Consider the following 119,566-nt stretch of genomic DNA (forward strand, 5'->3'; position numbering starts at 1 on the left):
TGCCCCCATTCTTTCCACCCGTCCATTCCCCCAGGGATAGGTCGGTGCGCTGTGGTACCCTAACACGGAACACTCAGCAGGCACAGTTCAGCCATCGAGGGGGCTGTTCCAGACACTGGCCATGACGGATGAGGAGTGCTGGCTCTGCCTTAGACCCTTCTGGGTGGAGCTCGGACCAAGGCTTCAGGTCTACCTGATTGAGAGATGTCATAACGGCAGTGACTATTGATTATGTGGCTGGCAGCGTTCTAAGTGCTTCAGCTACATTATGTCACTTAATCTCTCCAAGAGTGCTGGGCTTGATGAGCCCAACGTTACCCTCGCTTTATGGATGAGGAGACTGAGGTGGGAGAAGTGCCTCACCCAAGGTCACAGGTGGGGGCTGAGCCAGGATCCCCACTGGTCTGTCTGCTTTTGACCCCCTGCTAAGCTGCAGAGGCTATCCGGGAACTGGACGGTGGTCAGTCTGCCGGTGTTTTAAAAGACATTTAAAAATGTAAGCCAGGGGGCACCTGGGTGGCTCAGTGGGTTAAAGCCGCTGCCTTCGGCTCAGGTCATGATCCCGGGGTCCTGGGATCGAGCCCCGCATCGGGCTCTCTGCTCAGCAGGGAGCCTGCTTCCTCCTCTCTCTCTGCCTGCCTCTCTGCCTACTTGTGATCTCTGTCTGTCAAATAAATAAATAAATAAAATCTTAAAAAAAAAAAAAAGTAAGCCAGTATGTAACATGCAAGCGATTTCACTTAGAAATACATAAAAAATTCTAGTAACTCTTTATGAATAGATATGTTCCAGGATATCGGGCCCTCCCAAAGGCTCCCAACCCCTGGAGGGTTGGTTCCCCCTGGAGTGGGAGGAATGGCAGGATGAGGAGGCGGCTTGGAAAATGCTGGGAAGTGACTTTGAACCTGGAATTCACTCCAAGTTCCGTGTTCTGCTGCAAACAAATTGTGAGAGGCAGGCTGAGTCTTTCTCTGCACCTAGGAGAGGGCGAGAGTGAAGTGGGCTGGTTGGAAGGCAGATGTCAGCTCTAAAACTCTTCTGAGCTCTGCTTGTAAGTCAGATTTTCACCTAAGAGGGACTGACTTTGGGACATGGACGAGTTTTTTGTCAATTGCCCTCAATAGCTACAAAGGAACAGGTAAGGAGCAAAGAGCTCTGGCTGGCCAAGGTTCAGAGCAGCCACGAGGAGGGCCGTGGCTGGGGTCCTTGTGTCCATTTTGGGGGCCAAAATCCTTTAAGTTCATTCGGGGATCACATGGAGGCTCGGTTCTTTATTTAGCAAACCATAATAACAACCACTGAACCCTGTCCTTGCCAGGGCAAACATCTCAACCCCAACAAAATCACTGGGAACTCTATTAGAGAGAATTTCACAATCTTTTTTTTTTTTTTTAAGATTTTATTGTATTTATTTGACATAGAGAGAGACAGCGAGAGAGGGAACACAAGCAGGGGCAGAGGGAGAAGGAGGCTTCCCGCCAAGCAGGGAGCCGGATGTGGGGCTCAATCCAGCACCCTGGGATCATGACCAGAGCCAAAGGCAGAAGCTTAACAGCTGAGCTCCCAGGTGCCCCAAATTTCACAATCTTGCAGCGCATTCAGAGGAACCTGTAGGAATTGCATTATTTTCTACTCTCCCTCTCAAGCACAGACCTTACCAGAACAAAGCAAACCTGTTTCTCAAATTAGAGGAGCCATGAAAATAAATATCCAAAAGGCTGCCCTAAAGAAAATCAAGGTGTAAGTCAAAAGATGACACACGGGTCCAGGAAAAACATACGTTTTCGTAGGTCTGTGGGTTTCACCATTCCCTCGGGTCCATCACCTCCTGTGAGCATAGGATTCGCTGGGGTCTTAGAGTAAGCCTTACTTGCTCTTTGGCAAAGGCAGTATGTACACTCTGGAGTTAAGTTGCTTGTGTGAAAATCTGATCTCAACTATGACTTCCTAGCATCCCGCAAGCCTGGGCGGATTTGAGGGTGGGTATGAGCACGAACAGGAGAGAGCCGGATACCAACAGAGGTTCTCTGAGCCCCTCTGAGGAAACCAAGTCAACCCAGACTGAGCCAGACTTCTAGCACTCGCCTCTGTATCTGGGGTTAGCTGAGTGTGCAGCTTGTGTGAGAGCAGTGGGTCTCCTAGAGCAGGCATCTCAGTCTTAACTGTGCATACACGTCAGTGTTGGGTTGGGTTTTTTTTTCCCTAAGATTTTATTCTTTTATTTGTCAGAGAGAGAAGGAGAGAGAGCGCAAAAGCAGGGGGAGCAGCAGGCAGAGAGAGAAGCAGGTTCCCTGCTGAGCAAGGAGCCCGACTCAGGGCTTGATCCCAGGACCTCGGGGTCATGACCTAAGCTGAAGTCAGCAGCCCAACCGATTGAGCCACCAGGTGCCCCAACCCATCAATGTTAAATGCAGGTTTGAGTCAGGAGATCTGGGGTGTAGGGGCACCCATGATCCCAGGGCAAACTGGCCAGGGTGCTCCTAGTGGCACAAGTTCTCTAGAGAGGGTGCTGGGTGGTTTTCCAGCAACACACAGTAGCGTTCAGGTGAGATCAGGCTCTACTGAGAACTGGGGCTGCAGAGTGGGGATGGGGTGAGGGTGGGGGGACATCGGGGAGGCTGGGCAGCTAGCACACACCTGCCGAGCAAAGGAGAAATTCACAGCCCCATTCCTTGCCTTAGGATTTGGGGATAAGCTAAGGGCCAGTTGTTTCTTAGCCTCAGATTCTTTTAGAAGTTGATAAAATTTCTTCCTAGAATCAGAAACACGAGAGATGGAAGAAACCTTAGGTCATCGTGTATAAAAACTCCCATTCTTGTCCTTCAGTGACCTCTAGAGCTTTCCTGCCTTGCAGCCCACCAATAACTATCACCTCAGGGGTAGTTCCTTCCTGCCTCTTGAGCAAGAACCTTCCCCTTGAACTGAATGAAAATTGACCTTTTTGTAGTTTTCTTCCATCTGTTGTCCCTTTCTTAGAGAATATTTGCTTCCACTCCCAACCCCTTGCTCCACCCAACCTTGCTGAGCACTCGGGAGCAACTCATCTTCTCTTCTATGCCTGTATCTTCTCTGCCTGTCTGATAGAATTTCTGGCAAGGTCAAATACAATTATTATGTGAAAGCACTTTGAACAAGCAGGTTGGAGCTAGACCTTAATGAATCATGGCGGTTACTGGTTTGGCTGGCTAGTTCTCCCCCTTGATGCCATGTTTTCTTGTCTACCTTCTAGCTCCAAGTCCTACAACAACCCCCATGTTTAGCCTTTCCTCCTTCTTTTTCTCCTTCTCCTCTCATTACTCCTCCTCCACCTTTCCCTCCTCTAATAAAATGCCAAGATTTATCTGGGCAAATGGTCACGCAGATAACAATCACATCTCCCAGTGCCCCTTGCAGCTAGGAGGGACATGTGATTACATCACAGCAATCGCAGCGGCCACCTTAAACCAAAGGTGGGAACCATCGCTGAGAATGGAAGAGCTGTCCCAGCACCTACCCCTCGGATGACCTTAGGGAACAGGGCTGTATGTCTGTTCTGCATCGCCAGTCTATTGGCGGACACTTCCAACAGGAATGTTCAACTTCTGTCTTGTTGAAGTCCCTGTATTTTGGGGATTTTTTTGCAGGACACTTAAACCCATAACCTAACTCGCATGCCCAAGGGTTCACCCCTTGGCCTGTCTTTAGCTTAGCTCAGGACCACAGAGGCATTTCTTGTTTGTCCTAATCTATACATAGTTCCAACATGAGGTTCTCTTGAATGATTTTCCAGTTTAAGGATATCATGATCCCTCTCTGGCTGTCATTTCTCTTAACTCTTCCACCCCTCCTTCTCTGCTCACTTCCTTCTTTTTTCACGGTGCAGGCGCTCTAAATATTTGGAGAAGAATGGAAGTCATGGAGTCATGGGTTTCCTTGCCAGGTCACAGTGCCTGGGGGCGGGTGGGCTAGGAGAGAGAAAGGATGTGAATGAGATTCTGAGCTTAAGAGGAAGACCTTAATTACCTGCAGTTTGACTAATCACAGCTCTCTATTACTGAGAATGTTCTACCGCCTCTTTAGAAAGAAGAAAACTGCGACCAAATAAGGCATCATGACGGATTCACTCAAAAAATCAATTTCCGACGCCCACGACAGTGTCAGCCCACTGGCTGCTCTCTCAAGGGCATCCACAGCCAGGTGTGGTGGGATGGGTAGTTCTTATAATGGGTCTAAGGCCGTCCGTTCAACTTTATCAAAGTGGACGCTTTCATATTAAGGGCAAATGGACTCAAATGTCCATTTTAAGGAACTTTTGCTAAATAAATAGTCTATAAATGTGCAAAGCAATGGGCACAAGGATGTTCTTTTTGGTGTTGTTTGCATCAGTAATAAAATTGGAAACCACCTAACATGCAGCAATAGGAAAATAATGAAATAAAAAATATATAGCTTTTCATACTGTAGAAGGCAAAGGCAGCCACTTCAAAGGAGATGGGTCTGTATGGATCAACCTGTAAAAATGTACATGATATATGGTTAGCAAGATGATTGTATTTTTTATAAAAGTGAAAAACTGTATTTATATTTTTTTTCATATGCCTAGAAAAATGGCCTGAAAGGATACATATGAAATAATTGACAATGATTGCCTCTGGGAAATAGAATTAAGGGAGGTAGGGGTAGGTTTTCATATTTTATTCTATAGAATTCTATACTGTTTGAGTTTTTTTGTGACCATAGGAATCTACTGTGAGGCAGGGATCATCTTATCCTGCTGATTGCCCTTTAATGAATAAAATAAGGGAACAATCAACAACAATAATATTAACAATAAATAATATATTAATAATATTAATAATTAATTAATATTATCAACAATACTAATACTATTAATAATAATAAAATTAACAATAATATTAACAGTGTGCTAGGCACTGTCCTTTGAACTTTACATACGTAAGTCTATTGAATTTTCATAAATATGCTATGAAATAAGTACCATTACCATTTCCATTTTATAGATGGGAAGACAGACGCACAGAGAGGGTAAGCAAGCTGCCCAAGATAACCAAGTGATGGAGCTGGGGCTGCATCTAGGCAGTTTGACCTGGAGACTGCTCTTACCCCCACTGTACATTGATTAATCGGTGGAATGAATGAATGAATGAATACATGCATGCTAAAAGGAAAAAAAAAAAGTTTTCTGGCTAAGTCTTTGGTAAGTAGAAGAATCAATGAACCAGTAAAACTCATTCCCAGAGCATTCTGCTTAATCAAGGTTCTACAATTTATCTTTCATTGCAAGGTAATGGGCTGTTTATACTCAGAGCCTTCCAATGCTGAAAAGACACTGATGTTAACCGTTGTTGATGAGTGGCTGGGAAAGGCTGAACATTTTAATTTAAAGTAAGTGAAAGAATTAATTGCCGGCAAATTAAAAGGCTTCATCTGCCATTTCTCTGCTCCTTGGTCTTCTGCCTTCCGCCCAGAACAATAACAAGGGCGTTGTTGAGTTCAAGTGTGGAGGGCTGGCGCTCCTTTTCCAAGCTGCCTGGTTTAGCAGTTTGTGCTTACACACCTGGGGACCTGGAAATGTGATAATGAATTCTGCTCTCCAGAAGCACCTAGATTCCTTGAGGGGTGATTGAGACTCCTCCCCCAAGAAAAAGGCTAAAGTATAGACAGTGAGTTCCTGGAACAGAGGAGGTAGATTTCCTCCTGTTTGTATCCTCAGCAGCTGGGAGAGTACCCAGCACATAGTAGGAGCTTTGCATAGGACCAGCTATCAGTACTGTCAGATCCATAGAAATTTTGATGGTATAGAGGAAGTTCTTAGAAAAATAATAAACACTCCTTAATTGACATAGCGTTTTCTGAATTTACAAATTACATTCATTCAGCAAATAGATACTAAGCGTGTACTATTCGCAAAGCCCTGTGGCAGATTCAAGTGAATACAAAATAATCCCAGTCTTCAAGGAGCTTATAGTAGAATTTGAGGGATATATACACTATGTCAGCTCTGTAACTATAGAATTAAGGAGAAGAATTTTGTAAATTTGATATCAAGGAAAAATAGCATATCTCTCACTCTCTTTTTCTTATTCTCTCCCTCCTTCCCCGCCATCCGTCCATCTCTAATCTTAGCTATTATACCGGAGTCATTGTGTGGGCTATGCCTATAGGTGCCTAAACTGAAGGGTTTGTGGCAGAAGGAGAGCAAATAGAACCATTTCCCTAGGACAATGGAATGTGGTTTGCTGGCAGGGTGGAAGCTGATTGGTGCACAATTGAGTTGAGGGTAGGTGTGCACATAAACTGGCACTATTCCAGCTGCTGAGGATACAAACAGGAGGAAATCTACTTCTTCTGTTCCAGGACCCCATAGTGTATGTGGTAGCCTTTTTCCCCAGTGGGGGAGCCCCCGGAGTCCCTTAAGAAATCGAGGTGCTTCTGGAGAGCAGAATTCATTATCACATTTCCAGGTCCCCAGGTGTGTAAGCACAAACTGCTAAACCAGGCAGCTTGGAAAAGGAGCGCCAGCCCTCCACAATTGAACACAACAATGCCCTTGTTATTGCTCCCGGCCGAAGGCAGAAGATCCACTTGCAGAGAAACGGCAGATGAAGCCTTTCAATTTGTCAGCAATCAATTCCTTCACTTACTTTAAATCTCTTCCGTGGGAAGTCAGAAGAAAACCCCACCGGAAAAAGACATGTCAACCTGTTTGATGGGACAAATGACCTATCTGGGGGAGAGGAAAGGAGAGGAGTACTTAAATGAACAATCGTGTTGGTTGCCTGATTCTTAACAGTCTTATAGAAAGGGTATAGAGCAGTGATAACTAAGTCTCATAACTGCGGTGGAATTAGAAAGGTACTTGGACAGAATTTAGACTACACACCCCTCTTGTCTTTCTCCAAGCAAATCTGCATAGGTGCCAAAGTCCTGAACTACAAGAAGCCAGGGATGTTGCAATTCTCCATTTGTTTCCAAATGAATATTTGTCTCCTTGAATATTTTTCATGAATGTTTGAGTTTTGGGGGTGACGGCATAGTGCAGTGGTGAGAAGAGCAGGTGTTGGTGTCAGGCTACCAGTGTTGAAAGAGCATTGTGTGTGTTACCCTGGATAAGGAGACCCTACATGGGCAGTAGGAAAGTCAGAGGGCTACTGTTAAGATTAAATGAGGTAAGATATGTGAAATATGTGGTATGTGGCAAGAACTCAACAATCGCTAGCCGTTATCATGTTCTACAGGAAAAACAAGAAGTCAAAGGTGCAGAACCTGAGTTTGCCAAGTGTTTCCACATGTATGTTCCAGGCGAAGCATGGTGCTTAAGATGGGCTCATACAAATGTGAGTTCAAATACTGGTTTCCTCATCACCAACTTTCCAAACACAGGGGACTCAGTTAACCTCTGAGCCTCCGTGTCCGCATCTATAAAATGGGATAATAGCAGTATGTGAGGAGTATAAGTGTGTAGTGGAGGGTAGGTTAAATAATGGAGGTAAGTTGCTCAGCACACACTAAGTGCTCGGTTACTATTAGTGAGTACTTAGGACCCTATTTGTCCTCCTAATACCTCTAGTATCAGGAACCTAAAAGTCTGTATGTCAGAGTCTCTCCTGTTTAGCTGAAAGCATTCCAGAACAGGACTGAGATCCCACTCCAGGGCGAGCAGAGCCCCTGGCTGAGAACATTCTCCCCACAAGGGAGATGTTTCAGGAAATGAGGTGGAGGCTTCAAAGAGACACACCCTGTGCCTGAGCCAGGAATGAAGATTCTAGCCCCCGAGGCCATAAAGCCAACAAAGGAAATCTGAAGGGAGGAGTCCCTTTGAATCTGGCCCAGTGCCACAGCGATCCCTTCAGCTCTGGAAATGGGGTCATGGAAGTGGACATTCTCTTCCGGTCTTAGCTCTGGTTATTGGGAGCAGACGGTGGAGAGGTCTTCATAGGTCTTAATGTGCCCAGAAGGTTTTTGGCTGTCCTCGGAGCTCTGAAGATGTGCATGAAATTAAAGAGCATGCAGAATGTGGACTCATCAGGGTGGAGCCGGCTGGGCAATCCTGGAGGAGCCCCTCTATGCTGCAGAACCAGGTGACTCAGCTCTGAGATCTGCTGAGTCAGAGAAGACCTTCTGCTTGCAGGCACCTGTAGCAATCGTGACAACAGACGGGAAGGGACAGAATCCCATTTCTATTGCGCCCCTTTCTCTCTCGGCCTATTCACCTTCTCTTCCCCCTCCAGTAGCCTCCCAAAGCACACTTCCTGAGACCCCGCATTCTTCCTCTATAGAGATGTCCACTCATTCAATTCTGTTTTTGGAGTTCTGTGTATGCGACCTAGATGAGTGTCTACATGTGTCGACGTATAGTGTCTACATATGTCGATGTATAGTGTCTACCCCCATTGTGCTTGTTAATATGAGTTATCTGTGTCGTCTAGATGTATAGCCATCAGGGACTTACACCGAAGTTGTGAAGCCAAACCTAAAAGAAGCATGCTGGCTTGCTCAACTAAGGCAAATCTGAAGGTTAAATATTTCTTAGAAGACAACTTAGGAGAAAATAGCTTGGTTCAGTTTAAGACAAGCAATAGAATTTTTCAAAAACCACTTAATCTTGTAAGTAGATAACACATTTATAGAATTCAAATTTAAATAAATATATATACATCAAGGTCTGTTTTCTATCTCTGTCCTCAATGTATCCAGTTCCATCCCACCTCCCCAAACTGGTAACCATGTCAGTATTTCCTATGCATTCTTCCAGAGATTTTAAATACATGCACAAGCAAATACAAATTGACAATGCATTCTCTTCCTTCCTACACAAATGAAAGCATGCTCTATGTGTTATTTTGTAGCTTACTTTTTTTTTTCACTTCAGAATCCATTTTGGAAATCTTTGAATTCAATTCATAAGAACTACCCGCATTCTCTTTTTACAACTACATAGTATTCCACTACAAGGATGCACTATAGTGCATATAACCAATCCCCTACTGGTGGACATTTAGGCTGTTGCCAATTTCTTGCCACAGCAAAGAGTACTACAATGAATAACCAGTTCTGATGGTTCTTACCAAATTGCCCACCTATTTGTGGTACCAACTGATGTTTGCAGGAACAGCATGGGAGAACGCCCATTTCCCCTTTCCTTGCTAATACCATACATGAATACACTTAGATTTTTACTAAGTTGGTAATAAAAAATGGTATTTCATTGTAGTTTGAACTTGTGCTTGTCTTAAAATATGAAGGACATCAAAATTTGTCTGTGAAATGAGTTGCAAATAATTCACTCCCAATTTATTATCTATATTTTGACTCTGTTCAAGGATTTTTCTGCTAAGCAAAGATTTTTATTTTTATGAAATTTAATTTTTAAATACTTTATGCCTTCTAGATTTTGTAACATAGTTAGAAAGGTCTTCTCTAAGTTTATACAGGAACTTTCCTTTTAGGATTTATTTTTTTACATTCAATATTTGATTCATTTGGTATGGATCCTAGTATAATTTATTTTGCAAATTCAGTGTGAACCTGAAGGACAAGGAAGTCAGAAGGATGATCCCATGTGGGCTGAAAGCTGGAATCAAAAACATCCAGAAGATTCTCATAGCTTTGCCACATTTTTCATGTGTCCCTAACATTCCAATCACAGTTCTTTGGCCCAGAGCTAAGTATCTCACCCAATACTGGTCAATCCAAGCCCTTCTTAGGCATATCTCATCTTGGGACCAGAACAAGAACCAGGCAGTTCTTAGAGGAGATAGACATTAAAGGTAAATCCTGGGACTTCCATGGGCCAGGCTTCCTTCTACTGGAGATAGCAAGGTAGTAGTGAAAGAGTAAAATTACACAGAGCAAAAGGGCAGAGATGATGGAATACTACTCAGCGATAAAAAGGAATGAACTATAGGAGTACACAACAGCATGAACCAACTTGAGTGAAAGAAGCTAGACAAAAATCAGAACCTACTATAGGATTTCGTTTACTCAAAACTCTTAAAAATGTAAACTAATCTGGAGTGACAGAACTTAAATCAGTCAGTGCCAAGAGAAGGAGGGTGAGGAGAGGCAGAGTGGGGTGAGAGAGAGGAAATACAAAGTGGAATATGGAACACTGGGGAGCGATGGATATGCTACTATATTAATCGTGGTGATGGTTCCAGGGGTGGGTACACATTTCAAAACTTATCAGTTGGTATACTGTGCATTTATACAGTTCATTTTTGTTTTTGAGAGAGAGAGAGAGAACGAGAGCTAGCACAAACAGGTAGAAGAGCAGAGGGAGAGGGAGAAGCAGACTCACCACTGAGCAGGGAGCCCAGTGTGGAACTCGATTCCAGGACCCTGGGATCATGACCTGAGCTGAAGGCAAATGCTTAATGAACTGAGCCACCCAGGTGGCGCCCCTATACAGTTCGTTCTGTCAGTGATACGCAACAAAGGTGCTTTTTAAAAAGCAGAGATGAGAGGAAAAATTAACACAGAAAGAAGCAGAGAGTATTCATAGGAGGGAGGGAAAACAAGAGAACGAGTGAATTTAAATAGTATCTGGTTCTCCTGTTCTAAATGCCCAGCTGATTTCCAGTTCGGTATCTTAACCCAAAATTGTATTCTTGCAGTAATATATTTATCACATTGCCCAAGCTGAGTTTCTGCAGACAGAGTAATAGAACCACAGCCTCCTTCTTCCCAAGAAAAAACTCAAAGATTCCACTTTGGCTACTTTTCTTCCTTACCTTTCACACCCATTTTAGCACCAAGTACAACCAGTTCCACCTGTGGGCATTTCTTGCCCTTGTTCTCTTCCATCCAGACCTGCTGAGAGTCCAAGCTCTTGTTCTCCAGTCAGACTCTTCAGGTCACTCCACTAGGCTCTACCCTCCATATTGTTTCCAAAGTTACATATTCAAAGCACAGATCTGATCCTTCCATCCCTTCTTCTTAAAACAATAGTATAAACAAGCAGTGATGACTTAACGTGTTACCCACTGCAGCTCCCAGCCTGGCCCCCCTGTCCCCCACTTCCCGGCAGGTAGCTAACCCCAGCGACACGAGGCATATCTGCCCTTGAGTGCTCCTATCCTATTGGTCACCTGACAAACTTCTAACAGAGGTAAAATCTGACTCAAATATTACCTTTTTATAGCTTTATTTGGCTCTCTCAGGCTGAGTTACTTCCTCCTTCATCTGTGTTCCCATAGCTCTTATCACCTCTGCTGTGGTGATCGATGAGTCTGTCTTTCCCAGAAGATGATAAACTTCTGAAGAGCAGGAAGTACGTCTTATCCATCTTTATAAACCCAGAAACTAGCACAACTCACAAAATTGTAGCAGGTGCTTAAATAATGTTTTTTAATTGATTTGAATTGAGGGAATCAAAACAAATCAATGGTTTTCAAGTCTTCATGAACACTCCTGAATACAACTCTTATTAAAAACAAAACATTACAAGAAACCTCAACTTATAATTTGGATAAAGGTAGAACTGATCTGGTTGATGAGTAAATTCATGAGTTTGATCCTGAGGCTATTTTGTCATTCAAGTTTTATTCCTATCTGCATCCACGAATAAGAGATTTGCTTTCCCACCACCGTCCCCATCTCCACATCTTTTCCACCACTTGACGAAGACTCCACTGCCCTCTCTAGAAGTATCCCTGACCCTCCTGTATCACAAAAAGACCCCAAAAGACAACACCCCTGTGTTACCAGGTGCCCTTGCTCAGCACCTTCTTGTGCCATATCAAATTCCCCGTCATGGGGGGTTGGGGGAGGGAGATGTTCTTGGACAAAGAAATTCCTAACCGCAAAGAAAATTCTTACAGAGTGTCCTCTGGCTGTTTGTTAGTTTCCAAAAAGTTACATGAAATTGTAAGTGCATCTCCAAAGTGCCAAGGAGTCTGGGAAATAAGCCATTGATGTTGGGTCACCTCCCATTTATTCTTCCGGCATGCAGAGTCTTAATTTAAAATTTTGAATCTCTCGTCTTTTATTTCCAGAATTTCAATTTATAGAGTTGATTCTCATACCATTTTCTGTCTAGTAGTATCCAAAGAGTTACCATGTTTTGATCCCCACCACAAACACAGTTTTATAGACAAAGCTGATTCAATACAAAAACCAATAGGCTACATTTGGAACCCGGAGGAAGCATTCAGAACATTGGTGGCATATAGAATTTATGATAAAGATAAAACCAAAGCAATTTCATTGTTTGTAGGCAAAGTGAAGGCATTGGACCTGATGATCTCTGAGGGTTCCTCCAACCTGTGAGTTTATGACTTCTGGGCAGACGAGAACAACAACATAGGTTTCAAGTGAACTGTGTAAGAAATCAATTGTTCATTGCATAAACAAATAGCATACAATGGCAATAAATCTCGGAAAGAACATTCCAAAAATTATCTTCAGCACCTCAATATATGTGCAGTTTCATTTTTGTCTTACTTTTCTTACTTTCTAAGCAATGCCACTCGTATGAGGTTTCAGCTGTCATTCAGCACATGGTCTTTGTATTTGTGGTATCTCCCACACTCCCAGGGTAGAGGCCACAGGCTCTAGAGACATTTTGTAAGGTCAATAGGACTAAATTAAGAGAGGAGAGGACTTTTTTCATCTGCTTAAAAATGTGAAGAAAGAGGGTATTGCAAAAGTGGATATGTTGGTTGGAATTCAAAATCCATTTGCCCAAAGCATTATATGGTTGTTTCTCAGGCTAGATCCTCAAAGCTATTTAACCCAAAATATAATATAAAAGGACAATTAACAGCATTATTTTGATATGCTTAGCTTCATTTGTAGAACCATTTTCTTGGGAAAAAAAAAACACCCATCCTGTGTTCCCTGATAGGACACCATGGACATACATACGTCCCTCGGACCAGCAGGAGACACAGATCTGCTGCAGTGGGGACAGCTGGGGACAGGTGGTACCAGCCACCCCAAGTTCATTCTGTCTTGACATCTGCCTAAGAGGAGGCAAAGTTGTTCCAAACTAGGGAACAAGGAAAATTTACCTAGAAGGGTGGAGTTGTGAATGTCAACTCCCCCGATTCTTATTTTTAAAATTATTCTATAAACTGAATATTCACAACAGACTGCTTGTCTTTGCTTTGTTTCAGAATCCCGTTTGGGGACCATGATTGAGAACTCCAAGGTTTTTTTGCTCTTTGTTATAATTAGTAAGTGGTTTTATGTATCTTGATTATAATAAATTTGTTTTTGAATTCATTGTAATACCTAAATTGATCTTTGTCACAAATGGATGTCGGTATTTGGCTGTCAGTGTTTTTCTTCTAACAGAAATGAATGATACAAATTTTTTGAATTACTATGTTGTGGGTTTCCTTTTTAACTACTTGAAGAGAGAAAAGAAAAAAAAAAACACACACACACAGGGATAAAGTGTATTTTGAACCAAACACGAGCGCTCACTTCGGCAGCACATACACTGAACCACACACGAGCTCAATCATTCATTCGACAAACATTTATTGTGTACCGACTTTTGGGCTGGATCCTCTGGAGTATACTAAGATGAATAAACCACCTTTCTTGCATTCATGGACCTTATGAGATACAGCAAATAAAATAGATAAATAAATAACCCTACTAAAGATAGAATGAATGAGTAATATGAGAGATGATGGTCCTTTGGGCAACAAAGGAGGGGAAGAAGATAGATACTCATCTGAGACAAGAGAAGTTTCTTGGAGATATTGGTACATGAGCTGTTCCTTGTTGGAGAATCAAGACCCAGAATGTGATGGGAAGGGGTCCCAAGGAGGAGGGAATGGAAAACCACTGATGGTTTTAGAAAGGGGAAATGACACGGGTTAGCTGAGTGGTTTAGAAAGCAGACAGACACCAGCTCAACAATGACTACAATGATTCGAATGAACTTTACATGCCTGAATCATAAGAGACTGGTGTGAACAGAGCATACAGATTGGAGAGATGCTAAGGAAGCCAAGTCAACAAGCCCAGGGGATCCTTTAAAGACAAGAGTGGAAACACAGATTTGGAAGTCAGTGCAGGTAATTATTGAAATTATAGAATAGTGGTTCTCAAGCTTACTAAGCAGAAGAATTACTCGGAAAGCTTATTTATTTCTGTGGATATAGAAATTGAGGAAGATTTAAGTTCAGACTCAGGAATCTGTGTCTTCAAGTCACATCCTAGATGATTTGGATGCATATGGTGTACTGATCACACTTGAGGAAACAGTGCTGTGGACTTAGGGACTTCCTGGAGAGTGTGCAATGAGTAAAAGGTGGCTGAGGATGGCTATTTAAGGAAATGAGGCAGAGAATCTGCCCACTGGAGCTCCTACCACGTGCCACTTGTTTCTCCATGTCCTGGGGTCAAAGGTGGGCCTTCTCGGAGCTTCTAAAGTAAAAGAATACATACACAGAAATTAAATGGTTTTAAGTAGAGCCATGGAGAAAAGAAGCAGAATAAGGGCTAGAGAGTGATGAGGTTGGGGAGAGTGAAGGGAGGCGGGAAGGATAGTGTGGGAAGAACTCTCTGATTCAATAAGGAAAAGCTCTCAGAAAGTGACATCTAAGTGGAAAGCTGAGAAGAAGAGGTGGCCCGGAGATGCTCTGGGAGGAGAGTATTATAGGCACGTGTGTCAAGCTTACAATGTGTAAAGCAGATGTGTCAAGATTAGGAGCTGGGAGCAGCTCAGTGTATTCAGAGAATGGCTGTGGGGCCAGGGTACAGTGGGGCTGGCACAGAGTGAATGAGTGGGGGAGTAGTAGGAGATGAGGATGGAGAAGCAAGCAGGAGCCGGGTCATGCCCTTGTAGACCAGGGCAAGGATTTGGGAGTTGAGGGTGTGTGGGGGGGGAATTCCCTGGAAGCTTCAAATAGGAGAATGACAGCAGCTGACTTGCTTTCTGGAAGTCTCACTCTGCCTGCTGTGAAGTGTAGAGAGCAGGTGTGGAAGCAAGAGCCCAGCAAGGAGGCTACTGAAGGGGTCCAGGTGGTGGTTATGGTGGTTGGGACATGGATGGTGGCAGCGGATATGGTGAGAGGAGGGCAAACCTGACATATGTCATAAGGTAGAAATGACATAACTTGCTGATGGATTAGCTGTGAGATCTGAGGGAAATTTCTAGGTGTGGGGGTTTTTACTTGGTTTTTGGTAGAAGAAACAATTAAAATTTAAGTGATGAAGATGACATAGTATGAAAATAAAGGGGAACTGGGCTGCCAGGTCTTTTTGGTTTTGGTATCCCTAATGCCTTGAACCATCATGACACACTGTAAGAGCTTAACGAATGTTTCTTGAATGAGGGGTACCTGGGTGGCTCAGTCAGTTAAGTGTCTGGCTCTGGTTTCAGCTCAGGTCGTGATCTCAGGGTCGTGAGATAGAACCCAGCATCAGGATCCACGCTTAGCGCAGAGTCTGCTGGAGATTCTCTCTCTCCCTCTGCCTCTACCCCTGCGCCCTCTCAATCAACCCATCAATAAAATCTTTTAAAAATGATTTCTTGAATTACTGAAAGACTCACTGCTGCAGAAAAGCTAAGAAGGTGAGGACTAGAAAAAGTCATTAGATGGTAGAGTTAAGAGTTTGCTGGAAGGCAGTGGGAGGGTGGATTACTAACCAGGTGAGGGACATAGAGGAAATTGCAGTTTGGGGGCCAGGAAATAACAGTGGATGGAGGCAACTGGGAAGGTCAGTTGTGCAGAATGGACTTGGTAGGGCTGAGCCAACACAGATGACAGAAGGGAGGAGCTTATGTCTTGGGTGTTACCAAGACAATTGAATAAGGACTGACAACTGGAAGAAATGTCATAATTACATGCTAAATGATTCTTTTTCAACCTCCTCTAGGGATGTGTGTGAATATGTGTAGGTGAGTGTTCGTGCTTACACAGTTGTGGGGGTTTGGATTCACAAGAGCAGCATCTGTTATGAGGAAAGCATGTTCATATCTACGGGGATATATAATTGTGCCAGCAAATTACAGTTGCTAAAACAACGTTCTCCCTTATTCCCTTCCTCCCCTCCTCCTGTCCCTCTCTTCTTCCTTCTCTCATTCCTTGCTTTCTCCCGTTCTTCGAGGCAGGTTTTTAAAGACCTTGAATTGATGAGCTGAGATACTTCCTTGAAAAATTATTCTAATTTAAATGTCCTGGTAATCAAGAACGGAATAAGGGAATTCTGACCCATGTCATGCCTTAACAAATGAAAGTGGACATTACCTTTCCTGTAATATAAAGTGTATTTCAAAAGAGCTTGAGGCTACTTCCTAACTGATATGTTGGTGGACTGCCCTTCTCACAAGTGTGTTTCTAGGTGGAGGTGAGCCTTATGTTCCCACACATCTGTGCCCTCTTTGAACTATTTTGGTCCAAAAATGTGGTTGTGAAAGGCTTGCCGCATTCCAACCAACAGGATCTGTTATCACTTGATGGATAGAACCTTAAGGAAATAGCTCAATATGGGGCTCCTGGGTAGCTCAGTTGGTTAAGCAACTGCCTTCAGCTCAGGTCACCATCCGAGGGTTCTGGGATTGAGTCCCGTGTCAGGCTCCCTACTCAGCAGGGAGCCTGCTTCTCCCTCTCCCTCTGCCTGCTACTCTGCCTGCTTGTGCTCACTCTCTCTCTCTCTCTCTCATCAAATAAATAAATAAATAATTTTTAAAAAAGAAGTAGTTCAATATGTGTAACATTTAATCTTTTTCAGAGTGGCCCATGAAATTAGTTTTAAGCGTCTCATAAAATGGGACACATTCCAATTTTGTGTTGTCATAAGATTATCTTTAAATAAAATATCATAAAGATGTTTTATCTTGACATAACAAACTACCTTCCACCCATATTTTCATACAATTTCCTGAATTTCAGTATATGCCATACCTAATAGAGTAATAATTCCTAAGCAGTCAATCTGCCTGTTCTCTGCAGACTTACAATGGCACAGCTAATACCACGCTAGAGTAATGCCCTGTCTGTTTTTAATGACCTTGAGCCAACAAGCTACAATCCTCCTTTGGAAAGCAGTTCTAATTTAGATACACTGTTAATCAAGAAGGGCGTATTTGCAGTTAATTTAGAAAGTTCTTACCAACCTTAAATCAGCAGTTCTTGACTACAGACACAGTCCATTGGGGTGGCGGTGGGGGACGGAAATTCACAGAGACACTTTTGGTTGTCATGATGACTGGGAGACGCTATTGGCACTAGTCACATCCAGTCTCCTGAAGGCTCCTACCAGGCCGTTTCAGGCCCGCATGTATTCGTGTGTGATTCCCTCTTCCTGCAACATCCTTCCCCATCCCTGCATCAACTGTATGTGTGTGTTTATTATTGACTAATTGTGCAACTGTTATCACTACCTAGTTCCGGAACATTTTCATCACCCCAAGAGGAAACCCTGTGCCCATTAAGCAGTTAGTCTCCATTTCCATCACCAGCCCCATCCCCTGGAATCCATTAAGCTTTCTGTCTTTATAGATTTGCCTATTATTTCATATAGATGGAATCATGCCATCTGTTACCTTTGTTTCTGGCTTCATTCACTTGGCATAACGTTTTCAAGGTTCATCCATGTCATAGAATGTATCAACACATCATTTTATGGGTAAATCATATTCCACTGTATGAACATACAATGTTTTATTTACCCACTCATCTGTTGATGGACATTTGTGTTTTTTCTATATTTTGGCTCTCGTGAATAGTGCTAGTTTGAATATTTGTGCACAGGTTTTTGTTTGCACCTATTATCAGTTTTGGGGGTTATATACCCAGGAGAGGAATTGCTGAACCCTATGGTAATTTTATGTTTAACAGTGGGTTGAGCATCTTTTAAGAAATCCCCTCTGAAGTCTCTCTGGACCTGTCTTGCCCCTTCCACCCAAGTTATCCTTCCTTCTGTGTATTACCACTGTAACACCTGAAGTTCAGCACCTGAACTTGAGTTTAACAATCTTATATTTCCTGCCTCCTGTTAGTAGATTATAAACTCCTGAGCGCAGAACCCAGGTCTTATTTTTCTTTGTATTTCTTACCACAACTCCATTTATCTTCGGTGAATTATAAACTTTTGATCTTTGCTGGGAAAATGACTGTTTTCTGGGTGCAGAAAAAACTTCGCTTCCAACGGCGTGACTTTTCACTTGGAGAACCAAGAACTTTAGATGCTATAAAGTGGTAATTGCTGTTTTTAACTATAATTACTTGGGCTGTGATGGCACACCCAGGTTGCTATTATATTTATTTAGGCAAAGAAAGAGAGGGCGTATGTGTGTATATGTGTGGGGAAGAAGAGGCTGTATTTTCAATGTTGCAGCTTTTTGACAGTAAACTACATTTGCAAAAGCTCTCTACCAGCCAATGACCTCAACTGATGTAGGAGGAACTTCTCAGAACTTCATCTTTGAACAAGTTTGATTTGCTGGGCTCCTCCACCGCTATGCTGATATCTGTAAATGCTACATTTTATAAGTCATAGGTCTGCCTAGAGCTACTAGCATTTTTGGCAATCTTGCAACATCATAAGGATTTTAATTAAATTGCTTTCAAAGTAACTTTCCTTAATGGGTCATAGGACAAAATGTTGAATTAACACAAAGAATTTCCTAATGGAGTGAAAACAAATGGGGGGTGGCTTCTCATGCGATCTTCTTGTAATTGGAACCACCAATCAGAGGTGTCGCATGAGGGCTCCTTAATGGAATGCTTTTTTGTCTCTGGATTAGCATTCAACATTAAATGCTGAAAAAGGGTTGACTTTCCAAGAGCAAAAGCACCCAGAGTCAGACAGAGAAGTATGAGGTATGGCTTCTTCTTACTAAGAATTTATAATCTAGCTGGAGAGATGAGAAATAGATGCATAAAAGATAATTAGCAAGTTAGGTAACATGTAGGAGCCGCAAGAGTGATATAAACACTTGGCAATATTAGGTGAGGCGGGGCGGCGGGGGGGGTGTGTAAGAGAAAATGCTATTTGAGCAGTCCATGAAGTGTGGAGAAGTGCTTAAGATAGACAGAGAGGTTGTGTTTTCCAACTAAAGAGCATGATATGTGTCAAGATCATGCAATGTTTAAGGACCCCTGAGCCAATTAGTCTAAATGGAGCAGGATATGTGGATAAGGGAATAGGGGAAGCAGGAATAGCATGGATAAATTGGGAATCAGACTGAAAAGAACCTTGAAAATAAAAATAAGCGTAGACTTTATTCTGTAGGGATTGAGAAGCGGTTTAGCTTCTGAGCAGGAGAGTGACACATTGACGGTTATATTTACAGAAAAGTAATCTAATGAGGTTTTGTAGACTGGCTTGAAGGGAGAAATAATGGAAATGAGAAATAAGTCAAGAGACTCTTGAAATAGTCCAGGCAAGAATAGAGAATTTGAACTGGAGCAGTGGCAACAGAGATATAAAGAAGGGTGGGAGTAGGAGGTAGAGTCATAAATAAAACTGGGTTTTCTTCCATTTAGACAGACATTAAAAAGTGTTCATTTTATGTTTAATTTATCTATTCCTACTTTATAGTTTCCACACACCACTGTGTTGGAAATCAGGACCTCCTTAGCTGATGGTGGAGTTCAGAATATGACACCCCAAAATATGCCACTTTGGCTTAAGGATTATTTTGAGCTGAAGGCAATTAAAAAATTGCAGACACAGGAGGAACTCTCTGCCTTCCCCTTACTGGCTAACAGGAGGGGATAAATTTTTCTTTGCAAAGGAAGCACAAATTTCCATTTGTAAAGGTGTCTCCCCTTTTAGCACCAGGAAGAGGAGGATACTTTTAATCACTGGAAATGACTCTTATCACTGGAGACAACACTAACTTCAGTCTTCATAACAAACCTTATTGAGTAAACAGCCTTTATCTACCACACATTTCCTAATTAACTTCCCACAATTTACTGCCCCGAGAAGCCCAAACTGCCCCCTTCTTTCCTTTGTCTGTCACTTTACCACCATTTATCACCTTTTGTTAAAGTGGTATATAAACCCCTGGGTCTAACCCCTTCTTTGGGTTTTCACTTCTTTTCTGGAAAACCCCATGTGCAGACTAAATAAACCTTTCTCCTGTTAGTCTGTCTTTTGTCATTTTAATTTGTAGGCTCTGGGAACAGAACCTAAGAGGGTAAAGGAAGCCATTTTGTCCCCTACACTGACCATTCAGCAGTGTGCTTGAACAACTAACCAATAATCAATCATGTGACCTCTTTTATTCATAGTCTGATGCCAAATCTCAGGTGGATTCTAAGTGCCAACTGACAGTCTGAATACATTTCTCTAGTAAGCTTACTGGAGTGTGAGCTCTAAGTAGGCAAGGATTTCTGTTCTCTTCACTGGTACACCCCAGGAGCCCAGAACAGAGCCTGGTACATAGCATGTACAGTGAATGTTATGGACAAGTATTTCGCACTTTTTCCTCATACCAAAGACCTCAGACTCTTTCACTGCAATTCACACTCAACTTTTTAGTTCACTGAGAAAAGAGAATTGGGACACCTGGGTGGCTCAGTAAGTTAAGCATCTGCCTTCGGCTCAGGTCATGATCTCAAGGTCCTGGGATTGATCCCCACAGCAGACTCCCTGCTCAGCAGGGGAGTCTGTTTTTCCCTCTCCCTCTGCCCCTGCTCATGCTCTCTCTCTCTCAAATAAATAAATAAAACTTTAAAAAAGAGAAAATAGAATTAATCTGAGGAGAATATCCACTTACTCCCATAGCAAAGGCAGCCACACCCTTGTAAACTTACCCATATTTGTTCCTTTCCACTATCACAAAGGACAATTTCTCTCAGCTTCTATCCAAGGCCGACTCTTCCAAATGTACATGGTATCCCAGCCCCTAGCATAGACTTTACTCCTTCAGTTGACTCCTCTCCTGCATCACCAGTTTTTCCTCTCAACTGGATGGTTCCCAGCAGCATTCAGATTGGGTTAGGAGAAAGCTCTGAGCAGGAAAGCAAAGAGATGCTTTGGCATGTGCTTGGGTGCTGGCAACCTGCATAGCGCCGTCCAACAGAACAGCCTTTGGGTGGCCTTTGGGCGGTCAAAGCATCTGCTGAAGGAGCTGATTACAAATTTTCTAATGCATAATTTTGCATTTGACAATTAGCAGGTGTTTAATAAATATTCATTGAGGAATGGATAATATCTCCCAACTCAAATTGTCCCTCTTTTGGCTATAATCCCTCCAGCTACCACCCCATTCCTCATCACCCTTTTATAGCCAAATCCAGAGGAGCATTGTTTCTATACTTATTGTCTCCACTTCTTATCCTCTTTGTCTCTCTTGCTCTCACTCCAATCATACTTTCATCTCTACCACTCTATTGCAATTTTGAGATCACTCATGACCTCCAATTTGCCAAATTCAATTCTTAGACCTCATCTTACTTGACCTGTCAAGCAGTCATCTGACCCAGGGAATCATGCCTCCTTCCCTTTACCTTATCAGCCCCTCCTTTTCAATCACGTTTGCTGGTTCTTAATCAGCAATTAATTTCAGAATATTCCCACTTCTGCCTTCAGACATCTCTTTTCTATCATACTGACTCCCACATTTTACATCCCATCTATATGCTGATGACTAAAATTTATATCCAGGCTCTAAATTTCAGACTCATGTATTCAACATCTCCTCTTGGATTTCAAATGGACATTTCTCTTTCTCTTTTTTCTTTTAAATTTCAGGTGCATAGAAATGAATTAATCATAACCTTTGGTTGATGACACACTCATGTTTTGTCAATGCTTGGCCTTCATTAAAATTTTTATTAATTGGTTTAAATAATATAATAACTACTTATGAACCCACAGCCCAATACAGAAAATAGAACGTTGACAATAATGTAAATCATCCTCTGTGGTCTTCATCCATCCCATCCTTGTACCGCTGCACTCCCCTTGAACCCCCATTACCATCTCCATCACTATAATTGTTCCATACACCATCAGCTGTCTCCTGGACTTAAAAAGTAGTCTTCTAACTGATCTCCTGGCTTCTTCTTTTGCAACCCGGCCAATCAATTATTTTCATTGCATCTGGGATGATTCTTCTTGGTCAGCTCACATAAATTCTCTCTTCATAACTTCCAATGTCTTCCCATCTCATGCAGGGTAAAATCCAAAATCCTTACAATGAATTATCAGGACATATTTGACCTGACTCTTGGTTCTCATCTGCTATCATCTTCCTCACTGCTCCTTTGGCCTAAAGTCTTAGAAGTTGCTCTTCCAACTGCTTAGAGTACTCTTTCCCAAAATATCTTGTCCCTTTCTCTTATTTTATTCAGGTTGTTGCTCACCAGTGACTCCTTAGTTTTTATCAGGAATGGTATTCCTCATCCACTTCCCAAGTCATTTTCCAACTCCCTTATTCTATTCATGACACCCTCTAAATTCTTTTTTTTTTAAGATTTTATTTATTTATTTGACAGAGATCACAAGTAGGCAGAGAGGCAGGCAGAGAGAGAGAGGAGGAAGCAGGCTCCCTGCTGAGCAGAGAGCCCGATGTGGGGCTCGATCCTAGGACCCTGGGACCATGACCCAAGCCAAAGGCAGAGGCTTTAACCCACTGAGCCACCCAGGCGCCCACCCTTTAACTTCTTATATGCATGTTTGTTTATCATCTGTCTTGTTCCCATAGAGTGAATGCTCTATGGGAACAGGGGCCTGGTCAGGTTCACCACTCTAAACCCACTACCTAGAACAATATCTGGTGCTTGTTATAGGCTGGGGTCCCTGGGAAGCAGACTCTGAGATAGGGTTTGCTGTGCATGACTTCTATGATGGAGTATTCTTGAGATGAACAGCTATAAAAGGGAAAAGAAAGAAACAGAGTTGGTCAGAGTGAGAAGGTTCCTTAGCCAACCCAATGGGAAACTCTCAAGCTGGGACAGTCTTTCAGAGTTGTACCAAATTGTACAAAATTATAAGCCTGGGTCTTTGTAAGCCCCTATAGATCAGTCATTCATGGGGTTGCCCTAGGAAGGGGGGATGACCTTGGAGGAAGGGCTCTTCAGCTAAGCAATTGAATTGCGGGCTGACAGCTGAGTGTTTAGTACCAGCAACACTCTCAGGAGCTGAGGATATAATTCCTTCATTTCTGAAGGAAGATCTGGGTGGCATATCGCAATACCCACTATAAGACTCAATGAATTGAACAAATAAAGTCATTGAGATCCAAGAAAAGAATAGATGGGGTGAGAGTTCATGACATGTAAAAAAGGAAAGAAAGGAAAACCAGGCCAATGATTCCCCATGCCTAAAGTCCTCCATTTGCCTACAGTGAGGAATGCCTTGTGCTGACGCTCTGTGGGATATAATGTTAAAAGCAACGTGACCCCTGCCCTTGAGAAAGAGAAAGAAACAAAAGCACAAACATACATGGCACCAAGCAGTGTATTTTAACTTCCATGTGTAGCACAAACTGGTGCTCATAGTAGGAAAAGAGGAGGAGGGTGATCGATGTAACGATCTTCACTTGGATAACTTTACAGATGAAGAAACTGACCCAGAAAGTTGAAAGGACTTCCTCAGGGTCATGCAGCAGATCAGCGTCAGAAGTAAAACCTAATGATAAACATACAACCCCTTGCCTCTTAAACATCTGAGTAAATACTTTCCAGAGCCCCTTATGTGATGCCTGCTTTCACCCTTCTTTAATTAATAGGAGATGAGAGTCACTGGCCAACCTATCTGCTGGGTCAAGCGGACACTCTCACCTGTTACCACTGCGAAGAGGAATGACATCATGTGAATCAGCTTGGAGTCTGTTTTCCTGTAGCTCATGAACGGCAAGCTGAGAAATCAACTATGGGCATTATTGTTGAAGTAAGAGAACAATTTACAAGGTTCCAGCAGAGGTCATTAGCCTCAGCTGTGATGGACAAAAGAAAATGCTCTAAGGTTGTGATTTCAGAGAGTGACAAATAGTCACTTGAAACCATGATTTCAGCTTGAGGTTCCAACTTGACTTTGGGTTTGCCCTCAAGTTAACCAATTTCCATTTGCCTAAGCTAATCAACCTGAAGGGCAACCTGCTGAACTGCCCTCTGACAGGTTATCCTCCTGCTTGCAATGCCTGAGGGTGCCTGTTCACCCAAACCCTCGACAACCCTTGTTGTCAAACCCGTGGGTTGTTGCCAAGCTGACAGATGAAAATAGCATCTCACTGTAGCTGTGTTTTGAATTTATCTTACTATAAATGACTTTAAGCAGGCATTCATAATTTTATTTTATTTTTTTAGGCATTCATAATTTTAAAAGGCTATTTGTCGGGGTGCCTGGATGGCTCAGTGGGTTGGGCCTCTGCCTTCGGCTCAGGTCATGATCCTAGGGTCCTGGGATCGAGCCCCACATTGGGCTCTCTGCTCAGCAGGGAGCCTGCTTCCTCCTCTCTCTCTCTGTCTGCCTCTCTGCCTACTTGTGATCTCTGTCTGTCAAATAAATAAATAAAGTCTTTTAAAAAATAAATAAATAAATAAATAAATAAAAGGCTATTTGTCTTTTATTTACTATAAACTGTACGTTTGTATCCTTTGTCCCTTTTCCATTGGGTTGTTGAACTTTGATATTTATAATAAGGAAATTTCTGTAAGGAAAATTTTGTTAGAAGTAGAAGCCCTTCTTTTGTAGTATGAGTTGCAAATAACTTTCTCAATTTGTCATTTGCCTTTTGATCTTGCTTGTAGCATCAGTTGTGTGTGTGTGTGTGTGTGTGTGTGTGTGTAAGAAACCATCCCAAAACATATTGACTTAATACAACAAGCATTTATTTGCTCATAATGCTAAGGTCTGGCCTCCACTGAAACCACTGATCTCTGTAGCACAAGGTGTCAGCTGGACTCACCTATGCTCTGAAGTCACCCAATGGTTGATGGCCTCAATCACAGGTCTGGTGGTTGACTGACTATTGGTAGAGCTAATGGAGATCACTAGCCATTCAGCAAGCTAACCTAGTATTCATGGTGGTCACAGGTTCCAAAACATAGCAAGAGAGTAAAGCACCAATGCCCAGGTATTTTGAAGCTTCTACTTGTGTCATATTTGTTATTGTCCTGATGGCCAAAGCAAGTAACATGGCTAAGGCTAGAGTCAGGGTAGGAAAGGAATACCCATGGGTATGAATAAAGGCAAGAAATTTGGGGCACCTGGGTGGCAATGTCAGTTAAGTGTCCAACTCTTGGTTTCGGCTCAGGTCCCAATCTCAGAGTCTTGGGATGGAGCCCCATGAAAGGGGGCTGCTTAAGAAAGATGTCTGCTTAAGATTCTCTCTCCCTTTCCCTCTCTCCCTTCCACCTGTACTCTTTCTCTCTCTCTCTCTCTCCTAAAATAAATAAAATAAATCTTTAAAAAGAGGGGCACCTGGGTGGCTCAATCGGTTAAGCATCTGCCTTTAGCTCAGGTCATGATCCCAGGATCCTGGGATCGAGCCCCACATTGGGTTCCTTGCTCAGCAGGGAGCCTGCTTCTCCCTCTCCCCTTGCCCCTTCTCCCCCGCTCATTCTCTCTCGCTCTCTCTCTCAAGTAAATAAATAAAATCTTTTGAAAATAATAATATATCTTTAAAAACAAATAAAAGGAAGAAACTCGTGACCATTTTTGCAAATAATCTACCACACTTATGGGATTTGTTTGTTTTGGGTTTTGGTTCTTTATCTTGGTGTTACTACTTGTCAGTTTGTTTTTCTACACAGTTTTAAATTTTTATATAATGCAATTTCATGGATTCTGAATCTTGAGTCATAGGTAGAAAGCCCTTCCCCACTCTAAGGTTATAAAGTTAATTCCTATTTTCTTCTTTTATGGCTTCATTGCTTACACTTAAACTTTGATTCACTTGAAATTTATCTTTGTGTTCACTCCACATTTTTACATATATATAATGCATATAATATATACATGTATTTTTTAAAAGATTTTATTTATTTATTTGACAGAGAGAGAGATCACAAGTAGGCAGAGAGGCAGGCAGAAAGGAGGGGGAGGCAGGCTCCCCGCTGAGCAGAGAGTGAGAAGCAGGGCTTGATCCCAAGGACCCTGAGATCATGACTTGAGCCAAAGGCAGAGGACCAACCCACTGAGCCACCCCGGTGTCCCTATATATGTATTTTTTTTAAGAGAGAGAGTATAAGTGAGGGTGAGAGAGAGTATAGAGAGGGAGAGAGAGAATCTCAAGCAGGCTCCACACCCAGTGCAGGGCTCAACGTGGGGCTCGATCTCACAATCCTGAGATGGAGATCTTAACTGAAATCAAGAGTTGGGTGCTTAACTGACTGAGCCAGCCAAGGCCCCCACATTTATATTCTTAACTAACAAATAGTCCTCTTCTATTTGGGAAGGTTGCTGTATCAGTCAGGATAGACCAAGTCATACCCAATTACAAACAAATCCTAATCTTGGTGTCTTTTAACAAGAAAATTTATTTCATGTTAGATGTCCGTCAGGGTTTGGCATAAGCTCTGCTCCACACCAACTTTGCTCACATGGGCCCAGACTGATGAACCGTTCTCCATCTAGAATACTCCCAGTCTTGCGCAGGAGAGAGACCATGAGCCAACACAGACGGCCTCTCCCAGCTTCCTCTTGGAAGTCACATACATCCCTTCCACACTCATTTCATTGGCTAACACAAGTTGCACAACCAATCTTGATGTCAATGGGATCCTCCCCTGAGGGGGGACAGTAAATATTTGGGAACAACATTTCAGTATTTCATAATTGTGCTTTCTGCTAATGTGCAGCTTTGGAAAGAAACACCCATGGAACCCGAAGCAGGCTGGGGACTGCATCTCACCAGCTAGTGAAGGAACATCGCTGCTAGTCTGTGGTTATACCTCCCAGAGGAAAACGAGCCCCATCCCAACATCTGGTCCCCAGATCTTGTATCTGCTCAGATCGGAAGGCACGAGTATAGTCTAGAGCAGCAGAGGACAGAAAGGGAGGACAAAGGGGGCCTCACCTAGGGGACTGTTGTGATTTGAATTATGCCTCCCTAAAAAGATATATTGGAGTGCTGACCCCCAGCCCTTATTCGGAGAAGGGGGTCTTTATAGAGATACTTGAGTTAAAATGAGCTCAGTAAGATGAGTCTTGATCCAATATGGCTGGTATCTTTACAAAATGGGACATTTGGACACACACATGTACCAAGGAAAGATGATATGAATACACAGGGAAAAGACAGCCATCCACAAGCCAAGGAGGGAGGCCTGGAACAAAACCCTGCTTCACAACCCACAAAAGGAACCGACCCTACCAACACCTTAGTGTCAGACTTCCGGCCTACAGGACCATGAGATGATTCGTATCTGCTGCATAATACAGTTCTCGGTGACAGCAGCCCGAGCAAACAAATACAAGGAACATCTCCATTTGCTTGGGAGGGGCCTCCTCTATGCTCTTTTGGAAGGGTTTCTGGAGCCACACCAGATTAGCGGGAAAGAAGTCCATGACCAGCTAGCAACGCTGTCCGTGAACGTGGAGTGGGGAACAGTGTTGAATTTGGAGTCAGCTGGTCAGGAAATGCATCTAGGCTCCGGCACATTGGGCCTTGGCCATGAAAACAGGGGCTTTGCTGAAAGATGACAGAGGGAGCACTGAGAGCTAGCATGGCATCTGTGGGAATACTGGCCCCTAGCCTGCCCAGTGAGAAAGCAATCAGCCCTTTACTAATAAGACAGCACTAGCAACTAGCAAGAGAAAGTCCAGGTCTCAAACAAAATGATAACTCCTTAATATTTTACCAGATGTCAGCATCCCCTTCAATTATCCTTTTTGAAGTTTTCTGTATTAAGAAGACAATATCTGCTCTTCCCAGCTCTGTGGAGTATTATGAGATCTCTTTGCCTCCAGATGAGTATCATAAGATTCCAAAGCCCCACTAACCGTAACATATCTCTCAGAACAAGTCTTAGCGCATGCTAGTGAATCGGGGAAAGGCTGAAATAGGTGTGAATAAGCCCAGAGGTGTGGGTGTAGTAGCTGCTTTAGGCAGCTGAGGGCCCCTCTTTCTTTCTTTCCTGATGGTATATTCAACAGCAAACTCTTGTATGTTAAATCTGAGGCATGTGTGTGTGCACGTGTGCGTGCATGCTTGTGTGACATGGCTCGGCATACCGGGTGCTCCATGAAACACTATTCCAATTTGGAAGCAAGACACCCCTTTTGCTGTTGACTCCACAGGTCCCAGCAGTAGTAAATGGTAAGATGACATCAGAAGGGAATCCAAAAGCAGCCATTGCCAGAAAGAAACCCAGAGCAGAATAAGAAGAAAGAAGAGCCTGTCTATTGCTGATGTAACAAACCACCCCCTAAAGTGTGGCTTGAAACAACCATGTTATTTGTTCATGATTATGGGGGTCAGGAATTTGGGCTGGGCTCAGCTGAGTGATTCTTCTAGTCACCCAAGGTTATTCACATGGCGGTGGCCAGCTGGTCGGTCAGTGGGGGCTGGTTGATGTTCGGGAATGTCTGCTGGTTTGGCTTTCCTCTGTTCCACAGACTTTATCACAAGGTGGCAGAAGAGTCTTTGGCAGCCAGAGAGGGCAAGCGCTGCTGCATTAGCCCTTCTCCGACCTCTGCTTACATCACATGGTGGCCACGCCCAGAGCCCGTGTGGGAGGGGCTTGCACAAGGGCTTAGCTCCACCAAGCCCTGGTTCCTTGGGAACCTTTCAGTGTAAGAATCTGCCACAGTTTGCTTTCCTGAGAACCTTTGTAAAAGGTGCAGAAATTTTCCAAGATAACCCCTGTAGACATCTGGAGCTTCTGCTGTAGAAGGTAGCGATCCTTTTATTACTTTCATTGCTGTGATCCCATCTATACACACAGCTGAGTGGGCCTGGGGAAACCCAAATTATGGAATTTGGTCAAATCCCTGAGCCTCAGTTTCCCATTTGTAAAACTCACGGTTATGGTAAGGCTCGCGCGAGCTCATAAAATACAAAGTCATCTGTGGGTAGTCTGTCAGCCAGGAGAGGCTATGAGGGAAAAACTCTAAGCTGGTGCCCAGGGAAACGTGCAGATACTCAATGACAAAAGAGAGCTCTGGGAGACTGGGTTGTTGAACGAATTTTTTAAAAAATTCATGAGAATCTTCAAGAGACATTAAGTTGGCCTTGGTCTCTGTGTCTCTCTCCGCAAGATCGACAAGGAGAAAACAGAGGCTGTCTTTTGTTTCACACATCTGCTTTCCTTTTGTGCTAATTCTAAATTGTTCCTCTAGCTCAAATGCAACGTGTTCTCTCCTGCTTGGAATAGTGTCGCTCCAGCTCACAAGACATCTCCAGAAAGTGTCTGATGGATCACACCTCAGGTTGATCCCTGCTCACCCATCCATCAAACATTACCACGTCCTTTTTATGTGTCTGGCACGGTGCTAGGACCCGGTGACACAAAGATGAATGAGGCATAGTTTTTATCACCTAGCTGCTCACAGAGTAGCGATGAGATAGATGCATAAACAGGAAATAGCACTATCATTGTGTGCTGTGGAAGAAAAATGTGCATTTTTCAACAAACACATAATGATCCTTTCTGTGGTGCATGCCTGATACTGGGGTGAAATGCAAAAAAAAAAAAAAAAAAAGAATAAGAATGCCTTTTCTATTTTTAAGGGGTGTCTAGCTCAGGAGTCAGAGGAGTCAACAGTCACTGTTCTGGAACACAGAAGCAAGCACGAGGTTCACATGGGAGCCCAGGGTCTGGCACCTGCCAGATTGAAGCAGTCAGGGAAAGTTTCCCGGAGTATTTATATCCAACAAGGAAAAGCAGGGTGTGGATTCCAGGCAGACAGAACAGCACACACAAAGGCAGAGTGGCTTGGGTGAATGCGGCATTTTGGGAAAACCCAGAGCAGCTCAGCATGCCTGGTACCCAGAATGAGCAGGGGGAAGGCAAGAGCTAAGTAGCAAAGTCTGGAGAGGTAGGCAGAGGCCAGACCCCAGGTACTGGAGAACCACTGATCATTTTAACCTGGCAAGTGGTCTGGTTGGATTTGCATTTTATTGAAGATCATTCCAGGAGTGCCTGAGTGGCTCAGTCAGTTAAGCATCTGCCTTCAGCTTAGGTCATGATCCCAGGGTCCTGAGATTGAGCTCCGCATCAGACTCTTTGCTCAGTGGGGAGCCTCCTTCTCCCTCTCCCTCTGCCCACTCATGCTCTCTCTCTCATGCACTCTCTCTCAAATAAATAAATAAAATCTAGAAAGAAAGAAAGAAAGAAAGAAAGAAAGAAAGAAAGAAAGAAAGAAAGGTCATTCCAGCAGAGGTGGGTAAATCAGCACATACAGGGGCAGTCTGGGGGCAAGACAGTGACATAAGAAGCTATTTAAAATTCGCTTCAAATGAGAAATTATGAGGGATTGAATTTAGGTAATACTACTGGGAAGAGAGAGAAGGGGGTGGATTGGAAGCCATAAAGCAAGGTGATGGGCTGAATTCTGTTCTCCCCTGAAAAAATTCATGTGTGGAAGTCCTAGCCTCTGGTGCCTCAGAATGTGTTTGGGGAGAAGGTCTTCAAAGACATGATAAAGCTAAAGGTCATGGCCATAAGGTGAGCTCGAATCCTACCCGATTGTGGTGCTCGTGAGATTAGAATGTGGAGACACACAGAAGGAAGACCACGTGAAGACACAGGGAGAAGACAGCTCTCTACAGACCAAGGGGAGAGGTCTCAGAAGAAACCAATCCTGCTGCTACAGTAGCTCAGACTTCCAGCCTCCAGAATTATGAGATGATCAATTTCTATGGTTTCAGCTACCCCGTCTGTAGTACTTCACTATGGCAACCTGAGCAAACAAATACAGGCAGGAAGCCTTGGGAGACCTGGTGGGTGGCGGGGGGGTAGGGAGTGGGGACATGGATGTAGGGCTTCAGGGAAGAGAGGAGAGGGTGGCTTTCAGATTTCTGCCTTGGCCATCTGGCAGATGATGCCATGGCTTTCCAAGAGCTCTAACAGAGGTGGAGCAGTGGGGTTGAAAATGGAAGATGAAGCATTCCAGCTGGGACATGTTTGGTTCTGGCTGGGATGTGTTCATGGTCCCTATAGAGCAATGAGTGGAGATGCCCACTAAGCGCCTGGACGTGTGGGGCTGGGCTCACACAGGAGCGGGGGTGGGGGTGGGGGTGAGGGCGTCCAGACGATGGGATCTTCAGACACAGAGGCAGTTGAAGCAGAGGACAGCTGAGGTCCCCCAGGGAACATGTGAGCTCTGAGAAGAGAAGGCAGAGGCCAGAATCACAGAGAACCCCACCCCTTACAGGAAGAAAGATGGCCTGGGCACAGGACAGAGAGAGAGGCTTTGGCATTTCCAGAAGAAGAAAATGTCAAGAGAGGCTCTGGAATCCTGGAGAGATCAATGTCTCAAAGTCTCTGTCTCTTGCTCCTTCACACCATACACACACACACACACACACACACACACACACGTTTATGTTCTTCTACTGTCTTGCAATATTGGTCTGTTGCTTTGCAGTGATTTTTCCATTATTTTATGTGCATTGCTTTCCAGGTTTTCGAGTCAGAGCCGAAGCGATGTCTGTCTGCTTCTCCAGAGACGGCAGAACGCCTTTAGCTCCAGCCACCTGCCTGCTAGTGCTTGCCCTAGTGGCAGGGATGCTCCTCCAGCCAGCCCCCAAACGGAAGCTGCCTCTACATCACGCTCTCTCCTGCAGGGGCATCTCAGCGCGCCCTCTTGGTTTTCCCTTCAGGGCCTTCTTATGGTCGGTCCCATAGTGATGATGGGTGACTGGAGGACACAGACTCAGTTGCCCTTCTCCAGGGTGTTTGAGGTGACGCTGCTCTTTTTAAGGCTTTTTGAGGAGTTGGGAAGAAACCTTGTGCTTCTGGGATGGGCTCAGATGCCTAGGAATTGTGGAATCACCGCTCCCGCTTACCTCAGCTGCCAAGACCCGGGAAAATCCAATTAGCCCAGACAATTCCTTGGTTCCAGGCATTCCCTTTACTTCCTCTGGGGAAAGGGAAGGCACATGGACCTCCTCTCATGGATTTCAAGATGCCTTGAAGAAAGGTAATTTGCCCAGAATTGCATGATTAATTAAGAATTTGGGAGGCGGGGGCACCTGGCTGGTTTAGTTGGAAGAGCACACAACTCTTGATCTCGGGTTCATGAGTTCAAGCCCCACACTGGGTGTAGAGATTACTAAAAATAAATTGGATCTGGCTCTGGGTGACTCTTAAGATTTCTCCACTGTTAAACGACCCTCTTCCTTGTTGTCTCCCCCCAACCTACTGCCTGATTCTGCCTTCCTTTCCCAGCATCCTCCATGCTTGTTCCGGCATCCAGTGCACCAACTCTGGAATCATGCAGCTGAAATCCTGGGGTGCTTTACCCTGAAATCAGCAGTTAGGCAGGCAGTGTGTGTTTACTCTCCAGGGCCCTCCTCCAGAGTCCAGAGGGTATGGATGAAACAATAAGACAAGAGGAAGAGAAAGGGCTTTATGCCTTAAGAACTTCCTGCCTCCTTGCAAATCTGAGGGCTAGATTAAATGTCGGAGATCAGTTTTTCTCACCCACTCTCCTAACAGCACTAGGTTCTGGGGAATGTCAGTCAGTGTCTCTTGGGAGTCTGAAAGTCCCAAGAGGTGAGGTGGGCAGGTGAGGTGGTGAGGTGGGCAGGGCAGGCCCTCTCCCCTTTTTGCTGAGAAGAAGCCTGAAGACATCTGCCTTCCCAGCTGGGCTGTCTCAGGGGCCGAGGGGGACCTCAGTCCTCAGTGACAAACTCAGCCCTCTTGTCATCCCCACTCACAGCCCTCCTGCGGTCTCTTGGCATGAATTCCCTCCTGGAGATACCACACCGGTGGTGACCAGCCTCTTTCTGATCATCCACTGCCCCCAAGGAGAGGGACTCCATCCTCCCTGATTCCTGGCACAGCCTGACACTTTGAGCTATTCCAGGCCGTTCTTGTTTGGAGATTAAATTACCATCCCTACTGCTCCCTTCCAGAGTCAGGAGGAGAAGACGTGTGCTGCATAAAGACCCTGAAGCCGGGGGTCCAGACAGCTGTTGCCTCTTCCCCTCCTGCCAGGTCAGGGCCCAGAGAGGCAGCTCTGCAAGCTCAGCCTCCCCAGGCTGGCTGGGAGCAGGCAGTCTCTGCGCCTGCGGGGCCTTCTGCCCGGCAGCCCTGTTTCCTCATACCTGAGCCGTCTGCCGCCATGCACCACTCCCGGCCTGAGCACACTATTTAAGGCCAGCACACGAGAGCTGGCTGTGAGTCACAGCTCCGGGAGGGCAGCAGCAGCTCCACGTCCCCCAGCAGCCAGCACACCGAGGGAAGGGACCCTTCCCTTCACCATGGCTTCCCTGGGGCAGATCATCTTCTGGAGGTAGTGTACTCTTCTCTAGCTTAGCTGGTGAAGGGAATGGGGTGAGGTCTTTAGGGGGGTTGCTGAGGACTCCTGGGCTACCTGTACCCTTATCCGGCCCAGCATTGGGCTGGCAAGAAGCCTGGCCAGACCTGAGCCTCACGGGACTTGATTGATCATCACACCCCAACCACTCAGGGCACTTATTCAGGGTTAGGCTGGTTTTCTGCCATGGAGAGCTGGCGCCTGCGCAGGCAGCTCTGGATCAGGGAACCCGAGCAGCTCTCAGGCTAAGAGCTCCTTGAGACATCGAGGCTCTTGGCGGGGGGGGCACTGAGCAGGGTGGCATGGGGCTGTGTGCTGGGATGGAAGGACACCAGTGACTAATGATGGGAGGGATGTAGGGGAGCCCACTATGCGGTCCCTGGGATGAAGCAGGTGAGCATACTCTGACCTTCTCTGGGGGTGTGACTTCCCAGTACTGCTGCGTAACCTGCACCAACACCCTCCCTCCACTCCCAGCTCCAGGATGGGGTCCCTAGTTCTTCGGGGACTCCTTGGGGAGGAGACCCCTGCAGCTGCAGCTGAGAATGCAGGCCTTTGCTAAGGCCCCAGAGTCTGCTCACCCTGGGGGCTGGGGCGGAGCAGGGAAGGACACAGGAAGAAAAAGCGTTGGAGGCACAAATGCAGAAGGCAGTAGAGCTGATGGACTGGAGAATCCAAAGCTGAGAGCAGGGGCGAGCCTAGACCCCCATCATGAAGAAAGGAGAAAGCCTGTCCCTTATGTTTTGCTCCTCTCACTTAGCTACCTCTCTTTGCTTCTTTTCCCCTCAGGACATCACTTCCTTTTCTGCAAAGAAAGAGATGGAAAGTGAAGGAAGGGTTTTCCTGAGAGGGTTGGTGATTCAATATCCGGCACAACTCATGATGGTGTTTGGGAAGACAGGAAGGCTGGTACCTGTTGGTTCTGGGCGTCGTTTGAGACACCAGTCCTCTCATTTCATGGTGTTTTTTCTAGTGAGAGGAAAAGAACAGAGGGAAGGAGGAAAGGAAAGCTCAGATTAACAGTAAAGTTTGTCGAGATGTTGAGGGAATATTGTTTCACAGTGCAGCCTGGAAAATTCTCTCCCTTCAAACAGAATGGCAGCTCCATCCCTTGGGTCTATCTGGAATAGCTAGTCCTGCAACAGGGGTTGGGCGGGGGGCTCTGTGTGGCCAGTAAGTGTGCTGGGCAGCACTTCCCTTCCTGTGGCTGGTAAGAATGCTCTGCTCCCAGGAGAAGCAGCAGGTAGTGGAGAGCATCCATTGGTGCTTTTCTGCCCTACAAGAACACCCCAGGAAGCACTGACGTCAGAGGAACTGGTATTTTGCCAGCACCTTTTTTCTCCATGCCCTGGGCTAGGTGCCATACAGAAGACTCCTTTAATCCTCACCAGAGCCCGTGAGAGTTCATCATTGCCTCAGAGAAGTTAAGTCATGGGCTCGAGGCCACACAGCGTGCAGGGGACAGGGCAGCATTTAAATCCACTCTGCCTAATTCTGAACCCAAGCTCTGTCCTCTGGGCCATCTTGCCCCCACCCCCGTCCCTGACCTGCCTGTCCCAGCTCCCCACACCCCCCACCCCCATTCCTCCATTATGGTTCTATAGATGTGAAACACTCCTCATGCAACAAGTGACTCTGTTGTTCTAAAGATGGATGTGTGGGCTTTCTAATAATACATTACAACCAGCCTGACTGGTTTGGTGGGAGGATTAGCAGGAAGTGGGTGTTCAAAATGCATATTCCCCCACCCTTCAGAGACCAAATGGAATCCACAGAGGCTCCTCTTGTTGGCCCCAGCATGCCTCATTAGCTATTTATGCTCTGCAATTGCAAAAGCAAAGACAAGCCATGGAGCAGCAGAGCTTTTATGCAAAGAGGCTACTGGGAAGACGGTCAATGGGTGGGCTCAGTGGGAAGCAGGGTCTGGAGAATTCATCCCAGGGAACCATGGGAGCCCACTTGGGGAAACCCAGGGTCCACTCTTGGCCCTCAAACCCTCTTTCTTTGCCATAATTTTCTTAATTCATAATAATTCCTTTTATTGAGGCGATCATGACCATTGGTGATGTGGGAGGGCTTATGAGAGGGCTTGGTGGTAGATTACTCTCTTAAATAATTACCGGAGAGCCTAATACCTTCAAATCTCATGCTCAAAGATGAATGCCACTCAGGGATGAAATACCGATGTGCGGTTTCTATTATGCCTGACCTCCTTAGTATATTTAAGCACTATGTGATCAGAATTTTCCTCCCCTCTTCCCATTATAGCTGTCAACAGGAACAGCATTTGCCCATGGGACATTTGTTGAGTACCTGCTAGGAGTCCAGGGGTGGAAAATTCATGACCCCTGCTCAGTGAGGTTATGTTCTGATCAACAACATTAACTGAGTACCTACTATATGCGGGGTGTTGGACTAGGAACTGGGGGACTAGGAACTTGATGAGATTATAGCCTAATAAGGAGAAGGATTCCCAGACAGATCATTCCAACCTGCTCTTCATAGGTCAAGAAATAATAAGAGCAGGAGGCAAAAGCAGAAATTCCCTAACCTGAGGTTTTGGGGAAGGTTTCCTAAGCCTGGTGATGGCTGGATTAAGTCTTAAAGGATGAATGAGTGTGATCCAGATGAAGAAGGGTGGGAAGGACACTGTGCAGAGGAGAGAATAAAATAGAATAGAACTCATGAGCCAGCATGTGGTGTTGGAAAGCTACAAGCTACTCTCCTAACATCATCATCAGTGTATGAAGCATGAGGCAGAGAGTGCTGGGATGAAACAGGAGAGGCAGATCCAGGTCATGCTAGGCCTTTTCTGCCAGGCTCAAAGTTAGGAATTTGTTGTTATGATGAGGAGCCAATGAAGGCTCTCAGACAGGAGAATCTTGGTGGATTTCCTTTTAGGTGGGTTACTCCAGAGGTAGCATGGAGAATGGATATGAAGGCATTGAGCCTGGAGGCCAGGAGAAACAGTTGTGGTCCAAAGTATAAGAAATAATGAGGACTTCAAGTAGAGAAAGATAGCAGGGATCTACAGGGGAAGATCAATTCCAGAAAGGTTTAGAACTTAAAATCAGTAATATATGATAAATGAATGGAGGGACAGGTAGGGTGGTGCAGAGTAGGAGTAGGTGAGGCAAAGGGTGGAGTCTGGAACATGCTTCCCCCCCCCCCTTTTTGTATTGCACAGAGTGAACAGAGAAGAGTGAGGAGAGATGAGAGTTAGTTAACTCTGGTACATGATGAATTTGAAGTTCCCCTAGGTCCTCTAGTTGGAGATGTTCAACAAGCAGTGGAAGGCATGCAGCTAAAACCAAGAGAAGCCAGGCCTGGAGATAGCAATTGAGAGTCAATGACTCACAAGCAGGGAATGATCACCTGGCATGTCTTCTAAGCAAAGCACATAGAGAGGGGGTAAGGAGGCAGGGATGGGAAACTAAAGAAAACCAAATTTTAAGGGTGGGCAGAGGAAGACGAGTCAAAGAAAGAAATAGGAGTCCATGGTGGGAAAGGTAGAGAAGAGACCAGGATAGATAAATCTCAGGGATGTCCATGGAGAAAAGTTTCATAGAGGTCCCAGGGCTGGAAGGGGTGTCATTTAGGCTCAGTAAGGTCTGGTGCTGATAGAGATCCAATCCTGATAAAAATATGGCCTATGCAGCACTTCAGCAAAACTCACATGGATGTGCTCAAAAAATGAAGAGAACATACTGCCAGGCAGACTCTGCACCCAAACGAGGCCAAGAAGGGGCGGGAACGGCTCTCAGTCTAGCCTGAAGAAGGGCTCATGGGTGCATAGTCAGCAGAGAACACCAGATACCTGTAACATGTGATAGCTCTCCTTCCTGAAATCAGAGACACAACTGTAGCAGAAATGAGGCCCAGCTAGCAAAAGCTCAAATTTTTGTTTTGCTTTCCCTCCCTCCATCCTCCCCTCTCCTCCCTCCTTTCCTTCCTTACTTTTCCCGGGATTCTTCATCTATTCTCATTCTGACTCTTCAGTTAGAAGACTGGGGGAAATCACCAGCGACGATTGGATTAATGAAGACCTGTCAAAGGAAGGAAGTTACTAGTGGAGAAAGAGCAGGAATCTTTTTACCTGAGGAAGGTGCATGAAACACAAAATGAGGGAGGCTACAATAAGAGAGCTCAAGCAGCTTTGCTCTGTAGTCTTGGTTTCCCATTGTCGCTGAGTTCTCAAGCTGGTGGTTGGCTCAAACATACCAGACGTTAATGGCCAGAGAAAACAGCACTTGGCAGCACAATGAAAGTTTGCCTGATGAGAAAATCGTGAAAGGCCTGGCTTGGGGAGGATTCTCAGCATAGGGCACGATGATACTTGAAACCCCACTGAAGGATGAGATGAGCCCAACTTTCAGACTCTCTGAGCCTACAAAATCTAAGGCTTCAGGCCCCACCCCCCATGAACAGAACAGGAAGTTAGAAAATGAGATAAAACTGCACATTAGAAGAAAGAATTAAACAGGTGGCACCTGTATTTCCTGCCCCTATCAGAAGTACATCATCTTTTGAGCTGGCCCTCTTTCCCCATCTCCACCTCTTGAAACACCACTCCTCTCCTTCAACATTCAGCTCAAATGGTTTTTCCACTTTGAAGTCTTTCTGGATCTTTCTGGTTGCAGTCAATTGCTCCTTTTATGTTCATGGTTGGTCATGTTGATGGATTTCTGTTCCTGGTGCCCATCTGTTTCCCTCCATAGGGTTGGCCCCTTGAGGGGCTGGTCTTTGTCCTGTTCACCATTGTATGAAGGCAATGTAACACCATGGCTATGTATCTGGGCTCTGGGATCAGACCCTCCGGGTTCAAATCCTCCTGTCACCTTGAATGCTTATCCCACTGGAATTAGTTTGACTAATTAGCCTCTATAAACCTCAATTTCCCTATCTGTAAGATGGGGTGACAGTAGTACCTAACTCCTAGGGTTATGTGAATGACATGTGATGATTGTATGTCTGGCACATCCTAAGAGCTCTATAAATGTTAGCTATTGCTAGAATCATTACTTGCAATTCTACAATGCCCAATACATGACTAGCTCTCTGTAAGACCTTATTAACCTCAACTCCATGACCCCACTGGCCCTCCTGTCCCTTGAATAGATGTTCTTATGAGACTATACTTTGGCTAAATCATGAATGGGATCTTCCAAAGACAGTTAACTCTAACAACACTCTGGAGAATGGTCAGAGTTTTCTAGATTCTTGTTTTGAAAAAAAAAAAAAAAAAAATCAAGACCACCTCGCCTTCTATTGTTTATGAGACTGATACATAATCCGCCTTTCAACCTGAGAATGTCTGGCTATGGAAATCTGACCAAGCACTAGGTAATGGTTAACTAGCTAAACCACCCCACACTCCTAATTATCTCCATTTCACAGATCCAAATGTTGAGGCAAGACGACTTGCTCAGTGTCTCCCAGCCAGCCAATGGGAGGAACCAACTGGTTCCCACTGGACCTCCATACTGACTGTTTTTAGAAGAGTATCTTTATAATTAGCGCTTACTCTTCTCCTGCTACTTGAAGCAAAACCCATCTCATACTGCAAAGCTCACTTCCTCTGGGACAAGAGACTGCCAGGGTTCTTAACTATGGAGGAAGGAGCTGTCCCCAGAACAGGCTGGTGCCTGTGGATTATGCGTCCCTGGTTTGTGTTATTTCAGGTAGCACACATCTACATGAGCTCTAGATGAGTGAGCTGAGGAGGAAAACGTGACTAAAACTCAGGGAGAATTTCATGCTTTCAGAACTTGAAAATTCAGACAGTACACCCCCTCATTTTATTGCTGAGATAATGAAAATAAATTGTGTGACTTGCCCAAGGGTTATGCAGTTTTAGAAAAGTGAGTACAACAGAGCTCTTTCAATAATCCTGTATTGCTCAGTGTCCCTAGGTTGGATGGCAGCCAACCACAATTTACCCAAACAGCAAGGCTCCCTAAATTGGAGAGACCAAAGCTTCCTCCACATTTACCTTTGACATATGGAAGGAGTAGAAATAATGTTAGTACTAGAATTAAGCTAATGTGTGTTCATATTCAGCTCTCCACTTCTTAGCTGTGTGACCTCAAGTTATGTCATTTAACCCCTCTGTGTCTTCATTTCCTCCCCACTCAACTGGGGTTAATAACAGTACCTACCTCACACAGTTGTGCTAACCCCTGGAAGGGTTAGCACTTTATGTAGGAGTTACTCTTATTCAATTATTCCCTGCTACTCTTTTTACAGAATAACAAAGTGATTTGGAGGGAGGGAAAGGAAGGACAAGTCCAGCAGTTGCAGATGGGTTTAAGGGACCTCGGCATCTGAATTGTTCTAGGGCTTGAGTCAACTGGAGATATCTTCTTTCCTAGCCCTTGTTCGGTGAGATATGGGAACATCCCTGGCCACCCCAGTGACAACACACTCTACAAAACACTCCAAATCTGTCCCCAGACAGCAGTGGTGGGAACACCACCTGGGCCTGTTAGAAATGCAAATTATTTCCGGCTCCGCTCCCCCAAGACCTATTGATTCACAGCCTAGGGGTGGGGCCCCAGCAATGTGGATTAACAAGCCACCCAGGTGATGTTGATTGGCTCTCAAACTCTAGAAGCTGTAATAGCGTTCTGTCTGTGCTCCTTGATTCCTCGGGGAAAGCACAAGGATTTAACCCAGGCAGAGATAAATTTCACCTGGGATCATTTATCACCCCACATTCCTCCTTAAAAAATGTCCTAAAGAGGGACAGATGGGCCTTGATGAAAACAAAGGGAAAAACACAAAGTTTCTGCAGGTAAGAAACCCAGGTCATATTTCTCTTTATATTAGCTTTCCGCAATCCCAAACCATCTGCCTGGACCGTCTCAGATTTACTAGCCCATCACTTCCAAAGGTATTCCTACTTACCCCCAGCACAGCAGTAATGGGAGAAAGGGCAGACGGTTTCCCCTCTTTCTTTTTCTGCAGATTTAGAATGAAAAATTTCATAGGATAAAAACCATGAAAATTTGAGAAAGGGAGAGAGCATCCATAAAAATTAGGGATATTGAATTGTCTCTTTTAGCTTCCTAAGGGCTCCTCATTGTGCTGCCTCCCACCCCTAACCCAAAATGGCCATTTCATACCTCTCCTCTCTTCAGTCCTCTTGCAGGTCCGCCCTCCTCACCCACCTCCTGCCCCAGTCTCAGATGATTATCTTGCTGTATCCTTCAGAGAAAATAGGAGTCAGCAGACAGTACTCGTCATCTTTCCACTCCCAAAATTACCGGCTATACTCACCTGTGCCCTTTTTCTCTGCCTCCCTTCCTGGTATGGAGGATGAGCTCAGCTCCTGTCAAAGGGCAAACCCTCTGTGCCGTGGGTCCATGGGATCCATCTGGATCTCGCCTGCTGCTTGAGAATGCCTCTACCAGCCAGCATCCACCGTCCTCCCCGCCCCCCTTCTTTTATCCCTGTCAGCATGCAGCCCATAGGCAGTGTTTGCTACTTTCGAGGGGAAGCCCTCTCTCAGCCTTACAGCCTCTTCCAGCTCCCACCCAGGTCTATTTTCCCTTCTCAGCAATCTTGCTGGAAGCACTGTCTGAGTTACCGATCTGAGATTTGCGGTGTCATGAAAGGAATACGATGTGGTTCCCAGCACAGCCTAAAGCCCGGCTGCCACTTTCTAGCCATGTGGCCTTGGGCAGGTTATTGAATCTCTCTGTGTCTGGGTTCCTCCTCTGTAAAACGAGGGTGATGTTAGAATCTGCATAAGACGACCGTGAGAATTTTGTGAATTAATACATATAGAGCACTTAGCAGATCCTTATTGTAAACCATGATTTTGTCCCCTCTATACCAAGGTATTGCTCCTGTCAGTGCCAAACCTGGACTTCTCTGTACCTATTTTCGCAACAGCATTCAATGCAGTTCAATTCAATTCAATACTACCTACTTTTGGATTTCTTTTCTTGGTTTCCATAATACTACACTTTCCTGATTTCACACCCTCCTTCCTCTGTGATACTGGTATGGTCTCTTGGGGTTCACCTCTGCTTTTCTATGCCTAGTCCTGGTCTGGGATGGTTACAACTTCCTCTGCTGCCCCATGCAACTGGAAATCAACCAGAACCTGCTCTGGTATGAGGACTTTCAGTCATTTCCGATACTTGATGATTGGTTCTACTCTGCTAAAAAGCCTCAGGGTCCAGGAACAAAATATAATGGTATAGGGACAATCATCCTTTAAAAGGGCTGGCATCAGCTTCGGGATTGGGGTAGAGTCCCATAAGGATGCTAGGGTTAGTCATGTACTAGCAAGTGCTGTGTAGGAAGATGGCCATAATGGACCACCCTTCCTGGAAACAGCCTCAGTGCCCACCAGGATTCCCCCATGTGCCTGCTTCTCATTCTGCTCAACCCATTATCCTGTCGCATCAGAGCAAGATGGAATCCAAGCAACATGCACGACTCAAACACCTCATAATCTCTGTGTTTAAGTACCTAAGACAGTGATTCCCAAAGTGAGGCCAAAGGACACTGATACTGCAACAAAATTTCCCCTGAAGAGTTTTGTAGTCAAGCAAGTTTGGAAGTGCTGAATCTTATTAGGCTGGATCATATGAAATTGTCAATGTTCCATTGTTTTTGACCTACAGAAATGGTAATTTCAAAAGGCTCAACCTAAAATGTACTCTTCAGAGACATTCACTTAGGCATAGTAGCATATTAAAGTCCTAAAGGTAAAGAAGTCTGTTTGATTGTGATTGATGCAGTGTTATGAAAATGTAATCCTTCTGAAAATAATACTTATTAATAAACATCAGGACACACTTTGGGAGTCTAGGGGCCAGAGTAATTAGGAAAGAACAGAAGTCATGAATAGAAAAAAGCATATTAACGTGGGAGCTAGGGAGCAGCATCAGGGCTGAGCAAATGCACAGGAGGAAAAGAATAGGCTGGTATTTTCCATCCTGGGAATGCCCGCCCAGGTTTGATATTCAAAGTCCTATTTTTCAGACCTTCCCCTTATACATTAATTCTTCCCTGATGAACCTTCTTCCAAATAGACTTGTTTGTAACTGACACCTGCCCTTTGCTTCCTCCTAAAGTAGAGGGAGGACTCATGAGGTGACATCAATGGCTCATCCCATATTCCTCAAGTGACAGATACTAAATAATCATGGGTATTATTTTGACTGCCCTCTCATTATTATAATTATTAATTAGTTCATCTTTTCCGGGTATTATCGTCCCGGTTCAGAAGTGTTCATCTAATTTGCTTACAACTGTGAGGTGAGTTCAGCTAATCTGGACACGGGAACGAGTCTCAGCCCCAGCGGCTGATGCCCCAGGGAGCATCTCACATACGCTCTATAAAGAAAGTGGGCACGTAGCCAGGTTTGAATTTTTTGCTCTCCGGGCGCCAGAGCCAAATGCCCATGACAGAGGATGAACTCACTGGACAGGGCAGATTCGGGTAGAGGAGAATGGTACACGGGCTTGGCCAGGACTAAATCCTCAGGGCTTCCATCCTCCCCAACCCCTGTCCCACTGTCTGGAGTTCTTCCCCTGTGTCATTTGTATGCTACCTAATGGCCATCACGGTGACCAACCCTCTGTGGAGTGACGAGGTTTCTGGACATTTGTCAGCCCCTGCGGTCATCTAGCAGGTGTTAGGGGCAGGCAGGTATTATCTAATATTCTGGGGAAGAGGAGGAGAGTTGATAGTAGGGTGTTGCTTCCCTAGAAGAGGAGAGAGTTCATTAAAGTTGTTAATTGTAGCCTGGCGGGACTTAAGTGACATTAAATGGGGCCCTGACGGTTTTGTGTCCTGTGATGGAAGACACTGCCCACGGTGGGCATGCTTACAAAAGCACTGCTTAGTCTGTCGGGGGCATCGCTACAAACATTTGGTCGCCAGGAAGGGTAAAAATCAGCCTTTTGGATTTCTCATGATGTAACTAAAAACAAAGCCTTTGATTTAAGGATGCTGAAAGAGCAAACACAGGTAAGGCTTGAACAGGCCACATCGTCTCTCAGATCCTCACATCTCATTTGTCTCCTACCCGTAGAAGTCAAATGACCTTCATAATATTTGGGGAGCTCTGAGAGCAGCAGGAAGGGAAGGGGCACAGATGTTGCTACTTCTCTTTGGCTGCATGATAGATAGGAAGAGGGTGGGATTAGAACCAGAGGGACCTGACTCAACTCCCCTTTCCAAATCTATACTGTGTAATATGCCGGTAATTTCTCCTGTTAAGTAAGGACAACAAATGGACAGCCCAAAACCTCCCTGGGGATCAAAGGTAATTAGGCACAATAGATTATCATAACAGTGACATTGACAGCAACACATAGCTCTCTTGCATTACTTAGATGTCTACATCTTTCATTAGAAGTTGTCTCACCCATTTGAAGAAGATAACTTTTATTTTTTTATTAGATTTTTTTTTAATTTACTTGACAGAGCAAGCATAAGTAGGCAGAGAGGGGCAGGCAGAGGGAGTGGGAGAAGCAGGCTTCCTGCTGAGCTGGGAGCCCGGTGCCGTGCCGGGCTTGATCCCAGGACCCTGGGATCATGACCTGAGTTGAAGGCAGACGCTTAACCGACTGAACCACTCAGGCACCCCAAGAAGATAACTTTTAAAAAGCACCAAGACCCATATACCAGGGACTTTAAAATAGGCAGAAATATTAAAAGCAATGGTCATACAGGCCTTATTGTTCATTTCCTTTTGAATCCAGCTTTCAAAGAGTCTGTCCATGTTAGGGATGTAGCCCCACACTGTGGCTGTCTCGGACAACTATGTCAATTCTGGTGGCGGCCTTCTTGTGGGATCACCTTACACTCCCATAACCTTATAATCATGGCCTCCTGTGTTAGGTTCTTCCTGTGTCAATACAGTTCTACAAGTTCTGCATACATTACTGATTAGTTTAACAAACATTTATTGATCATCTTTTTTGTATCTGGTGCCAGAGTCCCTAGGGTTACAGTCATGTACCAGCATCACTCAGAGTACAGATGAGAAGAGACAGATAGATAAGCACGTAATTAAATACAGTACTCTACATGCCATTGCAGACGAGTTTCAGAATGCTTTGAAATCGACTTCTAATCCAGTGTTGGTTATTAGAGAGAATCAGAAGGTGGCTTCTGAATGGGAATTAGTGAAGCAAGGAGAAGTGGGAAGAACATCCAGGCAAAGTGCAAGGTGTACGGGGTGAGGCAGGTGGGAAGACGAGTGGGAAGGCAGAGCAGGGACCAGAGCAGCCCCTGGAGAGATCAGCGCAGGCTAGATTTAACCTCAACAAATGAAGAGGTTGGCTTTTATCCTCCCATTCTGCAGCTGAGTAAATTAAGGCTTAGGGTGCCGTGAGAAAGTAAAGGGAGAGGTCTGGGGGAAAGACTAGAAGATGTGCAAAACCAGCAGAGGAGACCAATCACTTATGAGAATGATTTTCAAATGAGTGAGGAGAGATGATGAGATCAGGAAGCCCTGGGTTAATGGCAGGACTTTGTGAGGCCCATTACTTATCCTTTCTGGAAGGGACTGTGAATTTCACTACTTAACCATTACCACAACTGTTGAATATAATATACACAAAGGGAGTTGAAAGCAGATTCTAGATCTATCTGCCTCCGAAGTCTATACCCTTTCCTAGTTTAGAAAGAAATTTATTTTATTTTTAATGCTAAGAATAAGTGGTTGGAGCAGCTGGGGAAGTCAGGGTGCCCGGGCTGGTGGCAAGGTGACTCTGATGAGGTCAGTCCCTTTAGGTCCAAAGACTTGATGGCTATACTGTGTCAGAGCCCAGCTCCCCAGGAGCCTCAGTGTCAAAACCTCAAAAGCCATGTTCCGCTGTCTTTCTTTAAAAGTCCTTCAAAATAAAACTATGTCAGCAAAGAGGGATATTGGTATGAGAAGAGGTGTTTTGATACTGTAAAGCTATCAGGTTCTTGGTCCTTTTGAGGCACCAGAAGGACTTTTTACCTTAAAGAGGTCCCCCCAAACTTCTGTGCTTAAACTGTAGGAGAAAATTAAAATTTTAAAAGTTTTGGGGTGCCTGGTTGTCTTCGTTGGTGGAGCATGTGACTCTTGATTCTAGGGTTGTGGATTCAGGTCCCACACTGGGTGTAGAGATACTTAAAAATAAAATCTTGAAAACAAACAAACTTCAAAAGCTTTTGACCATGACCAAAACTGGGGGAAAAAAGGAAAAGATATTGGGTTACGGACATTGGGGAGGGTATGTGCTATGGTGAGTGCTGTGAAGTGTGTAAGCCTGATGATTCACAGACCTGTACCCCTGAAACAAATAATATATTATGTGTTAATTTTAAAAAAGAAAAGAAAAGGTAAATCTGGCTGTTTTCTCATATTTCCAGGTTGTCATTTTCTCATAGACAAATTCCTAGATCAACAAAATGCTCGACTTTCATAGATTTAGCAAATAGGTAATTATTATTGCCCTAATACTGACCCCCAATGTATTCCATTTATTCTAATAAAGGTGTTACCTGAATATAAATGCCAATTTTCCAAGGCAAAAAATATGGGGTCTATGGGAGAGTCTGTTTGATATGTGTATAGAGGATCTTGCTAGCTTCCCCATTTGCTACCCTTAAGCAAGTACAATTGTAAAGTAGTAGGTTGCAAGATGGTGGGTTTTCTCTGGCATTCCCCAAAGAGGCCAAACTGTGAAGGAAGTGTTTTTAATTTATTTGAAAATTCCGGGGGTTCCTAGTGCGGCTGCCCACCTGGGCTTCCTAGAACTGAGGCTGTTCTCAAACCATCGTGCCAGGCAGGTGTGAACAGCCTATCGCGTTAGGAACACATCTGCTCACTTAAAATGAAGGCAAACCAGTTGTGGGTAACTTCCAGCCCGTATGCACTGGGTCCCATCTCTGACTCTGCCAGTGTAAACCACTGACCCATGAAACTGTTTTAACTGTTTCTGTTTTCATGGCATCACGTTGAAAGACTGTTCACTCACTGTCGGAAAGACAGGTCAAACCTGAAGAAAATAGTGGTTTCTTTGCAAAACGTGTTTTCCTTACTTGTTTTACTTATGTAATGTGGGATTAGTGTGGAAACTTTGGGAAATACAGAAAAGCATGGAAGAAAAAAATATCAAAATCTGTATCATCCCTAACTGAGGGTTAATCACTGTTATTGTATCCTTCCAGTCTCTTTCCTCATTATTTGTATTTAATAAATGATATCATACAGTGCATATTATCTTAGAAACTTTCAGGATGCCTGCTTGGTGCGATGGGTGGAGATCCGATCCTTGACCTCGAGGTCATGAGTTGAAGCCCCATGCCGGGTGTGGAGATTACATAAAGGACATAAAATCTTAAAAAAGAAACTACTTTCTTTTTTTAAAGTTTGTATTTATTTATTTGACAGAGATAGATCACAAGTAGACAGAGAAGCAGGCAGAGAGAGAAGGGGAAGCAGGCTCCCCGCTGAGCAGAGAGCCTGATGCGGGGCTCGACCCCAGGACCCCGAGATCATGACCTGAGCTGAAGGCAGAGGCCTAACCCACTGAGCCACCCAGGCGCCCCAAGAAACTACTTTCTATTTACTGGCTTTGGGAATATGTCTCATATAAATAAATGTTCTTGGGTGATGTGATTCTTCACAACTACATAGTATCACCTCCAATAATGAATATTAATTCACTCACTCAGTTCTCTGTTCTCGGACATGTATGTAGGCTGTTTTCAATGATTGACCTGCAATTACTATGTTAATTTTGACTTGACTTTTAGTTGCCATCTCTAGGAATGCATCTTTTTCGTTCTTTAGAATGAGTTCTTAGAATTACTGGGGGCGCCTGGGTGGCTCAGTCGCTAAGTGTCTGCCTTCGGCTCAGGTCATGATCCCAGGGTCCTGGGATTGAACCCCACATGGGACTCTCTGCTGGGGAAGTGGGGGCTGAAATCCTTCTCCCTTTCCCCTGCTTGTGTTCCCTCTCCCGCTGTCTCTTTCTCTGTCAAATAAATAAAATCTTTTAAAAAATAAAAAAAGAAGAAGAAGTTGAATTACTGGATGGAAGCTTGTTGGTACATTGTAAGGCTTTTGATACACGTGAACAAATTGTCCCCCTCCTCACCCTAAAGTGTGCATCAACTCACAGCCCTGCCAGCCGTCTAGATTCCCCAAAATAATAACATCTGCCTAGGCCTTTTCTAGGACCAGCACTAACCCTTGCCAATGTTTTGAAAAAGAAAATGTCAAATTTTGTATCTAATGTTCCCACTTTTTCCCATTTCTGAGGCTTTCTTTTTCGTGCCTTAGCCTTCTTCTTAATTTACTGGCCGACCCTACTATCAGTAAAATATCTAATACTCATTTACACCCAGGTCTCAGTGACTAATGAGATAAAATATTGTACTATACATTTTAATCAGGCACAAAACCAAAGGGCTAAATTTCTTATAGGGTTTCACTTTATTATCAAGCTACTGATGGCACAGACTGTGGCATAGAGAAAGCCCTAGAGGTGGTAAAACAGAGAGTCAGCTGTTCCCCTAACCCCCCAGGGCTGCCCTTTGCCAAGTCTCTCATGTGGAGTGACAGAGGAAACAATGAAATACTCACAGCCTCTTCCTTCTCGACCCAACCCCTCAGGAAAATCTTGGGTGTTTTCTGCTGAGTCTCTCCCCCACCCTCCAGCTCATGAAGAATTCAGTGGAGTGAACCCTGCAGAGAACACTGAGAAAGGTCTAAGAGAGAGGAGGGAGGATTTGCTGGTGAGAATGGACTTAAAGTCATGAGGGACAAGAGACCAGGGAGTGGACTTCAGAGAGTTTCAGGGAAATGTCAAGAAGGAAGAGCTTGGGTTAGCTCCTAAGGAGGATAGAAGTTGCAAAAGAGGATTTTTTTAAAAGAAGTTTTGCTGTGCACTGTCCTTGTAATGCTCTTGATGTTTTCCTGGATGTCCAATGGTTTCAGTGTAAGTTTTCCATTGAATTGGTATGTCTTTGATGGTGACACTGCCAAAAACTGGACCACAGGATATTTGGGCTTTCCATAGGTTATAATGAGATCATGTCTTTGGGGGCACCTGGGTGGCTCGGTCCGTTAAGTGTCTGACTCTTGATCTCAGCTGGGGTCTTGATCTCAGGGTTGTGAGATCGAGCCCCATGTGAGGCTCCATGAGGAGCCTGCTTTTAAAAAAAGATGAAAAAATTTCGTGTCTTTGGAGCGAGACAATATTTATGCATAATAATGAAAAGCTGCTTTCTAAATGTGCATTTATATTTAGCTACTCATTTTAATTATTCATATAAAATCTTTCCCAAAAAGTTATTTAAGGAGAGATAACCCTGAAATAAAATATGGACTGCCATTCAGTTGGGCTGCCTCCTGGACGTATTTTGGCTCGGTAGAAGAAAAATACATTCCAAAATCAGATCAGCCCAGTCTGGTATTTATCAAACGCTTAAGATGAGTCAGGCCCTGTGTCTGACACTTAGGGGAATAAATGTGACTGATATATTGATTCAGCATGACCAGTAGGTTCTAATCAAAGCGAAATTTTATTTTTATCTCTCTCTGACCTTTTAAAGTGCACTCAGTAGGGAAATACATGACGAAATTTCCGAGCGCTCTGATGAAAATTTGGCCTCTCCCCCAGGGGGCTGATGTGCCCGCAGCCCCCCCGGTCCTGGGAAGGGGCACTTCTCACATGACTCAATGCTCAGGTCCCCTCCCCTGCCTTCCTCCAGGTATTCTACCGGTGAGGGCTCGTCATGACTCCAGGGTATCTGGCCTGTTGGACAAACTTACGTATGCCTTGCCTCGTACAAGGGCAAATGACCTCCAAATGCAGCCCTGTGTTCCTTCTGCCCCCTATGTTCCCTATGTGAACCCCTGTCTCTGTCTCTTTCTTCCTCACTGACCTGTTCTGGACCACATTAAATTTCTCAAGTATGATTTAGGGTCTAGCTCATGGTGTCTCCAGCACACGCCAACTGTGTGCTTGGTGCATTGATGATGCACAGGAGTTTCTGTCCTCAGAAACAACCTCACGAATCTGAGCCCCTTTTATATCCTTCATCTGATTGAGGTGTCTCAGAATCATGGAACTGGCTATCAATGCTCCCCTTTTAAAAATCTGCAGAGAGGGGCACCCGGGTGGCTCAGCTGGTTAAGCGGCTGCCTTCAGCTCAGGTCATGATTCCAGGGTCCTGGGATCGAGCCCCGCATCGGGCTCCCTGCTCAGCAGAGAGCCTGCTTCTCTCTCTCCCCCTCTCCCTACCGTTCTGCTTACTTGTGCTCTCTCTCTAGCTCTCTGTCAAATAAACAAATAAAATATTTTAAAAAAATAATAAAATAAAATAAATTTAAAAATTAAAAAAATAAAAATCTGCAGAGAGGCGTGGGATCTTGCTTTGGTATTCTGTCTCTATTGTATCTTGGAGCCCCAGCTGAAACTTTCAACATCCTATGACGCAAAAAGGACAAGGGACAGTGCCTGCTATTGAGAAGTTTAGAGGAGGCCAGAGGAGACACAAACGTGTAAACAGATCATTTCAATTTGATGTGACAAGCATTGGGACAGAAACGTGTACTGGGGACAGCAAGGACACGGAGACAGCTTCTGATACAAGTTGTCGCCACTTTCCCTCAAACATTATCTGGAGGAAAGCCATACGCAAAAGAATGAGGAGTCCGTGTGGCTCACATGGGAGCTCAAAGAATGTGGTGTTTGCCTGGGAACCTCATGCTTCACAACAAAAGCTACTGAGGTGTCCCCCCATTGCCCAAGTGCCTGGGGAAATGAAAAAGATGACAGGTTTGCGGAAATAGCGTGTAATTGGTTAAAGTAGCTAGGAAGAGGATCCTTTTCTAAGTGTTTGAAAGGAGGCCCAGAAATCATGGCAGCCAAATGTAAAAATAGTAATCCTCTCTGAATCTGCCTTGAGATAGTGTAGACACAGGGCAGGTTCTGGGGCGAAGGCAGCTCTGAGGCGTGTCACCACCGTGCTCCCAGGTCCGTGACATCTGTGAACGCAAAGGAGACATCTCCCCATGCACAGCCCTGGCTGCCAGCGGTAGAGAGGGAAAATAAGCACCCTTGTCCGCTAAATCTACCTTCTCATTCTCTGTACATTCTCTCCCCTCCAATTCTTTCTTTTCCTTTGCAATAAATAGCTCATTGAACTTTCTCAGCCCCCAACCCCAACCCAAAACCTGGCGATACACAATTGTCAGGAAAATACTAAATGGCTAAGAATGAGCTTGCTTGTCCAAAGCTGCTGAGGCAGGAGGAAAGGGAGCTATGAGCAGTTAGGGCCTCCACTGAAGCTTATGTTGCTGAGCCCAGAACCCCGGAAATGTCCCATCCAGCTGTCCAAACAGGTCCAATCCACTTCCCGCACTGAGAACACCCTACCATGGCCACACGGCCACAGGCCTGTTATATTTTGTTATTTTAACTCTTGTCCCTCTGAGCCATTGACAGAGCCCAGAAATTCAAGTCCTTATGAATCTACACTACCCCTTTCAGACCTCTCATACATGTCAAACCACTGTTCCCATTTTTGGAAGGATCGCCCCCACAACCAGAGACCATTTCAAAGAAGTGAAGCAGCATGTCATGTCCAGGGTATCCCCGACCCCGTTAGACTCTGACTCCTCTGGCAGCCTCTGGAAACCTCCTCTAGGAGAATGGTGCAGACTTTCACTGCGTAGTAGGAAACCCGGCCGGATGGAGAGTTCCTACATTTCCACCAGTCATCCCTGCCTCTTGTCTTCTGCAGCCCCTTCCCCCCCGCCCAGTCTGCACTGCCCCATCCCCATCCTGAGTTTCTTCTCAGCTCTGGTGGCCACCGGAATGGTCCTATTTGACTGAAATGTGACCTTCCATCCTTGATTTGGGGCAGAGATGCCTAGAAAGGGGGAAGAAACTAAGAAGCCATTATAAATATGAAACAAACAAGGCTAGTTTCTTATCCTGACTTCTGAAATCTAAGTCAAGGTAGATGTGGCTGGTGCAGCTTTAAGGAATCTGATATCACTTCCTTTTCTCATCTCCATCTAGCCTCCTGAGAAACAAAGCTAATCAGTTTCTAGACCAAGGGAAAAATCAGGGAGGCAAGGTAGGAGGCAATCCTACCAAGGTAGGATTCTTGGTCCTCAACAGAATCTGCTTCTAACTGTCCCAACAGGAGACCTTCCTCTCCTGACTCCACCCTCCACCCCTTTGGCCTGGAGAACAACCCAGTTTGTAACCACCATCACCCTCTTCTGCACATGGGCCCTGGCCATATGGGAGAGGAAAGGAATATAATATTTTTTAGATCCTCTGCTTTTACAGGCCAGACTCTATCCTATAGGTGTTATATACACTACGAAGAAAGGCACCAAGGGAAGAAGGTCGTTCCCTCCCTGGCCTTCAACTATTTCTTCCCTGAATTCAGAGCATTAAAAAGATGGTAATGGTACCCACTAATGCCCCACCAACCAGCAGGCAATTCAAATTACAAAAGGTACAAAACCTTAAAACACACACACACACAAATGTATATACAAGTTAAAATTAAACCACTTCCCTCCAGCGTTCCTGGTTGGAGGACACACTGAAACTTAACCGATCTCTGGTCCCATTGTGAGTGTTGGTCAGGGGTGGGAAGGACAGGTTGCCCTTCCGGCTGTGCTGATGCCACAAGGTCATGCTCACAAAGAACCCAGGGCTGCCTGGGCTTTAGGCGCTGCCCAATAAAGATTGCTTTGGCCCATCTCTGGAAGTTCTGCTAGCTTGGACCCCTGTCACTTGTTTCTCTAACTAGTTCAATGTTGCCCGACACGAATTCTCTGAATGACCACAAAGACTGATTCTACCCCACAGTGGAGGTACAAATCTTATTTTTCCATTTTCGTGGCATCATCTACTAGTCTGTGAATCGGGCACGAAGCCTTCATGTTGGGTGCCATATTCCCTCCATGTCATTTCCGTGTCTGTAATATCCGCTGGGCACTAGAGCTATTCTTCCTATCCTGTGTTTCCTGTTCTCTCAGCACACTGAAGATATCATTCCATCATTTTTTCTGGCATCCCTTGTGGCTTCAGAAAGCAAGCTATTAGTTTGTCATTCCTTTCCGGGTAATCTGTCTTTTCTCTCTTCCCGCTTCTAGGATCATTTTGGTCTTTGCTCATCAGAGGCATTATGAAGTCACCTGTAGCTTTTATTCACCCTACCTGAGCTTCACTGAGCTTCCTGAATCCTCAAATTGGCATCGTACATCAATACTAAAAAATACTCAGTCTTCTTCTCCTCGGGTATTGCCTCTCTCTCCCTTTCTTTACCTCTGATCAGATATATCTTAAAATTTCTCATTTTGGCCTGGGAGTGTCTTACCCTCTTTTTCACATTTTTCACATTTTTCATCTTGTTGTTTCCCTCTACCGCCTCATGTGTAATTCTTCAATTCTCACTCGTGCTTAACCGAGTCTCCCCTCCAGTTGTATGCAGTCGTAACTTAAGAAGCTTCAATGATTTGTTTTTCGTTTCTAGACACTCTGTCTTTCAAACCTTTATCCGGTCAGATTGCATCTCTTGCTCCTTCCTCAAGCGTCCCATTCCCTCCTTCCTTCATTTGAACACACTGAAAAGCCTTATTTTATATTCTGTACTCTGTGGTTTTAGTATGACATCTTTTCATTCCAAATCTACGGCTTGTTTCTACCAGTTCTTGTTCATGGTAACTTTTTCCTTGTGATTTTTTTTTTTTAAGATTTATTGATTTATTTGACAGAGAGAGACACAGCAAGAGAGGAAACACAAGCAGGAGGAGTGAGAGAGGGAGAAGCAGCCTTCCCGTGAGCAGGGAGCCTGATGTGGGACTCGATCCCATGGCTCCAGGATCATGACCTGAGCTGAAAGCAGATGCTTAACGACTGAGCCACCCAGGCACCTCTTCCTTGTGATTTTTTATTATGAGCTTATATAGTTGGGGGAATTTCAGTAGATGAAATCCGTTGAGGCTTGGACTGAGAGCGCATATCTTCAGAGAAGGTTTGCTGTTGCTTCTATGAAGACTTGGTCCCTTAGCAATGAGGAACCCTTTCCACTTGATTCTTTAGGTTCCTTGGGAACAGGAGGCCTTGTGAAATCAGGATGCAGACCTGCTTTGACAACTGGCTGGTATACACACCATCTCAGGGTAGGGTTGCTTTCTCTTCCCCCGAAACTGAGACCACATGAGGTGGTCATGCTTTGGAGGAACAGGGGTCCTGGATTATGTGAGTCTCCAATTCAGAGTCCCCAGCTTGTGTGGGCCCTTAGCTTTGTCACTGTCTTCTGCACACTCTTAGGTTGGAAACTTTTGGCCACTGGAAGGCATGGACAACCGCTGTGTGCAGCGCCCTCCTACCTGTCTGGATTCAGGAGTTTCCTTCGTTTTTAGCCTTTGACTCTGCAAACTTCTACTCTCTTGCCAACAAAACCAGTGTTCAAAAAACATGTGTGCGGTTTTTGGTTTGATTCAGCATGCAGAGCATTTTTAAAGTAAGATTGTTATTTTTTAAAGGCTATTTCTAGCCACTGTTGCTGGAAATTTACATTTTCCTCTCCAACAAGTTCCGTTTTCTTATTAGAGGGACACCTCTATTCTGTAAATCACTTGCAGAAAGAGATGACGGAAAGGACCCAAGTTCAACAAGTGATCACACACAGCTGTTATCAATTAATTCCACCTCCAGGTTCGCTTCCTGTCCTCTCCCCCACATCCCACCAGCTAGGTCTTCTATTCCCAGCCCTCCTAGGCAGTGCGTTAAAATTCATGGCACCAGCAAGATTTCATAGACCCTAATTTTTAAAAAGATTATCTTCCTTTAGAGAGGAATATAAATGATAATTTCTCCCATAAAAGGCTGCTCAAAAGCCAAGACTGCATTAGTTTCCCTTAGTAACACAGCATGGATATTTGATTTATTCATTAATTCAACAACTTTTAAATACTATGCGCTAGGTACTCTGAGGGAAGACTTCTCCAAGGCGAAGCATTTATTCAACAAACATTTATTAAGTCCCTACCATGTTCTAAGAACTGCAAGAACAGCAGGAATAAAACGCAGGGGTAAGAAACTGCTTGGCATCTTTAGAGGCCCAGAGCAGTTTAGAAGAGTTGAAACATGGAAGTAGGGGCCAGAAATGGGGCAAGAAATGGAAAGACGTATCCACACATTTATGTAAATTCTTCTCGAGCTTGTATTTGTGTTGGAACTGTTTAAACTTTCAGAATTCATATACATTCCTTACTTTTTAATGATCAAATCAATATTTTATATTTAGATTTAAATTTTAAGCTTTTACTAAAATATGGTATTTGAATATGTAGAAGTCTACACCAGAAGATAAAACAGAAATTTTGTGTCTCCTAGTAGTTCTGTAACCAATTAAACCCTGGGTTAGTGCCAAGCCCTGGGCCAGCCATGGGTTAGGGTGGCCCACAGGGTCTGGGGTGGGAGTTGGGGGTGGATACGCGAGAACGCAGCAGAACCTTCTTGCACAGAGTATCTGGCTGGGAGTCCTGACCTGGGGGAATGCGGGAACCATGAATCTACAGGAGAAAGCTGAGACTGATGCCCGGGAAGTCAGGCTGGAGCCGGGGAAAACGACCAAGCAGCCTGGTCCACAATCACAAGGAGGCCTTGGGTTCAAGCCCAGCTCCAGGACACAGGCTGGGTACAGATTCTAGGCTAGAAGGCCAGGGAAACTTTCTTTGTGTTTGCTACAGATGAATAGGCGCACAGAGGGATTTATAATCTTTTTTAATTCGATAATTAGCATATAATGTATTATTAGTTTCAGAAGTAGTCAGTGATTCATCAGTTGCATATAATACCCAGTGCTCATTACGTCAGTGCCGTGCTTCATGCCCGCCCCCCAGTTACCCCCTCCCCCACCCTTCTCCCCTCCAGCAATACTCAGTTTCTTTCCTGAGGTTAAGAGTCTCCTGTGGTTTATCTCCCTCTCTGGTTTCCTCCTTTCATTTTTTTCTTCTCTTCCTCTGTGTTCTCTGTTGTGTTGCTTAAATTCCACATATCAGTGAGATCATGTGATAATGGTCTTTGTCTCACAGAGGAGTTTAACTCAAAGATGACTGTGGAACCTGGGGCAGCATGTGTTCCCCTTCCATCCTTGGTGTGAGCAGCCAAAACCTGTCGTGTGTGAGAGAGAACAGCCCAGGGTCAGTGGGTGAGGGGCATGGCTCTGGCAGACCGGGCCCCCAAGGAATGGGTCAAGCTGTCTAACTGCCACATGTCCACCTCCCGAGCTTCCGACGGCCACACCTGCAGGACCACGCCCACACCTACACAAGGAGATGTGGGTCCTAGCAGGGGAGGATTTGCGGTGGAACTCAGGGTCAGACTTTGGGAAGACAGAACAACATATCCCTTTTGATTTCCGGCATACACTGGTCTGCTTTTCACTGGGGACTTTCCTGGTACGACTAAAAGAGAGTGAATGAGAGACGCCTTGGGGGGTACAAATATGACATTAGATCCCACTGCAGAACACAGAGACGTCAGACCGCCTGACAGGAATGTGTTCCAGTAAAGTTCTGAAGGTGACAGATAGACTCGTTTCCGGCTTTCCTAGTGACAATGAGCCGATCCCCGGACTAGGATCTCTGAGAGAAGACAGCCCAAGTACTTCTCTGAATCTCTTCTGTGACAGCGCAGGTTTCCTGAAGGCAAGAAAGGAATGAAAGGTCACCACAGTCACTGTGGCTTTCAGCTGTTGAAAAGGGAAGCTAGACTCCAGATCATTCCGTCTGTGCTCCACCCATCTGTCAGAGCCCGGCTCACCATGACTATGGGAGAGGCTTGCAGGAAACGTGCTCGCCCCAGAGAGAGACTGCCCTGTCCTCCCCTATCCAGCTTCTCAGTTCCAGCTCCTGTGTCCTCACCTCCTGAACCCCAGTGCCGGGCCCTCCTCCTCTCTCTCCGTCCCTGCCCTCTGAGGTTCCCCTCCTTGCCTTACCCCCTGAAATCCATTAAGGAAAGAGAAAGGAGAGCACGCTCTGGGTTGGGACTTCAGGAAAGGTGTCAGAGACAAGGCAGAGCTGACCCGGTTTTTGAATGCGGCCTGCCTTTCACAGCTAGAGAAGTGGTAGAAAAATGTTATAGGCAGAGGGCAACAGGGGGCAATGAACAGATCCATTTGCTGAGAATTCACGGCTCCAGAAGGAGAGAAGGGTCGCATAGATTAAATGGGGCCTTTTAGGAGGGTCTTAAATTCTAAGCAAAATTTGAACTTGATCTACAAGCAATGAGAAAGCACTTAACTTGGAGGATACTGAGAAGGGCTAAAAATAAGAATTAACATTAATAATTTAAAAACAATAATTAATATCTATAGAAAGCATAGTTGTTTCTTTGACCCTAACAGTGATTCTGTGGACATAGTAGTGCTTACTGTGGACGTGGAGGATGAATTGCAGCGTCGCTCAATTATACAAGCCCCCTGCTCCCATGAAGGCTTCATTAGGAACAGAACACCAGGTTCTCCATGGAGTTGACAAGCGGAGAGGCACAGAAGCACCTTCTCTTTGTCCCATCCATTTCAGAAATGACCAGGCTGTCACTGAGCAGTGCTCCTGCTCTCCTCTGGATCCGGTTGGAGCAGGAGGGGCGAGGAGGGCGAGGCGGGAAGGAGGCCGTGCGTGGGACAAGAGCAGCCTGAAAACAACCACCCATCATGGCAAGGATGTCCTTATTAGAGGCCCAATCTCATTGTGGGTGCTGTGAGCGCCCCTGGAAATCTCTCCCAAGCTTTGGTTTGGAAGACTTCCAATTAGGCTGTTTCCACTGAGACCACACAGACTGCTCAAGGGCTCCCCGGCTTTTCTGACCGTATAGACAGACATTCATGGGAGGTTCATCAACAGTCTCAAGTGTATGTGTTATTAAACACAATGGGATCGGTTATATGGCTGGAGACATCCTCTGGAAAGGTTTTTTCTCCCCCGTCTGCAGTGAGAATAGGGAGGAATGGGAAACACAGGTATGATTAGGAAAAGACTAGCAATCAACCTTATATTGACTTTTGTCTCGCTCTGCTTGCGCCACTGGAAAGCAGCATGCACAAGGCTGATGAAATGCTAGCGCGTGCTTCATGGGCAATCAGGGAATGGTTATAAATAGAGCGGGCCAAAGAATAAAATAGAATGGTTTGCTGCAAATTCAAATATTGCTTAGGGAAAGGTGTCTATGTGTTCACATTCGGTATTTTTCCACCGTAGTGGAAAGTAGTAACTTTTCCAGAGTTATGACTCTGCCTTTTGGCTTTCCTTCCAGAGTCTCAACGCAAAGATACCACATAGAGAGGTGAGCTTCCTCAGTCTAAGGAAAATCGGGCATGGTGTCCGTCTAGAGGTTACAGCTGCATAAAACATGAGCCTGGAAACAGATTTGAACCCTGGGATTTAGAGAACTTTGGATTTATACAACATAGAGTTTAATAATTAAGGCCATAGGCAATGGAGTGTTAGACCGAAGTCTAATCTTGCTCTAATTTAATAATCTAGGGGTGACCCCTTGGATGAGTTCCTTAACACTAAAAAGAAAGATAATAGTACCCGTCTCGTAGGGTTGTTGTGGGAATAAAGTGAGATAAATGAGGCCATACACTCGTGAAGTATCAGCTGTCATTGCTATGTTATTAATAAGGGTTTTAGGAGGCAGAGACAGAATACGCAACTGTGGCAAAAGCAAGGCCGAGGAACATCGAATTACAGAATCATCCCACTGTTTGAAAGGGGCTTTCAAAACTCTTCCACTCCCTACCTAGTGCCCCCAAACTTCCTTCCCCACTTCTGTCCCTAAGTAGTTACTCAGCCCCCACCTGTAGGCACATGTCCCATGGAAACTCGGCAGCCTCCGGCCAGGACCAGGGAGCTCTGCTGGAAGGTTCCTCTGCATGCTGAATCTCAATCTAAACTCCTAGAACTTTGACCTATTGCCTCCGTTTCTTCCAGGGTGATAGAGAAGAGGTCTCTAAGGCACCTCAGTTCCTGAAATGATCGTTACTACATTTCGACTCCTCTAAGTTAAACTACCCCCGTTCCTTCAACTTCCCTTCAAAAACAATAACTTCCAATCACATCACCATCTCCAGTCTCCCTTCTCTTAGATCAATGGTTCTCAGCCAGAGCGACCTGTCTACAGACATTTTAAGTTGTCACAAGAAGGACAGGACTATTGCTGGCATCGAAAAGACAGAGGCCAGGGATCCTACAGTCCACAGCAGCAAAGAATTATGTGGCCCAGATAGTCATAGTGCTGAGCCAGAGGAGCCCTGTCCTAAGCAAACACATTCATCGCTGTTCTTAAAGTGCAGGCCAAAAACGTGCACAGAAGAGAGTCCGCTAACACCGCCATTTTACCGTCATTACTTTTCCGTAAACTTAGCCTAGGACTGTGGTAGTTGGCAAGTGGCCAGTTCAAGCCCCCTTTCATGTGTTGCTGCTGGCCCAGAGATGGCACTCACGGGGCGCGCATACTCACTCAGAAGTCTCTCATCATGGGGGTGCTCTCCACCGCTAAGCCCCGAGGCAGCCTTGCAATCTTCTCCCACGCAATACCCGAGGCCATTACGATCAATCATTCAGAAGCAGCTGGCAAGCGAGAGGTAATCCATTTGCTGGCCGTGTCTCCCTGGTTTTGTGGCATTGAGGCCCAGATAGGATGGAATCATGGGGCCTATGTTTTGGAGGACCCCCAGAATATCGTGTCATGTTTCTCAGCGGCAGCTTGAAGGAAGACAGGATGCCTCAACATGATACTCAAAAGCACCTGAGTCTCTCCCATACAATTTTCTAAAATGTCTTCCCCAAACTGAAAGCCATGCTGTCCACTATCATGAGAGATGTGTGACAGGGCGGGGCTGCCCAGGACGACACCCACGTGTGTGCACGCACGCACGCATACACACACACACACTTACATAAGCTCCACATAACAGTCTTCTCTTTGCCAATTGCTTCCTGACCCTCCATTTACCACTCACAAATGCTCATGCTCGCAGTTCCCTGGATCAATACTGGCCTTGATTTTACCAATATAATGAGATAAAGCAGGGGACTGTAGAGATGGGGGAAAAGTGTTGAGGAGACAATAATCTAAGCCTCTCAGAAACTTAAAACCTGTACTAATCGATATCCAGAAAATAGATAATTTTGCCTTAAAGCCCAAAGTTCCACATAATATTTCAAAATAATTTCTTTTCACCTTTGATGGGGTGAAAAAAGAGAAACGTGTTGGATAGGCTGAAGTAAACGTCTCCGGTGTCAGCGTTCTTTATAAACTCAGTGGCTTGGTTAGTTTATGAACAAAGTAATATGTTTGATTTATTCAAATATTTATTTGATTTACTCAAATATTCTGCTTGGTATATTTAATTTAAATTTTTTATTTATATTTATATTTATTTTTATTTTTATGTATTATATATAGTATATACTATATATATTTATTTAATATATAAAATATATTTATATTTATAAATTTAAATATTTCATTTTAAAAAGCGTATTTACTTTAAAAGTATAATTTATTCAGGTTAATCATACGTGTGCTAACAATCTTCTTTTCAGAGTCTTAATCATTTATCGTTTATTCGAGTAAAGGCAAGCTGATAATCTGAGGGAATGTGGTATCTCTCGGTTCTGCCGGCATTGGGGAAGGAGGCAGAAATTAGAGAACATAGAAACCATTAATGTTTGGATAAAACAAAGAGCGCTTTATGTCTTCCAGACATAGTGCTCTACACATGGCATAGCAGATCCAGAAAGCCCTTGTTTTTGGAAACAGATCTAGAGGAGATATGCAGGGGTGGGGATGAGGGGAGGCTTCTGACCTTGTGGCTTCCTGCCACATGGGAATTTTGTGGCTTGGTTTGGCTTTCAGGTTTTTGGTTTTTTTGTAATTTTAAATAAACATCTGCCCTTGGAGCTCCCTCCCCAGAGAAGCCCATCCTAGGCTCACGTTCCCATACGTCCACCTTTCCAGAAAACTCAGACTCACAGTACCCTCAGTCAATGTCTGCTCAGTTGTTTCTGTGCATTTTTAATATCCCCTGAAGCAGCTTCTGGCCCTACTGAGATGCCCGCTTTGGAGGTCCGAGTTACCTCCCCACATACCCAGTATTGTTTCTGTTAGTAGACCGATTACAAAGTCACCTAGGTCATGAGTGGTCTGCCCTTAACCCTGTTTTCCCCCCATAAGCTCATCCTTTACTGTGTGATTTGCTACAGCATGAGGCTTTTCTGGAACACACCTACATGTCTTCACAGACATGTCTTCACATGTTTTCACAAACGCCTGATTTCTTTCAAGGCAGCAGCAATAGAAGCAAAGACATGTGAGGGAACTGAACAAGGCCACCCTCGGGGAGTCCATACTACGTGTTAGGTGGAATCCAAGTCCATCCCCTGCAAAGCTCTGAGTCTTGCATCCCCTTGAAGGCCCCTTCTCTGAGCCCAGAGCCCTGAGCAGGATGCTTGGGTCCTAACCCTGTCCATGTGGCAGAAAATGCCACTTTTCTTTGGGTTTCTGCCTTAGAGAGCATGTAGCAGCATGAATTAGCCAAACATATTTCTCAGTGAAGACTTTCTCTTTATTTGAAATTTGTCCATGGAAATACACTTTGATTCTCCCTAATTCTCTCAGTTTTAAAATACCTCCTTCTCCATAGAATTCCTGTGAGAATTTATTCCTCTCTTTACTGAAGCCCTGACCACATGTGTCTTGTGTTATTACAGTGTGTATGTGTGTGTTTGTGTGTGTGTGTCTGCATGTCTGTGCATGTTATACATGCATGTGTGTGTGTTTTACCTCAGTTGCACTATAAGCTCCTAGAGGGGGGCAGCTGGGTGGCTCAGTCAGTTAAGCATCTGCGGCTCAAGTCATGATCCCAGGGTCCTGGGATCAAGTCCCGCATTGGGCTCCCTGCTCAGCAGGGAGTCTACTTCTCGCTCTCCCCCCTGTTCATTCTCTTTAATAAATAAAATGTTAAAAAAAAAAAAAAAAGCTCCTTGAGGGCTGACACTTCATCTCTACAATGTCCTCCCAACAATATCTTACACGCGATAAATACTTCATAAATGTTTCCTAAATGAACAAATCTTCCAAAAGCACTGATTTCCATCTGGGCCCCTTTGTAAGGAGTGTCTAATAAATGTGCCCTGTGAATTCCAGTGCAGTGGTTAAAAGACAGTTTCATATTAAAAATTTCCTGCAGCATCGTTACCAGAAATTATTCTGGAAAAGTAAAAACCAAAAAGCAATGTAAGTACACCTTATGTGAATATTTTATTCAGCTTTTTAAAAAATTAATAAGCAGCAAAACAGGAACGATTTAATTTGGCTGCTCTGAGTTCCTGCTTCTCTTTCCAAGGCTCTAGAGGGTGAGCTATTTCCCAAGGGAACAGCAGCTCCAAAGAAACCTCAAGGTGATTCCCATTTAGAGAAAGCGCTGGTAGCCAGGAGGGTTCCACTTCCACAATTAGGGAAGCATGTGGGTCTGCGGGGACGGAGCTGGGCTCGGCCGTTCTGATGGGTCCACACAAGCTCCATTGTCCCCCTCCTGTTGGTGTGTGGCCAGGTATCTGTTCTGTGTCTTTGCTTTTTCTGAGGGCAGAGGATGGCATACGCAAAGGTCTGTGGCAGGGAGTACCTACAAAGCTTTGAGGGGAAATGTGGGGAGAGGCAAAGACTGGGGAGAAGGGAAGGTGCCCCTTTGAGAGGCCCTGTGAGTCGTTATCCCAGGGGAGATGGAAGGACGCTCCAAGTTTTAAGCAGAGGACTAGGCTGACTCTGTTACAGTTTTGTAATCTTTCTTACAAAGAGCTCCCGTAGCTGAGCCGGGGGGCTCATCCCCACACCATGGGCACCAGCAAGGAAACACATATTCTAGCTTAGAAACATGTTACCTCACCACAGCAGAAAAATAAGACTGGGAATAGCTAGTACTTACTGAAGCTTCCCAGGTGCCAGGTGCTCTTCTTCTTTTTTTTTTTTTTTAAAGATTTTATTTATTTATTTGGCAGAGAGCGATCACAAGTAGGCAGAGAGGCAGGCAGAGAGAGAGAGGGAGAAGCAGGCTCCCCGCCGAGCAGAGAGCCCGATGCGGGGCTCGATCCCAGGATCCTGAGATCATGACCTGAACCGAAGGCAGAGGCTTAACCCACTGAGCCACCCAGGCGCCCCGCCGGGCACTCTTCTAAGTGATTTTACAAATCACCTAACTTGGGGTAACACTGTGGTAGCTCATTTAATCCGAACAAGAAGAACAGGAACTTGAAACACAGCTGGAGCCCAGGGGCGCTGAGGCTCAAACCCATGAGGGCTCACTCTGGGAGCCACGCTCGAGACCTCAGCCTGTCTATTCTCCCCCTCATCTTGCCACTAGGTTATCCCCCCTCGGCTAATCCGGTATAGAAATTCCAAAGTCACACTAATGCTGCCAGGGGGAGGACTGGGTAGGAGACGTCCAGGCTGCAAACAGGGAAAACTGAGGAGGGCACTGGAAAAATGCTGGGGAGACATGGTGGCGACGGGGGACAGTGAAGACAGGAACGAAGAGGTGTGAGAGACATGAAGGAGTTACTCAGCAGGACTTGGTAACTCAAAGGAGAAAATGCTCATTGGGCATCAGCCCCAAGCCCGGTGTGTGGTATTTTTGATGTGTCAAAATACTGCAACGTTTCTAATATTACCAGTCCCCAGGATTAAGTCATAGCTTTTGTTATTTAAGATCTTATTTATTTCTCAGAGAAAGAGAGCGCGCGCTCGCGTGCGCACGCAGGGAGAGCAGCAGGCAGAGGGAGAAGCAGGCTCCCTGCTGAGCAGAGAGCCTGATGTGGACTCGATCCCAGGACCCTGGGATCACAACCTGAGCGGAAAGCAGATGATCAACTGACTGAGCCACCCAGGTGTCCCAAATCAGCTTTTAATAACAAATGTATTGCAAACAGCTGCAGGTAAAGTTTTTGATGGTAAAAAGCAATATATAAATAGCCCCTTACAGATTATGACATAGCTGCTATCTACTTTGATCTGAAAACAATACTTTTCTATTCATTGTTCTGGCTGCCATAACAAAGACCCACTGACCAGGTGGTCTAACCAGAAACGTGCTCTCTCACAGCTCCGAGATGAGCAGTCTACTCATAGGTCGGTGGGGTCGCTTTCTTTGGAGGGGGAAGGGGAGTCTGCTCCAGGCCTCCCTGCGATCTCCTGGTGGTCCGTGGGCCATCTTTGATGTTCCTTGCTTGAATCTCGGCTTTCATCTTCATGTAGTGTTTTCCCTGAGCGTGCTTGCATGTCTGTGGCTAGATTTCCCCTTGCTATGAGGACACCAGTCCTATTGGACTAAGGGGCCCACCCTACTCTGATATGATCCCATTGAATGAATTACATCTGCAAAGACCCTATTTCCAAATCAAGTGACATTCTGAAGGACTAGGGGTTTGGATTTCCAAATGTAAATTTGGTGGGGGACACACTTCAACCCCTAGCACCCTAGAGCACGTAAAGCAGGAATTACTCTTACTCCCATTTTAAAGATAAAGAGGCCGAGTCTCAGAGACATGAAGTAAGCGAAGGTAAGCAAGAGCTGGGGTCCCAAAGTCAAGTCCTCTCTCTGGCTCAGCGGTCAGTACCTCTTGCTGAGATGGTATAGCTGTTCTCACACACTTGGAGCAGTGAGAACCGAGGGTGCCCTGAGGTATGGAGAGAGGGGAAATGGCCAGATACGGTCTCTTCTTAGAATCGGGGGCAGGTACCCGATTATCATTAGAGGCATCATTTGGCGAATTCACTCGCTGACCCTACAGCTACACTCACGAGGGCTTGACCTCCAGGGAAACTGTTGACTCAAACGGTTCCTTGGACATCTGTTGTTTTTCTCCGGTGGGCCCATCCCTGGGCCAAGGGGAGCTGGGTACAATGAGCCTATTCAGGGCAGAAAGGAAAATGTCCTGTGCTTCCCTTTTCTCTCTGTGGCATCATTCTTTGCCTCCCTGTGCCTCTCTTTTGTCCTGCTATTGAGTAACATCAGTGTGGGTGTGGGGACTGTGTGAATTGCCAGCAGGGAGAGAGTGTGGCCCAGGACACCTGCCTGAGGACCTGTGTGCAAGGGCGGGCAGCAGTGGGCCAGCTTCCCAGGAACCGCTCTAACAACACCACAGCACCGACATGGCCTTCTGTTTCTGAGTCACTCTCAGCAGCTAGAGCTGGTGCCATTCAAGGATCATGGGTCCCCCTGGAGAGGACCCCTGTGCCCCATGTGCGAGCCCCCAACTCTTGGGAGGCAGTGCGGGGAGAAGACGAGTGCAGGTTCCAGACACAGATTCTGTTCCCAGCTGGGCCACTGACCAACAATATGCATGCATTGGGAAGATGCTTAACCTCCTGTGTCACCTCTGCATCTGTAAAACACAGATGATAAATGTGTTCGCCTCGTAAGGTTATTGAATAGATAAATGATATAATCCATAACGGTGCCTAGAACATGTCTGCCAAGTAATTCTAGCACTACTAGAATGTAAACACTACTTCCTTATTTTTTTCCTCAAATGTCATTTGTTAATCTGTTCATTGAGAAAGGGCAGGATACATCTCAAGAAGCTAACCGTGGTTGTGTCTGGGTGATGGAATTGCAGGTTATTTTAGTGTCCTTTTTTTTTTTAACCTGTTTGTATTTTCTAAACTCTCTGTAAGAAATATGTATTACTTTTTTTAAAGATTTTATTTATTTGACAGAGAGAGCACAGGTAGGGAGAGTGGCAGAGGGAGAAGGAAAACCAGGCTTCCCGCTGAGCAGGAAGTCTGATGCGGGGCTCAATCCCAGGACCCCAGGATCATGACCTGAGCCGAAGGCAGACGCCTAACCAACTGAGCCACCCAGGCACCCTTGTATTACTTTCTTAATAAGAGAAAGCAAAGTTCCATTGAGAATCCAGAGGGTTCAGGGAACTAGGGGTGAGTGGGTATGGGCAAAGACATGACCGTCGTCCTCAGTGTAAAGTCTATGGAAGGAGACAAGACAGGTAGGTCAATGATGGGCATCAATGCTCCGTGCGGACTGAGTAGGGGACCCATCCCCTTCAAGTCACGCCTGGCGCTGCAGAGGTATCATCAGTTTTGCCCCAACGATCTTTGTACAGAGTCTTTTCTGATCTGGAAATAGTCAGATGACATATGTCAGATTAAGGGATCACTCCTTTCATCTCTCCCAGCACCCCGGGGAGATGGGGATTGTTGAGAATCCTGCCTAAGGCACCGCTTTCTAGGAAAGGGCTCATGGTGCAGACAGAGGTCAAGATGCTTTTAGGAGCACCTCTGATAGATAACACACAGGAACCCCGGTCGCAAAGCAGCATGTTGAGTGCAATGAAGAGTAATTTCCTGTTTCTCTATCTCTCCATAGTGTTATTAGCATCATCATTATTTTGGCTGGAGCCATTGCCCTTATCATCGGTTTCGGTATTTCAGGTATGTGATTTCTCGCGTTCCTGTGACTCACTCACTCACCCCTCCCTGTTACGTTCCGACCACTTGATGGGGCCAAATGGAAAGAGTGCAGAAAGTCTCAGAACACTGGTTCTTCTGCTCATTGGCTCTGCTCTCTTTGAATTACATTTCACCCACTGGGACTCCGTTTCCTCAGTGATGGGGGCAGGGGGAATAATGTTCATGTGACCAGGTAGTTGAGAGAATTCCACGGGCTGTTTATCGGAGAGTTCTGCCTACCAGTCAGCGCTGCAGAGGTCACTCTGGCGACCCGGAGAAAGGGCTGCGGCTGAGCCATCCTACCTGCAGTTGGCCCAGAGGGATGATTCCCGTGCGGTGGAGCATCAGGTCTTTGCACACAGGGGTCTCAGGGAAAGAAAATACCGGCTGTGACCAGTGGAGGGAACAGGTGCCGCTATGAGTGGATGGTGAGTTTCTGAGCACAGCTGACGTCAGCGACAGGAAGAGTCTTATCTTTCCTTGTCTGTGTGGACCTTGTCTTGGAAGCATCTGTTACGGAAGCCACCTCCAGTAAGACACATTGAGTTAGGCCAGCAGCTGTCTTCTCTGAGGCAACCTGTTTGCTCCATTTCCCTTAAACTACCTGATTCCAGCCAACATTTCTATTTTAACTTAGTCTGTGGCCCTGTCACTCTATAACTTTAGTTTTTATAGTCTGCCTTTTCTCTCTGTCCCTCTCCTCTGCCGTGGGTGTGCCGCCACCAAATCGTGGTCACAAAACCTAAATGAAGAAAACACATTTTAGATATGTTTGCCTGGAAAAGGCATTAGTCCCCTTCCTCACTTTATCAAAAATAGGTATTTCAGGGCACCTGGCTGGCTCAGTCTGTATAGCATATGACTCTTGATCTCGGGGTGGTAAGTTTGAGCCTCACATTGGTTGTAGAGATTTCTTTAAAAATAAGATCTTTTTTAAAAAGTTATTTTGTCTTTCATCCATTTTTCAATTGGATTATCTTTTTCTTTTTGATTTGTAGGAATTCTTTATATATTTTGGAAGCAGTTTGGTTATATACAATGTAAAATCTCTTCTTCTCTATGGCTTTTTCACTCTCTTAGTGATGTTGATGTCTTTCACTCAACAGAAGATCTTGATTTCAATCTAGTCCATTTTATCCATCTTTTCCGTTATACGGGAACTTTTTATAACCTGTTAGGTTAAGAAGTGTTTGCCTATCCCAAGGTCTTGAAGATTTTTTTTCTAGATTATCTTGTAGAAGCCTTATTGTTTTACCATTCACATTTGTATCTGTTAAGCATCCAGAATTAATTTGGGGCATGGTGCAAGATAGTGGTCAAAATTCACATATTCCACATGGCTCTCCAGTTGACCTAGCGCCATTTGTTAAAACCACTGCCCTCCCCCAACTTCTTGCCAAGTGCCATTTTTGTCAGAAATCAAGTATCCAAATGTGTATGGATCCTTTTCTGAATGTACTAGCCTGTTTCATTCTAATATTCCTTTATAGTTCATTTTCCTTTTTGTTATCTCTTTACCTACGGCTAATCTTGGGCATGGGGGTGTGTGTGTGTGTGTGTGTGTGTGTGTGTGTGTGTGTGATTATAAAGCAGGTTTGAGGTCAACAGAACAGTAGTTTTGAAAGAACTGGGTTTATGTTTGATTTTTACTTTCTCTGTTTTCCTATTAATTTTGTCTTTTATCTTTATTAATGTCGCACTTTCTGCTTTGTTTTGCTGTCTCTTCTTTTTCTAAAATCTTAAAAGAAGCACTTTGGAAAAGAGTATGCCAAGGAAGGCAATAAACAGCTTTTAGGAGATACCATCATTCAGTTTTCCAAAATGATTTACCAATTTACTCTCACCAGAAGCATATGAGAGAGCCAGTGCTCTGTGTCCTCACCCTCTGTGCTGTGTCCTCACCAACACTTGATATTATGGAATCTCGTTGTGGCTTAATTTCTGTTTCCTGGGGACTGAGGAGAGTGAGTACATGTTCATATGAAAAACATAATGTGGAGTGAGGGAGCCAGACACAAAACAGTCCATTCTGTATAATTCCATGTATTTATAGTTCAAAAACAGGCAAAAGAATCTCTACTCTTAGAAAGGCAGGGAAAGCCTGAGTGGGTAGCCAGTTAGGAGGGAGTGCGAGGGGACTTCCGGGAGATATTAAAGTTCTAGTTCTTGGTGTGGGTGGTAGTTACATGGGATGAAATTGTGATAATTCTTCCAACTGCACAGTTAAAATGTGTACATTTTTTATGTATGTTATACTTTAATACACTCACATATACACACATATTACAAATATATAAAATATGTGTGTATATATTTTTAGCAGTAATATATTGATAAAGCAAATATTTTGGGCTAACTTTTAAAGATATCAGTGCATACATTTCGGTGCCTTCCAAGATATGCAGTGCATACATGTACTGCATACAATACATACATGCCTTCCTCATTAATGCTTAATTAACTCTTCCTTAGTTATAATTTACCCTATTCTGGATCTTATATACCACCTTGAATGAAAACCCCAGTGTTTGTCTTTCACTCTAAATCTTAGTGACTAACTTTTTTGGGGCTAGGGCTAAATGGCTTGGCACCAGGGCCACTCTGGAATTATGTTTTGCTTGTCAGGGGCTTTGACTACCCTAGCAAGAATTTTCACATTGTCCCAGCTTCCCTGTGAAAGTCAACACTTTGCCACTCACACTTTTCCCTGTTGAATAACTATAGTGACCTTAGGTTCTTGGCTCAGTTTCCTGAAGACAATGCTCAGAGGGTACTCCCTAAGTGCCTTTTGAATGGACTAGTGGATGGATGTTTGGAGAGGTAAATACACAGTTAAAAGCTAGTCTATTCAGTGCAGCAATATTCCCCCCATAATATTAAAACCCTATCACCAATAAAGAGTTTTTCAACTCCTTCCTATTTCATGGGGTAAAAGCTGGTTGTTTTGGATAAAATGGGCTGTTTATTTAAATTCAACACTCTTTAGTTGGATTTTTCCCAACTGCTTTTATTAAAAAGACCATAACCTTTACCTAAGAGCATCATATTATCACACTTCAGATAAATACAATGTTAGCTGGCTTAATACACAAGACAGTGAAATTAAGGAAATGATATTACATTAAGTGATGATGATGATATCTTTTGAATCCTTCCAATGTGCACTTCATTGTACTAAATAACTCGGCATACGTTATCTGATTTACTATTCACAACAAATAGGAGATAAGTATTATTACTACAACCTGGTAAGTACTCACACAAGGTTGCACACAGCTAGCAGGTGGGACAGTAGTACCAAGCCTTGGTAATTTGCTTCCAGAACCCACTCCTCCCCACCCTGTGCCAATAGTAACATTCATAGAGGGTTGTGGCAGAGAAGGGTGTTTTCTGATTTGCTTTGTAGGCATGATGCCTGAGACCACAGCTTTTAAAGATATAGAGATATTCCTAAATACAGAAAAAAAATTCAATTTCTTTGAAACTCTACTCAGGCCATATATACCACCTCCTCATAGCCATCCTACCCCTTAGAAGTACTAAATATAGACCCCATAAAACATAAAATATATTTGAGGTAGACTGTTTGGAAGAGAGGTTGAGAGGCTCCCGTTAACCCCTGCTTATAGGACAGCATTTGTGAATGACCCTTCGAGAAGGGTGGGAGACATGTGGAAAGGCCCCCGACCCTACTTAGCCCAGTCCATGACTTCAAACAGCTCTGTGTAAGGGAAGAGTTTAAGAATCAGACAGAGACGACGTTCTAATCTCAGGTCTGACACTAACTGTGTGTCCTTTGGGACACAACTTTCCAGAAAAGTTTCCTCACCGGTAAAATAGAGCCGTTGTGGGAATTAAATGAGAAAAGCATGTGTGAAGTACCTGGCGCATGAGCGGAGAAAATGACTGCCATTGTTCTCTATATTAATAGCATCGTGCCATTAATGATAATTTGTGATTATTAATGCATTTATATAGCACTTCCTAAAACTTGCACAATTTCCTGGACATACCAGGGCCGACTTCCTTTGAAGTTAGAGAGGCCAGGGCAGGAGGCCACAGGAAACTCCTCATAATAGATGCTGTGTCTTTGGACACTGGATAAGCCAAGCAGGCATGTGTTTATGGCACCAAAATAGGAGACTGAACAAATTGTTTGAAAAGTATTTGAGAGAGAGAGAGAGAGAGAGAGATTTTTTAAAATTGTAGTCATCTGAGAAGCAGCTGTTGGCCTTTCTTCTATTTTATGGTCTTCAGTTGTTTTCATTTTTACATAAGGTGGGGATACCAATCTCTACATATTTTAGTCTGGCCATGGTTATCAGCCAAACGTGGGAGAAAGAGGACAGGCTTAGTTCCAGACAAGATAGTGTTCAATACTGGATCTGGTACTTGCTAGATATGGGGCTGTAGGTGGCCATTTACTCCCACGGAGCCTCTTTATACCATTTATAAAATGGGTAGAATGATAATTCTCACCTCTCATGGTTCTTACCAGCCTGAAAACGAGTCACTTTAACTGAAGAACTTACTAAAGTTGTTCCTTTCCTCCTGCTGCTCTGATCTGCAATCTTTCCAAATGATTCTAGTTAACAACAGTCCTTGATACCATTAAGATTTAACATATGGTAAGTCAGGTACTATGTTAAGCTCTTTATCTGTGTTGTAGCGTTTAGTCCTTTCAGGGACCGACTGAGGGAGCCTCTACTATCGTTAACATCTTCATTTTACAGATGAAAAAAAAAATGACAAAATGAAGTTAGAAAACGTGCCCAAGGTCACATATCCAGGGAGTGGCACAGCTGAAACTTGAACGCAGAGGGCCTGACACCTGTTCTCAAACACCAGCTGCTTCCCACATTGTTCCCTCCTCTAGCCTAGCCCAGCATCCTTCCTCACTTCTTCTCAAGGAAGCAACTACTACCCCCAAACCTGCTCTCTTCTTGGGCAGGTGTGGCACTCACACTGGTGCTGGCTTAAGCCTCCGTGGGACCCCCGTTAAGCCTTGTGCTATGATGTCCAGCATCATACAGAGCAGCAGATGCTGAGTGCCCACTGTTGAACATGTCCAGTATGTTCTGTAGGCTGCGGGAGTCAGGACTTGTCTTATGCAACTTCGGTCTCTCAGAAGAGTTCATTTCCCAGGTTTTTTTTTTTTTTAAAGATTTTATTTATTTATTTGACAGACAGAGATCACAAGTAGGCAGAGAGGCAGGCAGAGGTGGGGGGCGGGGGAAGTGGACTCCCTGCTGAGCAGAGAACCCGATTCGGGGCTCGATCCCAGGACCCTGGGATCACAACCGGAGCGGAAAGCAGAGGCTTTAACCCACTGAGCCACCCAGGCACCCCCATTTCCCAGGTTTTATCAAGTGCTACTGGGACATCCCAGATTCATAATCTCTGAAGAATTCTTGCATTGTATTATCTATAACCTCACTTTCCAAGAGATTTCTGCTCCTACAGCACAGGGCAACTCCAGCGTTCAGCCCCTGTGAAAACAGAACACTCTGGATTTTAGCTTGCTCCTCTTTTCCCGTGCAAACTGGAGCTGTCATACTAATTAGCCCTCCAGGGCTAGAGAATACATTTTCAGTAAATAGGTGGGTCTTCTGACTTGAAAGTTCAAATCTGTGCCTGTTTCAATTAACAGAATTCTGTCATGAGGTAACTGCCTTGAACTCACCTCCTAGAGCCTTTCTTTTTTTTAAGATTTTATTTGACAGACAGCACGTGCCAGAGAGCATACATGCAGGGCGAGCAGCAGAGGGAGAGGGAGAAGCAGGCTCCCCGCTGAGCAGAGAGCCCAATCCCAGGACCCTAGGATCATGACCTGAGCCAAAGGCAGACACTTCTGACTGAGCCACCCAGGCGCCCCTCTCCTAGAGCCCTTAAAAGGGTTCTTTTGGCTCAATACCAAAACCCTTTGGCTCACCCAATCAAACAAGAGCCACTGTGGTTAAGAGGCCTGGAGGATCCTACCAGGCCAGATTCTGTTTCCTAGAACATAGTTCTTTGAGCCTATTTGTTTGCAAGTTTGAACACAGATTTCTTTTTTTCTTTTCTTTCTTCTTTTTTTTTTTTTTTGAGAAGCAATTATACTTGCTGCTGTTTGCTAATTACATTTCATTTAATCACTTCTGATCATCATTTATTCACCTAACAAGCGTTTATTGATTGCTTTCTGGGTACAAAGCAATGGCTAGGTCCTCCTGGTTTTTTCAGTTCTCACTGGCTTTTATTCCTCCTTTTGATTTGATAAGGGAGGTGAGGATTTAATCAACTTGATACCCCTTCCATCTGCCACATCTTTAATGCAACCTTAAATGGGCTCAAGCCTGCAGCATGTCCCTGGGGCACTCCACACTTGCCTACTTTCAATCATTAAGTTCTCGAAGAGATATTTCAGCAAATTCTCTACCTTTGGGCTCAGGGCCAACACATTAAAATTAATTTGGTAGCAAAATTACCAAACTAAGATATGTCATTACCATTTCATTCCTCCCATAAACTGCTTTAATCACATAATTTTTTTCTGAAAAGTAATTTTTCAATTCAACTTTAATGGCACTTCATAAACTACAATCAAATTTATTCTTGCTCTAACACAGTTCCGTTTGCTCCATGATTTTATTGAGAATCTCTGTTATTTTCATTGCCTTTCTTTTCACAGGCTCACATTTCCCCAAAATTTAGCTGTGGTAATCCTGCTGAATGTTCCTTATGCCTACAATCATTTTGGATAGAACTGTTATCTCAAATAGTGCTTTGATTTCTACTGATTTCCATGCATTCATTCATTTATTCAAATACTATTTTTCCTTGTAGAAATGGAGCACTAGGCACTTGTCTTACTTTGCTCAGGCTGCCATAACAAATATCATAGACTGGGTGGCTTAAAAAAACATAAATTAAGGGGCGCCTGGGTGGCTCAGTGGGTTAAAAATTCTGCCTTCAGCTCAGGTCATGATCCCAGGGTCCTGGGATTGAGCCCCACATCAGGCTCTCTGCTCAGCAGGGAGCCTGCTGCCCCCGCCCCCCGCCTGCCTCTCTGCCTACTTGTGATCTGTGTCAAATAAATAAATAAAATCTTTAAAAATAAAAAATTTAAAAATTTAAAAAAAAACACAGGAATTTCTTTTCTCACAGTTCTGGAGGCTGGAAAGTCCTTCCCAGCCTTCAGGTGGCCCCATCTCTAAGGCTACCATCAGTGGCCCTCTGTCTGGCCTGTTGAACAGAGGCGGTGGCCCCCATCCTTTGAAACCAAGGAGGTTTCCAGGAGCCCTAATGATCTCTGAATCATCTTTAGGGTTATTCTTCCCTTTTCTGGAAGAACAGCACACACTTATGGCTGAATAGCTCTATTGTCCTGTCCTGCAGGATCTAAGAAACCTGACAGGCTTCCTTCATTTTGTCTCATTTGTTCTATCCCTTTTAGTTTTTCTGACCCCCATTGGTAGTGCTGCTGCTGGTATAATCCCCATCTCTATTCCTGGCTTCTGCTGAGGTAGCTGATTAAGCCCAGGAGTAGCACCTGTGCTCTCCTTAACAAATGGCTGTACAGCCACACCCCGAGTGTTCTCTCCAGAACAGATTTCTCTCTCTCTTTTTTTACAATATGGATAGGCTGAGAATTTTCCAAATCTTCAAGTTATGGTTCTTTTAAGACTTATTTATTTACTTATTAAGAAGAGAGGGAGAGAGAGAGAGCACTTGTGTGAGGGAGTATGGGGGAGAAGCAAAGGGGAGAGACAGAAATCCTTAAGCTGACTCCACACTGAGCACAGAGCTCTTCTCAGGGCTCGATCTCAGGACCCTGAGATAACGACCTGAGCCAAAGCCAAGAGTCAGCTGTTTAACTAACTGAGCCACCCAGGCATTCCTGGTTCTTTTTTACTTAACAATTCCTTCTTCAATTCATCTCTCTCCTTTCCCACACTTTACTATAAGCAGTCGGGGGTAACCAAGATACTCCTTCCAACCTTTGCAGAACCCTCCTCAGCTAAATATCCAATTCCATCACTTGTAAATTCCACTTCCACAAAAACTAGAACATAGTTCAGCCAAGTTCTTTGCCACTTTATAACAGATTGGCCTTTCCTCCAGTTTCCAAATAACATGTTCCTCATTTCCACCCGAGGCCTCACCAGAATCACCCCTAACATCCCTAGCTCTAGCATGCACCTTAAGACTTTTCCAGCTGCTACCCATTACCCAGTTGCAAAGCTTCTTCAACATGCTTAGGTATCTCTTACACCAGCACCCCACTTCTCAGTACTGAAATTCATATTAGTTGGGCTTATCCAGAGAAGCAGAACCAATAGGATTGTGCGTGTGTGTGTGTGTGTGTGTGTGTGTGTGTGAGATATGAGAGAGATACAGATTTAGAAAGAATTGGCTCACATGATTATGGAGGCTCACTATCCCAAGATCTGCTGTCTGCAAGCTGGAGACCCAGATGGTCTAGTTCCAATCTGAGTCCAAAGGCTTGAGAACCAAGGAAAGCCAAGGGTGTAGCTCCAGTCCCCAAACTGGCAGGCTCAAGATCCAAGAAGACAGTTTCAGTTCCAGTCCAGAGGCAGAAAAAGACTAACACCCCAGCTGAAAGCAGTTAGGGGGTAGGAGTTCCCTCTCACTTAGGCTTTTTTGTTCTATTCAGGTCTTCCACTGATTGGATGAGCCCCTCCCCCATATTAAGGAGGATGATCTCCTTTACTCAGTCTACGGCTTCAAGTGTTAATCTTATCCAGAAACATCCTCACAGATACCTCTGAAGGTTTGACCAAATATCTGGGCATCCCAGGGCCTCAGTCAAGCTGACATATACAGTGAACCAGCGTAGCATTAGATGACTTACAAAAATCATTAAGACAGATTCTGTCCTTGAAAAGCTTACAAATTTGTGCCAGGGCCAGACTAGACACAAGGTAGAGGGAGACAGCTGCTATAATAAAGGCAAGGGAAAGTGTTACGGGAGAGTAGAAAATCTATTAATTTTGTCTTGGCAGATCAAAAGAGGGTTTCATGCAAGGGCTGCCATCTGAACAGCCTTGAATATAAGTAGAATTTGGATAACTGGTGATAAAGGAGAGGAGGGAACTATAAATTATAGGTGCAGGATGAACAGGGGTGTGAAGAAGCATAGTATAATTGTATAACCAGTACTAGCCTGGAATGTCTTGGATATTAGTCTGTCAAGTAAAAATAATTGAAAAGCAAATTAAATCTTTAAAGCATGTTCAGAAAAATGCCGAGGCAGAGGATGGGGTGTGTTGCATTCATATTAAACAGCAAAACCTCATCCTATCCTCTTTCATAATTTCTCTCCCAAATCTCCCAAGTGAATAGCCACTGTGCATGGCAGCTGCTCCAAAGTCCCTCTTCCCCCACACTCTGAAGCCCCTAAAACATTCTCCCAAGCCACCATATGCACAGGTTTTGTTTCCTCTGCCTCTTTTTTAACCTATAATTTTTCTCCCATTAACAACTCTCTGTTCTTTCTCAAATAAATCCATCTGGCTTAGCTTCTCCAGCTCTGTCCCTCAACCGTTACCTTCACCTACTTTACAAAGGCCTGGGAGCCAATTAATTCCAGTCCCTTGGGGTGAAACCCCAAGAATATCCTTATATTCATAAAGTTTATCTCTGAAATCTGAAAAATAGCAGGTACGCTTTGCTTATGTATCTTTCCAGTGAAAGCAGAAAATCAATAAATCACTTGATATCTATAAGCAGTAGAGACTATGAAAGGACGTGGTAGGAAATGGGGCTGGAAAGGTAACAGTAAGAACTAATGTCTATGGGGCATTCACTATGTGCCCTGCACTATTTGTGCCATGAAGCATTTAGCTTTGAAGGCCATGCTAGCGTCTGAACTTCAGTCCCCAGCCCTTGGGAACCGTGGAAGATTAGTGATTATAAAACTGACACGTCCAGATTGTATTTTAAGGTCTACCTGTAAGATTAATGCAATTTTACAAAATAGATTGGATGGAGGCAAAGATCAGAGGCAGGAATAGCAATAAGGAAGCTAAGAAGTGCAGTTGAGAAGTACTCAGGACCCATCAATTTGGACTTCTTGGGTTGTAAGAAAGAGAAGTTTGTGCATACTGTTTTAATATAAAGTGTTTGTGTAAAGGATACTCCAAAATTGGGACAGGAACTAGACTTGAAAATCCTCGGGATCTAAGACAGCTCTAGGGATGGAGGACTCTCTTCATCTTTCTCTCTCATGTTCTCTCCCCCATACTTCTTTCCAACTGCTCCACTCTCGTCTTGGGCTCAAATACCCCTCCTCTCCTTCACTGCATATCCAATCACAGAAGGAGCCTCTCAAGAAGATTCAGTTAATTGCATTACCCTCCTATAGGCATCCCCAGCCAGCAGTGTCCAGTGAGGAAAGAACAGTTGCTTCACAGACTATCCAGGCCACCCACTGGGCAATTGAGGGAGAGGTTGTAGACATGGCTGGCATTGTAATTAATATTTCTACTGGTGGTATGTTTGGAGAGGAGGAGGTGACTTCTATCTTAAGCCAAAAATCAATTTAAGTACCATTCTTCATTATACCATCACTCTTACTATACCTTTTTATTTTTTAAAGATTTTATTTATTTGAGAAAGAGAATGAGAGAGAGCATGAGAGGGGGAAGGGCAGCCAGACCTCCTGCTGAGCAGGGGGCCCAGTGGGGGGCTCTCTCCCAGAACTCCAGGATCATGACCTGAGCTGAAGACAGTAGCTCAACCAACTGACCCACCCAGGCACCCCACTCTTAATATACTCTTGACCAAGACACTTATCTTGTCGTTGGTTTCTTCACCATTTAAATGGAGATACAAGTAACAGCCCTTTAGAATTTAGCATTCTTCCAAATTGCTAGCCACATTTAGTTAACATGAGGTTTCACTTCTGGGCCACTTCTGCTTAACTAGGAATAACAATACCTTATGTGTGTAATTACAGTTTGCAAATCAAGTTCACATCCATTTGATTTGATCCTCACGAGAACCCTTTAAGGTAGGTAAGACAGATAATACTGCCTCCATCTTTCTGAGACCCAGATAGGTTACATGACTTTTTCAAGGCCACACAGCTATCAGATGACAAAGCCAGGACTTGAATACTCATCTTCAAACTCCAAGTTCAATATGTTCTCTCCTTGGTGCCTCTCAAGAGTTGGGTTGCTTGTTCTCAAGGAGCAGATCTGCTGTAGACTCAAGATTACTGTCTTCCTGTTCTTTCTGTTCTTATGTCTTCTTTTCTTTATGCCTCTCCTGTTCTATATATCCAGTTTATTACAGAAGTCTCTGTTTGGACTTTGGTAATGAAGGGTTTGGCTGTAGACATTCAAAAACTTCCCTGGGCGTTGACTCTTGCTTCCTGAATTGCAGGGAGACACTCCATTACAGTCACTACTCTGACCTCAGCAGGAAACATCGGGGAGGATGGAATCCTGAGTTGCACTTTTGAACCTGACATCAAACTTTCTGATATCGTGATACAGTGGCTGAAGGAAGGTGTTATAGGCTTGGTCCATGAGTTCAAAGAAGGCAAAGATGACCTGTCAGACCAAGATGAAATGTTCAGAGGCCGGACAGCAGTGTTTGCTGATCAAGTGATAGGTGGCAATGCCTCTCTGAGGCTGAAGAACGTGCAACTCACAGATGCTGGCACCTACCAATGTTACATCATCACCTCCAAAGGCAAGGGGAATGCTAATCTTGAGTATAGAACTGGAGGTGAGTTACTTTTGGAAAGGGGGAAAGAGAGCGCCCGAAGGTATTTGGGGCTAAAGACAATGGGTTGCTGCTGAAATAGGTTATCCTCATGAGTGACCAAGAAGACAAAGACCATCCTTGCCAGCAGCCATCCTTGCTGTCCAAGACCCACACCCACTCCAAAAATAGCCCCCTTATAAGATTAGGTCTTAAAATCTTCTGTTCTGGACTCTAGTCTTCTCTGGATTTTCAGGTATATTCTCTGAAATATTTTACCAAAATAAATGTGGTCTCCTTTATGGTATACCACCTTTGCTGTTGCTGGTAAGAGAAACCTATGATCTGGCCTGAGACTGTTCTATGCTAAGCAGGCCCTAGCCCAAGTCTGAAATCAGTACCTCCAGGGACTCATGGCAATGGAACCCATTTTAGGAAAAGTTCAAAGGGAACTAACCAAAAACAATATTGTTCTATAAACTCACTAATCTTCTCCCAGTGAAATCCACCCTTCCTTATCAACTCAGCTTGGTGAATTTATGTATAAGAAACTCAGGTTGTGGCGCCTGGGTGGCTCGGTGGGTTAAGCCTCTGCCTTCGGCTCGGGTCATAATCTCAGGGTCCTGGGATTGAGCCGCTGCCTGGGCTCTCTGCTCAGCAGGGAGTCTGCTTCCCCCTCCCCACCGCTGCCTGCCTCTCTGCCTACTTGTGATCTCTCTCTGTCAAATAAATAAATAAAATCTTTTTAAAAAAAGAAAGAAAGAAAGACAAAGAAAGAAAGAAAGAAACTCAGTTAGGTACTGTGAGAAGTAAAAAAAGGATAAAGAAAACCAGATGATGGTCCCTCCTCTTGCAGAGTTCATAGAACACAGCTTATAGAGTTGAGGAGAGGGATCACATCCAGATGCATAGGGAGGGAAGGGATTAGAGAGCCCCCATGGAGGATCTGGCATTTAAGAAAGGACTTACAAATAGGCAGAAAGTATCCTGAGGCCTCCTGGCCTAAACTAGTCTACACTGGCCTTCCTTGGACACTTTATGACATGTGTTTCTGCAGATGTAGAGCCAGACCTAGGCAAGTACTGGGACCTGGGCAAGGCAAATTCACTGACCCTCAGTTTATTCATCTTAAGATGGGGATTAATAGGGTCATGTCAAAGGGACACTGGAGCCAACTCAAAGGGCTTCCAGTGGCAAAGCTGGAAGAATCTGAGCAACAAAACAAACCACATGGTAGTAAATGAGACTCCAAGTATAAAACAAATACACATGAACATTTTGTGATCAACTTTATCAACTTCCATAAACATGAGGGAGATGACACAAATCTTCCTTACAGATGAATTCCAAATAATGTATTTAGATCTCCCCACTCCAGGAAGTGGAGCTTAGTACAACCTCCCTCCCCCTTGACCACACTCCGGGTGTGTTTTTCTCAGTGAAGTCCAGCTTCCAGAGAAACCTGGCAAATACTGCCTCAGCCAGGTGATCAAAGTTAACATCGTCAATGATTAAGTCATGTCAACAGTACGCATTCTTATGTGATATGATGAGAAGGGCACTTTCCCTTCTATGGCCTTCCTCTCCAAAACCCATAGCCTCAATCTAATCATGGGAAAAACCCCAGACAAATTCCAACAGAGGTTGGAGCAACAACAAAATACCTGACCTGGACCACTCAGACTGTCAAGATCATGAAAAACATGGAAAGACTGAGAAACTGACACAGACCAGAGGAACCTAAGAGGACATGCCAATTAAATGCAATACGGGATCCTGAGAAGAAAAAGGACATGAGTAGAAAAACTGGTAAAATACAGATGAAGTCTGGAGATGAGTTAGTAGTTATGTATCAGTGATGGTTTCTGGGTTTTGACAAATATACCATGGTTAAGATGTTAACATTAGGGAAAACAGTGAGGTATATATAAGAACTCTCTGTGCTATCTTGGCAATGTTTCTGTAAATCTAAAATCATTCCAAAATTAAAAGCTTGTTTTTTAAATGCTGATAAGACAGATCCCTAGAACTGTAGTGAGGATCAAATGAAATAATGTCTGGAATTTGGCACCTGGCAAGGAATGCACCCTCAATAAATGGTGGTTCATTATCATGTACTCTCAGCAACTTACATCATCTCCCAGGAGTTCATTCCCTGCCTGCTGTGAGCAGATGAGTCTCCTCTCCCCTGCTACATGGAAGATTCTCTAAGGGCAAATGAAGGCTTTCCTTTCACCACTCACTCAGTCCCAGCACAGTCCCAGGCAAACGAAAGTGCCAAATAAATTGATAACTTGGATCTTGCCATTTGGCATAATAAGCATTTTATAGTCAAAAGTCCAGGTTTTAACATTTTTCCACAAATTTCTCATTGCCTGGATATCAGAGGAAACCAGTCTTAATTTCAAAGTTCATGTACCTCCCCAGTAAGGAGAATTATCTTAGAAGAAAACAAATGACTGTCTCTACCCCTGGATACCAGGGCTGGAGAGTCTCCACCCAAGCAAAATCCAAACCCCTGTGATGACAAGTCCTGTGTATGGAATTTCTGTGGGTGACGGGTGAATGCTGTTTGTTTTTTCCTTCTCCCTCTGCCTCCCCACCCTAACTTTATCCTCCAGGCAGAAAAATACATAACATCCAAGAGGCTTCACAGGTGCCTGAGAAAATGCCCCAAATCCTTAAGGAATAAACATTTTGTGATCAACTTTATCCCTTATCTTTAAGGGATGAACTGGAACTCCTCTTAGTTGGAGAAATTTGTTATAACAATTATACCTAGAACTTAGTTCCTTGGAGTTTACGATTTTTGTTAAAGGGTTGTACAAGTCATTATTTGCATCTATAATACAATGGGCCATACACAGGCAGCCCATTGGGGATGTACTGAGTCACTTCAGTGGTGGAAATGACTATGTTTTTAAGACCTAGCTCTTGTTTTATCTGTATGACCTTGACATCTGTCCCTTTTGACTTTCATCCCTGCAGCCTTCAGCATCCCAGAGGTGAATGTGGACTATAACGCCAGCTCAGAGAGCTTACGGTGTGAGGCTCCCCGATGGTTCCCCCAGCCTACAGTGGTCTGGGCATCCCAAGTTGACCAGGGAGCCAACTTCTCAGAGGTCTCCAATACCAGCTTTGAGTTGAACCCTGAGAATGTGACCATGAAGGTTGTGTCTGTACTCTACAATGTCACAATCAACAACACATACTCCTGTATGATTGAGAACAACATTGCCAAAGCCACAGGGGATATCAAAGTGACAGGTGGGTTTCTCCACACTTTTTGCATGGTTTATTGGGCTAAAATCAAATACAAATTAAAATCTAATTGGTTTAACAGATATATTATGTATTGGGGCATAGAAAGCTTGAGAGTCCTTTTCATGGAGAACTTGATCACAGTTGCAATTGGGACTGAATTACATAAGACTAACACGAAACAATATTTATGGAATACAGGTCAAAAATCACAATGAGGCTTCATCTTGTAAGCCTTCTCATGGACTAGGTGGGGATGGATGCCTAGAGATCAGTGCTTAGGATTCTGTGGCCCTGTCTAACACAGAAGGACTGCTTTGGTGAAGCAATGGGGGAAATGACAATCATTTGACATCTTTGATATATTCAGTTGGTGATCTATGTCCCAAGTCCCCCACCCAAAACTGATTTGGTTCTAGCCTGCCTTTGAGAAGACTTTCGATCTGAAGACTAAAAATCTTAGGCTCCAACTCCGACTTATTCAGCCCATCTAGGACTGGCTCACGATCCCATTAATATTGGCCCAGCATTAATCAGAAAGCTCCAGATTGAACTGGCCTCCCAGACTAAAAGAGTAGGACTCCAAGAGGCCCAGCACCCTAGTTTCTCTGCTTCAGTGTATAAAAAAGCTAGGGTTGAGCTAGTGTCAAGAAAATGTACAGACTGGATTATGACTTTTAAGACCATCCCTACTGCAGCTGAATTAAATTCAGTCTATAGTGGAGGGAGTATGTCAGGAGAACTGCTATTTTATATCAAGCCCAGAACCAGGTGGAATACCTTGAACATTTAAGTGCCCTATAAATATTTGCTGAATTTAACTGAATAAATAATATTTTTGTCAGCTTACTTTTTAATTTAAAAGTACGTATATGAAAAGGCAACCTATGAAATGGGAGAAAGTATTTGCAAATCATATATCTGATATCCAGAATACATGAAAAATTCTTACAACTACAAAAAAATCAAATAACCCAATTTAAAAAAAACGCACAAAGAAGATAAACAAATGGCCAACAAACATATGAAAAGATGTTTGATATCACTAATATCAGAGAAATGCAAATCCAAATCACAGTATCACCTCACAAGCGTTAGGATAGCTACTATTACAAAAATAACAAAAACAAAACAAACAAACAAACAAAAAAAACAGAAAATAACAAGTATTGGTGAGGATATGAAGAAACTGGAACATTTTGCATGTGTTGATGAGATTGTAAAATGTTGCAACTGCTATGGAAAATAGTATGGAAATTTCTCAAAGAATTAAAAATAGAACTACCATATGATCTAACAATACCATATCTGTGTATATATCCCAAAGAAAGAGATAATCGTACACCCATGTTCATAGCAGCATGAGTCACAATACCCAAGAGATGGAACCAACCCAAAATGTCTGTAGCAGATGAATGAATAAACTAAATGTGATATATTGGGGCATCTGGTGGCTCAGTTGGTTGTGTCCAGCTCTCCATTTCAGCTCAGGTCATGATCTCACAGTTGTGAGATAGAGTCCCAGGTCAAGCTCCACGCTGGGTGGGGAGCCTGCTTGAGATTCTCTCTGTGCCCTCCCCTCCTTCCCTCCCCAGCCCCACCCCAACTCAGACACACACTCTCTCTTTAAAAAAAAAAAAAAAAAAAGTGGTATATACATACAATGGAATATTATTCACCCTTAAAAAGGAAGGAAATTCTTTCACATGCTACAACATGAATAAATTTTCAGGGTATCATGCTAAGTGAAATAAGCCAGTGGCAGACAAATACTATATGATTCTACTTGAGATTCTACTTGATTCTACTTGAGATCTCTAAAGTAGTCATTAAATTCATAGGAACAGAAAGTAGAATGGTGGTTACCAGCAGCTTGTGGGGGAGGGAAAAGCAAAGGGAGTTGTTTAATGGGTATAGAGTTTCAGATTAAAATGAAAAAATTTTGGAAATGTTTCATAATAATGTGAATATGGTTAAAACTATTAAAACTATAAAATACTATAAAATATACTATACTATTATATATACTATATATATAATATACTATACTAATATAAAAAATACTATATTATTAAAACTGTACACTTAAAATGATAAATATGGTAAATTTTATATTTTTTATCACAATAAAAAAGTATCTAATAAAAAAATCATACATATGAGAAAAAGAGAGCTCTTCCACTATCCTGAGGAACAAATTGTTAACTAGTGAATAGAATGCTTTTAGTTGACTGTAACAAAAAACCAACTCAAATAACCCTAAGCTAAATGGAGAATTCAATAAAAGAGAATTAGTACATTTCATGAAACCAAGAACAGGAAGCACAATTTGGTTTCAGGAACTGCTGGAACCAGGAATTTAAATTCCATTGGGATTTTCAACCCTCTACTTTATTCTCTTGTTACTCTCTAATTTAATTTCTTCTGTTTTAGTCTATAGGGCAGAATGTGATTCCGAAGAGTTCCTAGTTTTAACAGTTTCTCTCACTCAATAGAGTAACAAGAGTGAGCCTTAATCCCACAGTCCTATTCCACATTCTCAGAAAGGCTCCACTTGGGTCAGTTGCCCACACATAGATCAAGAGGCAGAACCTGATGGAAGGCCTTCCCTGAAGAAAAGGGGGAAATGAAGCATTGGGCATTTAGAAGGATAGGTGTTAATAGCAGTGTCTCAGTTCAAATCTCAGTAAGTATCCTCAAACTGTGTAACTAATGCCTTCCAATGGAAAGGACAATAACTGAACAAACCACAGAAATTGAGCACAACTTTGATTCAGTGAGCAGATTCTTCTTCCATATATGCTCATTGAATACATCAGGACAAGTGTCCCATGTATCAGTGCTAGGACTAAATACAATATGGTAGCAAGACATAGCTCAAATTTCAGAAAATATTTGGTTCCAGCCTGCCTTTGAGAAGACCTTTCGATCCAAAGACTAAAGTCTCAGGGTCCAACTCCGACTTATTTAGCTTTGCCACATACAAAGCAAGCGTATTTTTTAAACAATTGGATGAGATGGCAGAGTTTACATCCTATGTTCTTGGACTCTACTTCTAATTTAGGTCATTCATTCAGCAAGTATCTATTGTGTGCTAAATACGTACAATGCAATTTTTAAGTCCGATGATATGGAGGTGAATAGTATAATTGCATAAATGTCCTAAGAGGAACGAATTCCAGTATAGATGTGGTGTCTAGGGGAAAGAATAGTTAATTATGACTGGCTGAGTAGAGGAGGCAGATTTCAAGCTGGGCTTTGGAGAAGAGAATGGTTTTGTTAGAATAGGAAGGTATGAAGTCAGGAGCCTATGTGAGTGGTCCAGGGGAGAAATTATGAGGGCTTTAACTGAATGGCAATGGAAAAGAAAGAGGAAGAATCAAAAGCTAATGAAAAAAATCATCTTCGTGACACAAATATGAAGGACAAGAGAAAGAGGAAGTCAATATGGGTCTGATATTTCTACCCCAGGTGCTTAGGAGGTTAGTGATGCTAGCAAACCAAAATTATAATAGGAGAAGCAACATGGAGTTGAGGATTTGGCGAGGAGTTGGGAGGCGTCCATCGTGCACGTAGGTAGAGATGTCCAATGCTTACAACACATTACCCAGCATATGACAGCATTCTCCCCATAAACTTCAACCCTCCTCTACATATTTCCTTCCACGAGAAAGGATTCCCATCCATGTAACCCTTCTAGGCTCTCTCATCTCCCTTCTTCCCCTCCTCCCCAGAGCGGGAGGAGTTAATTTATCTGATTAGTGACCTTAGTAGAAGTAGTTAGACAAAAAGAGTTTGGCTCCTTCTTTTACCTTTTCTCTCCAGCCAACCCTCAGAAAGTCTGCTCCCCCAAGCCATCAGTTTCTAGAAGCAGAATCTGTCCTTGCAGCAGGAAGCCTGCCCCAGTCTGGTGCTGCCTGTCACTGGGAAGGTCTGGGCTGCAGCCCATCTACCTGCAGATAAAGCTTCATCTTTTATTATCACACTTAACCAGTGATAAAGGTGATATTTTGGCCTTCCAGTTGCCTCATTCTTTTTGTCTTACCCTTTAACTGGTTTAGAACTCAGGTGGGGAAAAAGGTATTACTTACTGGACTCTTTTGAACCCCAACAGCAGCTGCCCCAAAATATTTACTGAATAATTAAGTTTTTAATGGACATATACAGTGGCAACCATAAATCCAGATGTGGAACTCAGGACAGAGCTCAGACTAAAAAGGTGGGTCTGGAGACGGTCGGCTTAATGGAAGTCATGCTTATTGGGCTTGAGTGGGGTCCCTCTTATTGTTACAGGTGATACCTGATGGGTGCTTATTACATGCGAGGTCCTGTTGTATCTCAGGGCTTTACACCCTCAAAACGACTCTGTGAAGCCCATTATCATCTTAGCCTTATTTTCTAGGTAAAGAAAATGAGGCACGTGTAAGTTGAATAACCTGCCTATAGTCACACAGCTAATAAAAGTCAAAGCTGAAATGAATTAAATGAGATTGGATTGTCTAAGAAGCAAATACAGTAAAAGAAGAGTAGTCTCATTCCTTCACTTCTCCCTTTCTGGGCTTCAAAATGGGAACAATACTTTCACATCGCCTTGTAGTGGTTTGAAGCAAATGACCCAGACCTGTAAAGGTCACTGCCTACAGGAAAAAAAATGTGTCCGAAACCACGGACTGGCCATGACCGCTTACCCTATTCTTTTCTTGGTAAGCAGTAACAATCACTTTATTGGTCTAGTTTCTCATTTGGCTGAGTGTTCATGGGAGTGGATAACAGAATGGAACTTCTTTTGAAGAAAGAGAAAGCTCTGATTTTAAGCCAGTTACAGAAAGATAGAGAATAGGGTACAAAATTGCCCCCAAATGGGGGTAAAAAGTTGTATTAGAAACAACTTACTCTGTTCTTCAGGTACTTTTCTTTGCCAAGCAGCCACGTGAAGAAGACATCCAGCTTTTCCTCTGTGACCCTGAACTTTTTTCTCTCCCTTTGCAGACTCTGAGATTAAAAGGCGGAGTCACCTACAGCTGCTGAACTCAAAGGCGTCCCTGGGTGTCTCTTCTTTCTTTGCCATCAGCTGGGTACTCCTGCCTCTCTCCCCTTACCTGATGCTAAAATAATGTCCTCTGGCCACACAGAAACATGCAAAGTCATTGGTATGATAGGTGAGATGAGTCACGTGTGTGGGGATTGGATCTGTGTGTGCTGTGTTCCTAACAAGAGTCAAGCAACCTCCAGCAACAGCCTCAGAAAGAAACATTTGATAATGCCTGGTCTTGTGAAAGGTAAATATGTAAATATGTGTGAACAAAGAGTGTAGATCTCATCGATACACTTACAGCAAAAACAACTCTGCAAGTCAAATATTTGTGCAAATTCAAACATCTTTTCTTTTACCAAGTTATCTAGCCACAAGGCAAAAAGAGAAAGAGAAAGAGATGCTTAGCCCTGACGAGTTCCTCTGGATTTCACGGTTATCTTATAAAGCCTCAGGACACGCATATACTCACACAAGTGACTTCCTCCTAGCCCCTCAACAAAGCTCCTACTGACCAGAAGTTTGACAGATGACTCCCCAGCTGGCTCCGTGTTGAGACTTCTCCCTGTCACTTCAGTCCTCTGGCTCCAATTATTGGTAGGATATTGCTCCCCGAATATTCTTCTTGTATGGAGTCTGTGTGGCTGAGTTCATGAAGCTCCAGCCAGCACTACCCCATGACTCAGTGGCATCACTATAGTGCATCCGAGCTCGCAACCTTAGAGCTATTTCCAACCTCCTCTATCCTTGACATTCATTTGTTACCAGGCCCCATGGCATTCTCCTGGGTTGTCCCTCAGACCGACCCTAATCCAGCCTCCATTATTTCATACACCAGCCTAGTTCTAAAACCCTATACTTGCTTCTTCCTCTCCCTGTATCCACTGATAGGAAATAAGATGCCCCCCCCCAAAAAAAAATTATTCCAATGCTATTTTCATCTCAGCATTCCTTTGCTCTGGAACCTAAGGTGACTCTCTGGGCACTCTGTGTCAAAGTCCTCAGCCATGTGGTCCCAGCTCTCTTGAGTTTCTTTCCCTGCGCTTCCTGCTTCTCTCAGGGGCCTGCTCTGCTCTCTGGCCTTGCTCCCTCTCTCACTGCCCTTCCTGGAAGTCTCCTAGACTCGCTGGCAGTTCAAAGCCACACTTCCTTCACCCATTTCAATTAAGTGCTTCCCAGCTTATAGCCCACTCTCCCGATGGTCTGTTTCTTCCACATCCCCTTGGCATGCATGAATAATTCATGATATCTTACACTCTCGAAGGCACGTATATTCCTTGCCCAGATTGTTAAGTAGGGCAGGCAAAGATCTGTTGACCGCTTTTCCTTCTTTCTCCTGTTCTCCAAACACAACAGTGCAGCACAGAAAATGGATTCTTTATAAGGAAACCCACCAGTTCCCACCTCCACGGTTTTCAGCGGAGGGAGATTTCCCTGAGGAAACGCTCCCTTCAGGATCTCACTAGCAGAAAAGGAACACTTTCTTCTTTCCTTGATTCCCCACGACACTGTAAATGAATTTTTAACATTCTGCAACTAGATAATCTGACCTATAAAGTACGGCTTGTTCATCTCTATCTTGTATTCCCTTCGAGCAGTAATTGGCAGCCTTTTCTAAAGGCCATGACATGCATGTAAACAATGTTCACACATAGTATACATAGGTTATATACGGTTATCAGATTAGCTACAACCCCAACTCTTTCTCCATACAACTACAGAGGCATAACCTTAAATCAATTTTTAAAAAATAAATAAGTAGATCATTATCATTACTTGTAAAACCATAAGAAACTGTGGGGGAAGGTCATTGAAAAGATGTGACTGTCAGTTGACTCATGAGCTAGACCCAGGTGATCAGGTACTCCTCACCTCCACCCCTGTCCTTGGGACAAGGATCCCACTTGTCTGTCTCGCTCCCAGAGGCTGCTCCAAGGACACAGCCTTGAGATAATATTGTGGTGTTGAGAACACCTTGAACAGTATATGTGACCGAACCTAGTAATGGCCCCTATATTAACTTTTACGACTTGTAAGGATCTACTCGTCTTCTTGGTGCCCAGGACAAGCCCCGTGTATAAGTGACCTTGGCTTACTGAAATTGCCACCCACCAACCTGGAGTGGCCTGGAGTGGCCTGCCTCTTTCTTCTGTCTCTCCCTGCCCTACAAGTAACGGGGTGTGGTTTCAGACTACTCCCAGGGAGCTCCTGGGAGGGTTGCGAATCAAACTGATGCTGAGCACATTTTAGGTCACATACATTCTTTGGTTGGACACTCAAGCAGAAGTCATCTTTCTACTTCTACCCAGGAGACTGCTCCTGGCTCATCTCTCTGTTCCTGTTTGCTCTAAGCATGATCCCCTTCCTGAAGAAGAGACTCAAGCCATCTCTTCTCCCAGCAACCCATGGTAGCATGTGCTCTTGATAGAACATCATCAAAATAACAGAAAAATGAGCCCATCTCTGAACAAGAGATACCCTCATACAGGCACAGAGACAACTGGTTCTCCATAAATGTTTACTGAATGGTTGTAAGGACATCCTATTTGTGTTATTTTCAGAATCCCAGGAATCTGCAGAACTATTTCACAGTAAGATATGACCTAGTTTTATATTCCTGGGGGGAAATGAATTCATGTCTAGAGGTTTGGAATGAACAAATAAGATCAAGAAGCAAAAAAAAAAAAAAAAGTCAAAAGCAACCCACAGAAGACTCCAATATGAACCAGATAAATCTCTCTTCAAAGACATATATAAAAGCTGGGAACATAATTCATCTGAACTGGATATGTATTAGGACTAAGTCAATTGCAAGTGGAGACAAGTGGATCTCTGTATCTCAGGGACCTCCCCTTACTAACCAGCATCCCCCGCCAGCAACATCCAGGGATTGAGAGGATGGGATATTGCCTCTGACTTGTCTCTGAATCTTTATATTGCTATAATGTTGCTCTAAGTTCCCAGAAAGTTTTGACTTGCAATACCTCCACATTTTATAATCCATAAATTAAACCTCAGTAATATAGTAAGAAGCTGCTAATTGGTTGCCACGTCACAATTCAGAGGTAGTGATGGGTCAAATAACTCACCTTTCCTTAGGATGCTGCCAAAAGTACCTTGGAATCTCCTCCCACTTGACAAATGCTAAAGAAATGTGGGCACGGTCATAATTGTAACTTAAAACATGTAGTTGGGACACCCTGGTTTTCCAAATTATCCAAGCATCTTCTTTTTTAAACAAACAAATGCCATTTGATTTCTCAGATGACGTGCATCCTTGAATGGTCCGGGAAAGGACCTCTCGTCATCGCTGTATACGGCATTATGTCAACACGAAGTGTCAGGCTCCGACTTTCTATCTTGCATGGACAGCGATAACCTCAGCTTTCAACAACATCTAGAGCAGTGGGACTCACCCAGTGTGATTTTTCACACTCCTCCCCACACACAGCGGACATCTGAAAATGTTTGGAGACAATTTTAGTTGGCACAACTCAGGGGAGAGGGGAGGGTGCTAATGTTATGGATAGAACCCAGAGATGCTGTTCAAAATCCTACAATGTACAGCATTATCCACCCACAACAAAGAATTACCCAGCCCCAAATGTCAGTCCTCCAAAAGGATCTAGAAAAAAGGGAACTAACAAAACTGGTTTGCTTCCTACAGATAGGCACTATCCTCTGCCTCTTTGGCTGTTGTCTCAGCACAGAGAGCCAGAGATCAGGCAGCCAGGAACTCCTGATGGGGTCATCTCTACCAGGTTCCTTTCCCTTCATTCTAAGGTACAAATTAGGTTCTGTGAGAGCTGCCTGAGTTCTATCTCAATGTCTCTCGCTCCGAATTCTGATCTCAGGACCCTACTAGTCACAATTCCAATGAAGGTAACAAAAATATGTCCCCTCCTTGAAACACACAGAGACTTCTGAAAGCAGGGGCAGTGGACCTTTGAAATGGGACCGGGGAATAAAGCTTTGATCGAAAAGAATGTGTTGTTCACACCCCTCCCCCTTTCCATACTTTTCACATTTTGAGGTCTGCCTCCCTGGCACTTTGAACCCACCATGACTGTATTACATTTTGTTATAGAAAACTTAAGATTTTTGAGTTCTGACCATTCAAGAGAATGATTAAATGCACATTTCCTATACTGTTGTCTGCCTGGTTTGTCAAAGAAAGTAAGCATAAGATGGATAAAAAGCCATGGGTCAAGTTCTAAAGATTAGCAACTAGCATGTAACAGACCTTCAATAAATGTTTGTTGAATGAAAAGATAATAAATAGGAGTGGCTGGGCCTACTTTCTTAAGGAAACTCCACAGGCTTTGCCAGCCTGCCACGTGTACATCTGGGAAAGATCTCAGTGGCTTGAGGCAGGTAACATTTGGGAGAACACTTACAAGTAAACAAACCCATTGCTCTGGTGTCAAAAAACCTGATGTTTACTATTCAGGAATTACGAAATTCTCAAATCTTAGAGGCAAAGGACCTCAAAATCATCTTTCCTGGGGCGCCTGGGTGGCTCAGTGGTTAAGGCCTCTGCCTTCAGCTTGGGTCATGATCTCAGGGTCCTGGGATCGAGTCCTGCGTCGGGCTCTCTGCTCAGCAGGGAGCCTGCCTCCTCCTCCTCTCTCTCTCTGCCTACTTGTGATCTGTCTGTCAAAAAAAAAAAAAAAAAAATCTTTAAAAAAAAAAAAAAATCATCTTTCCTAGTCCTTTCACTTTTCAGATGAAGACCCAGAGGCCCAGGGTGAAGTGTGTGTAACTTGCGGTCCTCAGATTAAGTGACTTGCCAAAGATTGCACTGACAGTTGGTAGAGGGATAAAATCTATAGAAAATTTAATTGGCAAAGGGCAAATTCTCAGGGGACTTTCAGAACAACTCCTCCCTGCTGTATTTCCAGCTTGGTCCCAATCAGCCTTTTGCAAGAAGGGACCAGTTTTGAACCAAACTGAAAAAGCAAACTGTGAGAGAATAAACATTCCCAACCCAGGTTCATTCTTTGGCCTTGTCCCTGAGCACATGGCAGATGCATTAGCAACCGTATTGTATCAGCTAAAGTGCAAGAACCAGAATATGACACACCACAAACATCTGGAGAAGCTCAAATCTGATGCCAGAGGTACATCTGACCAAACAAGTCAAACTTCAAGGTGAAGTATCAGCTCCCAGCTATCCCCAGGTTGTTTGAAGATTTGTTTTTAAGTGCATAGTGACCTTAATCTGTGCATTATTAATCGAGGGAAAGGGTGTGCACAGTTCAATACTGCATAATAAAGCTTCAGCTTCACGGCATACATGGTATGCTTTGGTTCTATTGATGAAACGGAATTCCCAATCTCCCTCCGGCTGGGGAAGTCTCCACACATCCCACCGGCTGCTCTAATTCAGACTGTCTTACAATGTGCCTGAGCTCCTGCTCCTTCCGACTTTGTCTTGTTTCCTCTTTCACATCAGTCATCTCCAGGAGTTTCAGTATGAAAGCCATGAGTGAGAATTAACTGTCACAGAAACAGAGCCTTAGCAATGCTCTCTACTGTTTTTTGCATTCTACATCCCCTCCAGCAAAAATTCTTTCCCCGTGAAGCTGTTTCTGAGCAGTTTTATACAACATGATTTTACTCTTGTTTTTTGGTTTATGCACGCAATTTAGCACAAAATCGCACACTGTTTTGTCTATTGGTTTTCACTGCTGTGTACTTGGACTCCCTTGAAGATGATGACAAAATAAGGACGGGGGTCCAGGCAGGCAGCCCTTGGAAGTCTGCTCTTAGAAGAGGGTCAAACAGATACACGCAGGAAGCCTTGTTTCCTGAGACAAAGCAGTTAAATCTCAGCCTGGAAGGGGGCCCGGCACTTATCACTACAGAAACTGTATGTGTACTGAAAGGTATGGCTCCCCCCAAAAATTATATGTCTGCGTCTTCTCAAAGTCATAACTTGACCTTCAGTGTTATCTTACCGCTTCGGTTCAAATCTAACCTTCTGGCCTAAAGAGTATCCTTAGCAGGTTCAGTTAGAAGGTCCCTTACCCAAAACTCTAAACAACATTTCAAATAAGAAATTTATGAATACCTTGGTCCTATATCCCTTCTTCATAACAAGCCAAAAGTGATGCTCCATTAATATGGTCTGTGAGCAGTTCATAGCAGAGGGAGACCATTTCCCGTCTCTTTGCCCTCTATATTTGCAGTTACCAAACACTATTTATAACTACTCATGTGTCATTCTAGCGAGAACAATTTAGGTTCTGACGGATACAATTCCAGGACTTTATGGTACTTAATAGGACTTCGATGAGTTGGTTCAGGTTAGCCATATAAGACTCCAGTGGTGGATCCAGGCCTCACACCCAGGGTAGGTGAGACTAGAAGTATGATAGTGTTACCGCATACAGTTAAGAGTTTCTATTGAGAGGGAGTGGTGCCCCAGAAGAAGCCAAGTCACAACCTGCTAAATGAGGATCTAGGAGAAAAATAATAATTGTCTTCAGTTTCCTCTCCCTCCCCTTTTATCCATTTTCCCCACATGGCCCAATCAACTCTTTGTGTTTCCACCATTCTTTCCATTAACTGCCTCACCTCCACTGCCCAAGGGGGAAAAAAAAAGTGCTTCCCGGCCTCTAGCTACACATGAGAAGGTAATAATGGACAACCTTGGGGCACCTGGGTGGCTCAGTGGGTTAAAGCCTCTGCTTTCAGCCCAGGTCATGATCCCAGGGTCCTGGGATTGAGCCCCGAATCGGGTTCTCTGCTCGGCAGGGAGCCTGCCTCCCCCTCTCTCTGTGCCTGCCTCTCTGCCTACTTGTGATTTCTGTCAAATAAATAAATCTTTAAAAAAAAAATTAAAAAAAAATAATGGACAACCTTTTTCATTAGCTTCATGTCTTGCCCTCCCATGAAAGCAAGTCTTTATTGAAATAAAGCCATGAGTGAAAATATCAAACAATATTAAATTACTGAGAGATACTTGGGATATCAAAGTGTAGCCCAGTGATTCTCAGCAGGGAAGTCTGGGGGCAGGGGATGCAGGGGCTTTTTAACAAGACAGACATCACTCCCCCCACCCCCCTCACTGCAGTGAAGAATCACTGTGTGACATGAGACAGATCTGAAGAGACTATGTTACCTTTCTACACATTTGACTACTCTGGAAGTTTGAGGTCAACTGATGCAAATAGCTACCTTTAGAGAAGGAAAGGAAATTGAGTGCCTCCTATGTGTCAGACATCATACTAGATATTCTTCTCATTCAAGCTTTATCCTATGTGGCGGGTATCACCTTGCCCCATCACCATCACCATCACCATTTCACAGAGGAGAAAACAGGTCCTGAGAGGTTAAGTAACTTACTTAAGATCACACAACCAGCAGGTTGAACCAGAATTCAAGCTCAAATCTATCATCACAACCCATACTATTTCTGAAAGAGTTTGGTCATGTGTAAAAGTGCTATCAGAGGCTTAAAATATTATATAAATATTGGCCACCATGTAATTATATGTATTAAAATATGAGGAGGCATTGGAAGCTTTCAGCTTCTTTGCTCCTGTGGATTCACTGCTACGTGTGACGACGGCTCATCTGCCTGAGGAAGACTGGGATGTTGCCTCAGTTACACTTGGGGCCATTTTCCACCGCAGCCCTTCCCTGGGTCACGGAGGGTCTAGCAGTGGAATCTCAAGCCTCTCCTAACTGGTTCTGGCGGCACCACCTTGTGTGTTCTCAACAGTCCTTCTGGGACTACCTCTGAGACTTCAGAAGAGGACTGTAATCTGCTGAGGTGAAGTCTTTTACAGTTGATCCAAAATGTCTTCTGAGACCAGTTTATATGTTCAACTTGTCCAGCCTCAAGTACACCTGGAAAGAACACATTTAATTACTGTAAATTCTCCCTCAAATCCTCTAATGTTGAGCACTAGATCACGCATGATCCCTTCTCCTCTGCTTTTACATAATCAATCAGTTTTTCCACTTCTGTTTCTTCTTTTAGTACTTCTGTTTCTGTATTTTAAATATAACCTTCTGCAACCCTGGATTATGTCAAAGTATTCATCTTTATAATACTTCCATGTTTCTTTTTTAACTTTTAAAATTTTGCTCCATCTTGGGTGCCTGGGTGGCTCAGTGGGTTAAGCTGCTGCCTTCGGCTCAGGTCATGATCTCGGGGTCCTGGGATCAAGTCCCGCATGGGGTTCTCTGCTCAGCAGGGAGCCTGCTTCCCTCTCTCTCTCTGCCTGCCTCTCTGCCTCCTTGTGATCTCTGCCTGTCAAATAAATAAATAAATAAAATCTTTAAAAAAAAAACAAACTTTATTCCATCTTAACTTAATTTTTGGTATAATCTATGAGGTAAGGGAGTTAACCACTGTTTTTTCAAATTCTCCAATACTATTTATGAATGAATCCTTATCTCCAAGTTTTTAAAATATTACATGTTCCTATACATATTTGTGTCTGTTCTTGAACTTTTTAAAAAATTTCTTTTTTTTTTAATATTTTATTTATTTGACAGAGAGAGAGACAGCAAAAGAGGGAACACAAGCAGGGGGCGTTGGGGAGGGAGAAGCAGGCTCCCCGCTGAGCAGAGAGTCCAACGCAGGGCCGATCCCAAGACCCTGGCATCATGAACTGAGCCAAAGGCAGATGCTTAACAACTGAGCCACCCAGGTGCCCTTGTTCTTGAACTTTTAAAAACCTTTGAGACCTACCATTTTAATAAGTCTGTACAGGAAAGGAGAACGAATATATAGTTATATGCAAATACAGTTTTCCCAGATGTTCCCTAGAGAGGGTAAGAAAGAGACCAAAACAGAGGGGAAAATTAGAAATGAAAAGTGAATGATCAGAAGGGACTTATCAGTTTGGTAACTAAACCCTTGTAAGAATCTGCCCAGGTGTAAAGGAAGGTGTTGCCGCTCTCCCTTAATGGAGTGAGCAATGAGGAAACAAACTCGGGGTAGAGATATACCTGTCAGAAAAAAGCTTGGCTCCATTTAATTGCTCTCCCCACCTCACCCATTTATGAGCCAAAGTATTCTACTTACTTAGCTACATTCAGGGTCAGGGCCAAGCCTGCTGTGAACAGAGATCCTGCTGTGGGCAAAAATTATATTGGGAGTCCCTGTCTCAATAGGACCTACTCCATTTGGTAAGTGCAACTATTAAAGAGATAATTCTGAAAAGCAGTTACTACATTGCCTGGCTGTATGACTCGGCTGCCATAACAAAATACTATAGACTGGGGGGGGGCTTAAACAACAGATATTAGTTTCCTCACAGTTCTGAGGGCTGGCAATCCCAGATCAAAGCGTCAGCAGGTTTCATTTCTCCTGAGGTTTGTCTTCTTCGCTTGCAGATGGCACCTTCTCGCTGTGTCCTTACAAGCCTTTTCTCAGTATATGTGCATCCCCGGTGTCTCTCCCTCTTCTTATAAGGACCAGTTATATTGGGTTAGGGCCTATTCATATGACTTCACTTAAACTTAATTACCACTTCAAAGGCCCTATCTCTGAAGAGTCACATTCCAAGGAATACTGGGGGTTTGGACTGCAATGTGTGAATTTGGGGGGATAAATTCACACAGTGACACTGGCATGTATGAAAGAACTCATAAAAACGAGCTATCCTTAAGTCCATGTGTTGTGCAAGGCAAATAAACATCGATGCAACCATAACAGGAAACATGTAAAGAGCTTTCTGACCAAGAATAGATGTCTAATGCTTGAGCAGCTGGGGCACAACAGAAGGCCTTGTCCAAAGAGCTACCGATTCCAACCAGGTCAGAGGATACTTGAAGGCTAGAGCACAATGGCTCAGCAGGGGGATGCCGCTAAGGGAACTGAATTGGCTAATGGCCTCCCCAAAACCATAGGTTACTCTTTTAAATGTTACAAAAGACTGTAGAGCATGAAAAGATGAAAAATAAAACCGGTGTGGGTCCAGTCTTCAAAGGAGGAGAACTGCGTGATAGGGGCAGTTTGGCTGCATGAGACTAAACTAAATTGCTGTGTACTAAGCTATCTGGGGGCAGAGGGAGATCACCATCTCTTCTGTCCTGGGGCTCTCGGGACAGAAAACAGCCTTTTCCCTTTTTCTTCCCTTTTCACTAAAATCCTTTTTGCAGTCCTTGAAGATTTGGAAAAGGGCTGTGTGCTGGCCAAAATCCTGCAAAAGGGACACAAATACACTAACCCCTAGTGCTACTTAATGTAAACATAAAAGAGGGGAGGGTTTATTTGGGGAGAAACCTTCTAAGCAGATTTGAAGGAGCACAGCGAGCCTCTGCACCCTTGTAAGAGTGGCCCGCTTAGGCAGGGCGTAGCTGCCCTAGACCCAGCAGGGCCAAGCGTTCAAGTTGAGAGTAGCCACCCAAGGCCATGACAGTGCAAAGTGGCCCTCCCCCTCAACAGAGCAGTAGGTAAAAAGAACAGTAGGTAACTCTGTTACCTACTGGAAAAAGAACAGTAGGTAACTCTAATGCCATGGGAGCCCCCAACTGAGGAAATGGCCTTGTTAAAAAGGGGATCACCCAAAGCTCGGGAGCTAATATTTTTTTTTTTTTAAGATTTTATTTATTTATTTGACAGAGAGAGATCACAAGTAGACAGAGAGGCAGGCAGAGAGAGAGAGAGAGAGAGAGAGAGAGAGAGAGGGAAGCAGGCTCCCTGCTGAGCAGAGAGCCCAATGCGGGGCTCAATCCCAGGACCCTGAGATCATGACCTGAGCCGAAGGCAGCGGCTTAACCCACTGAGTCACCCAGGCGCCCCGCTAATATTTCTTTTTAAGATTTACTTGTTTTGTTTTGAGAAAGAGAGAGAGAGCATGGGGGGGGGGCAAAGGGAAAGAGAGTGTTAAGCAGACTCTAAGCAGAGTGCAGAGCCCGACGTGGGGCTCAATTGCAGAATCCTGAGATCACGACCTGAGCTGAAAACAAGAGTCAGCTGCTTAACCTACTGAGCTCCCAAGGTGCCCCTGCAGGAGCTAGTATTCGGTCATTCTCCACCCAAGGGCTTTCAGGACCCTCCAGAGGCACATCTGCCCAGTCAAGGGAAAGGAATATGTACGAGCCATTGTAGGGAGGGTGATCCTCGCTACATATAAATGTCATCAGACCACTGGTCTGTTGAAATGGCAGCATGAAGTGGAACTGATTTTCTTTTAAGATTCCTAGGTAGGTGTGGTCACACATAGATGTGGTCTTTTAAGAGCCAGGACTCTGCAGGACTCTTGGGTTATTTTTGCATTAGGGCCCAAATGGTGATTTAAAAACAAACAAACCACAAGAATACCCCCTGGAGTTACACTGCTATAAAGGATCATGAATATGGGATCTCTAAATTCCTTTGTGTCATTTGAAGACCATCAACGTCTTTTATCCCCAGAGCACACTCAGATAGCCTTCAAGTTCACCAAGGGATGAAGTCTTTTCTTTGACTTTCCTCTCTGCTTCATGTGCTCATTTGCTCCCTGGACAAATGGTGGTCCAAATGTTATCATTAACACTACGAAAACAGTAAAAATGCCTCAAACATATATTATAGATCAGATGTAATTCACACCAAAAGAAGAGGGTCTCTTTAGCCAAAAGATTGCATACATTTTTGGTAGTTATCAAACAAAAATCTGATGATTCTCAAATTTTTATCTCCAGCTATCATCACTCTCTCCCAATCCAGACATGTTCCCAACTACTGACCAGGCACCTCCAGCTGACACTACCTCATTCTAAACATATCCCAAACAAGCTCATTTTTGTGAGAGACTATCTACTTAAGTCATCCAAATTAGAGATTTCAGTTTTTAAAAGCTTTGACCCCTAAGTCTTAATTGGTCCTCAATTTTTATCAATTATACTGCCCAAATGCTTCTATATCCTTACTGTTCCACTGTTCTTTATCCATATTGTTCCTTAGTTCAGTATCTTTTCTCAAGTGAACAATTGCTCAGCCTCTAAACTAATCTTTCTGCCTCCAGTTTCATTTTGACTTTTGATTTTTGATCTGAGAACCAACCCTTTGAGACATGGTAGATGGGAATACAAGTTTAACCTCTCCTGAACAAGAGGGGAAAAGCAAGACTTCTTTAGATCCAACTCACAGCAGAAGAGTGACAGAGCTGAGAAACAAAGGAACAAGTCTTTCCTGATCAATGTGGCATGCTACTGGGGTTTGATCCAATGATTCTGGCAGAGTTCTAGTTATTTTCTTGAGAGGAGATGGGAAGATGTTCTTGATGAAAGATGGGAAGACAGAGGAAAAATGGCTACTCAACTGAGGGGTTAAATTAGCCAAGAATCTATTAGGACTCAAGATAGGGGACCCTTAGCTTTCCTTAAGTAATATGCAAAAGAACTTGCATATGTACACACTCTAAAAATTATAGGCAAATTTTAATTTTTAAAGAAAAAAATTACTTCTAAATCTACCACCCTGGTAACGACTACCATGTCTGTATATGCCCTTCTAGTCTCTTCCCACTGCATACATATTTTATCTAGCTGTAATCGCAGTCTTTATCTTGGGTAAATATATATAATTATATATCTAAAGATGTGCTAAGTTATAAAAAACAATTGACCTGGGGCACCTGGCTGGCTCAGTCAGAAGAGCATGCCACCCTTGATCTCAGGGTGGTAAGCTCAAGCCCCACATTGGGTTTAGAGATTACTAAAATAAATAAACCTGACCTTACCTAATTTCATGGCTTGAGGACTTTTCAATCTGGTGTATATTGTTCATTAGAGAATAGCTCCTAACGATGAAGGGTGATGTTGGAGCCTGGTTGTACCTATACAATTTTACACAAAAGGAATAGTGCAGAATTTGGTAAAGTTCTAGCCACTTAATATCACTGGACCCCAGATATGGGGAAAATGCCTAAAGTCTAGGAAATAAACAAGAGAATCTCCTATCTTCATAGCACATTCTGGCTCTTACTGGCAGCATCTTTAAAAAGGGGTTAGTAATACCTACTTTCTGGGTATTTTGGTGGCTCAGTTGGTTAAACAACCACCTTCAGCTCAGGTCAAGATCCTGGAGTTCCAGGATCAAGTCCCACATCAGGATCTCTGCTAAGCGGGGAGTCTGCTTTTCCCTCTGACCCTCCCCCGCTTCATGCTCTTTCTCTCTCAAATAAATAAAATCTTTTAAAAAATAATGATAATACCTATTTTCCAGGGCTTTTGTGAAGAATAAATTATGTGAAATTACATTGTAAGCTATTTAAAAATGATACAAATGTAAGGAAAAACTATTAGTATCACTCCTAAGTCTGTATCTCTCACTAAACTCCAAATTCCTTAAGAAATGATACCCTTACTTCCTATCTTTGTGTATCTCCCCTCTCCACCCCTCAGAATGCTCTATTGGGGATGAGAGAAACAATTTTTCTCAGAATTCTCAGGGACATCTCACCAAGAGTTTTACAGGGGTAATAATAGGGATCCGGGGGCTATTTTTAGTATTTATATAAGTCTAACCTGATATTATACTGTTATCAGCAGTAAAGCTTTACAAGCTAAATAAAACATCAGTGTCTTCCCTAATTTTTCTTGTTTTCCCTTGTAAATGGAATTTTATAAGACAAATATGCATCTCATAGAAAAATTAATTATTGCTTTAATTAATAAATATTGTGTGAGGCCCTGTGGTAACTGCCAAGGAAAAAAAGACGATTAAAGAAGCCATAACCCTTGCCTTTATGGACGTCACAATCCAGTGAGGACAGACAAGTTCAATGTGCAAGTATATTATACAACAAGCACAATAACAAGGACAATCGCGATAAAGGGAAATGCAGACTGTCAACCTAGACTTAAGTGGGGCTGGGTGGTCACGAAAGGCTTCCTGGAGGAAGTAAAACCTTAAAAGACTTCCGGGAGTTATCCAGGCAAAGGCTGGGTGTAAAGGAAGAAACGGAGGCCACACAGTACTTCCAGGCAGAGGGAGTAATATATGCACAAGATCAAAGGTGACAAACATGTCACCAAGAAATTTTGGTTCAACGGGGCCCCTTGTGTATAATCAGGGTATAGGAGTGGGTAAAGATTAGGATGGCATTTTACCCTGACTTTTATTTTGAAAATTTTCACACCTAGGGGCGCCTGGGTGGCTCAGTGGGTTAAAGCCTCTGCCTTCAGCTCAGGTCATGATCTCAGGGTCCTGGGATTGAGCCCTACATCAGGCTCTCTGCTCAGCAGGGAGCCTGCTTCCCTCTCTCTCTGCCTGCCTCTCTGCCTACTTGAGATCTCCATCTGTCAAATAAATAAATAAAATCTTTAACCAAAAAGAAAATATTAATAATAATAATAGTGCAGTGAATATCTATATACTTTCACCTAAATAATCCAGGAAGTGTTGTGGAGGGTTGGTGGGGAGAAGGAGAGATTGAGTGAATGAATGAATGAACAAATGAATGAGGCAAAATGTTAATAATTGGTGATCAACTGGTGGTAGAGATTTCTAACACTCTTCAGATGCTCCCTCTCTCCCAATCTGTAAAGGTAAATCTTCCTACAGCTTTCCTCCGTTCTAATCTTCCTACAATAAATCTTCCTACAGCTTTCCACAGTTTTTTTCCTCCTCTCCCTACTTGGGAAACTTTGAAGACTAACTTAACTGTTAACTAACTTAACTGTTCATAAAAACATTCTGCTGTAATGTGAAAGCTGCAGTAATTTCTTATCCAGATAAACCAGTATTTCTCAACATGTTTCATAACCAAACCGCTAAGGAACATTTTCAGACTTTTTTTCTAATTGCCTCTTAGGAAACTTAAATATGCAGATATACTGTATATTTGGCTTTGTAATGTGTGTGTGTGTGTGTGTGTGTTTATTATATATACATGTTACATATATTATGTATAAGTAATATATATGCTTATATACTTAAAAGAGTAAGATTTGTGGGGCACCTGGGTGCTCAGTCGGTTAAGTGTCTGGCAAGTGTCATGGTTTCAGCTCAGGTCATGATCTCAGGGTCTTGAAATAGAGCCCTGCTTTGGGCTCCCTGCTCAATGGTGAGTTTTCTTGAGATTCTCTCTCTCCCTCTTCTCCTGCCCCACCTACCCCTGCTCTCTCTCTCTAAAATAAATAAGTCTTTAAAAAAAAAAAAAAGGGAGTAAGATATTTCCATACCTCAAGAACCAATTTTTGCCCATTTGTGGGCAATAACACTCCTACTGAGAATGCATGAGATAAACAGATCTAACATAGAGAGGCATAAATCAGATTATAATAGAATGAATTTCCATTCCAATTAGTTTTTGTAACAATATTAATGTATTAGTCACTTACATACATGTAAAGCAAGATAAATTCAAAGATATCTAACAAAAAATAAGTTAAATCCTAAGGCTTTGTGTCAGATCTTCTACAAAAACTTTTTTATTATAAGCCACTCAGCCACAGACACCATAATTAATATGCTCCAAAGAACCTAGTGCAGTGATAAAGGACCTAATTCGTCAATTGTCACCTTCCTGACAAAAGGAGTTAAATAGCATAAGTCTCTGTTGGGAAAGGTAGGGGGAGGACCATGGCAATCCCAAGTAGCTTGGGGTCAATGGAGGAACCAACCCAAAGCAGACAAGTCCTAGAGAAGGAGAATGCTCTTTGTAGGAGGCAGCAAAACTCAGGCAGATGTTGGAATAAGAAGACTGTTTTGAAGATAAACTACCAACAGCATCAATTTACCAAGGTCACAGCAGCTCTGTCCAGTAGAAATTTAATATGAACAGTGTATACAATTTTATTTTAGAAACCATATTACAAAAGTAAAAAGGAACGAGTAAAAATAATTTTAATAGTAGATTTTATTTTATAGATTTTTATTAAAATATTGTCACTTTTAGATAAATAAACTGTAGCAGATTCACTTTGGAATAGCATCCAGTGTGAAAAAGAAATAGGCTATCAAACCATGAAAAGATGTGAAGGAAGCTTAAATGTCTATTTCTAAGTGAAAGAAGCCAATCTGAAAAGGCTACATACTGTATGATTCCAATGATATGACATTCTGGAAATGACAAGATGATAGACAGTAAAAAGATCAGGGATTACCAGGAGTTTGAGGAGAGGAAGAGGTAAGTAAGTAAAGCATGGGGGATTTTAGGAGAGTAAAACTCTCCTAAAATGGTGGATACATGTCATTATATATTTGTCAAAACCTACAGAATGAACAACACCAAGAGTGACCCTTAATGAAAACTGTGGACTTTGGTGATAATGATGTATCAGTACTGGTTCGATCACACCAAATGTAACTCCCTGGTTCAGGATGTTGATGGTGGGGAGGCCGTGCATGCGTGTGGAGACGGGGAAGTGAGAACTCTCTACACTTTCCGTTCAGGTTTAAATCTTTTTTTTTTTTTTTTAAGATTTTTAATTTATTTATTTGACAGAGATCACAAATAGGCAGAGAGGCAGGCAGAGAGAGAGGAGGAAGCATGCTCCCTGCTGAGCAGAGAGCCCGATGTGGGGCTCGATCCCAGGACCCTGAGATCATGAACTGAGCCGAAGGCAGAGGCTTAACCCACTGAGCCACCCAGGTGCCCCTCCATTCAGGTTTGATGTGAACCTAAGACTACTCTAAAAAAGTCTGGGGGGAGAAGTCAAGATGGCGGAGAAGTAGCAGGCTGAGACTACTTCGGGTAGCGGGAGATCAGCGAGATAGCTTATCTAAAGATTGCAAACACCCACAAATCCAACGGGAGATCGAAGAGAAGAAGAGCAGAAATTCTAGAAACAGAAAATCAACCACTTTCTGAAAGGTAGGACTGGCGGAGAAGTGAATCCAAAGAGATGGGAAGATAGACCGCGGGGGGAGGGGCCGGCTCCTGGCAAGCGGCAGAGCAACGGAGCACAAAATCAGGACTTTTAAAAGTCTGTTCCGCTGAGGGACATCGCTCCAGAGGCTTAACCGGGGTGAAGCCCACGCGGAGTCAGCGTGGCCTCAGATCCCGCAGGGTCACAGAAGGATCGGGGGTGTCTGAGTGTCGCAGAGCTTGCAGGTATTAGAACGGGGAAGCCGGCTACAGAGACAGAGCCGAGGAGTGAGCTCTAAACTCGGGGTTACCTTGAACCGGTCGCAGGCTCGGTCAGCTCGGAGCACGGCCAGAGGCAGGGTGACGGGAGTAATTGGGCGCTGTTCTCTGAGGGCGCACTGAGGAGTGAGGCCCCGGGCTCTCTGCTCCTCCGGGCCGGAGACTGGGAGGCCGCCATCTTGATTCCCGTCCTCCGGAACTCTACGGAAAGTGCTCAGGGAACAAAAGCTCCCGAAAGCAAACCCGAGCGGATTACTCAGCCCGGCCCCTGGTAAGGGCGGTGCAATTCCGCCTGGGGCAAAGACACTTGAGAATCACTACAACAGGCCCCTCCCCCAGAAGATCAACAAGAAACCCAGCCAGGACCAAGTTCACCTACCAAGGAGTGCAGTTTCAATACCAAGGAGAGCAGCGGAATTCCGGAGGAGGAGAAAGCAAAGCACGGAGCTCGTGGCTTTCTCCCCATGATTCTTTAGCCTTGCAGTTAATTTAATTTTTTTTCTTTTTCAATTTTTTTTCTCTTCTTCTGCTAAATTTTTTTAACTTTTACCCTTTTCTTTTTTAATGTTTTTTAACTAGTTTATCTAATATATATATATTTTTTCCTTTTTATATTTTTTCTATATTCGTTTTCTTCTTTTAATTGTTTCATTTTTTTTTTTTCTTTCTGAACCTCTTTTTATCCCCCTTCTCCCCCCTCATGATTTGGGATCTCTTCTGATTTGGTTAAAGCATATTTTCCTGGGGTTGTTGCCACCCTTTTAGTATTTTACTTGCTCCTTCATATACGCTTATCTGGACAAAATGACAAGGTGGAAAAATTCACCACAAAAAAAAGAACAAGAGGCAGTACCAAAGGCTAGGAACCTAATCAATACAGACATTGGTAATATGTCAGATCTAGAGTTCAGAATGACAATTCTCAAGGTTCTAGCCGGGCTCGAAAAAGGCATGGAAGATATTAGAGAAACCCTCTCTGGAGAGATAAAAGCCCTTTCTGGAAAAATAAAAGAACTAAAATCTAACCAAGTTGAAATCAAAAAAGCTATTAATGAGGTGCAATCAAAAATGGAGGCTCTCACTGCTAGGATAAATGAGGCAGAAGAAAGAATTAGCGATATAGAAGACCAAATGACAGACAATAAAGAAGCTGAGCAAAAGAGGGACAAACAGCTACTGGACCACAAGGGGAGAATTCGAGAGATAAGTGACACCATAAGACGAAACAACATTAGAATAATTGGGATTCCAGAAGAAGAAGAGAGAGGGGAGCAGAAGGTATATTGGAGAGAATTATTGGAGAGAATGTCCCCAATATGGCAAAGGGAACAAGCATCAAAATCCAGGAGGTGCAGAGAAACCCCCCTCTCAAAATCAATAAGAATAGGTCCACACCTCGTCACCTAATAGTAAAATTTACAAGTCTTAGTGACAAAGAGAAAATCCTGAAAGCAGCCCGGGAAAAGAAGTCTGTAACATACAATGGTAAAAATATTAGATTGGCAGCAGACTTATCCACAGAGACCTGGCAGGACAGAAAGAGCTGGCATGATATATTCAGAGCACTAAATGAGAAAAACATGCAGCCAAGAATACTATATCCAGCTAGGCTATCACTGAAAATAGGAGAGGTTAAAAGCTTCCAGGACAAACAAAAACTGAAAGAATTGCAAACACCAAACCAGCTCTACAGGAAATATTGAAAGGGATCCTCTAAGCAAAGAGAGACCCTAAAAGTAGTAGACCAGAAAGGAACAGAGACAATATACAGTAACAGTCACCTTATAGGCAATACAATGTCACTAAATTCTTATCTCTCAATAGTTACCCTGAATGTTAATGGGCTAAATGCCCCAATCAAAGGACACAGGTTATCAGAATGGATAAAAAAACAAAACCCATCTATATGTTGCCTACAAGAAACTCATTTTAAACCCGAAGACACCTCCAGATTTAAAGTGAGGGGATGGAAAACAATTTACCATGCTAATGGACATCAAAAGAAAGCAGGAGTGGCAATCCTTATATCAGATCAATTAGATTTTAAGCCAAAGACTATAATAAGAGATGAGGAAGGACACTATATCATACTCAAAGGATCTGTCCAACAAGAAGACCTAACAATTTTAAATATCTATGCCTCTAACGTGGGAGCAGCCAACTATATAAACCAATTAATAACAAAATCAAAGAAACACATCAACAATAATACAATAATCGTAGGGGACTTTAACACTCTCCTCACTGAAATGGACAGATCATACAAGCAAAAGATCAACAAGGAAATAAAGGCCTTAAATGACACACTGGACCAGATGGACATCACAGATATATTCAGAACATTTCATCCCAAAGCAACAGAATACACATTCTTCTCTAGTGCACATGGAACATTCTCCAGAATAGATCACATCCTCGGTCCTAAATCAGGTCTCAACCGGTATCAAAAGATTGGGATCATTCCCTGCATATTTTCAGACCACAATGCTCTGAAGCTAGAACTCAATCACAAGAGGAAATTTGGAAAGAACCCAAATACATGGAGACTAAACAGCATCCTTCTAAAGAATGAATGGGTCAACCAGGAAATTAAAAAAGAATTGAAAAACTTCATGGAAACAAATGATAATGAAAACACAACGGTTCAAAATCTGTGGGACACAACAAAGGCAGTCCTGAGAGGAAAATATATAGCAGTACTAGCCTTTCTCAAGAAACAAGAAAGGTCTCAGGTACACAACCTAACCCTACACCTAAAGGAGCTGGAGAAAGAACAAGAAAGAAACCCTAGGGGCGCCTGGGTGGCTCAGTGGGTTAAAGCCTCTGCCTTCGGCTCAGGTCATGATTCCAGGGTCCTGGGATCGAGCCCTGCATCGGGCTCTCTGCTCCGCGGAGGGCCTGCTTCCTCCTCTCTCTCTGCCTGCCTCCCTGCCTGTGATCTCTCTCTCTGTCAAATGAATAAATAAAATCTTAAAAAAAAAAAAAAAAAAGAAAGAAAGAAACCCTAAACCCAGCAGGAGAAGAGAAATCATAAAGATCAGAGCAGAAATCAATGAAATAGAAACCAAAAAAAAAAAACAATAGAACAAATCAACGAAACTAGGAGCTGGTTCTTTGAAAGAATTAGTAAGATTGATAAACCCCTGGCCAGACTTATCAAAAAGAAAAGAGAAAGGACCCAAATAAATAAAATCATGAATGAAAGAGGAGAGATCACAACTAACACCAAAGAAATACAGACAATTATAAGAACATACTATGAGCAACTCTACGCCAACAAATTTGACAATCTGGAAGAAATGGATGCGTTCCTAGAGACATATAAACTACCACAACTGAACCAGGAAGAAATAGAAAGCCTGAACAGACCCATAACCAGTAAGGAGATTGAAACAGTCATCAAAAATCTCCAAACAAACAAAAGCCCAGGGCCAGACGGCTTCCCGGGGGAATTCTACCAAACGTTTAAAGAAGAACTAATTCCTATGCTCCTGAAACTGTTCCAAAAAATAGAAATGGAAGGAAAACTTCCAAACTCATTTTACGAGGCCAGCATCACCTTGATCCCCAAACCAGACAAGGATCCCATCAAAAGAGAGAACTACAGACCAATATCCTTGATGAACACAGATTCAAAAATTCTCACCAAAATACTAGCCAATAGGATTCAACAGTACATTAAAAGGATTATTCACCACGACCAAGTGGGATTTATTCCAGGGCTGCAAGGCTGGTTCAACATCCGCAAATCAATCAACATGATACAACACATTAATAAAAGAAAGAACAAGAACCATATGATACTCTCAATAGATGCTGCAAAAGCATTTGAAAAGTACAGCATCCCTTCCTGATCAAAACTCTTCAAAGTGTAGGGATAGAGGGCACATACCTCAATATTATCAAAGCCATCTATGAAAAACCCACCGCAAATATCATTCTCAATGGAGAAAAACTGAAAGCTTTTCCGCTAAGGTCAGGAACACGGCAGGGATGTCCATTATCACCACTGCTATTCAACATAGTACTAGAAGTCCTAGCCTCAGCAATCAGACAACAAAAGGAAATTAAAGGCATCCAAATCGGCAAAGAAGTAGTCAAACTATCACTCTTCGCAGATGATATGATACTATATGTGGAAAACCCAAAAGACTCCACTCCAAAACTGCTAGAACCTGTACAGGAATTCAGTAAAGTGTCAGGATATAAAATCAATGCACAGAAATCAGTTGCATTTCTCTACACCAACAACAAGACAGAAGAAAGAGAAATTAAGGAGTCCATCCCATTTACAATTGCACCCAAAACTATAAGATACCTAGGAATAAACCTAACCAAAGAGGCTAAGAATCTATACACAGAAAACTATAAAGTACTCATGAAAGAAATTGAGGAAGACACAAAGAAATGGAAAAATGTTCCATGCTCCTGGATTGGAAGAATAAATATTGTGAAAATGTCTATGCTACTTAAAGCAATCTACACATTTAATGCAATTCCTATCAAAGTACCATGCATTTTTTTCAAAGAAATGGAACAAATAATCCTAAAATTTATATGGAACCAGAAAAGACCGCGAATAGCCAAAGGAATATTGAAAAAGAAAGCCAAAGTTGGTGGCATCACAATCCCGGACTTCAAGCTCTATTACAAAGCTGTCATCATCAAGACAGCATGGTACTGGCACAAAAACAGACACATAGATCAATGGAACAGAATAGAGAGCCCAGAAATAGATCCGCAACTCTATGGTCAACTAATCTTCAACAAAGCAGGAAAGAATGTCCAATGGAAAAAAGACAGCCTCTTCAATAAATGGTGTTGGGAAAATTGGACAGCCACATGCAGAAAAATGAAACTGGATCATTTCCTTACACCACACACAAAAATAGACTCAAAATGGATGAAGGACCTCAATGTGAGAAAGGAATCCATCAAAATCCTTGAGAAGAACACAGGCAGCAACCTCTTCGACCTCAGCCACAGCAACATCTTCCTAGGAACATCGCCAAAGGCAAGGGAAGCAAGGGAAAAAATGAACTACTGGGATTTCATCAAGATCAAAAGCTTTTGCACAGCAAAGGAAACAGTTAACAAAACCAAAAGACAACTGACAGAATGGGAGAAGATATTTGCAAATGACATATCAGATAAAGGGCTAGTGTCCAAAATCTATAAAGAACTTAGCAAACTCAACACCCAAAGAACAAATAATCCAATCAAGAAATGGGCAGAGGACATAAACAGACATTTCTGCAAAGAAGACATCCAGATGGCCAACAGACACATGAAAAAGTGCTCCATATCACTCGGCATCGGGGAAATACAAATCAAAACCACAATGAGATATCACCTCACACCAGTCAGAAGGGCTAAAATTAACAAGTCAGGAAATGACAGATGCTGGCGAGGATGCGGAGAAAGGGGAACCCTCCTACACTGTTGGTGGGAATGCAAGCTGGTGCAACCACTCTGGAAAACAGCATGGAGGTTCCTCAAAATGTTGAAAACAGAACTACCCTATGACCCAGCAATTTCACTACTGGGTATTTATCCTAAAGATACAAACGTAGTGATCCGAAGGGGCACGTGCACCCGAATGTTTATAGCAGCAATGTCTACAATAGCCAAACTATGGAAAGAACCTAGATATCCATCAACAGATGAATGGATAAAGAAGAGGTGGTATATATACACAATGGAATACTATGCAGCCATCAAAAGAAATGAAATCTTGCCATTTGCGACGACGTGGATGGAACTAGAGGGTATCATGCTTAGCGAAATAAGTCAATCAGAGAAAGACAACTATCATATGATCTCCCTGATATGAGGGAGAGAAGATGCAACATGGGGGGTTAAGGGGGTAGGAGAAGAGTAAATGAAACAAGATGGGATTGGGAGGGAGACAAACCATAAGTGACTCTTAATCTCACAAAACAAACTGAGGGTTGATGGGGGGAGGGGTGTTGGGAGAAGGGGGGTGGGGTTATGGACATCCGGGAGGGTATGTGCTATGGTGAGAGCTGTGAAATGTGTAAACCTGGCGATTCACAGACCTTACCCCTGGGGATAAAAATATATGTTTTTAAAAAATAAAATAAATAAATAAATAAATAAAGTCTGTATTTAAAAAAAATATATATATACACACACACACATATATATATTTATAATATGTATCATTTCAACATGCAATCGATATAAATTACTAATGAGATGATTTACCTTCCTTTTCGCATTACGAATCTTTAACAACCCACACATATTTTACATTTCACCATTTCTACTTTGGATTAACCACATTTCAAGTGCTCAAAAGCCACACGTGGGACAGCACAAGTCTAGAGCAGGGGCAGCACCAAGCCTCACTGGATACTTACACAATACTTAGATTTGCTCTGCAAGTGCAGCTTCCAATGAAGCCTCTGAATCCTCTTTCCACCCCGACTGCCCCCTCACAGCTCCCCTCTTACAGCTATTTACGAGTACCCTCCCTACGAGCCCTTTCCCCAGGCCAGCCCTCCAGATAGTACCACTCTAGAGATCTTCCTGATGGGACTCTGTCTAAAAGTGAGGCACTGAACACTGAAGAATATAAAGGATTTATCATATCAGAGTTTCCTGAAAACACCATGTGCTCCTCTCATTGTTAAAAGGAGAAAAAGCTTTCAGGTTCTGCACACTGTGCAGAAAAAAAAAAAGAAATTTATTAAAATGCAGTGCAGATTTAAGTGCTACCTAGAAAATAGGTACTTAAGAAAGAAAGAGTTGCTGTCAATATAGAAATAAATAACTTGGCTTTGTCTCAGCTGGTGGGGATTATATATATTTCTATACAACTAGGAGCATTAATGAATAGACTTCTCTATAAGCCATGATATATTCTAAACTACTCGTGCTCTAAATGCTATTACCAAGATGTGGGTGCACTTCAGCTCAGAAAAGTTAGCTGTCATTTGAATTAGAAAAGGCACTACATTAAATCACTGTCTGCCCTTTTATATTCATCATTTTCAGGTTCTGTCACTCAGAGAAGGGAGAAAAAAGGCATTTATTTGCTTATCATTTTGAACAGCTCTTCCAAAAGAGGGGAAAAGAAAAAAAAAAAAAACAGAAAGTGGCCCGTATGGTCCCATAGAATCCTGAGAAGCAAACCATGTGCTATAACACGGGCTGCATATGTACACGTTTTATTTATAGTCACAGAAGTCATTATTAAATGCCCAGCTCCCATCTCAGTCCTCTTTGAAATGAAAGAGGGAATTTTAAAATAAAACAAATAAAATCAGTATTGCACCGTGTATGGTATTCTTTTTTTTTTTAAGATTTTTTTTATTTATTTGACAGACAGAGATCACAAGTAGGCAGAGAAGCAGGCGGTGGGGGGGGAAGCAGGGGCTTGATCCCAGGACCCCAACACCATGACCCAAGTCGAAAGCAGAGGCTTTAACCCACTGAGCCACCCAGGTGCCCCTGTGTATGATATTCTTAAAATTAAGACTTCTATATGAAAAGCCAAAATATTTTCTATTGTGATAGCTAAATGTTTTCAAATAGGTATCAATATAATCTTAATATAATTTAATAAAAGGACATGATATCTGGGATTCAATTGGAAATATTCAAACAAAGAAAAATGATAATAAAAGTTGGGGGAGGGAGGCCTGGGTGGCTCAGTCAGCTGAGCGTCTGCCTTCAGCTCAGGTCATGATCTCAGGGTCCTGGGATCGAGTCCCACATCGGGCTCCTTGCTTAGCAGGGAGCCTGCTTCTCCCTCTGCCTGCTCTGCCTGTTCTGCCTGCAGCTTTCCGTGCTTCTGCTCTCTCTGACAAATAAATAAAATCTTTAAATAAATAAATAAAAGTTGGGAGAAATACCTGAAATAAAAATGATACTGAATGAGAGATACGTGAAGGTTCATTATACTCTCTGCACTGTGTATGGCTTATGTCTAAAGTTTTTCAAATAAAAAAGTTCAAAATTATTGGTGGTAAGTTTTAAAATATGTAGATATCTTTTTTTTTAAGATTTTATTTATTTATTTGAGAGAGAGAGACACAGCAAGAGGGGGAATACAAGCAGGAGGACTGGCAGAAGCAGGCTTCCTGCTGAGTGGGGAGAGCCCCAAGAGGGGCAGCTTGATCCCAGGACCCTGGGATCATGACCTGAGCCGAAGGCAGAGGCTTAATGACTGAACTACCCAGGGGTCCCAAATATGTAGATACCTTTAACAAAGGAAATTGTTACCTGGTTATTTCCAACTCAGGGCATGGCACAGGAGATTTACTATTTACTTACGTTCTTTTAAATTAGTCACCTTTTTATCAAACATTATTTTCTCAATTAAAAAACCTATATACACACATATGTACACACACACATTCGCACACACATTAGTGTTTTTTTAAGTGTAGAGCACTCTACACTTCCTGAAGAAACTAGTTATGCATTTAGCTTTGCACCTGATTAGTTGTGGGTCCTTAAGCAAGTTACTTCTGAGCCTTATTAAGAATAACATTTAAATGAGAAAATATATTTGAAAATACCCAGCAAAGTGTCAGGTACAATACAGGTGTTTAAACAACATTTAACACATAGGGAGAACTAGATTTACTATGGAGATATGGCCACACCTAATGTTTGAGGGGCCATGAGCAAAAGGAGAAAAAGAGTCATATGCCCATATTGTTTTTCTTTTCTTTTTCACCCAAGAGAGGACACCCCAACAAACTCCATCAAGCTCCACCACCCCCAACAGCTGCCCTTTGACCACTTCTGAGGCCAAAGTGGAGGGGGTGAAGTGGGATAATGTACTTAGTATTCCTTGTCCCTGGGTGAGGATGTGACTGGAGAGGGGCCTAAGTAGGTCCTTCCAAAACAAAGAACTCAGGGCAGTGGCCAGGACTAAAACCTGTACTGATTAGAGACCAGGTGTTACACCAAACCACTCAACAGAATAGCAGTCAGAACACATGGATTCATGCCCCAGTTCTTCCAGAAATTTCATGTGACCTCAGGCCATGTCTCTACCTAGCTGTGCCTCAATTTTCTCATATATCCATTTAATAAATATTTTTATTGGGCTTCAACTATGGGCTAGGCATGCATCTAGATACCATGAATACATAGAGTATACAAGAGACAATAGGCCTTGCCTTCAGAGACTTACCATATGAACAAGCTAAGATATCTGAGGCAAATGTATTCCAGACAAAGGGTCTCCTCTAAACCAAAATTTTCCTGATTAATCTTGCAAGTTGACATGTTCATTATGCACAAATAAGAAAAGAAGAAAACACAAATCAGAAAAACATAGCATAAGTTAAATTATAATGCAATATTATAAAGTGTGCAAAACATGTCTCTTTTCTTCCTTTTTATTAACCTTTAAAAAAATTTTTTTTAAGATTTTATTTATTTATGAGAGAGAGGGGGCAGGAGAGCTAGTGAGAGAGCAAGCACAAGTGGGAGGGGAAGGACAGAAGGAGAAGCAGACTCCCCACTGGGCAGGGAGCCCAAAGTGGGGCTCTACTCCAGGACCCTGGGATTACAACCTGAGCTGAAGACAGACACTTGACTGAGTCACCCAGAAACCCTGTTTTTGTTGTTGTTGTTGTTGTTTAATTTTTTTAGTGTAGTTGACACATAATGTTATGTTAGTTTGGGGTACAACATAGCCATTTGATAAATTTAACTATTAAGTTGTGCTCACCATAAGTGTAGCTACCATCTGTCACCATACAACACTATTACAATACCATTGACTACATTCCTTATGCTGTGCCTTGTATTCCTGAGACTTATTCCCTCCATGACTGGAAGCCTGTATCTCCCACTCCCTTTCCCCTATTTTGCCTACCTCCTACCCCCTACTCTTCTGGCAATCACCAGTTTGTTCTCTGTGTGTACAAGTGTGATTTTGCTTTTTGCTTGTTTATTCATTTAAAACATGCCTTTTAATATCTGTTCTCTAATACACCAGTATGAGCACTCCACAACTGCTGCTCTAATTTTAATCACAAGAATTATCACCATATGCCATACAAAATCCAATCTCTGAATGTGTCATTTTCTTTATATTATCCAGCTTATGTATATTTTATGTGGAAGATAAATTTATATAAAAGATAATGTAATCACAAAGCATTTATCCACATTAATTTTTTAGTAAATACGTTAATATATCAGGTGCATTATGAAACATCTATTTCAAAAAAGGTTAATAATGAGCTTTATTATTTGATAAACATAAAAAAGGAATTCACAGAAAAAGATGAATAAAGTATGTAATAAAGTATGGTCTAAGAATAGCTTATATTTAGGCTAAACTAGCTAATACTGGGTGCAGCTTTTTGACTCTCAATTCTGGAATGTTCGGGGTCAGGGCAGAGCCTCTGGTCAGACAAAGAGTCGTCAAGTGAGAAGAGCTAGAAGATCTTAAATAAAGAATTCTTTCTGGAGGGAGATAAACCATAAGTGACTCTTAATTAATCTCACAAAACAAACTGAGGGTTGCTGGGGGAGGGGGGTTGGGAGAGGGGGGGTGGGGTTATGGACATTGGGTAGGGTATGTGCTATGGTGAGTGCTGTGAAGTGTGTAAACCTGGCGATTCACAGACCTGTACCCCTGGGGAAAAAATATATTATATGTTTATAAAAAATAAAATTAAAAACAAAAAAAAGAATTCTTTCTGAAAGCGTGAGGAGTTAAGTAATAATGGAACTTATATCTTATTTAGTTCCAGTTTGACCTGAAAGAAGTTACACAAGGAGAGTTTCAAACCTCAGATCAGTCTAGCCATTTCATCCTACACCTTCTCAAGGCTGAAGAGTTGCCCACTTAACATAAAATACCACTTTTAAGGAACTACTTATACTTGTTAGATCTCACAACTAGAAACATCTCAAGGTACAGTGAATTCCTAGATAAAACGCAAAGCAGCCATAATGCAACGTAACCAAGTTTTCTCCTGTCCATCTCAGTTCAACACAAGCAAAATAGAAGTGTGCACGGCCCAAGCTTTCTAAGTAGTATAGCATTTTATTGCAGCTACTTCCACTAGATGGCACTAAAGAATCTTTTAGGAATCAGGCTCTTTCAAAAAAAAAGTCTTGGATGGGGGGCAGCCAAAAAAAAAAAAAAAGTGTGGGTGGAGCAGTAGAAGAAAGGAGGTTGAGTAGTCCCGCAGAGGTAGAGCTAAGGGAAGCCCCTATTAGAACACAGCTTCCACGAAAGGAGGGATTTTTGCTTGTTCTACACAATGATATACCATGGCAATCAAAAGTCCCTGCCCTCACTACTATTCTAGGGGGGAGCTAGCCATGAAGACATTCTGGGAAAACACATTCCAGGCGCTTAAAGAATATGTGATAAACAAAGGAAGGTCCTGAAGCGCCACGGAAGATGATGATCAAGTCGGGAGTTTCAGAAAGATCTCTGACAGGATTATCGAGAATGGACTAGAAACAGAGACACCAGTTAGTAATCTAAACAAAATATGATAAGGACTTGAACTTGACTTGAAAGCAGGAATAGTGGGGATGGATGGGAAGGAGTCAATTCAGAGATATGGTGTGGATAATAATGATAACAGTAAAAAGAGCCCTTTATATCAAACTCGGGCTCTAGAAACACCACCTTCAAATCTCACAACAATCAAGGGAGGATGAAGATTTTTATTAAATAGGGCTGAGAAGCCTGGGAAATACCAACATTTCAGAGCTAGGTGGAAGAAGTCATGCTCTGCAGGGAGAAAGACAAGGAGTCATCAGAGGGACGGGAAGTGGAAGGAAAAATCAAGAATAGTGTTATGGCAACCAAGGAAAGAGAATGCTTGGTTTTTGTTTTGTTTTGTTTGTTTGTTTTTTAAGATTTTATTTATTTATTTGACAGAGAGAGATCACAAGTAGGCAGAGGGGAGGGGGGGTGGGGGGTGGGGGGTGGAGCAGACTCCCCACTGGGCAGAGAGTCCGATGTGGGGCTCAATCCCAGGACCCTGAGATCATGACCTGAGCTGAAGGCAGAGGCTTAATCCTCTGAGCCTTCCAGGCGCCCTAGGAAGAGAAAGTTTTAAGAAGAAATCTGTCAAGGTCACAAGCAGGGGTGACTGGCTGATTCGGTTGGTAGGGCCACTTGGTGTGACTACCCAGGTTGTGAATTCCAGCCCCCGCTGGGCATAGAACTTACTTAAAACAAAATAAAACACAGCAAATTCTGTTTGATAACAACTGAAAATTTTTGAAGTAAGGAAGCAAGAGGGATGGTAAGTGAGAAAGAGGTGCAGTGGTGAAAGTAAGTCAGACACAGCTCTCTGGTTCACTTTCTATGTACTCACTCCTGTCTCTGGTGGGGCTAATCGATCACTCTTCATTCTTCACAGGTCCTCCTGCCTTCCCATCCTTCCTGCCTTTGGTACTTTTCACTATCTTGGGCTACGAGGGTGGGCTGAAACTCTTTAGACACCTTGATGGACCTGATCACATTCATCAGTCCCATTCCTCTGATCCTGTGACTTCGGTACTTCCCTATACTATTTGCTGCCTGGGGTCCCCAGAAAGATGAAGCAGTATGTGAGCACGGGAACCCTGAACTGATTCTGGGACAGGAGAATCCTTAACTAATGCTCTTCTGTGACTTCACTCCGTTTCACCTATGGTCTAACAGCCCATATACCTCTGGTTTATTCTCCTTTATTTGCAATCATCATTCTCTGCCTCATCAATAATAAGCCTTTATTACAGTGCTAGTGATCGGGCATTAGGTTCATTGCTAAGCGTTTCTCATCTTCATACAGAGACAATGTGTTTGTGCATGTATGTATACATACATATATGCACCCATATATACACACATATACATATATGTGTGTGTACATACATATATGCACCTGTATGTTCATATACATATATACAAACTAAATAAACATGCTTAACACTATCACACAAACTGAAAAGAAAAACATATAGCAAAAGAGCTCCTGGAGCTCAAGTCTGGAGCCCTGAAGTAACAGGGAGTTTCAAAGAGGTAGTGTAAATCAGGCCTGACATCAAAGGAGGGGTAGGTTTAAATAATATAGGTGGGAGGATTCTGCAGACAAAACTGGCAACAAAAGAAGTGTGTTTGGCAATATTTAGGGGACAACTAAAAGGCCAGTTTTGGGATATATTAGGGAATCAATATTTTATCCTGTGGAGATAAGGAGCTACCGAAACTTTTAGAATGAAGCCTGCCTTGTAAGCACGTTTTTCCAATTAATTTGGGCAAAATTGTAGGATTGATTGAAAAAAAAAAAAAAGGGGAGGCCAGGGATAATTCGGAGACTACTACAATACCTGAGGTGAGGGTGTAATACTACAGGTAAGGGTCCTGTATCATCTGAAAATTCTATGCAGTGAGATGCTGGCAGTACGGATGGAAAGAAATTGGCACCTGCCTGGATATGGAAAAAGGGAAGGGAAGCCAGGAGCACTGTAAGGTTTCAAGTTGGAGCGAAGGGGGAAAAATGATTCCTTGAGAGAATAAAATAGGAAAATTCAGAGTGCACAGTTTAGTGAGCAAAAAAGTTCAATGAAGTTTAAGGTAGGTGGGCCTGAAGATGATGGGGACACATTTGGGTGCAGATTTAAAATAGATAGTTGTGACCAAAGCTCAGGGGAGAAAGTGTGGATCTGGGAATCATCTGTGTAAGAGGGCATGTAGAGAGAAAAGGTAGGGTATAAAGAGGATGAAAGGGAACCAATGAGGAAGGAGAGTATGAGAAGCAGCCCAAGAGATCAGAAGGCCAGGAGAGTAGAGTGTTTCCGAAGTCAAGAAGGAAACAAGCCTGAAGGATGAGGAAGTATGTAACAATGGTGAGTACTAGAGACTGTATATTGAGAAAAGGCCAGTGACTTGGTCACTTGTAATCTATAAGAGAAAAGTTTCAATAGAAAAGAGGAGTTGGAAGTTAGTTTATTTGAGGGAGGAAAATAATGGGTGATGATGGTGATGACCACAGAAAGCAGGATACTCTTCTGAGAAATGTAAGGGTGAGAGTCACAAAAGTCAGTAAGTGGAAAGCCAGCCCAGTCAAGGGAGGATCTGCTTCCTCCTTTAGGATTTGATCGTAACTCTTGGCAGAAAGAACATGCTAGTAAAGGAGTGATTGAAAATGTAGGAACAGGGGCGCCTGGGTGGCTCAGTGGGTTAAAGCCTCTGCCTTCGGCTCAGGTCATGATCTCAGGGTCCTGGGATTGAGCCTCGCATTGGGAGCCTGCTTCCCCTCTCTCTCTGCCTGCTGCTCTGCCTACTTGTGATCTCTCTCTCTGCCAAATAAATAAATAAAATCTTTAAAAAAAAAAAGAAAGAAAGAAAATCTAAGAGCAGCAAGGTTTTGAAGAGCCAGGAGAGGCTGGAAGAGTTGAGGAACGGGAAGAAAGGCAGTCAGGATGGGTATGAGAGGAGGTGTGACAAACCACAGATTGGGGGGGGGGGCAGAGGGAGAGCCCCAACAGCCAGACTTGATCTCACAACCTTGAGATTATGACCTGAGCCAAAATCAAGAGTCAGATGTTTAAATCACTGAGCCACCCAGGCCCCCTGATAAACCATAGATTTTTAAGTAAAAAGTGAGGGAGTTCTCCAGATAGCCCTGCTTTTCTCACTCCATTAAAGGCAGTTACCTGCTGAGTATATAAGTGATTAGATGCTCAAGAAGAAAGGAAAGGGAGGTCAGGGTCAAATCTTAAACATGGCATCCCAAATAGGAGTTCAAGTCTCAGAGGTATTACCTTGGGCTGCCCACCAGACCTCTCTGAGACTCCATTTCCTCACAGAGTTGTTAAAAGATTAAGTGAAATAATGCACATGTAAATTCTAAAGCACTTCGTAAACAAGAGAAGCTTGGAACACCTACCATGGGAAATGTGACGGAGCATGAATAAGAGATGAAGCCAAGCATCACCCAGCATCAGGTGAAGCTGAGAGCAAGAATTATAGCAAACAACTGTCTGCACAGTTTTTGTGACTTACTCTGGCACACCCGAGTGTAGAAAGCAGATTCTGAGTCGGAGTAGGTGAGGAAAAGGAGGAGGAGGAGAAGCTGAAGAAACGTAGGTAAGGAGTATTTTAAGACCTTGGTAGGCATATTTATTTTGGGGAATCACATGTAATTTTTATATAAAAGTGGCATTTGGGGGCACCTCGGGGGTTCAGTCAGTTGGGCCGTCAACTCCACGACTTTGCTGGGGTTGTGATCTTGTGGTCCTGGATTAGAGCCGTACACTGGGCTCTGTGCTTGGTGGAGAGTCAACTTAAGGATTCTCTCTCTCTCTCCCTCTGCCCCTTGCCCCTCAAGCTTGCCGGTGCATGCTTGCACACATGAGCGCACGTGAGCTTTCTCTCTCATAAATAAATGAATCTTAAAAATAAATTTTAGGGGCACTTGGGTGGCTCAGTCAGTTAGGCATCTGCCTCCAGCTCAGGTCATGATCCCAGGGTCCCGGGATCCAGCCCCATATGGGCTCCCTGCTCAGCAAGGAGCCTGCTTCTCCCTCCCCAGCTCCCCTGTGCTTGTGTTCCCTCTCTATCTCTCTCTCATAAATAAATAAAGTCTTTAAAAATTTTTAAAAATAATAAATTTTTTACTTCATTGACATGTGCATTTTGGAAATGGCCAAACATTTCAATTCCTGAAAGTTTTTATAGCTTTCATATTTTAGAGTCCTGTTTTACTTTGTTTTGTGTTTTGGAATTCCCTGTATTTCTAAGCTTAGGCTCCAGGCCCTGGGCCTATGGCATGAGATGAGTAATGGAAGACCCATCGGGTCCAAATCAAGGAAGGAAGGTGACAAAACCAGCAGTGAGAGAATCAGGCATACTAGACAGGCTGAAGCAACCGGAAATCATAGGAACAGTGGAGGATAAGAAGCTAGAGTGTTACCATTTCTGGAAATTGAGGAGTTACGGGTCCCGGATCCCAGGTGTGGCCAAGCCCCCACAGGGCCAACGAGGAGACTCCTGGTACGGACACTTAGAGAAGGAGACAAAGAAACTGTCAAGGCTGCCAGACGCGTTCATCTTCGCCATCAGTCTGTGAGCCCACAAAGGGGTCATCCCTCGTCGACATCCTCCACTCTCCCACGGTGACCAGTCACGGGCCCTCCGCCATGATCAAAACGGCAGGACAAACGCGCTCCGTTTCTGGTATACAGAACTGTAGCATTCTGGGGGACAAACCCTCACGCCCTCAGAATTTCCGCGCCCCTGGCCCCGAAGGGAAACAACGGCTTCTCCAGCCCCAGCCACCAAGGAGCCAAGCTCCCCAACCGCCACCCCTCGGTTCAACGGTCAACTAGACGGGGCCCCAGAACCAGGAACTCAGGGCCCTTGCCCTGGGAAACGAAGCTCTTGTAGCCGCACTCTAGGCTTGAGGGATTCCTGAACTAAAATAAGATGGGTAGGCCCCAAGGGGAGCTCCGGGCTCACGCCGGCTGAGCAGAAACGTCGGTCGTCACGTCCGAAGCCTCCGCACTAAGAAGACGCCTGGTCCTACAACTCCCGGCAAGCTGTGCGCTGAACTCGGGGCGCCAGCCACCAATGGGAAAGCCCAGGCTGGTTCGTGGGCCCAATCCGAAAGCGCGAAGGAGGTCGTCCCCGGGGCTT

The 119,566-nt window shown here is 43.6% G+C and overlaps 1 protein-coding gene across 3 annotated transcripts; it reads left to right on the plus strand.

Moving 5' to 3' along the window:
* Positions 1–33,214: 33,214 nt before the first annotated feature.
* VTCN1 (V-set domain containing T cell activation inhibitor 1) lies at positions 33,215–90,027 on the plus strand. 3 transcript variants are annotated; one of them, XM_032881331.1, is made up of 7 exons: positions 33,215–33,330; positions 54,324–54,431; positions 65,792–65,856; positions 77,263–77,610; positions 80,575–80,853; positions 85,837–86,006; positions 88,441–90,027. In XM_032881331.1, exons 1-6 carry the CDS (start codon positions 33,299–33,301, stop codon positions 85,959–85,961), a joined length of 957 nt encoding a protein of 318 aa, XP_032737222.1. In that variant the 5' UTR covers positions 33,215–33,298; the 3' UTR covers positions 85,962–86,006; positions 88,441–90,027. The 3 variants fall into 3 exon arrangements, with proteins under 3 accessions (XP_032737222.1, XP_032737220.1, XP_032737221.1); XM_032881329.1 differs by lacking the exon at positions 54,324–54,431; XM_032881330.1 differs by lacking the exon at positions 54,324–54,431 and having other exon boundaries at positions 89,144–90,027.
* The last annotated feature ends 29,539 nt before the right edge of the window (positions 90,028–119,566 follow it).

The sequence above is a fragment of the Lontra canadensis genome, unplaced genomic scaffold (assembly GCF_010015895.1).
Source record: "Lontra canadensis isolate GAN:19392208 unplaced genomic scaffold, GSC_riverotter_1.0 scaffold75, whole genome shotgun sequence".
NCBI classification, from domain to species: Eukaryota; Metazoa; Chordata; class Mammalia; order Carnivora; family Mustelidae; genus Lontra; species Lontra canadensis.

Bases quoted from the DNA above. Each gene is read 5' to 3' on its own strand.
- VTCN1 (XM_032881331.1), top strand. From the start codon at position 33,299: ATGGCTTCCCTGGGGCAGATCATCTTCTGGAG. The intron at 77,611-80,574 runs GTGAGTTACTTT...TCATCCCTGCAG, and splicing joins TCTTGAGTATAGAACTGGAG to CCTTCAGCATCCCAGAGGTG. The intron at 80,854-85,836 runs GTGGGTTTCTCC...CTCCCTTTGCAG, and splicing joins AGGGGATATCAAAGTGACAG to ACTCTGAGATTAAAAGGCGG.